Genomic DNA, 144,179 nt, shown 5'->3' with positions numbered 1-144,179 from the left:
GAAGAAAACCACCGCCTTTAATGTGTATATTGTGGCGATATAAAATATCGTCAAGTAGCAAAAACTGGTGTAGCGATCGGCCACGTGGGATGGCAGAAAGGCGGTCGATCAAAGAACGCAAGGAGTAATCCTGGCGCTGCTCGGCGGCGATGCTGGAAAAGGCCGTTGTAGAAAATTATGCGGATCCTACGCACTCCGGGAACAGGCGCAAACGAAGCTTTCTCTGCTGTTTGCTTTGCTTGACATTATCAGTGGGGACGTTGATGGCGAATGTTTCATTTCTTCAGTGCTTAGTGCAATACGAGAGTGGTGAGTTGATGGTAAATGTCACCTTGCGTGCACCACCGCTGTTTGTCTTCATAGCGCACAGCACACGCATCGAGACGTGTTTGCTCGAGGTGTTGTGGTGCGCCATTGTTCATAACATCCGAGAAAGTTAGTATTGTCACCGCCTCCCACGGCACATCGCATCGGGGCACAAGATCTAAACTTTACTTGAATTATGGAATTGCACGTGCCAAAACCACAATTGGATTATAAACCTTGATAACCGTTCGTTATCGGGGCGGCTAGAGAGAAGTCGGTCATGGGAAACAAGAAGAATGTCAGTTAAGATTTTTTTTCTTCCAACATTTTTCTTGCTTGCAATGACCGACTTCATGCTAACCGCCTTGATACCCCAGTGTTTGTAAAAGATTTCCGGTTTGTGGATGACTTTTTGTTACTTCTTGCTTGTGAAGGTCAAGGATTTCAGGCCGCTGTTTCAGATGAACTTGCCAATTCAAAGAGTGTCGCCATATAACTTGTCATGACGCTTAAGCCAGCCGTGGATGCCTGGTTAAGGTTTTTACACTTGCGACTTAACATCTGTATAGAGACTGGATGCATGAGCCCTGAGGGAACCAGCCACTTTTGCCTTACCAGTCAGCCCATTCCAAGCTTGCAAAACGGGCCATTGTGAACCTTTTCTTCACAAGTTCCCTAAATAAGCCTTGCTGCCACACTTATACGACGTATAAAAGCGGGTGCTCGCAAAGCGCAATTTATTCCTCGTTACTGCGAACTGCCGTCGCAAAATGCCGTGAAAGGACGAGTGCCTGCCAAATTACTCGTTGTTACTGCTGACTTCTTTGTCACCGTCGGCGATGGCGGTTTCTGCCCCCCATGCAACCAAAGTTAATCGGCAGGCAGCACTTCAGAAATACCCGTAACCGAATCGAATACGGCGAAGGCACTGTGCGACGATTCTCCGGGCGACATCGAAGGCCGCTTGCTTGGCGCGCCTGCACATCACCGCCGATCGTCTTGCACAAGGTTTCGATTAATACGCCGTGACCATATTGATGCGGCACTAAGAGCGTTTTAAACCGGGAGGATAAAGGCGGCGCGAAATTAACAGTGAGAACTCCCAGCTCGCGCGCTCTTGCGCACGGTGAAATGCCAGCGTTAGATAAAGTAAAAGAAAAATAGCACACGTTATGTTCATGTCACGAACCCGAATTCATTAATATAATGCGAGGCGCGTTCCAAGGCTCGGAATTTCGGGGGAAAAACTCGCGCTATATTCGTGCAAATATTAAGTGCGTATCTCTCCTGTGTCGCCTCTTGTCTTGCTCACGCTGGTAGCAGCAGGTAAAGAACACCTCCTTTTATAGTAATGTTATTTCATTATTTCAATGGTCAACTTACACCAGCATTCAGGCGCTCCAGCTACGTGTGTCTCAGTGTGTGGTTGTACCCATTCGCTACATTATGTCATTAATTACAAATACTCATTTAGGCGTAAACCTTGTTTATGCATTACGGTATATGTCTTTATCAATTAGACGTCATTTTGGACGTTCGGTGGACTCGATTTGTCACGTAAGTGCATCATAGCCCCATATAAAAACGAGAAAACATATATATTCGAACGCGGAAACCGAAAGTTCGATCACGTCAAACGACTGTTTTTTTTTTTTTTTCATATATGTGCCAGCTAGAAGAAGTGCGGGATATCTACCGGACGTTCATATATAAAATATCCACAATGAGACTTCCGACGGATGCGATTTCGTATACTGAAGCAGTACATGCATGAGTCGTATATTTTAATGACGAACCTTTATTTTAGATGAGAGCTATAGGTTACGTGGCCGCCTACATGCAGCGCGCAGTCTGCCATTTGGGAAGTGGTGCCATTGTCGAGAAGGCCCTTCCTCTTGCGCAAGAGCGATATATGAAAGCGCTATACGTGAAAACGTATAAATTGACAGCATCAATTGACGGACAAGAAAAAAGAAACCTATATAATATTGCCTAATGTAAGCCGTTACATGCTTTCAGCCAGAACCTTATAAATTAGGCAAAGCTGTATGGGTAAAACCATACTGATTAGAAAAAAATATTACAATTAAACTGTACATTTGTTGCGACGCACTATAGCGTATGCATCCATGTTACTTCTTCCGCATGCAAGTGCTTTTGTGGTGCTGCCTTGGGTGCGTTTCTGAATTTCTCATCTTGGGCTCAGATAGATCGCACCGTTTATTCAACATTCACTGATGACAGACACCACTGGCTTCTCGGCCGCAAGCGCAGCCTACAGCGACCAAAAAGAAAAGGTTCCCGCGCTTCTCCGCCTGCCTTCCCTTGCGCACGTTTTGTATTTTTCTTTCTTTTTTTTTCTTCCCCTCCTAGCTCCATACTGCGGTTGCCCAGCCACGCTACTCGGCCTTGGGCTCGGTCCTCCCTTCTTGCCCGCATTCTTCCCCGCCTCTGGACTATTTTCCTTTACTTTTTTTCCCCCCTTAGTCCGAGTCGCCAGAGGCTATATCAGCTTGTCATGGAACTAGGCATGCGCGTTTACATTGCTTGTTCGTTCGCGCTCAAATTTCGCAATGAGGTCGCATTCTTTCTTTTTGCATTTTTCACAGAGTGTTTAATTGGTATCTCTGCTTGCCCCGGTTCATGCGAAAAAGACACCTCCTACCCAGTCGAACCGAACCGAACCAGCTGCGAACGAACCAGTTTAAAAGCAATGCAAAGCGTTTCACCAATGCGGAGAAACAAAAAAATGCCGCCTTTTAGCGAAACGTGAGTTGAAACCAAGCAGCAACACGAGCAAACTCATTAAAAAAGAATTTAGAAAAAGGTCCAGAGTTGCGGTCTGGTGCTTCGGTAGTGTGCATCAGCTGTGGCAGCATGCAAAATGCTTGTTATTATTGTAGTTATGTACTTAGTGCAATACATTTTATGCTGTCTAACAAAAGAAATACGTGGAGCCAACGTTCAGTCGGTAACTAAAGCCGGCCCGATGCATTGCCGGCTTGTCGCACCGACGAGCGTTTAGCGCGCTCGGCGTCCAGTCGTGCTCTGACGGAGCCCGTGCGGCCGGCCGCGTGCCGATGTAGCTGGAAGGAGACGTCGGGCCGACTCTTTTCGGAAGTCGGGTGGCCAGTGAAGCCGGCTGCCGACTATTTCCCAACAATCGGCCAATCATTGGCAGTCGGCTAGGGTTGCTTGGGTAGTAAAAAGCAGGCGCCGCAGGATCTCCAGGGCACCCAAGAAGTGATGGGGGGATCAAAGCTGGAAGCAGGGCGGCCCGTGGGTTGGGGCACGCGTAGGCCTCGGCGAGCCCCAACCAACGGACCAGTCATAACAATAATAGCACAATTATAAGGTTACAGTTTTAAAGTAAAAGTTCTTTGTATTTTGGTATGATGAATGGAGAGAAGCATTTAGCGTTCTGTCAAGTTAAATATTTATCTTGAAGTTTTACGCATATCTCATGTACCACTGGCACCACTTGGTCAACCAAATTTTCCGCACATATATACACCTGACATGCATCTCTCATATATTGAAATGGTGAGTGTTGGGTATATTAAAAAAAAAAGGTGAGTGTTGGGTATGTCAATGAAGAGAATTGCCGTAGTGTATTCGTGTATGAGTACGCTTCTCGAAAGGATTTTCAGGTATATCTGTGTCTCATCAAGGTTAAGGCCCATCTAGGCTTTCTTTTTTTCCTTTCCTTCAGTTTTCATGTTGGTCCAAGACTAATTCTGAGACTAATTGGGTCAAGTTGTGTTCAAAAAACCAATTGGTCCAAGTGTACCTGTTGGATTTTTCCAATGGGTGTCCCAGAACACAATTGGAAATATCCGATTGGTTTGAATTGGAAATTTCCAACTGATTTAAGGTTGTTTTTTTTTCTTTTTTTTCTGTTTTACTGGGCTGTCATCGAGCGATGTGTGACCATGCATGCTTGCCTGTGCGCGCGTGACACCGTGCTGGTTAGTTTAGTTAAAACACGTTGACGGGCTATATGGTTTAAATTCATGATAGAATGTGTAAGCGCGGCTGAACAAGAACGTAGAAAGCAGGCACACAAAGACAGTGCTGTCTCCGTATGTCTGTTTCTTTCTACGTCCTCATTGAGTCACGCTTACATATCTATCATTGTTAATTTAGTAAGCGAATGCTTGCACGTTTATACGGCGGATTAAACTACTATCCTTACTTCGTACAGCTATCTACTAATTTGCGATCGCAACCGCTGCTTCGCCTTTCCGTCGAAACTGCAATTTTTTTTTTTCTACCATGGGCCAGTGTCGCAGGTAGGCGGGAAAACGGTTAGATGCAGTTATACATTTATAAATAGATACATAGCCCCAGGAAAGTGCGTGAACTACCCAAAGAATGCTAACGCATTAAAAAATATATTTTCCTCTTCCATAAACAAAGTTGTCATCATGATCATCAACTTGCAAGCGATGGTAAGCGATCCAAGTCGAGCCAAGTTCTGTATTTTTTCGCGTCGCGGCGCGGTTTGTGTTGTACGAAGTATTAATCACAAATTTTGAAAGTCTCTGAGCGACTTCTATTTCTAAGGTTTTGGCGAGGAACTTCCTTGCCTACAGAAGGTATGTGCCACATCCCATAAGACTGTTCATAAGCTAAGCCATTCCAATCGCGAAGCGCACTGTGTTTTAGAAGCTGTTGCGCATGTACTATTTGCTGTCTGAAAATACCCCACTTTTATAAACGCAAAGGGTGCCTACGAAGAAGGGGATACAAAGAAAGTAGTGTGGTTACTGATGCCCTTATTCTGTCATAAGCGAAGTTATTGCAGTGGCGAAGCACACTGTTTTAAAATTGTCATTTGGATGGCGCGTGAACTGTGGTCGCGTTTTCGGACGCTGTTGCGGCTGTAATAATTGCTGTCTGAAACTACCGCACTTTTTTCATGGGAAAGGGTTCACACGAAGGAGGAGATAGAAAGGAAGTAGTGTGGTAATTGTTGCCCTTATTCTGTAGGCAGGAATGACACCTGCGTACAGCGCACTATGCGTGCCGTTTCGTAGCAGCTTTCTAATGCGTTTTGTATTCTTTGGGAATTAACCGCGATTTCTTATGGCTGTCTAACCGTTTTTGTGGGGCACTCTTCAAGATATTGCGCAGCTGTAAAAACCGCGCCGTGTTACCGATGACACTGCATATTGGTAAGGCGAGCGTTATGACATTCTCCCCTCGGGACAGGTAACGTCATTATACGCCGTGTTCATGTAACCACAGTCCCCCTTACCCAATGCCTTGCTGAAGGTTGGTAAAGTGAGCAAAAACAAATGTGTTGTGATAGGTCGCGTTGAAGATCACTGTGACTACTAGGTTCAGGGAATATACCTACAGCAAGCAAACCGATATGGGTGATAAGCAACAGTGCGTTGTTTTGGTTGCATCTGTACGTTGTACTACTAGAGGAAATAGACACGGACAAGCGCAGATTGAACGGCAACTCAAACGCATGAACCGGGGCCAAGATCCCTTGATAGCCATGTTCATGCTTAGATAACAATCCGAGGTTCTAGTAATTCCGTTAATATTGTTTGTCATACCTGTCTATCTACAATGCGAACCTCTTCGAGTATTCCTGCGACTGCTTTGCCGTCACGGACGTCATCCCTTATCGAAACTACCCGATATACGGCCGGACTCCACTTTTTCAAGAGCCGTTAAATGCCAAGCATCTGCCATACCAGCATACTTTGCCCCGGCTGACCTTCCACATATGCCCCCATGGGTAATGTCCAAAATACCGGTACGTCTATCTATTCCCGGAATTTCTAAAAAATCGCGAATACCTACCGTCGGCCTCAGACATTTATCACTTGAATATATGTCGAAAGAATATGACTCCTCGGTGAGCGTGTATACAGACAGCTCGGTCTCGTCGTATGCGTCTGGTGTGGCTTTCGTCGTGCCTGCGCATCAAGTCATTCGACGGTTTCGTCTGCATAACAAGACGACTACAACATCTACGGAATTAGTGGCAATAAGAGAAGCCGTTCAATATATTGTGCGACAGCCTCCTCAAATATGGACAGTTTTCAGTGACGCAAAATCGGCTCTTCAACTACTTAGAGTGGTGTTGAAAGAAAGCGCTTATAGTGTGTTGGCTCTTCAAACTGCCGAGCTCTACACTTTAGCGCAAGAAAACGGCCACCACATCACATTTCAATGGATCCCTAGTCACTGTGGTATACAGGGCAACGAACTGGCTGACGCCAAAGCGAAGAAAGCACTCAAAGAACGAGAGTCACTGCTTTCAATTCCTTTTTCAAGAGCGGGCGCCAACTGTCTCCTCTCCTGTGTCATTCGAAAATTGACAGCAAAGCACTGGGACAATCTGGATAATCGCCACAGACGACTCCAGAGATTGGACCCCACCATGAATTTTAGGCTACATCCGAAAATTCAACGAAGCTATGCCAGTCTTCTGCACAGACTAAGGCTGGGGGTAGCGTTTACGCGCGGATACGTGCACCTCATGCGACGCACCGAGTCTCCACACTGTGAGGTGTGCAATGTGACTGAGACTATAGGTCATGTGCTTTGTGACTGCCCTAAGTTTGTGGAAGAGCGTGATAGGTTGGTCAAGGACCTTATGCGTCTCGACAGCGCACCGTTGTCGGAGGATGTTATTTTAGGCTCTTGGAGAGACGCTCAGTCGAGTTTCAAGGCCATCAAGGCATTACTGAACTTTTTAAAAATTACGGGCCTGGACAGCAGACTTTGAGCATGCCAAATTGCTTGCCATATGTTCTACATCTTCCTTCTATCGTCATTGTCACCCATCATGCACCTCTTTCTTCCCTCTTTCTTTCCCACTTCCCCTTCCCCCAATGCCGAGTAGCTGGCTAGAGGAATATACCTTAGGCCGACCTCTCGGCATTTCGTGTCATTAAACTTCCTTCTCTCTCTTGTTTGTCATTCCTCACCTGCAGCTTTCCTTACTGAATGAAGTTCCTTTCCTTACTGAATGTAGTTTTGCATGTGTGGGGATATCTACAATTCAGAAGATTGACTTCTGAGCCACATAGTATTCATCCTGTTTACTTCGCAGCTACTATAACACATTTCTGTAGAGAGAAGTGTGGACGTTTGTACGTGCAGCTTGTAACCTTGTGTGCAACTTTTCCTTAGCTTGCAAAGCATGTGATGTCAGTTCTTCACCAGCTTTGTAACCTCTTCATGCAGGCAAAATGTTGGGTGGCAACACGACCAGCACCTTCAACTTCGGCACCTCTGCCCCTGCTACATCAAGTATGTTGTCAGTGTATTTTCTTTAACACGCAGCGCACTTCTCAGAACAGCTGTTCATCTAATGAAAGCCCTGTGAGGCAGTGCAGTTTTCTGCCCAGTTTACCAAAACTGTTTACCAGGTAGCTCGAATGGTAAAGCAAAATTTGACATGAAAGCATACAGTTTAGTTAGTATTAATTGTGGACTGAGAGAGCAAGCACTGTGTGTTGTCTATGTGTATTCTTTTTATTTTTTCTTCAGGCTTGTTGATCTTATTGAATTTTATCAATCACTGCAAAACATCAAACCCGATCAAACAAGTGTATTGTCATGGTTTTGTAGTCTTACTCTTCATGTGGCTGTCACCCAAAGTGAAAAAAATTACATTCTGGGGTGTTACATGTCAAAACCATGATCTGATTATGAGGCACGCTGTAGAGGGCGACTCGGGATTAATTTCGACCACATGGAGTTCCTTAATGTGCACCCAATGCACTGTACGTGGACATTTTTGCATATCACGCCCATAGAAATGTAACTGCCATGACTGGGATTTGATCTCGCAACCTCGTGCTCGGAAACAAAATGCCAAAGCCACTAAGCAACTGTGGCGGATCATCACCTAAACTGCAGAAATGCCTTAATCAATCACTTAGAAGGTCAATGGCGTCACCTGCTGGCACTCTGAATTCCTACACAGCGAGGTACGATAGTTGTTCCTATGCGCAGTTTGTCCAAGCATAGATGACCTGTACATCCATCATCAGTATTTGCATATCAGTAGATTTTTAGGAAGAGCTAGCACCATTCTGGGTTATTTAGGGGTGAAATTCACTTGTTTTAAAAGGGCACTAACGAGTGAATTAAATTGAGCTGTATTAGTAAATTATCTTTCTAAAATGCCAGTAATGCCACTTGTAGCATTAAACTAGAAAAGATGCAAAAATAAAAGGTGGGTGGCACCGCCGCATTGAAGTTCTGGCACCAGCTCGGCATGGTGTCATATATTTTGACAGCATCTGCTTCAGCCTAGTTAGTTTTTATTGGTAAAGATGGACTACATCGTATTCTAAAGAGGCCTCTGCAAAGTTCACTCTGAAAAATGTGGCATGCTCACCATGATAACTATCGGTTAAAGTGGCCAAAGGACTACATTGTATTCTAAAGGAGCCAATGACTGAACTGGGCTAGTTGCAAGAACTCTTACCATTTTAAAACGGCCAATATACAAGAAAATATTTTGAAATCCTTGATGTCACACTGGCATAATGACGCTGTGGTCGGCAAGAAACTCACCATGGTTGCTTAGTGGCTTTCGCGTTGCACTGCTAAGCACAAGGCGATGGAATCAAATCCCAGTCGTGACGGCCACATTTCGATGGGGACGAAATGCAAAAACGCCCGTGTATCACGAATTGGGTGCACATTAAGCAACCCCATGTGGTCAAAATTAATGCAGAGTCCCCCTCTGCAGCATGCGTCATAATCAAATTGTGGTTTTGGCACGTAAAACCCTACAATTTAAAAAAACAAAATTAAAAATTGAGCTTCCATGGTCATTTTCTCTTCTAACGAACAAGCTCCTAGCATGAAAGTAAGGAATATAGATCTCTTAACGAATGCTACTATATCAGTCTCTTTAGTGTCCCATTAAGAAAGCACGCTAAAGTAGTTTGCTTTCTTTCTTACAAACCATGTATAATCCCACAACCACAACTTTAGTTACCACTTAATATCTAATTTCTGGCTGTAAAGAATATTCCTGCACGTTGATTGTCTTGTCTGTATGAACAATTGCTTAAAAGAAACATCCTTGTTTCAAGTACTTGCCACTGAGATGTTTGCATGCTGTGAAAATTGTCCGGGACCGTTTAACAATTTCGTTGGGTTCCAGGAAGTGCCCAAGTGTATACTATAGTGTGCACGTAGTGCTTAAGAGCACCGACAACCACCCAGAATGTGTCACAAGATCTTGGTGGAAATGAAAAGGGCATAATTTATAGTGACAAATTCGAGCATGCTTGCGATTTAAGTAGGAATTATAATTTTAATATGGTGCAGAAAGCAGCAGAATATAGTAAGTGGCGTAAACTGGTGGTGACACCTTGGCACTTAAGATGTAAATGAAGTACTGTACTGTACTGGCTGTTATCAAGTGCCGCATACTTATTGTTTAAAATTGCATTCGTTATATTATGTGTGCAGTTGCACTTTATTCTATGCGTATTGCGAAGTAAAAAAAAAAAGGAAGTTCACGCTAATGAGCGACAGCGAATGGATTTACCCTCATTGCTTGCATGGCGGCACGCACGAGTACTTCTGTCATACAAAATGCCATTGACTGATGTAGTGCCAGCACTACAGTAGGTTTGTTCCATTCAGAAAAGGTGCAGGCAATGCCAGTTGTGGTGCGCCAGGTGCGACCAATCGCTGCAAGGTTCATGGGTGCGCTGCACCATGACGACACCTTGCCTTGCACCCCTTGCAATCTAGGACGTGGGTGCAGGGTCCGCCACCGTACTTCAGACACTAGCGAGATCCTACGTGGGGCGCACCATAAACACGGGGAGAAGGTGCAAGGAAACTTGGTTACTGGTATATCCTACTACATAGCTTGACTTGGCTGAAAAAAGCCTCAACTTGTACACAGCCAAAGCCCCGAAAGCACATAGCTATTATTGCAGAAGTAATTCAACACTTTAGAAAACATGAACCACAGAAACATCAGCTTGATAAACAAAATATTACTGCCTTAGTGCTCGGGCCACATTTGTCGTCTGCTTCGCACCGATGCCAGTGTATAATTGCTATCACGCTTACCTATCACTGTTTCCAGCTGATGATGGATACATTCTCACTGCAGATAGAAAAATTACTCGGCAAAATGTTACGCTGTATTTTCCTTGTTACCACTGTATAGTTGGCACTCTGACTGCTCAGCTTTCCATTGCATTGAAAAAAAGCTAGTATCACAAAAGTTGGTTGTCAGTCCCTTTAAGCACCTTTACAGTAAAATTCACACTTCGAAGGATTTTCTTGAGAGGGTGGCAGGTGAGACTGGCCATAGAAAGCAACTGCGAACATCACATGCTTTGTTAATGCTTGCAGCATTCTCCTTTGGGACAAACAAGTCGACCCCCACGTTCAGCTTTGGTGGGCCACAGCCGTTGACGGGCTTGCCATCTGTCGCACCCACGGCTACTGCAGCGTCAACCACCACCACCACTGCCACCACTGGTAAGACGGCTGCTCGCATTTCGGCTATTCAGAGGAGTACACTGTAAATACGCTTACACATTTTAGTGTGTATCTTGTCCCCAGACAATAATTGTCACCTGTTGTGCGTGCCTTTCCTTTCTTTGATGAAGTGCGTCCACTCCCTTGTCACGAACGACATGCGCATGTTCAGCATGGCATAACATTTTTGACCGAAAGGTAGCGAGTGCAGAGAAGAGAAATTTAAATAAGACAGGTAACGAATGCCTGTTAGGGACAACAGGTACCCCAAAGGGTGCAAGAGTATTTAGAGTGTGTTGGCACATACTTTTGCAGCTGTGGAAGCTCCTCTATGGGCTTCTTGCACATAAAATGATGACACTTGGCAACTATAAGGGTTTGGAAATGAGGTATCTTAATTTGATACTAGATTTAGTCTAGAAGTGCCTGGCATCATCAACATATCGCAATGTCATGACACGGGCCAACTTTTGTTGAAGTTGCTTACGATTAAGGCTACCTATGATGATGTGCCTCCTAAGTATCTAAACAAAAGTGCTGAAGGTGTTTCTTCTGGCCCTGCTCACATGTGGCAGTTGCAGCAATTGCAGGGGCAGGAGCAAGCCAGTGTTCCATGACAGCATGAGCCATCCACCGATTCGGTACCAAAGCTGATTAGCAAAAACAAGTAATAGTACTAAATTATATGGGGTGTTCTAATACTTGCTCGTATTATTCTAGGGTTTAAGAGTTCGGACTCTCCAAGAGTGCTAACTTGGGCTAGTCTGTTGAACATTTACAAATTCAACAAGCAGCGCAAACAGCGGAATTATGCATTGTTTCTTTCCTATAGTCCTGTTGTCGGCACGATTTGTCCAGTTTTGACTTTATATTCGCACGAAAACGTGGTGAGTCAAAACTGTCATGTCAATACTCCTTTAACACATTCACTGCGATGTGGGTCTCTGGTGAGTCACAGCAGCTGTTCTCACTGAGTGGCTGTGCCAGGCTTGTCTGCAGGGCACAAGCGACATCTTTGCTAGAAATCAATGGAGAGGTAAAGTTCTTATTGCTTCTGATCTGATGCATTGCGGCACCATCTCTGTCCACCTTGAGAAAGCTTCAAAGGAGCACGACTTCCTGTTGAATCACTGCTGGGTCACGCCGCACCAGAGGAATATGACAAGTGTCTCACTGGTGGCTCATGACACACAAAAATTTAGACTTCAAAAAGTGCTGTTGCAGTGAATGTTTTAAGGCGCCAACTGAAACTAGCATTTATCTTCTGTATTCTTTCGCATGCATCAGTTCTTCACTGGTTGCAGTGTTAAGCACAAAGTCGTGGGATCAGTTTCTGCCCTCGGCAGCCATGTTCTTGATGGGGATGGAATGCATTCACACTCATGGATAGTGCCTTGGGTCTAGGTTAAAAGGACTCCAGCTGGTCTCAAAGTCAGTACTGACCCCATTGCTATGGCTTTTGTTATAGTCAACTTCAAAGGTTTGGGACCGTAATCCCAATAATTTAACTCGTGACATTGTGATTCGGTCTAAATAGCTGCAACTCTGAGCACGATTCTTGACATGTAGTTTATTTGATTTAATATTTAAGTGTTGATTAAACAGTGTACTTCGAAAACCTACGCTCCAAAGTCACCAAAAATATGGCTGACTCTACTGTAGTTGGCGTCTACATAACGCAGAGTGTTTCACAGATCGTTGCAGCACGAGACGCCGATGCATGCCGAACTGGTGGGGTCAGAGCCGACCGTGACGCATATTATTTTTGCAACTTCAGCAAGCCAATGGGCACGCTTACGTTAGTGCTCCTCGAATTCGTCCTGGGTCATCAGCTTCTTTGGGTGGGGAATTTTGGCAGGAAGTTTTGATGAGTGTGCTTGGGCGAGAATCTTTCAGCGCAAGACACCAACGTGCAACGAAATTGTAACCCCTGAGATGCGTTTTGTTGTTTTCCTATATTGCATAGCGCTTTAAGACTGCAAAAGGAAACAAAACTAACTCGAGCTGTTTGGCAGTGCCGCAATACGATGCCGCCCAAGCGAAACATGAGGCTCACTTCGTACTGCCTGCAGCTGGGAACTGTGGCGTGTTTGGGCTTTCGCCTATTAAAAGCGTGCAGTATCTTCCGACACTATGCCACACACACTGTGAAACAGATAGGTGAAGATGCTTATCGCAGTATGGCTGGCGGCAATAGCTATGAATGCAACGTGCGGTGACCTGCGATGAGATTTGCTGGTACTGGCAGAGGAAACAGCGTGATGCCGGATTTTTTCACGTGATATGGGAGGGCTAGTACTGCAGGCAAGCTGTCGTCTTGGCCACCTACTGCTTTCAGTCGCGTGTGCCTCTGGCAATTTGTTGTTCACGTGGAATCTAGCAGCCAGAAAACGTATCATAAGATCGCAGTTTGTCACTGTAAAGAATGTTGGTGCTGAAAGATAGTGTTTTCCGTAAATGTAGTGACCGATAAAAAGGAAGCATAACTGTATTGGGCCATTTTTGTGTTCTAAATCACGAATGTTAGCACTGGGAAATTGTATGAAGCAGGAGTGCATTGAGGTTCTACTCTAGCTAAACAGACACAGTCCTGGAGGAGATTTGAATTTGTTGATTTCCAATTAATTGTTTTCACAGCTACGACTCAAGCCCCGGCACAGACAACCGGCACGGCTGCACCGTCTTCAACGTAAGTGCACTGTTTCGGGGGTTCCATGACAATGCACACAACAGCCTAGGTAGTCTCTTCTCCTGGCTTTTCATTTGCTTCTTTCATCTTTTATTTTCTTATATCTTTAATGATGCTCTGCAGCACTTGTCCTCAATGCAGCTTTTGATTATTATTATTATTATTATTATTATTATTATTATTATTATTATTATTATTATTATTATTATTATTATTATTATTATTATTATTATTATTATTATTATTCCTATGCTCATCATCTTGCAAAGTGGCACAGCACTCATGAAACAATATGCAGTATCATGTGCTCCTTTGAAGAAATAGAATGTTTATTGCATGAAAAAGCAACCAATGTGGCCGTAACGGCATCTTGTCCATGGCTTCTGTATAATTCAAGGAATGCTGCAAGACCAACCCACCCAAGAACGAAAGTTGCGAGATTTTGAAGAGTAATCTTGAGAGCATTTCTTGTGGTACTTCAAAGTCTCGCAACTTTTGTTCTAGGATAGCCAGAGCAGTGAGGTTGATCTGACCAACTGATACATTGCAAATCTTTGCAGTAAATCAATTAAAGGGAGCTTGCACAAAGTTATAAACAAGGAAGCTAAACAGAACTGGACCTCATATTCAAAATAAGCACATAACATTGCATGTATTCCCAAGTTTTACCCGTCATGGTTGCTCAGTGGCTATGGTGTTAGGCTGCTGAGCACGAGGTCGCGGGATCGAATCCCGGCCACGACGGCCGCATTTCGATGGGGACGAAATGCGAAAACACCCGTGTACTTAGATTTAGGTGCACGTTAAAGAACCCCAGGTGGTCGAAATTTCCGGAGTCCCCCACTGCGGCGTGCCTCGTAATCATAAAGTGGTTTTGGCACGTAAAACCCCATAATTAATAAATTCCCAAGTTTTCATCACCGTATCTCGAAGAAAAAAATACATTTTAAGAAAACACTTGGTCTAAGATCCCCTTAACAGATTTGAGGTCTGTTCGAACTGTGAATGCAAGAGTATGGAGATGACCTCTCATAAACACATTTTCTCACTCCTATCCTGTGGCTTCCTTGTCTTCAGCACAAACGCATTTGTCGATGTGCTGCTTTCATTTGTCGACAATTCCTCTTGTTGAGTGTAGTTTTTAACGTGTCTTCGATACAGCATTTCAATATAACTAATGATTTTCGGCAGTCCAATGAGATCTGTTATGTTGAGATTTCACAGTAGCACTTGAACCATTTATCCTCTCTCTTGTTTCCTATTGGGCCGAATCTTTTACGGTGACCATCTCAACAGACATGCCTATGTTGGCTTTCACTTTCAGTAATGCACTAGTATACACACTGTCACAAAATAGATGACAGAAGATCATGAGGAGCTAGAATGATAGGTATCGCTAGCACCTTCGTGTTTTCAATGAAAAGTTTCATAGTAGGCTTAGTAAGCCACCTTTTGGTTTATACCACCTTGAAACCACTTCGATGAGCTAAGCCGGTGGAAGTAAACATTGTATGAGTTACCTGTAGGTGGCTGTGCGCTTGCGGCCACTGTTGGTTGTATTTTATTTCTATGCTGTCTTGTAATGTGTCTGGTGTACTGTGAGCATAGGCCAGAGAAGCATTGTTATGTGAGCGAATGCCCATTTCTTCTGGAGGCATACGATGCCATCCCTCCAGCCACTTTCTTGGGTACTTGTGTGTGTTTACAAGGTTAGCCCTGGAAGTGTCAGCCGGTGCTGCACACAGCCAAAGTTTTAAGTATTCTCTTTCATCTTTTCCTTTTTTCTTTTCATCCACTTTCACGTCCCTTTGCCTGATTATTTCTACTTTTCAATGAAACGTAATGAATAACTTCCCCTGTGCTTTTTCAGCTTCATTGTCTCATGCTTCGTATGATTATAAAAAAATTTAGCCCCTCAACTGCCCTTATTTGCCTCGTTTGTTGCATAGCGAGAGCCTTGAATTAGGCAGCCTTGGTGGTGCCATGAGGTAGTGTACAAGGGTTTATTGGCCAGTTGCAGTGCTCCTAAGCTTGCCTACCATGTGACAGTTGCGGTTAAAAGGGCGTCCGCTGCCTTAGCGGTGAGTTGTGCTGGCCACCGCTGTCGGGGCTAACTACATACACAAATGCCCCCACAATATGTGCGCAGAAAAATAGCGCAGCGATAAACTGATTGGTGATGCACTGCAAGCGTAATGTGGAGATGGAGAATGTGGGTTCAGTCCCCACCTGCCAGATGATTTCTTTTCGGCCACTTTCATTACCCTTTACTTGATTATTTATACATTTCATTGAAACATTATAGTCAAGTTGCCCTGTGTTTCCTCTGACTTCGTATGATCAGGACACCAAGCTGCTATATCCAGTTCTTCTGTGTTTGTGAATTTTTACCCTCTGCCACACTAAGACGTTCTGCTGCTGCAGCCACATACTGGTTCGGACAGAATGCCAAGATGTTGATACATTGAAATAAACTCGAGTGGTCAAAAATTTCGATCACCGAACTATGGCCTCTCTCGTGGCCCGATTGTTGCCTTGAGGTGTTAATTTAATAAATGAATGAATGAATCGGTTAATTAATTGTTCAAGCACTTGCCACACTCATCGAACTGCGTTGGGGATGAACATAGTCATGGCACTGCTTTACCACATGGAAAGGGTGAAAAGTTTGCAATATAAAGGAATATAGACGCTCAGTTTGCCAAATGGCTTCGGAGCGACTTGCTGGAAGGTTATCATGTGATTTAAGAAAAAGGAAAGCTTGTTAATTGCTGTTTGTCCTCGGCTTTTGTCAGCACTGCACAATATAAACTGCACTGCATGAAAGTAATATTTACAGAAGGTATGCCCACCAGTCAAAGCTTATTTTATGCTTCAGGCAAGGAGCTTAGCAACTGTGATATTGCCTAAAGCACGCATTCAAAAATATGGCTGTGGTAATGCCAACATGAATAATTTGTGTGAAGCCGTGTAGTGAGTGCACTCAGTCGTACCTGGGTCACCTTCCAGAATGCACTACCGACTGCTGGAGGAGTCCGTCAACCAGTGGAAGGTGGAGCTGGAAGAGCTGGAGAGAAACTTCATTGACCAAGCTACGCAGGTGAGATTTGCACAAGAACTGGAACCATCACACACAGACTGCAGCATAAAGCTGCAGTCTGTGTGTGATGTCTCTTGTGTGCAATTCACGAGGATTTGCATTTATCTCTTAAATATTTAAAACTGTTTATTTTATAACTATTGCAATGTCAACATCGATGGTATCAGCTGTGCCTTTTCAGACATTGTTGGACCACATGTCATGGTATAGCTGGCATGAAGAATACAGGGTTGAACGAACACTGGTTATACTGCGGCACGTAAGCACCAAGTCCGCCAACAGCAATTGCTGTTGGACCACATGCATTGTGTGCATATTGGTGACTAGGTAACTGAGGTGACCTAACCTCACATGTCAAAAAACAGGACTGTGCGCCACTAGGTACTGCAATGCACCAATAGATAACACACGTGATATTACCCTTCCCAAGCCAGTGCATTGTTCATGAGAGGCACATAAACCTAACCTGATCTTCATTATTGTCATCACCTGATTTTGTATATAGTGCAACACAGCTGACTTCATCCTACACTTCTTCGTATTTGCTAATCTCATCACAACCACTAATTCCTGTGCGGTCCTTGATTGTGCTTCTCTTCCCTTGGTACCCATTCAGTTGCTGTAATAGTCCAGCAGCTATCTACTCTATGCCTTACATGAACTACCCTAGCTACACTATCCCCTACCCCTATTTGCTGTCCTAATTCACACCAGTGCCTTTAGTATTCTACTGGAATCAACATTCTGAGTTCTATGTAGTGGTGTGCGAATATCAAAATTTTTTAATATGAATTGAATATCAGATAATGATATGCACATGTATTTATTAACAAGTTGGGTTAATTGGTTATGTTGAAACATTGCAAACGCATTGTGAAAGTTAAAAAAAGTAAAACAGTAAGCCGTTGTGCCAAAACATTGTGTATTTGGCTCATGTTAACTTGGGAAATTTGACAATTCCCAATAGCTGTCCTCATGAGCCTGTGCCTTATTAAACCACATCACACGCCCGTAAACTCGCAGGCATTTGACCCTGTGCCAATTATTACCCATCATACTTGCTGTCGAGGAATAAGCTCAGAATTGGGGATGGCGCTGGAAAAAAAAAAAAAGGAAATGCAGCCAATCCTGTGCCCCTTGCTACTGAGAGGCTGGCTTTCCCGCGAAGTTGAGACGTTTAGTGGCTAAGTACGCTGTACCGACAGAATTTCGCTAGCAACACGAAATAATCACAAAATGAAGTGTAAAATTGCTACAATATATCTATATTAGAAACAAACGCTAAGAACTGTGTTTGCTACCGCACAGGCAGCAATGTATTCGACTTGATTCGAATATTCATATGCAACCAAATATTCGAACATTTCCTAAATGTATATTTTTTTCTAATCGAATACGATTATTAAAATATAACATTGGATAGTATTGCAACCTTTCGACTATCTGCACACCCCTAGTTCTAAGCTAAATGAAGTTTGACACTTTCCTGTCCGCACCTATTCACCTATGATTGCAAACTTGTATTTTGCTACCTGAATGCTCTCAGACAGCTAGCTCCATTTTTGGCTTATCTGGAAACTATTTAGTCGGGTTCGTTTATTTTCTTTTTTTTTTTCCCACCACGCACGGATTTTTAAAGCGCCTTCAAAGACGGGGTATGGCTGGCACGCTGAGTGCTTGTAGTTTCCAAGATGGCGTCAGTGTTGCACACCATTCATGCATGATGCATAGAAACATCACATTTCTACTGATTCTAATGCATCTGTACACAAAATTGTGGAATTTGGAAACAGCACTGATGCAGAAGACAAGTTCGGTTTGTCAGATTTCCAAACGGAGCCTCGCTTTTTTTGCCAAACCGCTTCAAAGCTGCCGTGTGCCGACGTAAAGATATCCTGCATGCTCTAAAGGTCGCAGTTCTTACCTGCAGGGCGTTAACAACCTTTGGTCGGGTTCATTTGCTGGCGGCCACGCAGCGAGTCATTTCGTGCGAAAAGACAGCTGGGAGTCGACCTTGGCATCGTGCTAGGGCTAGTCACTGGGATGAACATGTTCCTTTTTATCAAGAAATTTTCACACAGAAAGATGATATTTGCTACAATATTGCACAGGCCCTTACATTAAGAATGTACATTCTGAAATTCTTTAAAAGCTTTTATGTGTAAACGAACAGTGACATTTTTATATAACTTCTTTTTTTTTCCACTAGATGTTTGAGGTATTCTTTAAAAATTCTTTTTAATAGACATGTTGTTTGAGTGTAGTACTGTTGGAAAGAGAATTTTTTGCTATTCAATACGACACTATAAACTTAAGTATCAAGCATGCTCTGTGGTAGGGAAGGTATTTTCTAGGCTACATAAAAACTGCTGCTTTTCCCACAGGCAGGAAAGTGTTAACCACATAATGTTTGGTGTTCAAAACATGACAGCGATAACATTTTTTCAGCATCTGCACTGTGTTAAGCACTGCCTTGAAGATTTTTTTTCCGTTGCTCAGGGGGAGGCGTCGCTGGGGGCTACGGCATGAACATTACCTATTCGCGTGGACCGTATACTTCGTTAAACCGAAGTTTAACTGCCTTGTAGTGGCAGGGCAATGTTTGTTCAATATCCTCCTTGATGCATGCACTGGCGCAGGTTAACGCCTGGGACCGTCTGCTGCTGTCAAGCGCCGAGCGAGTGGGCCAGCTGAGCTCGCTGGTGGAGCGTGCTCAGCTGGACCAGCAGCGGCTGGAGCACGAGCTGGACTATGTGGCTGCCCAGCAGGGGGAGCTCGAGCGGCTACTGGCACCCCTCGAGTCTGCGCTGAAGCAGGCACCCGCCCTCTCTGTACAGCAGCACGCCGACCTCGAACGTGAACACACGTAAGAGTTGCGACTGGTGTTGACGAGTGTGCGAGAGATGCACTGATGGTTCGTCTTGTAAAGCAAGAAGGCTGTTTGAAAAGGTCGAAGTCTCTACACTTGAAAGTAGCATGGCGTAGTGACCCATACATATGACCCACTTGGCTTTCTGACCATTTGTTACTTTATGGGACTACTAACTGTGAACTTTTTTTTATGTTGTTCAGCACATCGTTCTGAATTAACTGCTACCCGTGTTTCATTCTGTATCTGTAATATGTCTGTATTTTGAATGCCGTTACTACTAACACCAATGCCCCTATGGCAGTGTAGGTATATACAAGCAAATTATCTGAAGAGAAACATTGCACAGCTGTGCTGTTACATGCATGGACTGCAGGGAAGTAGGGGGCTTTGGATTAGCATTTCTCTTGTTGCTGTCAAGATTGTATTCAACACGTGCTTGGTGACCAATGCTTCCTCTGCCACAATGGTTTAGTCATTATTAGAACAAAGTATGATATTGTGTGTATATGTAGTTGTTCTTTAAATGTATGAGCATTTCTATGTCAACTCACTGAGGAAAACTGGCACTGACACATGGCGCTCACTAGCCGAGTGTCTTACCCATCGGGCTGAACAACTATGCTTACAGAAGGCAGATATATCTGAACCATGTGAATGTCTTGTACTTCATTGTCAGTTGTGCAACACAGACAGATAAGTCAATGAGTTGATAAGGATGATAAGGAGTGATGAGTGGTTTATGGGTCCAGTTATGGTTGATAATGGTTAGAGTGATAATGGCTTATAATGGTTGGAGCCATTCCTGGTAAGGTTAATAAGGACTGATAATGGTTGGGTCAAGTCCGATAAGGGACGCATCACTTCTCATAAGATAACGGCTGATAAAGGTGGATAAGGGTCAGATCAAGTCCAATCAGGTTGATAACGACCCATAAGGGTTGATAAGGGTTTATACTGGTCGAATCAAAAGCCAAAACAGATTATAAGGCCAATAAAGCATGCATTTAATGAACTGCCTACTGCTTTGTCAATCGTGGTAAACAACATACATCGCGTCTTATGTGTGGAGATGAGCAAGTGGCACAGTGCTTACGCATAATTAAGCAACTCCAGTGGAGTTTCTGCATTTTTTGTTTTTCAATTTATTACATAATTCTTGGCTGAAACAGGAGCAGTCTTGCAGGAGTGTAGAGTCCTGTCATTGCACTCCTGAACAGCAATGCTGCCTGTCTTTCTTGCAATCGTGTCACAGGTACCACATGGCGGAGAACATCAACTCCCAGCTGAACTGCGTGTCCCGGGACATTAGGGACATCGTGGAGCAGTTGAATGCGGCCAATGCATTTGCTGCACAGGACAAGCCGGTCAGTACCCATATTGTATTCAGAATGTGACTAGACTCGACTCGTTCCGGCTTGAAGCTTCGGGGACTGAGCGTTTTTGTTTAAATTATCATTTGAAATTGTCCAAGCTTGAATAAATTATGTTCTAGGTCATGTTTATACATTGTCATGCAAAATTATTTGCACACAAAAAAGTTTTACACCCCTCCAAATCCTGGAACGGAATGGGGTGCATACAAAAGCTGATGTACTAGTACATTGAGTTTTGAAAGGTTATTCTACTAGTCTCAACAGATCTGCTCTTTAGTGTCCCATTAACTTTTGTGCCTCTTCTCTTCTGCAGCTGCAACAGATTTCAAAGGTCCTGAATTCTCACATGGATGCCCTTATGTGGGTACAGCACAACTCAGGTGAGCAGCATTACTCTGATTTGTGCTGCTCATGTAGCTATACATTAGAACTCCTCTAATACCTTTTCTATGGGACCGCAAAATAAAAACACAATACCAGGAAAACTTATTGTGTGAACATGCTGTTAAAGTTGTGCGAACATGCTGTTAAAATCACGTGAACATGCTGTTAAATATTAAAAACAAGGACACTATGCATGGCTCAGCCTCCAAAGGATTTACAGTGCGAACTGCAAACCATATGAAGGGTAATGCAAACTCAACAGGGACTGGCTAAAAGTTCAAAGTATCAGATTCAGCAGGAAAGGAGTAGCTTATCCAAAGGTTGCTAGAAAAGGTGTATTCTCAAATCATCACTTTTTGGGATACCTTATCTTTTGCACGATTTAGCATGACTAGTGCTAGGACGCGTCGGCGTCTACGAGCGACGGCTTTCTGGGCACCATGCCAAGCACGCCGTCTTACCACAGTTCCAGGATCGCTGTCGATGTTTCCGGGGCTAGGTAACTGATAGTAGTATCTTTGAACGTTATCGTCCAAGAATACGGCCTAAGTTTGTCAACGCGTTGCTGCTCACACATATGCATGCCTGTGGCCTGGTCACTTTGTATTTCGATCATTGTCATGCTGTTGCTACAGATAGAGGGAACCACAGTCAATGCATGCACCAAATCTTCATCCCCTGACAACATACCCAAAGTCGACCAAGTTGCGGCTGATGACTGATTGCAGGTTTCTTCAAATGATCATCATCGAGCACTTCCCTCACATAATCACCGCCCTCATCGGTGCTGATATTCAGGGTGTAGTCGGCAACACTTGAACCTGCTTGAAGTCGCCCAGGATTGTGTCGCCATTTAAAATGCAAATGAAAAGCATTCAATGTGCGGAACTTGCTCAACAAAAAGCCGATGCTGCATTTCAACATGTAGCAGCTTGGCTTGGCTGTAGTTTAGATGCATTTGGCAACTACTGGATCAACTAGGCTTTGCTTGTTTCAGTTTCAAGAGTCGCAGCATGGCTGGCATCAATGCCGGCAACGCATTAAACCCAAGATAGTGCTTTTCTTGGGGGGGGGAGCAGAGTGCTGCGAACAGCACGCTGTTTTTTTATCTGGCCTGCTTGGCTTGTTTCTTCCTATCTATGTTACGCTGTACCAGTTTTAGAATAGTATCAAGGGAGTTCCACTGTATGCCACATTTTCTAAACTGTGATGCATCATTGATTATAATGCACGCTTACTTTTTGCATCGGCAGAAAGCAATGAAATGCAATTTAGTGAGAATTGTAATGCACACAGTTTGACTCCCACGTAGAAATTACATTCTTTATGGAAGAGTCATTCGAAGCATGGCACAATTTTGCGTGTTGGTCGCTTTCGTTGGTGTTGGTCAGGCAAAGAGCTTCAGGACCTATGCATTCTTTCTTTCTTTATTCAGTACTGCAAACCTTGTACAGGTCCAAGCAGGGTGGGTTAAATGTTAAGAAAACAATAATAACAAAGTTAAAAAAACATCAAAGTGTGGCGAGAGGCAATAAAGAATCATTCCAGTCGGAAACAGTGTGAGGGAAAAATGAAAACTTTAGTAAATCTGTTCGCGCAAAATACGGCGTCAGGGAATTAGGATGATGGTGGCGTGTATGCCTTGACATTGAAAGTGACAGATATGGAGAAGGGTTAATAGCTAGATCTTGATTCCAAAGCAAGAAAAGAAATTGCAAATGTAAATTTTTTCTTTGTTTTTCGAGACATTTGATACCGTTAATCTGCATTAATTCGGAGGGTGAGTCATACGGGGAAAACTTCGAGTAAATAAAGTTTACAGCTTTTCTCTGTACCTGTTCTATGCAGGTGATATTGTGTTTATTAAATGGGTCCCAGACAACGCATGCATATTCAAGTTTCGGTCTAATTAGTGAATTGTAAGCAAGTAATTTTACGCTAGGGGTGAACTTCTAAGCTTATGTCTCAAGAAGTACAGTTTACGGAATGCAGAAGAACAGATGTTATCTATATGTAAATTCCATGATAAAGTATTTTTAAAGTATATTTCGTCTCTTCCAGCAAAGGTGACGAACCTAACCTGTAGTTAAAAGAAAGCGGAGCTTTTTTGCAAGAGAAGCGAAGAAAGACGGTCTTATCAGTGTTAAGTTTCATGTCCCACGTTTCACACCATTCAAAAATCTTAACAAGAGAGGAGTTAAGATGGGTTTGGTCGTTAATTGAAGTTATTTCTTGAAAAAGCACACAATCATCCGCAAACAACCTGATTTGGACATTCGGATCAAGTTTAGTAGTAATGTCATTAATATATAATAAAAACAATAATGGCCCCAGCACACTTCCTTGAGGCACGGCAGAGCCGACCGGAAGGCAACCTGATTGTTGCTCATTAACTGCTACAAATTGGTAGCAACTGGTTAAATAGTTTGATATCCATATGATTAAAATTTTTGGAAGGCCTACGCGTCTGAGTTTTAATGTTAGTTTGTCATGGGGAACTCTATCGAAAGCTTTACTGAAGTCAAGAAATATTGCATCAATCTGACCGTTCTTATCGAGACATGAAGCGAGTGAATGTATTACTGTCAATAGTTGTGTAATTGTTGAGTATCCTTGTCTAACCTATGTTGTTACCTATGTGAGTATTCTCACATAGGTAACAGCCTCTAGTGAAGCCAGAAAGAAATATCCCAATGCTTGCATGTCAAATTCACCCTCAAACAAGCCTCCTAAGCCACGCATGTTTTACTTAATACCCATTAATTCAACATGGGGTTTGCCACAAACTTAGCTGCTATGACAAGCCCAGCATATTGGCGAGTAGGGGTGTGCGAATAAGTAGCGATTTTTGAGACCGAATCGAATACGAGTCGAATACTGCTAGAAGCGAATGAATTGAATGTCGAATAGTTTTCAAATAATGAACAGTCGTTATTGCGATTAATATAAAACAATGTCACATTCTAGTATATTCTTAAAGTTGGCAAGTTTCTTTCATTATATACTAGTTATGTTATGAAGCGTTATTAAAAGCAGAAGTGGAGCATTAGGAGCAAACAAGTTTCCTTGCATGTGCAGGACTCTACAGGTTGTACAGCGATCATACACACTGCCTGAAAAGTATGGCTACCTAAGCAACCTAGCCTGCTGTATTACACAAATTCTCATGTTTTATGTCTACACTATGGCCGCTGGGGTGAAAATTTGCCAGACCGTTGCTTCAATTTTATGTTTAACTGGACGCAGTTCACATTTTGAAATATTTGAAAATTATTCAAGAAATGTTCGCATTTACAAATAGTGACTATTCGATTCATTATTCGAATGTTTCAGATATTCGCACACCGCTATAGGTGAGTGATGATCTCACTTAAGATTAGTTAGTTAAATTTAGCTGTTGGTGTTACTGGTGGTTACACATCAATCTTGATGTGCTGTAAATCTTGGCCGTTCTTTATACATGCTTGGAAACGACACCCCGTATGTTGCATGGCATCCAAGGCACATAGTGACACTCCCAAAGCTGTTTTGAACACCTAGGTATGACTTAACATTCTTGTTAGCAACACTTTTCTTCTTTTTTACTACAGAGTAATATTTCCCTAGGTTGAATTTCTTTAGCCAGGAACCAACATACAATTTACGCAAGGGCCCCAAGGTGTAGCTGTGGAATGTGAAACTCGCATGACGCCGACCAACCTGTTTGCTCCACATACTGCAATACACTTGTCTGCAGCTCATGTTTAGTGAACTGTGGCCATGACATTACTGTCCTTGGCATCGGCACTGTGTCATTCAAGCTTCCTTCATGCTGCAGGTGTTCTACAGCAGAAGCTGCAGGACCTGGAGCGCGCCTGTCAGCAGCAGAGAGCCGACCCCTTGCTGAAGCGCTAACACCCAAGCCGCCACAAGCCTCTTTATGTCGGTGTTAATAAATTGTTTTGGTCCTCGATGCCAGTGGTCGTGTCTGCCTCTGCCGCATCTGCTCATATGGACGATGTGAGGAAGGGCATTGCGAGGCTGCAACATTCATAGTCATTTCACATCTTTGAAACAAGTGTTGGATCCTGGCAATTTGCGACTCTGAGCATGTGCTGGAAGTCCAAAAAGTTTAGTATGCACAAATGCACAGATCAATAGGCACAGTCAAATTCAGAAGGAAGAAGGCGGAACATTCACTCACTTTGCTTGGGCTACCTGAACTACACCTGTTGAGATGAGCCCAGTCAAGCTGAATTCTTATATATGAGAAACAATGCGTAAACGTTTAGTTGGTTTTTCCATTCTTTGAGAAAAAAGTATCCACCATGACAAACTGCGAATTCGGTTAAGGCAGCTGCACCGATGCCTGCTGCTCAGTTCGGCCAGGGGCCTGGCCAAGCAGCAGTTCATGGTATTGTAGGGGGATAATTTACTATATTGCAGCTCAAATTATTTTTCTGTTTAGAGTTCCTTTAATGGCGGAAATCTTTAAAGCGGTGTTTACGAGGTTCAAGTGCAACTTAGTGTCTCGCAGCCTACATCATCAGCCACCAAAAAAAAAGACAACGTTGCCTGCGCTAATAAAACCGAGTTGCACATGCACACAGTGCATCAAGCCAGTGTGAAAGGTTCACTGAAGAATGGTACCTATGCCACGTACCAAGTCCCGCATTCCCGGTGACCCATTCAGCATCCAAGAGGTTCGCTGAAGAGTGGCACACAGGTAGACAGTGCCACATGTTGGTCTGAAAGTTGGTTTGACACCCTGTTCCCTCAGCACAGCAGCCTGATGCACTACCTATTGGACCACAGACAACCCAGTGATCCAGGTAGACTGGAAAATGGTTAGATGCATAGACAAACATACATACATAGTCGCTGCTGATGAAGTATTCCTGGAATGCTAACGCATTAAAAATGTTCCACAGTGTTTTCCATGTTGCCACTGTATGGCTGGACACTCTGACTGGTAAACTTTCTTGCACTAAAAAAAATAACAGGCACCACAAAAATTATTTTTTAGTTGTGCAGTTAAAATTGTGTTTTGTCAGCTGCTGATGTAGGCTGTCCATAAGAAAGGGGACGTCAGCTGCTGATCCATAAGAAAGGGGACGCCAAAGACTTGAAAAATTATAGACCGATCAGCTTACTGTCCGTTGCCTACAAAGTATTTACTAAGGTAATCTCAAATAGAATCAGGAACACCTTGGACTTCTGTCAACCAAAGGACCAGGCAGGATTCCGTAAAGGCTACTCAACAATACAACATATTCACACTATCAATCAAGTGATAGAGAAATGTGCAGAATATAACCAACCCTTATTATATAGCTTTCATTGATTACGAGAAAGCGTTTGATTCTGTCGAAACCTCAGCAGTCATGGAGGCGTTACGGAATCAGGGTGTAGATGAGCCGTATGTAAAATACGGAAAGATATCTATAGCGGCTCCACAGCCACCGTAGTCCTCCATAAAGAAAGCAACAAAATCCCAATAAAGAAAGGCGTCAGGCAGGGAGATACGATCTCTCCAATGCTATTCACAGCGTCTTTACAGAAGGTATTCAGAGACCTCGATTGGGAAGACTTGGGGATAAACGTTAATGGAGAATACCTTAGCAACTTGCGATTCACTGATGATATTGCCTTGCTTAGTAACTCAGGAGACCAATCACAATGCATGCTCACTGACCTGGAGAGGCAAAGTAGAAGGGCGAGTCTGAAAATTAATCTGCAGAAAACTAAAGTAATGTTTAACCGTCTCGGAAGAGAACAGCAGTTTACGATAGGTAGCGAGGCACTGGAAGTGGTAAGGGAATACATCTACTTAGGGCAGGTAGTGACCACGGATCCGGATCATGAGACTGAAATAACCAGAAGAATAAGAATGGGCTGGGGTGCGTTTGGCAGGCATTCTCAGATCATGAACAGCAGATTGCCATTATCCCTCAAGAGAAAAGTTTATAACAGCTGTGTCTTACCAGTACTCACGTACGGGGCAGAAACCTGGAGGCTTACGAAAAGGGTTCTGCTGAAATTGAGGACGATGCAACAAGCTATGGAAAGAAGAATGATGGGTGTAACGTTAAGGGATAAGAAAAGAGCAGATTGGGTGAGGTAACAAAAGCGGATAAATGACATCTTAGTTGAAATCAAGAAAAGGAAATGGGCATGGGCCGGACATGTAATGAGGAGGGAAGATAACCAATGGTCATTAGGGTTACGGACTGGATACCAAGGGAAGGGAAGCGTAGCAGGGGGCGGCAGAAAGTTAGGTGGGCGGATGACATTAAGACGTTTGCAGGGACAACATGGCCACAATTAGTACATGACCGGGGTAGTTGGAGAAGTATGGGAGAGGCCTTTGCCCTGCAGTGGGCGTAACTAGGCTGATGATGATGATGATGATGTAGGCTGTGAGACGCTAAGCTGGACTCAAACCTGGTGAATGCCACTTTCAAGATTTCCATCATTAAAGGTTGCAGGAAAACAGTTGAAGACATAGATGCGGTAGAATCCCTTTAAGATGGAACTCGAATGGATCATTAAAACTTGTTCGTCTTATGAGAAGAATAATTGGCAACATGGCCAAGTGCGTCAAACATCTTGCTTCAATATGGTAAATGAAGTAGATTTAAAATGGGGAAAGAATGACATAAAAAGCATTTATTTAGCTGAATGCAACAGAAAACTGTCTTCAAGTGGTACTCTTGCTTGGTTTCATTCAGTTTAATGGACATTTGGCACTTCTGTGCAAATCGGCGAGCAGCCACAAACAATGTCATCCCACCTAATGACCTTAAATATCCTTCTGTGCCTTCATGCTGCTGGAAAAAGTTCACTAGGGAGTTAAGGCAGGCATCTGCCACCTCACAGGTCATTGGTGCAGGCTCCGAGCTAGCATGCTGAGCGCGCAGCAGAGCAACGCAACCTAGATGAAAGTTTGGGCGACGTTGAGCGATGGGGCGAATGAGAAACAAGGTGAAGCATCTTGGAGGAGGAAGGTAGGCGGAGGTGCGCTGGGTTGACCTCCTCTGGAAGTTATAGGTTTCGTCGTTATGGTCGTTTGCAATACGGACCCACAGCATAGCCAGGCCTCCACATGTCGGGCAGCAGTGTGGAAGTCCCAGGTCTGAACCTCAGCTAGCTGCTTCAGGCCACACCTGTGCCCAGTCGTCTGCCTATTCCTACTTGTGATGCCGCTGCTAATCGCCTGCAGAGGGAGTAACAATGGTTCTCACAGAGTGCATGCAATTACTTGCAACACAGGCTTACAGTTGCAAGGCACTGTCCAAGTACAAGGCATTTGGTCACAAACAAATCTGACTGCCTCCCAGGTATCAACTAGTTTTTTGACAGCTGACTCAGATTTATGGTCTAGCTTGAACTGCCGTGTCACAAGTAGTTCATTGTGGAAGCTGCTGCTGCAGCTTATGATGTAATTGAGTTGTTAGTACAGATGTGCACAGTGTCACTGTACATTGTGAATATGTGGTACAAAAGTGAGTTGCCTAGACACGGCAGAAGGAACATGCAATTTCTTCGCAATCTGTAGCTGTGCACACAACCTCAGCAGAGCTGTGGATCTTGGCAGGGGCGAAGCCTGAAGGCATGAGCCTTTCATGACGTAGTATGGCTGACGAGAAAGTGCACTCAGGATTCCCATTAGGAAGCAACCATAAAGTATGGTGTCCTTAAGTAGGTGTGTAATGCTTTACATGACACATAAGTTTCAATGGGACAAGCACGGGGTGTTTTGGGTGTTTGCTTTTCGGCATAGCTAGTGAACAGTGTAGTACATGATTGTAAATATTGCACGACATTCAGATTGTGACCTGTGCGGTGCATAAACAAACATTCCATACTGCATATGATGAAAACAAACTATTGTGCGCATCACATTGTTGTATAGTATTTGATCAACCGCTTTACATTCACCATAGATTCCAACACTGTGTGTAGGAACTGCATGACTTCTTTGCCAGTTCACTGGCTGATGAAAGATGTTTTAAATTGTGTAGCTGTGTTCTCCCTGCCTTATAACTGCCTGATAAATTCAATCGTATGGTCGTCCATAAACTGCACAGTGAGTCAAGGGTCGTGCAAAGTTCCGGATTAATTATGACCACCTGCAGCTTCTTAACGTGCACCTGAATCTCATACGGGTGTCACATGACGCACTTTCGATCGCGATTTAATATCCAGGTCGCGACTGGCTCTTTTGCGCGAGCGAGCCAGCCGCAGTTGATTTCGATCCGGATCGTGCTCGATCGCGATCGAAAGTGGCCGTGTGCTTCTTCTGAACCTCGCCCCCATCGAAATGCGGCTTACACGGCAGAGAATTTCTTTGCAGCTATGCTTAGAGCTAGTTTCCGAACGCCGCGGGAAAATGGAGCAAGAAACCATCGGAGGATCTTTCTAAGTCAAGCGGTAGCTCCTCAGTAGGACTACTGCGTAATGCTGCTGGGACACTCTGGTGCATTCATTCGCCGTTTACCTGTGGATAGACGAACGCATCGGGTGTTGGCCAGCGTCCGTGCTACAAAGTGCGTTTTCTGTATTCTGCGTTGACGTGCCAGTGCACCAGCAAGTCGCGCCGCTTTCAGGCGAACGTTGTAATGTGGCGCGCGCAGAACGCCACTGTTGCGTCCGCTCTCGCCGCTTAAAAAGCAAGCTTACCACGACCGGGACGGACATGAAACCAACGCCAAGAAAGCGGCTGGTGTGTCCGTATATCGCAAGAATACGACCAAGCTGTGCGAAAGGCTCATCGTTTATTTTAACGATGCGGCGAAGCGTTGATGTGGACGTGACAGGATGCATATTTACAGATCGAGCTTGGCAGTCTGCGGCTGAGCTCAGTCCTCGGCCTTCTCGGGGGGCGGTCCGCACGGCTGCAGCATCTTCTCCATGATGTTGAATCGCACGCGCGCCTTGGTCTCGTTCTCGACGACCGAGAAGTAGTTGAGCATGTCGAAGTGGCCCAGGTACGAGGCGTAGCTGTCTCGGTGTTGGTTCACGAGCCACTCGTAGCGGGCGGTGTCCGCGTGGCCCGTGCCGATGTACTTCGACTGCAAATGCTCCAGCTGGCTGTGTATGTTGTAACGGTCGCCCATTTTCACTTGTCTCGGTCGGCCTCTGTGGAACTCGAGTCTGGTGCGAAGCTAGCGGGAGTCCACAACACACACACACGGGTGCACGAGAAACAGGCAACGTCAATGATGTGCGAAGAGAAACGTCGACGACGAACACATCAGCCGCAGCGTACTTGGACCGCTAAAGCCACGGGACAGAACTCTATTAGAACTTTGTTACTGCACCATAGAACAGATATATAACAAGTTGTTCTTTATTTTATGATATAACTGCACTGCACAACGCACGAAAAACGCCAGCAGAACGCCAAAAAACACCTCCGAGGTCCAGATGTGTTGATGGTGATAATGATAAAATGCCGTGACGCCACTAATGTTCAAACCAATAAACTAACAGAAAAAAAAAACAAAAAGAAAGTAATTTGTATTTATGCAGCACAAAAAAGAGATGTCTATTCACACCAAACTTAAATATGAATGCTTTATTGAGCATTTCACAGTTACCAGCGACCTGCTATCATTCGAACAGCGCGGCTTGGTGATCTCTAAGGCTATGTAAAAGTAACGCACATGTTCGCTTTACCACAGTGATAAAGCTGTACGTTGCTTAATTAGGATAGAATGTCCTCGCATTTGTTTTCGATTGCGATCAAGCCAGAGCACAACTCAGAACTTATTTGATCAACTTGCTGATCTTGCATGAGATGTTGTTTTCCTGCTTTCGTTTTCGTTCAGTGCCGCTGCCATCTTGGTTCACGTGTGGAAAGCAGCTGGGCGTTGATTTCTGTGCTGTGTAGCGGTTGCTGTGCAAATTTTCCGTTTGTTTCCTAATAGTGGTATGCCTCTCGTCACCCACAAACGATGACTGGTTGCTGCGTGCCGCTGTGCGCCGGATCTAGCCGAAAAGGACATCGAATGTTTCGCTTCCCTCGTGACAAAGAGCGCCGGAAGATATGGGAGGTACAAATGAAACGCGCATTTTGGGAGGCGAAGGACACGAGCAAGATATGCGAGGTAAGCTACTCAGGGAAACCATCGGACATACCATTAAAGATACCTTCACTTTAGCGAGACATGCGTCAGGACAGCGTTCTTGGCACAGTGTCATGGACGCTAGTTGTCACGCAGTACGTTGGAATCGTACTGCAGTGCCAGACGCGCGCTGTCGCGTGTAGACGATTGCCATATATATTTATGGCAAATTCGGCAGATCGCACCGGAGCGTTCTGAGGTATAATCTCATCCTGTCATCGATCGTCGCTCTAGTGCGCGCGTACCGGTGCGATTAACCGAATTTGCCAGTAGACTTCCTAATTGACGAGGACGACCGACGCGTAGGCTATAGTGTCGCGATGTATTACGAAAATGAAAAAAAAATATCCGAAAGTGATAGCCCGAAAATACCGCCTCTGTGCGCACGCGTTCATGCCAACGTGTTTGTTTTATCGGTCCGACAATGGTTTCCCGCGCTCGCAGCAGCCGCGTTCCCATGTAGCACCGGAAGGCAAGAACGCTCGCGTATTGAGCACCAAGATTGTGCGTTATGTCCGATACGTGAATAACGTACACTTGGGTCATGAACGTGTGTGTGAAATTTTACACTAGTACCTGCCGATCATCTCTGCTCAAACAGTTAATAAACCTCAAACGAAAGCGCTCTTAATATTTGTGCAGTACCACGTGCCCATTTAAATGAAGTACGTAACAAGATTGACCTGCAATGTGGCCTGGGCACCTACCAACAGTCCCCGCATACACCCGGTTTGTGTCCGTTTAACTTCATGCAGTCTCCGCACCTCATTCCCCTAGTATGATGACGTACAGGTCAGGCGAGGCCATTGCTCAAAGCGAACCCCACTTGGGGTCGTCTGCTGCCACGTGCGTGCACCCAGCGCCGGCAGGCCATTGCTCAGTGGCACTTTTCAAAAGTTCTCGCAGTCGCCCGATGTGGCGCCACGGGTCTGGTTAGATTAAAGTCCCTTGATAATTTGAAAGTAGCGACACTCTTTGAACTCTGCCGCCGCCGCGCGACCTCCTCGCCCCTTGCGCGTTCCCCCGCGGCAACCAGTTTTGCCCCCGTTTTTCTGCACGACGATTGGTCTCCCTGCCGTTGCCCTTGGAAACGCGCGGATCTTGAGTTTTGCTTGTGTTTTTCTTTTTCGTTCGCGCCATTTTCCTCCTGAGCACGCCTGGCTCGACGCTTTAGCTCGGCGTAGCGAACGTTGTACGCTGTGTTTCCTGCTCTATGTGTTAGCGCCATGCCGGGCTATCGCGCATATAACTGCAGCAAGAAGCCTGAAGATGGTTATGCCGTTCTTATGATACCGCAAGGAAAGCGTGACGGCTTGCGCAGGAAGCAGTGACTGCATGACATTGGCCGAAATATAACTTTGTTCCGACATAGAACAGCGTTGTTTGCCAGCTGAGGCGTCTTATAGCTCGTAGCAAAGCATCCCGTAATGCTGAATTTTTTTTTCATTCTTCCGGCCTGCTCACCATCGTTTTTGTTGCGGTCCTCAGTATGCTTAATATTCTGGGGCAGCTCCATCACCTCGCAAGTTGCTAACTGTTGTTCAGTCTGAAGTGCAGCATTATAGATTCTGCTTTGCGCCCTGAAAAAATTAGTGCCAATTATACCCGTGGTATTGCAGGTGATGAGCGTTAGCTAGTCAACATCGAGTTTTTTTAAGTTTTAAGGCGAAAGCCTTTAGATCTCTATGTTTCAAGGTCGCGTTGTAAACTGTATCACGTGACCCAGGGAAGGCCAGAAGTGATCCAAAGCATGTCCACCCCTATATAAGAGAATGATTACCCAAGTTAATTAATGAATCATTAGTGATTGACATAAGCTGGATTAGGGAGGATTAAGGTTGATAAGAGTGTATTAAACAAGATTAAGGTGGATTAGAGTGCATTAAGAAGGATTAAGATGCATGAACAAATATTAAGGTGGGTTGAGGAGGATTAAGGCGGATTATGGTGGTTTAGGGGGAAGGGCTGATGAAAGGGTATTAAGACAAGGGTAGATTAGGGTGCATTGACAAGGATTAGGGAGGATTAACGTCGAATAATCTGGATTAAGGTGAATTAGGATTGATAAAGGAGGATTAAGACCGATTAGAATAGATTAGGGTATATTAACGTGGATTAGGGACCATCGAGCTGGATTATGTTCGATAGAGGTGGATTAGGGCGCATTAAGATAGATTAGGACTATTAGGCCGGATTAAGGTGGATTAACGTGCATGAATAAGGATTAAGGGGGCTGAAGGAGGATTAAGGCGCGTTATGATGGATTATGGTTGATAAAGGAGGATTAAGACCGTATAGGGTAGGCTAATGTGCATTAGGGGCGATGTAGGTTGATTAGGTTGTATTAAGGTGGATTATGAGTACTAAGCTGGATTAAGGTGGATGAAGGAGCATTAAGGTGGATTAGGGTGGACTCAGGTGAATTAGGGTTCATTGAGTATTAAGACCGATTAGTCTACCATAATCCTCCTAATGCACATTAATCCACCGAATCCACATTCATCGACCTTAATACTCCTTCATTCATAATCCACGAAAGTACTCCTTAATGCACCCTAATCCACCTTCATCGACCTTAATCTACTCTAACCCTCCTTAATGCACTTTAATCCTTCTTAATCAACTCTAATACTCCGTCATTCAATTTAATCCACCCTAATCCACGATAATCGTCTTAATCCACCCGAATCTACATTCATCTACCTTTGTCCACTCTAATGCTCCTCATTATACCCTAATCCTTCTTCATTCACTTTAATTCACCATAGCCCACCATAATCCTCCCTAATGCACCTTAATCCTTCTTAATCCACCCTTATCCTTCTTCATGCACGTTAATCCACTATAATCGTCCTTAATGCACCTTCATCCACCCTAATTCACCATCATCAACCTTAATTCACCCTAGTCCTCCTTTATGCACGTTAATCCACCCTAATGCACCTTCATCGACTTTAATCCACCTTAATCCTCCCTAATACACCCGAATTCATCTTAATCCAACCACTAATCAATAATTACTTTACTAATCATTAATCATCTCTTAACGCGGCTGAACATGCTTTAGTTCGCTTCCCGCCTTCCTTCGGTCACGTGACATTTTCTGTAGCTCACAACGGGACCTTGAAACAGAGGTCTAAGGCTTTCGCCTAATAAGCCACACACAAAAGGATGTGTCACGAGCAATACTAGATCAGACGCACGAAGTAAAGCATCGGATCATGTGGCAGAAAAATTGTCTGGAGTATAGAACTCGCCTCAAAGCTCCCTTTACATCGGTATACCCCGTTCATATGGCTTTAAGAAAAAAACCAACCTCCTCATAAACGTTGCCTCCAGCATTATCGATGCTGTTATTAGCATTTCTCAAAATTTTCAACCCCACTCAGCCGCGCAACTGGCCCGAAATAACACGCCTCCATAGAACCCTGCGGCCCGTCCGCGGGAGCCCAGGAGGAAAAGCGTGCCGTGCGCAGCCGACGGGCGAGGAGAATCGAGGAGGACAGCGCCGCGAGGAGGAGAGTGTCGCTACTTTAAATTATCAAGGGGTTTTAGGTTAGATAAAAAAAATGGTTAGATACGATGCCAGCGCCGCCGTTCAGGGTAGTACCATCCTTTGACCACCCCCAGGCCACCCAGGCCGTCATGTGTCTTTTTCTCGCTGCGACGCCATTTTGAATCACGGCGGGTGGTGTGAGTGGTCGCAGTTGATCGGTGCTACAGCTGAGCTTGCGTTGTTCGAGGCACACGCTGGTGGTTCAACTTGTTTGACAGTGTTCGTCTGCACGACTGGCTGTCAAGTCCACTGAGCTATCATGACGGGCTGTTGTGTGCTAAGGTGCCCCGGGTCAACACGTAACGGCCTGCGTTGTTTTCGCTTCCCCCGGGACTCGGAGCGAAGAAAGAAATGGGAAGCTCAAGTAAAGCGGGATCGGTGGAACGCAACTGACCACTCATATATCTGCGAGGTGAGTTGCAAAACAGTTGAGTCTTATCGATCCGTATTTTGCAATGAAAGCAAACTAGTGTACGCCGCTGCTGCATAAGCAGCGCATACGTACGGGCGCGAGCGTGTTTTTCGTTCTGAACTTAGCTTTTCTACGCGAGTAGTGGACGAGGGTGATTTTTATTCGCGGAATATTTAACACTAGCTAAAAATCGTAACGTCGCACACCTGTTTTATATTTTCACAGGAAGCACTGGCGCCTCTTTTGCAAAGTTCGCGTCGCTGTTGTTTTACAGCAGAGTTACTTTTACGTTGAGCGAAAATAGACGAACCGAAAGTTAAGTGCTCGTTATTTGTTACTGAAGGCACACTGCTTCGTCTGGAGAGTGTGGCTGTTGTGCTGGTGCCACTCGAAGCCTTGCGGTTTTCTTTGAGATGTGAGTAGATAATTGCGGCTCTCACTTCAAAGTGCATAGAGGATTTTTTTTTTATTGGTATATAATTGCATCGTGCTATTCGAAAGCGACGTAGCCGATGTTATGATCGCGGGCATATTTGCACTACGCTGTTCGTAAGCAGACCTTATCGCTGCATGTGATCATTCCCGATCGTGGTTGCTATTCTGTGACGGAGCTAAATACCTAAGCAGGATGTACTCATGTAAACGTGCAGCTAACGCACATTATGGGTCAAATTTTTTTCTGAGCTTTCTGGCTCGGCGTCCGTCGTAGCCTACGCGTTGTTTGGAAACATGCGAGGTTCGGTAATCGAGCAACATTTTTTTATGAACATATTCTGTTAAGCACCTTAAATAATGGTTATTTTTTACAAGTATTTTTGTATCATTAAATAACTCCGTAAATAGCTGCTTTTTTACCACTGACTTGCTGGCTTATTTTGTAGTTTGCATCTTTTCTTCATGCTTTGTTTTCATGTTTGTTGAAAAGGTAACACATACCACAGTGCACGTAGCAACTTTTTGCCCCTATGTCTTGCGCGCTTATTTGGAGATTTGATTCTTTTTTCATGCTTTGCTTTTATGCTTTCCTTTCAAGGTTAAACCCCACTGTACATACCCCACTTATCTGTCCCTCTGTCTTGCTTACTTGTATTGTAGTTTGCGTTTTTTCATGGTCGACTGCACTTGACAATTAAATAAATAATTTGCACTGTTTTTTTTTTTTGCCTTTGCTGTCCTGTATGGGGTGAGGTTGGCAAGCTAGGTTACATATTTTTCTGCAGCACTAATGAAGCTCAACCTTTAGGAAGCAGTTATTTTCAACAGCCTAGCCCATCACCACCCAATTTTGCAGGCAAAATAGGAATTGCATGCACAGGCATCGTCAAAACTGCAGCTTTTTACTAAACCTTTTCTGGTCGAGTCTTTTTCACAAAGCATACATTTTCAGTCTGTTACTTTTATTTCAGATTTAGAACTGTTAGAAAAGAATTACTGCAGTTAATGAGCACAAATTCACCCTTTATTGTGTAGGTGTACAAGCATGGTTTATAAATGAGTACAGATGGGCATGAATAAAATAAACACAATGAAAAATATAATGCGCTTCACAAACGGAGGAATCGTAGCAGAACAACCGGTGCGCACGTTCAGAGCGCAAGCGAAGTCTGCATATGAGCGCACGCAAGAACGCTCGGTGGTTGCGCACCTGTCAGAAAAATGAAACCACTGGAAAACTTGCAGTAGTGGTTTATCCTAGCTACCGCCAATGAGGTGCAATCAGTTCTCGTGGGCCTCGTGAAAGAAAACGCAGGCGCAGTGGCAACGTTGGTGTACGCGGCATCATTTGTATGTATCGCCAGCCTGTAAACAGATGTAATTGCACCCCTGTGGGCAATAAACAGGCGAGGAACTCGCAGTTACACTTTGAAAGATTAAAAAGCAGACAGGTTGTCTTTGCGAGCAAAACCAACCGCCACGCGCGAGCAGCTGTTATCAAAGCGCAGGAATTGGAAAACCAAAAACCACGCAGAAAAAGAATAAAAAAACAATTTCTTTCACTCGCACAGAGCAGTGGCACCTGCTGGGCAACAGATCTTTAAAATGAAGCCTGTTTAAAATGATAGCCAACTGATGGCACACTAATTGTTCAACCTCGACCACTCGGGGCCCTAAAATTAATTCGTACAATTACGTCTTCGACCCTCGGATGTTAAAATGGCTATTATGAGTAAAAAGATGCGCAGTGCAATATTGATAAAAAGATAGTTCAAATCAAAGCACTCCAAGCGCGCCGAGAGCATGAACGGCACAGCGCCGTTACGAACGCTAGCGCAGCCGATCCCGTGTGCTTCAATATGGCGGCGCCGTTGAGGTTGTCTCCACCCTGAACGGCGGTGCTGGCATCGAGGTTAGATTAGCATTACTACAGTGTACTAGTAGCATTACAGTGTATGGCTCCCAAAAAGAAGCCATACACAGTAATTCAAGAATGGATTAGAGTTACTATATACATGATCTGCCAGGGTAGCATATGCATTAACTATAGATTGGATTATTGTTCAATTCTCAGTTACGAAAGGAATCGAGAGATGCACCATAGAGCAGCACGAATTAAGCTACAAAGAAAACCCATGCAGGTTTTGTAAAAGAATTGGTCACAGCCAAGGACGAAAAACAAAAGTGCATGTATTTACATTATTTACAGCTGGAGTTACTGAGTATACAGTTCTTTCCTATCAAACATGTAGCTCCTGCCCACTATGGCAGATTGGCCAAGAAATGGGTGGATTATTCCCATCTTTTATGACGAATAAATTTCAGAATATCTACCAGCACTTAGCACTGTAGAATGTAAAACTATCGGTTAAATGAAAATCAGTAACAGGAAATCAAATTAATAATAATTAATTTAAAAGAAAGAAATTCTTGTACAGTCCATGTTGGACATTACTTCTTTCACACTTCCATCTTTCTTAGCCAGTGTCACCGTGTGCTGAAAAGGAATATTCAGTAGGTTTCTAAAAAGAAAATAACTGTTTCAGTTGAAGAAAAGTTCTTCTTTGTTCGGGGATCTACCTTAGCCAACCAGGAGGCTAGCAGATCACAGAGTGAGGGCAAATTAATTGACAACTTGAAGTGCAGCGTACCCAATATAGCAAGCGAGTTCTGTGGAAACCTAGCAAACAAATTTTTCCTCAACTCTGAAACTTTCTCTTTGAGAAACTCACATGATCTGTGCTTCAAGTTGTCGATCAGTTCACTATCAGCATAGATATGTGCTTTGTCTTCGATTCTAACTTAGTTTTGAAGGCACTCTATTGCTTGGTAGCGTGTAGTTCTGTTTGTGTTGTTGCCAGTGTCATGCAGTTGATCTGTTTGTTAGTTTTGCAAAGCTTCAGATTAGTGCGGGGTCTTCTCTATATGCAATGTTGCTGTTCTCTTCCTAGTAGCATGGCTACAACTATTGCAACTTCTGCTCCTCCATTTCAATTTGCTTTTGATGTGCCTTTGCAATTGGTGCTCCTCTGTCTCACATTTTCCCTGCCCTGCCAAGACCTCTAGACTGTCAGGCACACCGGGGGAGATCCCGTCACCAGGAATTACTGCCATTGATGTCTTCGTGTAAATATTGAAAACTGCATTCTGTTTCAAATGCATTGACAAGCCAGAAAGCAGCGGTGTTGACACAGCTGCAAAGGACGAGTGTGTCTGCTTTCGAAAAAATTGAATTTCTTACTTAAGCTTTGTTGTGTTGCTTTGTTTGCTTTGACTGTAACCACCTTTGTAAACATTTGTTGCTGTTGTTGGCATGAAGAAAAAGCGGGTGCTCAAACTCGTAGGCTTATTATTGCCATGCCTTAAATGTTGCAGTTGCATTTTGAGCCATCACAGTTTGAGCAGCGTCGAGCGGATGGCTGGAAAAAGCTGAAGCAGAATGCCATTCCCACGCTCTTTGCAAACAACACGCAGCCACCCAAGCAACAAACAGAACAGGTAGAGTAACGTGAAAAGGGGGGGGGGGGAAATCAAGATGCTTTGGGTGTTTATTTCTCTTCACAACTTGAACAAACCGTATTTTCGCGATTCTAAGCACCCCCCCTCTATTTTTGCCAAAAAGTTGGGAAAAAAGTTTGCATGTGAATCTAAGCACCCCCCTCTTTGTTAGGAAGAGCGCGTAGTCAAGGCCGCCAAATGCGCTTGCTCACTCTGGAATGATTGCTCGGCATACCTGCAGGCATGCGGTTGGTGCTTCTGTTGGACGCGTTTCACGGCCATCTGACCCCGGAGGTAAAGCCAAAGCTTTGGAACATAAATAGCGACATGGTTGTGATTCCGGGTGGCATGACACCAGTGCTGCAACCCCTCGACATTTCAGTTAACAAGCCCTTCAAAGGCAATCGCCAACAGGAGTACAAAGAGTGGGTTTGAAACCCTGACCGGAAGAAGACACCGATGGGAAAGCTGCAGAAAGCGGCCCCATTAACCATGGCAAAGTGGATTACGGAGGCGTGGAAGAGGGTCTAAGTGGGCGTTGTGGTCAAATCATTTAAGAAGTGCTCGATCACAAACAACTTCGATGGAACTGAAGACGACCTGCTGTGGAATTCCGAGAGCAGCGGTTCAAGTGGTGCGACGAACTCGAGTGGCAGTGATAGTGACTGAGCATCCTACACACGCGGTGGGTTTACTGTCTGCACCGAGTTTTCTTTTGAATGTTTGCAAAATAAAATGTTATTTCTCGCACCCATCTCGTCGTAATGTTGCAGCAAAAAGAGGGAGGGGGGTCATTCTAGGTTTTTCGAATCTAAGCACTTCCCTCACTTTGGGCATCGCGATCGTGAAAGAAAGGGGGTGCTTAGAATCGAGCAAATACGGTAGTTTCTTATCAAGCCTTCCTTACAAACTGCAGGACAAAACCATGCATAAAAAGTTTTGAAGATGGTTATCTCCAATGTGGTGCTGATCTCAGGATTTCTAACAATTAAGTGGACATGCTCTATGCTTGCAATGCCTAGCTTGAATTCTACAATTACATTATGTATGCTAACATTGTTAATTAAAATTTAATGACCAATATTTATTTAAATTAGAGTGTTTATTAGCATTTATCACACAATTCTTAATGTATGTCACTACTGTGGATCTTAAGCAACAAAAATTTGCATTTTGTTTCTAGTGCAGTTTATTTACTTATTGGTGATTCACTGTTGAAATGCCCTGTATAATGCTGGAAAAAAAAATCGGTTAAAAAGTGTGATTCCTGCCCAGTACAATACAAGAATATCACACCCGAAAGCAGTCTGTTAATATAAAAAAGATGTTACTAATATTACTTGGTGTTAATTCATTATAAGAAGAGCTTGTTTTCACAATTGCACTGGTGTAATTTTGACACATAATAAATACTAAAGCACCATGTCACATACCCACATAGATATACTACTTCTGCTAGAGTTCTTTAAAGTAGTGCTTTAGAATTATAGGCTGCTGCCACTGGATTGCGGGTGCTTCCGCATGTCCTGAATATGACAAGGTTACTTTACACACACACACACACACACACACACACACACACACACACACACATATATATATATATGTATATATGTATATATATATATATACACACACATACATACATACATATTGGCCACGGCGGCCGCATTTCGATGGGGGCGAAATGCGAAAACACCCGTGTACTTAGATTTAGGTGCACGTTAAAGAACCCCAGGTAGTCGAAATTTCCAGAGTCCTCCACTACGGCGCACCTCATAATCAGAAAGTGGTTTTGGCACGTAAAACCCCATAATTAATATATATATATATATATATATATATATATATATATATATATATATATATATATATATATATATATATATATATATATACACACAAAACACTACACCATACCCTATGATACACACAAATTCACTGGTATACAATGGGCATCGAACAAAGGAACATAGTCATAAAAATTATGAATACTATATTAAAAGTACATATCTGATACCTATTCAAAATGAGCAACCTATTATGTGATTGCATCATCAGGCAAACCATCACAAATTTCTTTTGGGGGGGGGGGGGGAGATAAGATAAGCAAAAGATGTATGGGAAATATTGTGACCGCATGCCACTGTAACTGCCCCTAATTTTTACTTTCTTTATATTTCCATCCCTATAGTATTGCCATACACCTGCAGAGAGTAGTAAACCAGATTACTTACCTGTCTAACATCCCTATTTATGATTTTTCTTTTCTCTCTCTTTCCCTTTCTTCACTGACCAACTTTCAATTAAGATTGTTGTAATCCTTTCACAGCAGAGGCATACATCTACATGTTTGCTCAGAACTTTTGTATGAAAAACGTCGGCTGTGTAAGACTTTTAAGGCCGCCACATCGTCTTACACATCTTGTTTTCTAAAGCATGCATTGCACGCACTGCATCAAGAGATTTTCCAAATAAACGTCGTGACAGCCTCTGCAACATCTTGCCCAGGGTTCAAGCTCAAAATGGCGAAAAAAGCGGCCAGAAGTCACCCGAGGGGAAGCAGCCATAAACGAGCATAGTGAGGTAGGTGTTACCATGGGATGCACATGCTGCGTGGACTCCATGCGTTTCATGTACTATACGTTTTTTTATTACTCTAGAATTCATTGCGAATGAGCTTGAAAGCTTAATTTTGTTACAGACTTATACTTTTAATAAAGAGAAGCGAAATGAAAGTGTAAGGAAAGATAACATGCTGTCAGTGTGCACCAAACCGTCGCATGTGCAGTGCTGTACCCAAAGATTGAGAAGTTTTGTAACTAGGGCACGACATGATGGTAGCGTTGCATCCCGTGTGCTCATTTAAGTTTTGTGTCTTCGTTTTTCTTGTTAGATGTCTCAATCCTGTAACATGCAGCAACTAGCCCAACTTTCTCCTCTTTTTTAACGGGCCTCTATCAATTGAGCTACCAATTGAACTGAGGTTCAATTTTGTTACGGATTTCTGCTTCGCTTTTCTGTAACACAACGCTTGTTGTCCGCTGCACGCTTCCATCCCATTCGGTTCACTCCTTCCTGCACACTCAGCTGCTGTTTTTGATGCCGACTTCTTCACTTCCTGCCTCTTTTTCTGCTTGCACATGCACATTCTGGAGGATGGGCCAAGAATGTTCACGTGCCTAGTGTCATATCTGCCCAGTTGCACGTACCCACCGGCCCGAACTGTATTCATCATCATCTTCATGCACATCCCCAGTGACTCAGGCTGGCATGACAGAAGTCATGCCAGCCTGACACAGGGGATTCTAATTATTCTCACATGATCGTAACTTGAACATGTTGTCTATGTGATATGGACGGATGTACTGAAAAGTGTGCAGTGTTTCCAGAGACTGCAGGTTGCATTAAAATTCAAATTTGTTGTGGAGCCTGTGTTTTGTAAGCTTGTTATGGCCAACTGTACGTGTATTCATGTTGTGGCCATGGCAGTAGTGTTAGCTGGCACTACCAAAGCAGATATGGCACGCATCCACTAAACTGCAGGCATCGTGTACTGTGCGAGCTTACGAGTTGGCAGCTGGTCAATAAAACATTGTACATGCAACTAATAGAATAAGGGCAAAATGTGAGTCTAATCAACCAAGAGAACAGCCTGGCTTCAGGAAGGGATATTCTACGTTGTATCACGTCCATGTCTACAAACAGGTAACCGAGAAATCTGTGGGGTACGATCAACATTTCTATATGGCAATCATAGATTATGAAAAGGCGCTTGATTCAGTAGAGAGAACAGCAGTCATGGAGGAATGGCATAATCAAAAAGGACAGGAGGCATGCACGAATATCTTAGGAAATATCTACAAAGATTCCACAGCTACCTTGGTTCTCCATAAGAAAAGTAGGAAGTTAACAATCGAGAAAGGGGTCAGGGAAGAAGATGTGATCTCTCCAGTGCTATTCACTGCATGCTTAGAAGTATACTCAAGCTTTTAGGCTGGGAAGGCTTAGTGAGCATCGACGACGAATATCTCAAAAACCTTCGGTTTGCAGATAACATTGTCCTGTTCAGCAACACTCGAGAGGAATTGCAACAAATGGTCGATTGAGGACCTTAACTGAGATTGTGTGAGAGTATGTTTGAAGATTAATATGCGGAAAACAAAAGTAATATTCAATAGCCTGACAAAAGAACAGGAATTCATGATCACCAGCTGGCTTGTAGAGTCTTTGCAGGAGTATCTTTATCTAAGTAAATTACTTACAAGGGACCCTGATCATGAGAAATTTACAGAAGAATAAAAGTGGGTTGGAGTGCATACAGCAGGCATTACCAAATACTGACTGGGAGCTACCGCTGCTAATGGTACTAACATGATAACTAACAGTACTAATGATTCTATCGGCACTAACATACGGGGCAGAAACTTGGAGGTTAACAAAGAAGCTAGGGAACAAGGACCACACAAGAAGTATTTGAACAAAAAATATTAGGTGTAATGTTAAGAGACAGGAAGAGAGTGGTGTGGATCAGAGAGCAAACGGGGATAGCTGATATCCTAGTTGACATTAAGAAAACTTAATGGAGCCGGACAGACCACGTAATGCGTAGGTCAGATAACTGGTGGACCATTAGTTACAAAATGAGTGCCAAAGGAAGGAAAGCGCAATTGAGGAAGGCAGAAAGTGAGGTGGGACGATGAAATTCAGAAATTGGCAAGCTGGAATCCGCTAGCACAAGACAAGGGTAATCGGAGATCGCTGAAAGAGGCCTTTGTCCTGCAGTGGACCTTCAAAGGCTGCTGCTGATGATGATGATGATGCTACCTCAAGGCTGCCAGAGTTGGGAACCTCACTCTACAGTGAGCAAGAAGAACCATGACACTCAATTTTTAATGACAGCCACAGGAAGCCAACAGACAATCGGACATAGGAAAGCACAGTAAAAATTGGAACTGTTCATTCTTTCTTTATTACCCATAAAATTAATTGTGGATGAGGGTTAAATGCAAGAAGAGCTTTACGATCAGCTTTCATAACTTTCAAGAAACTTGTTGCAATGTCACCTGCAAACAACAATGCAATAACCAAGATCTCCTTATCGGTTATCGCATTTCAATGTTCTAGTTTAGTGCCTTGTTCCAGATTGAAATCTTACATTAAACACAGGAACATGAGCACCGTTACAAGTGATAAACTCCTACACAAAAGCATTAAATGGCTGCAGTTCTTGGAAAATGAAGTCCAATGGCATGTATTTGACAATGTGCCATTTATTACTCAAATACTAAAGACATAATTATCTATTTTCTTTATTTCAAGCTTTCTCTATTTATAGCTGCATTACTTGATCCAACACAGGCATTCTAATTATTCTCACATGATCGTAACTTGAACATGTTGTCTATGTACGAAAATCATTGTGTCATCTTGCATTCCTACTTGCTGGCTGCTTTTGACTGGATATAGTTGGTTCAGTTCGTTGCATTGCAAGCACCTTGTAATGGACACATCAATTAGGACCCATCATGCGCTTTCGGGTGTCTGTATTCCTGTCTGTTTTCCTGGGCAAGAGTGCACACGATGGCGTGCTTTGACCAAAGAGAGGCCGCTCCCCAGCCCCGGTGTAATGTGATCTGTCTTCCGTGCGGTACAAACGGTCCTGGCGTGCATTTTGTAAGCATCCACCTAGTGGACTGTCCATTTTGACTGCTGCTGAAGTGCTGATTGCCTTGCCTGTGGTATGCCCGAGAACGAGGCAGCCGCCTGCCTCCTGCTCACACGTACAGCTCCAGCCAATTGGTGGTCGTGGCTGAAGCGGACAGCCCACAAGGTCGAGACTTACAGTAGAGCCTCCCCCTCAGCTCTCTCACAACATGCCCGCTGTGGTGACGTAGTGGCTCTGGCGTTGCGCTGCTAAGCACAAGGGTGCTAATTGACATGTGCGCAGAGGAGGACAGACAAGAGGCATTCATGTTGTCAGTCTTCCCCTGTGTGTGCAAGTTTGCGCCTCTCTTCAAATAGCTATAGTTCACCAACCTGCATAAGAAATCCCGGGTTTACATACCCTCCTACATCCTAGCCTTTGTTCACTCGTCAACCAATCATCAGTGCACTAAAAACCAGCTATACTAACCCAATGGCATGTAATCCTGAAGTTATGCTGGCTCGTTAGTTTTTGTCAGAGGTCTATAGTCATTCATGATTAACTTTGTACACATCTCCTTGCAGGCCGACCACAAGCCTGAGGCTCTAATGTCATTCTGCGAAGTTGTCCTAACGTATGAGAGCTATAGCAGTGGCACTGGAAGTACCATTGTCACTATTCACCAGATAGCCGACCAAGACGAACCGTTGACGCCCCACTGACTCAGGACAGCCGCCCCAGGTCTGTCCGCCAGCTTGGCCACCAGTGTCTGCAACGTCGGTGCATATCCACGAGACGTTGTTGCTACCTTTGCTGAATAGACAACGGACATTGCAAGCCGACTGCCAAGAATCCTCTGGATTTGGGCTGAGGTTGTCTACATGCCATTGTGCTCGAAAGACACGAGACGAAGATCACTGTTTGTGCTTGTGCTGTGTATATATGTGCAACAGTGACGTGACTGCAGTGAGTACAACTTGCATAGCTAATTTGTAAGGTGAGAACCACTCTACTGGGTCAAAGGGAAGGGGGAGTGAAAGTACATTGGAACCTCATTCATACGTTGTGGAAAAAACGCTGGAAAAAACGTACTAACCGAGTAGACGTATGATCGGAAGTCAGTAAACAAATTGACAGACTCAACTGTAGACGGCATCTACGTAACGTGAAACGTTTCAGGAATCATTGCAGCACAAAAGGCTGACGTGAGCTTAGCTGGTGGTGCTCGGGCGGTCCAGGACGCCTGCTGTCCTTTTCGTGACTTCGACCAGCTTACATTTGTGTCAGGAGCTGCTTCGAGCAGGGTACTTTGGCTGTACGTTTTGACGTGTCCACATCAACGGGAGTCGTTGCTGCACGGGACAGGTGCCGATGCGCGTGAGCCCAAGCGACCCGAGACACGCGTAGTTGTAGTGTTTTAAGACTGCAACAGGAAATATAAATTAAATCGAGGTGGTAGACAACACCGGCACAGGATGCTCCCTTTGTGCCACCTGCAGCGGAGAACGACAGTGCATTAGGGTTATCACCTATTAAAAGTGTGGAGTACGCTTCCAATGGCACTACAGCTCATGCACTGTGAAGCAACTATAGGTAGGTGAGGGTGCATATCGCAATGGGGTTGGCAGCAATAGATTTCACACAGTAGATTCACATCGCTGCGAATGCTGTGTGCAATGACTTGGGACGAGATTTTCTGGTACCGGAATAACAAACTTGGTGTGCACCAGTGTTTTCACGTGCGACGAGCCAGTGAGCATTGCGAGGAAACTGCTGTGGCAGGCGGCTACTGTTCTCGATCGCGCGGTCCTCATGCCTTTTCTTGCTTTTTACGGGATCTAGCGGCCAGAAAGCATATCACACAATCGCAGTTTGGTGATCAACTGAACATTGGTGCTGAAAGATAATGTTTTCGGGAAACATATGAACCAGTAAAAAATAAGCGTAACTGTATTGTGTCATTTTTTGTGTTCGTGATCGTGAATATTGGCGCCAGGAAAACATATTTAACAGGATCGTGTCAGTGAGGTTCCACTGTATTGGGATGTACTGTACTATTGGGATGTATTGTACTGTATTTGGATGAATGATGAGGAAAAGAGGAGTGCTGCTCGTCCAGTCCCTTCACATGCAAGAACTCCAACAGTGCCTGCGTTGTCTGCCTCACAGTTATAGGATCGGCCCATGAACTGAGAACAGTGCTCTCCAGTAGTGGTTACTTGCTGATACTGGCAGGGAAACTGTCCAGTGGCCATCTCTCGAGTACATATGCTGGGCGTAATATCTATTCCAATGTTTCAGGTGTTTGGCTGAGCTCGCAGTCAGGGCTACTCGACTGGCTTATGTGCCTAGCGGTGGGTGAAAGGAACGCCCAGACGAAACATGACTGTCTGCGGTTGTGTTGTGCTTGTGAACAGCAGCAAAAGGGTGACCACCGTCACCAAATGGACATTGCGAGTCACCTGCAGAGGGGTCAACTTTTGTAATTGTTTTAGTGAAGTGGAACACATTCCACAAGGCTCAAGAAGAGTGAAATCGGTGTGTCTGTCTATTGTGTGGTTTTTTTTTTTTTTTTGTCACATTGAGTTTGATCACCCTCATCAAAGGAATGACAGACATTGCAAATTGAGTACCGAGGATCACCTCACAGGGCAAGCTACACTCAAGACTTGAGTGTCAGACAAATCCTAATGCTCACCAAATTATTCAGAACTAGGCAAAGCAGGGGTAGAAGTTCAAGCTCTAAGGTGCTTTCACCTCAGGGGCTTTAACAGAATGAACTGCCAAAGGCTACAGAGGTAAAGTTACAGAAACTCACGTGTTCAGCACTCATTGCATAAATTTTCGCAAAATAAAATCGTGTTGTTCTCACGCTTGTCAAAATGTTGTTGCTTTGTGTGAGGAGCATTCATTCTTCATATAGATTTACCTATCCACGCAGTCTTGCCAAAGGTGCTTATTCAGAAAATGTAGCCTCATTGCCTTTAGAGGCCACTGTCTACAACCAAAGCATCCTTTTAGTATGTTTAATAGGGGCTGTCTCCTCCTGATATTGTAAAGCCTAGTATACTGTATAGGGTGGTTTGGGCTGTACATCAAAGTACCACTATTTACCAAACCATTGAAATAAAAAGCTTGCCACATTGGCTTTCTTTTAAATGTGTAGAAATGCAAGAGGTAGTGTGCAACAAACAACTAAAAGCTATGTTTCAAAGAGCAGCTCTTAGGTGGCCGTTCCTGCAGTGAGCGTTGGCGTTGTCCCTTGTAACCGAGCGGAAGGTGAAAGTGAACGCGGAGTTCAGTGGGAAATGAAAGAAGAGAGTGCGACAAGGGAGGAGGAGGAGGAGGCTACAGTGAAAGCATGAGGCTGAATGCGGAGGAGCAGAGTATGAGGAAAGAGTGAGGAGGAACTCAGAGTGCCGTGAGGTATGGCACCATAGTATTTGTAACCTCATTGCATGCGCAACGCTAATTGTGTAGTACTTTCCCGAAGCCACGTGGGCACCAGCAATTGCACTGGAACCTTCGACGAGTCGTCTGTAAAAGCCAACGCACTTGACCCGCAGATCAGGCTTTTGACGATCGCCGACTCTGCTCGCCACCATCATTTTGCTCGAGTGGGGTCACGAATAATAACTGTTAAGAGGCTAATGTGGCGACAGTCGGGGAGCTCCAGAGAGCATTGTGCACATGTCCAAATGTTGACTTTCCTCTCTGCCACACTCTTGCCTTGTATATACACACACTGAACCACCTCTCGACCTGGCGTACAAGGAAACAGCAGCAGCAGCGCAAATGTCAAAGGAAGAGGCAAAGAAAGCTTCCCTTTAATATACTGCAGTCTTCTCCAGGAGGTTGGTGGCACCATACAGGTTGTTTCTTCTGACCAGAAGGCGTTTGTTTAGAAAAGAAATCCTGTGTTAGGAGGGACACTTGACATAAGAGAAAGATTGAAAAACGGGCATTGATACATACGTGCAAGCGGCCTGTGCATTCACCCTAAACAAAAGATTGACACAAATATCGAAACATAGAAGCTTTATTCCTGGCCTGGCCGGCGAACCAGGAAGAATTGAAGGAAAATTCTTCCTGGTTCGGGGATCTACCTTAGCCAACCAGGAGGCTAATAGATCACAGAGTGAGGGCAAATTAATTGACACCTTGAAGTGCAGCGCACCCAATACGGCAAGCGAGTTCTGTGGAAACCTAGCAAACATCAATTTTTCCTCAACTCTGAAACTTTCTCTTTGAGAAACTCGTATGGTCGGTGCTTCAAGTTGTCGATCAGTTCACTATCAGCATAGATATGTGCTTTGTCTTCGATTCTAACTTGGTTTTGAAGGCACTCTATTGCTTGTAGTTCTGTTTGCGTTGTTGCCAGTATCATGTTGTTGATCTGTTTGTTAGTTTTGCAAAGCTTCAGATTAGCGCGGGGTTCTCTCTATATGCAATGTTGCTGTTCTCTTCCTAGTAGCATGGCTACAACTATTGCAACTTCTGCTCCTCCATTTCGATTTGCTTTTGATGTGCCTTTGCAATTCGCGCTCCTCTGTTTCCATTTGCTCTTGACGTGAATTTGTTATTCTATTGCGCTTTACTGCACCTCATCCATGGAGCAAGACGGACAATAAGTCTCACATTTTCCCAGCCCAGCTGCCAAGACCTCTACACTGTTGGGCACACCGGGGGAGATTCCGTCACCAGGAATTACTGCCATTGATGTCTTCGTGTAAATATTGAAAACTGCAATTCTCTTTGAAATGCATTGACAAGCCAGAAAGCAGCGGTGTTGACACAGCTGCAAAGGATGAGTGTGTCTGCTTTCGAAAAAATTGAATCTCTTCTAAGCTTTGTTGTGTTGCTTTGTTTGCTTTGACTCTAACCACCTTTGTAAACATTTGTTATTGTTGTTGGCATGAAGAAAAAGCGGGTGCTTAAACTCGTAGGCTTATTATTGCCATGCCTTAAATGTTGCAGTTGCATTTTCAGCCATCACAGTTTGAGCAGCATCGAGCGGATGGCTGGAAAAAGCTGAAGCAGAATGCCGTTCCCACGCTCTTTGCAAACAACACGCAGCCACCCAAGCAACAAACAGAACAGGTACAGTAACATGAATAGGGGGGAAAAATCAAGATGCTTCGCGTGTTTATTTCTCTTCACAACTCGTACATAGTTTCTTATCAAGCCTTCCTTACAAAGGACGAAACCATGCATAAAAAGTTTTGAAGATGGTTATCTCCAAAGTGGTGCTGATCTCACAATTTCTAACAATTAAGTGGACATGCTCTATGCGTGCAATGACTAGCTTGAATTCTACAATTACAATATGTGTGCTAACATTGTTAATTAAAATTTAATCAGCTATATTTAGTTAAAGTGTTTATTAGCATTTATCACACAATTCTTAATGTATGTGACTACTGTGGATCTTAAGGAGCAAAAATTTGCATTTTGTTTCGAGTGCAATTTTTTTCTTACTTATTCGTCATTCACTGTTGAAATGCCCTGTATAAAGCTGGAAAAAAAATCTGTTAAAAAGTGTGATTCCTGCCCAGTACAATACAAGAATATCACACCCGAAAGCAGTCTGTTAATATAAAAACGATTTTACTAATATTACTTGTTGTTAATTCGTTATAAGAAAAGCTTGTTTTCAGAATTGCACTGGTGTGGTTTTGACACATAATAAATATTAAAGCACCATGTCACATACCCACATAGATATACTACTTCTTCTGCTCGAGTTCTTTAATGTAGTGCTTTAGAATTATAGTCTGCTGCCACTGGATTGCGGGCACTTCAGCATGCCCTGAATATGACAAGGTTACTCTATATGTGTATATATATATATATATATATATATATATATATATATATATATATATATACCGGCCACGGCGGCCGCATTTTGATGGGGGCGCCGAAATGCAAAAACACCCGTGTACTTAGATTTAGGTGCACGTTAAAGAACCCCAGGTGGTCGTAATTTCCGGAGTCCTCCACTACGGCGTGCCTCATAATCAGAAAGTGGTTTTGGCAGGTAAAACCCCATAATATATATATATATATATATATATATGGTGCAACAAATGGTCGATTGAGGACCTTAACTGAGAGTGTGTGAGAGTATGTTTGAAGATTAATATGCGGAAGACAAAAGTTATATTCAATAGCCTGGCAAAAGAACAGAAATTCATGATCACCAGCTGGCTTGTAGAGTCTGTGCAGGAGTATGTTTATCTAAGTAAATTACTTGCAGGGGATCCTGATCATGAGAAGGAAGTTTACAGAAGAATAAAAATGGGTTGGAGTGCACACAGCAGGCATTACCAAATATTGACTGGGAGCTACCGCTACTAACATGATAACTAACAGTACTAATGATTCTACCGGTACTAACATATGGGGCAGAAACTTGGAGGTTAACAAAGAAGCTGGGGAACAAGGACCACACAAGAAGTGTTTGAACAAAAAATATTAGGTGTAACTTTAAGAGACAGGAAGAGAGTGATGCGGATCAGAGAGCAAATGGGAATAGCCGATATCCTAGTTGACATTAAGGGAGGGACAGGCCACGTAGTGCTTAGGTCAGGTAACTGGTGGACCATTAATTACAGAACGAGTGCCAAAGGAAGGGAAGCGCAGTTGAGGAAGTTAGTAAGTGAGGTGGGACGATGAAATTCAGAAATTGGCAGGCTGGAATCCGCTAGCACAAAACAAGGGTAATCGGAGATCGCTGAAAGAGGCCTTTGCCCTGCAGTGGACCTTCAAAGGCTGCTGATGATGATGATGCTACCTGAAGGCTGCCAGAGTTGGAAACGTCACTTTACAGTGAGCAAGAAGAACCATGACATTCAATTTTTAATGACAACCACAGGAAGCCAACGGACAATCGGACATAGGAAAGCACAGTAAAAATTGGAGCTGTTCGTTCTTTCTTTATTACCCACAAAATTAATTGTGGATGAGGGTTAAATGCAAGAAGAGCTTTACGATCAGCTTTCATAACTTTCAAGAAACTTGTTGCAATGTCACCTGCAAACAACAATGCAATAACCAAGATCTCCTTATCGGTTATCGCATTTCAATGTTCTAGTTTAGTGCCTTGTTCCAGATTGAAATCCTACATTAAACACAGAAACATGAGCACCGTTACAAGTGATAAACTCCTACAAAAAAGCAGTAAATGGCTACAGTTCTTGGAAAATGAAGTCCAGTGGCATGTGTCCAGCTTCAGTGGCATGAAGTCCAGTGGCAATTTGCAAGTGCATCTGTGCTCATGGTAAGCTTCATTGACAATTCTTTGTACATTAAAAATTCATATTGCAGGGAAGCTTACTAAAGCACATTCGCCATTATGGTACGTGCGATTCACCTTCAATGCAGGAGCACAATGCAGATTCTTGCCCCTGCTTTTGGCTGGACTGCACATCTGTGAGAATTGATTCATTATTTATAAGTGCACTGGTACTTTAAACTGGAGGGCTCAAGTTAATATGGAAGCACAATTTTTATTAAGGGGACAAGATGTTGCCGAGATAGTTGCAGCACAGCCTTTTTTTTTTCTTCCAGGCACCTTTTCTACTTGAAGCTTCCATTGCAGTGTTTCGAGCCTTTTTGAACCAGCGCATAGTGTATATAAAAATTGGACACTGATTGGGAACATCACCTAAGTTCATGCCTATCTATAGTAAAAAGATGTAGCACGACCAGACAAAATAAATGAAGGGGGTGGGCTGTATGTAGCAATACTAGGTGTTAAATGGTGCTTTATCCTTTCCCTTGAGTTTTCTGTTTTTGTGCTTTTTATGGATCCTCCGCAGTAACCATGCGAGTGCCGAACTTGAGCTTGTTGGTTTCGTCTCATGATTGTTACTAACAAAATGGTGTGATAAACGAACAAGGGCTTGGAGGCATCTGTTCACCTTGCTTGCCCCATGGTGCTGCTTTAGAAGCACCGTGAGCATCCAGGCCAACTGGGTAGGGAGGCTTATTGCAATTGATTCTGAACTTTATTGCCACCAAACTAACAGTGCTCTCAATGACAGCTTTTGGACAGTAGAATGCTTGCACCCAGCAAAGATTTAAGAAGGAAGCATTGAGGATGTGCAAAATGGGCTTTTGAAGCTGGCAGCATTACTGAACGGGCTTTGCCCATCTGCACTCTTTATGGATACACAAAGATGATTTCCTCTTTAAGAGGGATTGTTTCAGGTCGTTACATGGCAACAGTGTTGGGTGTTTAGTAGCTTGTCTTTGCCCACTGTTAATAACCTGTTTCTTCTCCAGTGCCCCTGTGAAGTGCCTACTTTTTGGACACAATGTGCTCTCCATGCATGCATGCATTTTTAGCTTGTAAAGATGTCTATTACCCCTTGCCTCAAGCTGATTCTTGCTGATGTACACTTACAAAACAATGTTGATACCACTGAAACCAAATTAATGGAGCTGCTGTTCTTTTTTTGTCCACTCCATCCTTGTTAGTTACAATGAGCAATGTCCGAACAGAAGGCATATGTAGTTGGTCGTGCATAGCCTGTGCACTAAGACTTGTTGGCATGTTATGACCTTAGCACAGTGTTTATATGTAGAAACCTTCTGATGTGTTGATGACTTCCTTCTCTTTATCATACTTTGCCTGATGGAGCCAGCAAGTGGGTCAACCAGATGTTCAACAGGCTTCCCACTAGTTTTCCCAGTCTCCTTTACCAGGGTGCTGCTCATAGATATCTGTTTTCTTGACCTTGCACTGCACTTCAACCATGGCCACACCTGCTAAACCTATAGCATGCGACCAAAAAAGTGATGTACATCATGTTGCTCCAAACTTCTGACATGTGCGACAAGGCCTTGAGGAACACCCTCATCATACTGTACGAAGCTTCGCATGATAAGTGCGAGAATTAAGATCTGCTGGTTTTTCAGTGTTATTCCTGTCCAGCTTGCTGAAAGCTATCCTGAGTGTTTCAAAAGCAAATGACCACTGCTGGACAAGAAGTGCTTAAAATAAGGGCCGCTATAACCACTTATGTCACACGAATTGAAGAAGGCCACTGAGTATACAGGCGGTTTACTTCATATCCAACAAGCTTGGTTCTCCCTTTGCTAGTGAGTGAACTGAACTTGCCCCGAATACATGGCCTGTGACAAACTATGTGCCAGATGCTGTGTCCCCTGCAAAGGTGAAGAAATGTACGAGATCCTGACACCCTGCATCGGCTTCTACACTGGGCAGACAGGCTACTATAAAAACAACTGCCTTTACTAATATGCTAATAACATGAAAACAGGCAGAAATTTGGCTATTCATTGGACCCAACTGCAGGTGCAAGCCACTCTTCCACCAGATGTGTGTTCACAGAAACTGGAGCTATACAAATGCAGACAAAGGCAATGATGTTTGAAAGTAGTAGAGTTGAACTATATTCTGCACAATCAGTGCTACCTGCAGCACTGGTACCTTATAGCCACAATTCATGGCTGCACCACCATGCAAAGGCACTATTGAATTATTAACTTTTATTATATTTATGGTGGCCATATATTGCAATTACATATCCACATTGTGTGCAATATCGTTAAATGTCGATTATGATAGCCGTTCCTAATCTGAAATGCAACAAGAGCAAATATAGGCAACAAATTGCAATTCAAAGAGACAAAAGACAACCTGTGCACAGGATAAGTGACAGACTTCCTTTTATTGAAAAAGAAATGTCACATGTGTCATGCCACCAGCAGTGGGTAGCAATCTTTCAAGCTTGGGTGACAGGCAAAACTTAGCAAAATGCTACAATCACGCTGTCAAACGGCTTTGGACACAAAAAAATGACATCATATTGTACAGAATGAAAGGGCAAGACTCCATCTGAGAACAGTCTATGGCACCACATACTTGAAATTGTTTAAAATATGTTGACATGCCCTACCCATAAAGAAAAAGCAACAAACACAGAAAACACGCCCTAAAATGCAATGTGCAGAGTTTGAAACCAAGAAAAAACAACCCGAAAAAGGTTTCGCTAAGTCTTTCAACGATTAAAATTGTCAAACTGTCTCATCACTTCTTAATGAACCTGCACAGCTGAAAAGGAAGGAAAGCCCAATAGCAGGGCTGCAGGAAATGTCACCGAATAAATATACTTTGTATACCAATGATACCTTTGGTTTAGTTGTGGTCTGTGCATAAACTTTTCTTGTTTAGAATGGTTTAGCGGATAGGGAAAAAATGACCGGAAGAGCACCAGGTGTATGCATAGTCTACGCACAAAAAGCCACTGCTTTTTTTCTCTCTACTACTGTTCATGAGTAATTAAGTGCCTTAATAGCACTGCTAACATCCTACTGCAAAACACAAAATTGGGCAAGTTGTGGCATAAAGAAAATTGCAGTTTCACTCATGTGAAACAATGATGCAGTAGCTGGTGAAATATGCGCAGGAAGCTTACTTCATGTAGTGTTTGTTGAAGTGAACACTTGCCAATGCAAGTCGGTAATCTTAAAGGGACACTAAAGTGAAAAGTGATTTCTTCTGCATCAGTAAATCACCGTTCTACAACACCAAAATCACCACTCTTACAACGATAAGACATTTGGTAAGCCAGAAAAAGCGCAAAAACGAAATGCGGGTGGCGACGCCTACTTGAGTTCCCGCACCTGGGGGCTGTGACGTCTTGGATTTTGATGGCATCTTCTAGGGCCTACTAATTATATATAGCGGTACAGATTGACTACACTGTGTTCTAAAGGAACCAAATATTAAACATGCCAAGTTTCGGGAACCTTTATTCAGCGAACACGGCCCAAATGTGCAAACAAACTTTAGAATTCCTGACGTCACGCTGACGTACCGGCGCGAAATTCAAATACTGATACTTGGACCTTCATTTTCTCATCTAATATTCAAACTATTTTCTTGAAATGACTGCCTGCAGGTTTCTCAAAGAATGCGTTATTAGTCTAAACTGATTTATTATTTCCCTTTAGTGTCCCTTTAAAAAAGTAAAACAAGTAAGAGTCGTATTTATTTGTGGGAGTTGTGCCTCCCAGTGTTGAAGTGGAAAGACTTGGCTTTTCTTCCTCCTCTTTCATATCCGGACTTGGCCACTGATCTACACCAAAACAACCCTTTAGCTTCTTACTGCTGAATTCGTTTTGGTTTTCTCAAATCTATATTTGGGCTACCCATTGCTAGGTCTCGCGCTTTGCTTGAGGAAAACAAGACACCAACAGCTCCATCCAGTAAATCTGAGAAGCCAAGCACTAGAAGAAGATTAATGAAGCAGATGCACCCAATCATTGTCACCACATATAAAAAAGAAAATTTAACATAGGACTGCCTCTACAAGTGGGAAGGTGATGTGTAAGAACTTGAAGGTGTGGATGCCAGCTCTATATACAGTACACAGACATTAAGCAGGTGTTAGCCAATCATGGCACCTGTTGGCTAGATCACGCTCTCCGGGATCAGTATTCACCACGACTGTACCTTCAGCAGAGTGGCTGAAATGTAGAATTGTGGACTGCCACTCTTTTGATCGTATGCTTGAATCCTCGCAGCACAATGAGAACTTTATTTGCAATATTCTAGCAAGAAATTTGGGAATTCCAGTGACAACACCAGTAGACATCAGAACAACCAGGGGAGTTAGCCCATAGCAGCTATTGCTGTAAAAAAAAAAAGACTGGCATAAGCACAAGAATTGAGATGGGCATACTAAATTCCTCTGTTCTGCTAGTGGTCCACTACTTGGGTGCTACAGTTAATTATCTCCACTGTAACTGGACGTAATAAGAGTTCTCTAATTGTGCACCCGCCGCCTCTCAGGTCGCCTAAGTGGACATACTATGCTGGCTGATAGCGGCCCCCTCCCACTTTTAGTACGCTTCACCGCGTAACTAAAATGTACTGCGGCGAAGAAGCCGTACATTTGTATTGAGTGAATAAACAAATGGTTTTTACAACAGTACAGAAATAAGAGCGCACCATGCATCATTCTACCACACGAAAGCGCGTCGCAACATACGGTAGCCGATTCACACTGGCCGTGTAGCCCTATTATCAGTCGTAAAGGGTATTATGGGTAATTCAAAATTTCAGACACACACATGTGTTTATGTTCACGTTCGCACTCCTTGCGTAATAAGACTCCCAGAACTTCCACAATAGAAAGTAATTTACAACACACAAACGCAAAGAACACAGCGATACGTCGTTTTCAACTCTGCCGTCATGCAATTGACAATTAGCGCGGAAAAACGTGAACATGCTGTGTGTTAGCGTCGTAAACTTCATACTAGGCAAGGAGCTAGCACACCACAATCCCGCGACAGTCGCTAATGAGACCAAGACGGGAGCACATGTCTGTGAACGCGCAAACGGAGCCCCTAAGCCACTCTGCTGCTCCGCCACCCCCGCTGCACGGCTGCACCACTCGTTTCATGAACAACACACTAAACACACATTCAGCGCTGAACAGTGGGCGGTCGACGCAGTTGCATTTACATGACTTGCAGCGAGCAGCACATCCCTCGATGTCCGTTAAGCAAAGTCGGACACGGCGACGCCACATTGCGGTTCGCAGAACTTCGCTGCCGAGGCGCTAGGCCACTTCGATGAATTGTCACCACCGCCGGGTTCTCAAAACAGCACGGGTCACACAACGCAGCTTCTGTACTGCCAGAGCTCACCGAGGCCAAAGCTGCACTGCCGAACCGCCACTACTCACGGCTTTCCGCCAAGTAACACAGAACCTACAACCAACACACAAGCAACGCATGCACAACCAAATGAGCAATGTTGAACAACGCGCGGTCCAGTGAACGAACACGGCACGGCGTCGCTCGGCGCCAGCATCGCGCTTTCTCAAAAATCCCTAAACGGTGCTGTCCCTAGGCACCTAGGATCAGGTCACGTGAGGGATTTTTGTACGAAAAATAGACGCACGCGCGCCATACTGGCTTGGGGGAAAGCCACGGAGTGGGGGAAAGCGGTCTTTTGAACACGGTAGCCTCGCACCCAGACTAACCGAACGCATACTCTCGCACCCGGGTTGCCCGGTCGACCATCGCCATTTTGTACTGGGCTGCCAAAGTGTGTTCCCCGGCGACCGGTAGACATGGCAAGCACCAGCTCCAGGACTTCAAAGTGCGAAAATGTGCCCCTTCACGCTGATACAAGGTACAAGAAGTCATCTGGGCATCATTGCGTCGTGTTTGGGTGCCGAAACAACCAGCGCAAAAGGAGCAGGTTGCTTAGCACTGTATGCGAAGATCACAACACACGTCGGGAATCGTGCCGGTGCGGTGTTTTCAGCCTGCACCGATTTCCGTCCGCAAGAAAGAATGCCAAGCTGCGCCACCAGTGGATAGCTGCAGTAAACAGAAAGAACTACCAACCCAGTGAAAATGCACGAGTGAGTATTCGATTTGTGTATAATTTGGTGCCACGTTCAACTTTGCACCCTACGAACGTAATATGTGTAACACGCAGGTTTGCTCCGAGCACTTTCCTGACAACCAGCCTACCGAGCAGAATCCCGTGCCGATGCTTCGCCTTGGCTATAACAAAAAGGCAAGCCTTTTCGTGTTTTTATTCCTGCAGAGCTCCCGATGGTTAAGCGGAACAGTTGAGTTTGCGGTTAGCGATACTTGCAGCTGGTGCACTTCATGACCATTAAGCGTGAACGACAAGTTGTAGGCAATAGAATGTTGCCCTGCTGGTGAGCCTTGTTGCTAATGAAAGTAAACCGAAGTCTACTCGTCACGTAGCATGCGTCCACAAAAACCTAAACGACGACTGCACGTCGCCGAAGGTTGTAGGGGTTGAGGACGCACTTCGAGATGAAAACAAACTTGGGAGGGTTTATTTTACATTATATACAAAGAGGTGAGAGAGTAACAGTCGTACAGTCATTACGGGCCGGCAGCAACTCGGACGCTGCGGCCCGCGGCAAGAAGTTCGAGAGAGGTCAATCAGGGAATGCTCTGGTATCTCTGGAATGCTTCTTTTAAACCCTTTGCGGACTGCAAGTCGCGTCATGTTCGGCCAATGGGAGAGTCCGCTCAGATGACGCCATTTTCGGCCAATGGTAGGCGCCCGTGCGGCGGTGTCACACCCGGCGGTTCTCTGCGGTCTTGCCTTGCCGACTTTAAAGGTGGAGAAGGGGGACGCTTGGGTTCCATTGTCCGAGGGCCCACCTAGTCCCTGCGGTACAGCCCCGCTGTGGTGGCAAATGCCTTCTTCAAAGGCGACCGGTGCGACGCTGCCAGGCCTTCCTGGAACATCACAGCTGTCTGGCTTCGGGACTCGCGTTACCTGGAACAGTGCCGGGCTATCCCCTCGCTTTCTGGAAGGTCCAAGCATTGAATAGCTCCACCGGCGGCATACGAACTTGTTTGCACGTGAACTTGTGGCCTTCAACGTGTTTGCCCGAGCGCTCCTCTGGAATGTGCTTTCCGCATTTCTGCGCTTCTCAATTAGTTGTGCTGCGATTCGACGTGGTCCGGGGGACTCGAAGTAGGCACAGGAAACAGCCCCATATCTAACAGCTCGCCCCGGATGTTCTGAATGGCCGGTGAACTCAATTCGCTGGCAATGAGGAACGCTGAAAGAACCTGCAGGGTATTGGTGTCGAGCCTCGTTTGACGAACTTCGGGATCCTGGGCCCTGGAGAACATACGTCAAACAAATAAAACAACACAGCGCTGCACCACGTGTAAGCGCAGGCTCTTCACCCCTGACTCGCCAGGCTATTACCGAGTCAAAATGAACCCTGATCTTTTATTTCCCCAATTTTGACAAAACAGTTCTAACCACGCTTCCAAACTGCTATCCATTTGTCCCCGAATACCGACAAGACCAGAGTACTATTGTTGTTGCAAAACAAAGGGTCGTTGACGATGCAAACAACAAATGAAAACAGCCGAACATAACTTAAGTGGCCTAACTACACGAACAGCATGTTTCCAATCTATCGCGGTGGCGTACTTATCGCACGTATTGGTGCCACTGAACAATCTGGTCAACTTCAAAAGTATGTAATCACAAGCGCACTAGCCTTGTGGTCACTAAACAGAACGCGTACTTGCGTTGTAGGCAAACTTTTCATTTACGCTTGCTCACGTTTCTTCCCTGAAAGTCCTACAGGACACGTGACTTCAACGAACAATTAAACTTGCGGGACTTAGCACTCCGCAGAACCCTTAAAATAATGCATCTTTTAATAACTCGTTCCACGCATACTTATCAGAGAAGTCAGAATACGGCTGCCCTCAACCCACACGAGCAACCCAGTCATAAATCTGCTTCCTTCCGTCCACACAGGACACGCGCTAATGGAACTAAGAACGCTTCTCGGTGCAAATCATGCACTCACTGAAAAACCACGCGGTTAACCTTAGAAAATAAAAAAAACAAAAAAAAGGTTAACTAAAACACACGCATGTTATGATAGGCCTCTCACCGATAACCTTGACCTTCAGGTTACTCACACACAAGAAAAAGAAAGTCTATTTACTCATTAACTAACACTCGCGAACTACATGTTTACACAAACCTCATCTTTCAAATCTTGGAGCTTCTCAAACGAAAACACAAACAAAGGTCAAACCTTACACATTGAAAGAAATCCTAGTCTCAAATTGCGAAAACTTTCCGATGCTCACAATAAAAAAGAAGACACTTCCTTTCTACGGAAGCTCTTTGGCCTCCCGTTCCAAATGCTTACGACTGACTCGTACTTTGAGCCGCACCCGAGGTGGTCGCAGTTTGAAAGCTATTCTGGCTGCTGAGGAACAGCAAAAGGGCTGACTCACTATCAGCTCCCCCAAGACGTTACGGTCTCCTGCCAATTTGCGTCCTGGTGCCCCGCTTTCCTCACAAACTCGATTGACCGCGTCGCTACTCCCCACCTGGTCTCGTCCTGCCACCTTGCGCTTCTTTGTACTGCACGCTGAGCTTTGAAAAGAACTACGGAACGACGAGGAGTTTAACTGCCCCGTGCCCTTCGTCCGTGTCCGTGCAGAACATGCTTCGCGGTCCCCCTTTGACCGGTGGCTTGAGCGTTTTGGATGCGTCAACATCGTCCGTGACGACCGCACCTTTTTCCTCGCGCCCTGCCCTTTTGGGTTCCTCGCCATCTTTGGCGGCGCTACATTAGTTGCCGTCTTTCGGTCTTTACAGCGCTTTCTCTTTGCACTCGCTTTCATGTCGCCTTCTCGTGCCTCATGCTGGCCGTTACACATTTCTTCGGCTCGGATCGGCCTCTTACCCGCCCAGCCTGAGTGATTATCATTTAAATCGACTCTATCTTTGCCTCGACTGGCGGACAGCTCAACCGACTCTGGCACAATGCAGCAGGCTTTACTCGAGTTATGCAACTCGCACTCTTGCGAACTGCCCTCTACTGCATTGCCCAGCTCACGCTGTGCATCGGCACACAGCCCGTCGGTATCGATCGCTGTCTCACGCACACAGTCCGAATGATTAACAACGGAATCATCCCTATCTAGGCTATCTAGACTGGCGGAGAGCCGCACCGATCCCTGAACAATGCAGTTGTTCTCTCGTGAACTACGGAGCTCGCCATCCTGAGAACTACTCTCAACTGCATCATCCAGTTCGCACTTCACTTCTGCACGCAGATCTGGCTCTACATGGGTGCTCGCGTCTGTTGGGTCAGCAGTACCCTTTTCTTCGCTAGCAACCTCACTAACATTACAAGTGACGCACACGCGCGGTAACTGTGCCAATTTGTTCGCAGCTGGCCTAGCTGTCTCTACAGTCATCTGTTGGCACAGCACCTCGTCGCTCTCCTTGCGGCCTTTAACGGCCTCTGTTGCCACTAAGGCATCGTTAGCAGCTAGCCTTTTCCCTTCACTTATGAATCTGCAGCCAATCTCACAGGCACTACTCTTCTCGTCGGCTTTTGGCGAAAATCCGCTCGATGCTGCCTCATTCTTTCGCTCTGTTCTACCTACAGAATTCTCAGACAGCCGTTGTCTCTGTGCTATTAACTGATCACAATACTGTATCTCTTTGATCAGTGCTGCCTCCTCTCTCTCATACTTTTGCTCACGCTTACGTTCCTGATACTCACGTTCGTGACGCTCACACTTAAGAGTAAGTTCTTGAAGCTCACTCTTACGTTGACGACGCTCACCGACCCGTGGCTCCTGTATCACCTCCCAAGCAAGCTCAATGCTTTTGTCATCATTGCCACTATCGTTAATCGCCTTTATGATAGCTAGCGTTTTCATCCGTTCGTCCGCCTCAACTCCCAAATCGTCGCACACCAACAACAAGTCCAACCACGTCAACCTTCTAAGATCCATGGCAGCTGCCCCAATAGGTGGTTAGAACTGTTTTCTTTAATTTGTGCAAACACACAATGCAACAAACTCCCGATTCCCAGAACTATCAAAATGAACACACAACATTTGAGTCTGGCGAATCAAAAGGAAAAAAACCACGCTCTACCACGCTCTCACTTACGGTTGCAGCACTCTGCCATCCGGTTCATCTGTCCGCTGTTCCCGATTCTTCCGGAATCCCTGGGTCGAAGGCTCGCTCTTCCTCGCTACTCCCAGTTTCTTCGGACCTCTTCAGACGAAGGCTCTCTCTTCTTAGCTCTTCCCGGTTTCTTAGGATCTCTCTCGACGAAGGTTGATCCGTAGCGCTGCCACCAGCTGTTGCATTCGGAGGCGATCTCACCGCTGCCAACCAGTTGTAGGGGTTGAGGACGGACTTCGGGATGAAAAACAAACTTCGAGGGGTTTATTTTACATTATATACAAAGAGGTGAGAGTCAAGTAACAGTCGTACAGTCATTACGGGCCGGCAGCAACTCGGACGCTGTGGCCCGCGGCAAGAAGTTCGAGAGAGGTCAATCAGGGAATGCTCTGGTATCTCTGGAATGCTTCTTTTAAACCCTTCGAGGACTGGAAGTCGCGTCATGTTCGGCCAATGGGAGAGTCCGCTCAGATGACGCCATTTTCGGCCAATGGTGGGCGCCCGTGCGGCGGTGTCACACCCGGCGGCTCTCTGCGGTCTTGCCTTGCCGACTTGCAATGCGCTCTTCAAAGGCGGAGAAGGGGGACGCTTGGGCTCCATTGTCCGAGGGCCCACCTAGACCCGGCGCTACGGCCCCGCTGTGGTGGCAAATGCCTTCTTCAAAGGCGACCGGTGCGACGCTGCCAGGCCTTCCCGGAACATCACAGCCGTCTGGCTTCGGGACTCACGTTACCTGGAACAGTGCCGGGCTATCCCCTCGCTTTCTGGAAGATCCAAGCATCGAATAGCTCCACCGGCGGCGTACGAACTTGTTTGCACGTGAACTTGTGGCCTTCAACGTGTTTGCCCGAGCGCTCCTCTGGAATGTGCTTTCCGCGTTTCTGCGCTTCTCAATTAGTTGTGCTGCGATTCGATGTGGTCCGGGGGACTCGAAGTAGGCACAGGAAACAGCCCCATTTCTAACAAGGTGTTCGTGCAGCGCGCCTGTCTTTACGAGCTGGTGTTGCAGGTGTCATTCGTAATGAATTCATTTGAGCCTCCTGAGCTCTAAACTGCGTGCGGGCTGTTATGCGGGGCAAAGCGCAGATTTTTTCCGTTCATATAGCGAGGGAAATAAGGTGGTTAATCATTATTGTATTTTGTAACAAAATTTTGCTCGTATTGGCACGCGCGAGAAAAGCAGAGACGAGGCGTGGGGCTTGGAGTCTCGGTGCCAACTGATCTTTATTCTTTGTGCGCCGGCCCTCTATCGGCGGCCGGCTGGCTACGGTCGACTGCGGTCGGCTCTGTTCCGCGCTGGTAGCACCGCGGCTTATCCGCGGCATTTTTGTGTTCACTACACTCGGTCTCACTTTTTTTTTTTTTACTGTTTTCTTTTCTAAGGGAGCGCCAACAATCCGATGTGGCCTCGCAGAAGCGAAACAGATCTGATACCAGGTAGCTGCATTTGGTGGGGCTAATTTCTTGGAATGCAGGTGCGGTTGTTGTCTTGTACCAAAGGGGTCCCTGATGATTCAGCTTTAAGTAGGGATGGTAATTTTATGTGTCCTGTCATGGTTTGTGCAACAACTGTACAACACCTGCATCTGTCATGCTCACCGTGTTATACGGGCTTTGACTGCACCTGTAGTTGAACATTATAACTACTGTAGTTCCTCATTTTCCTATGAGTGCAGGTTTAGCATCATATGCTGCTTCTTCGAGTGCTGTAGGCTTGTGTTCTGAATGTTGTACTCTTAAGTGGTTGCTCGGTACAATTGGCCTGGTGTATTTTCTATTTCATTTTGAGAAGACTTTATATCTTGACAAAAATGATGGCATGGGAAAGAACTACAGCCCTTCTTACTATAACATGTATTTTGTTTTCAATGTGCAGGTGGTGAATAGCAGGCGTCTGCTAATCAGGCAGGCTGTAAGCCCAGTCAGTCGACCTCGCCAATTGGTTGCCAAACGCGGCCAACGCAGTAGCGACCATGGCGACCCAGACGAAACTGAAAGTGCAGAGGACAACGTTCTGCGTGCTGGTGGAAACCTAGGAACGTTGCATGCTGATACCCAAGCACTAGCTGCTGCCGGTCCAGAACAAGAGCAACAGATCGTTCAGCAGCAAGGGCAAACATCACAGCAGGTAGTGTATGTTCACATAGCTGCAGTGGATGCCCTGAGTGAAACAGCGCAAACGGAGACACCAGGTCACACTAAAGCAAGTGTAGAAGCTACAAGCACAGTAGAACTGCATAACAGCAAACTGCAGCAGTCGACATCTGAACGGCTTGGTATTGTCCCTGCTACATGCGAGGTAGTGGTTGAAAGCACTGAAGAGGTACAGGCAGCCCCAGATTTTTATTTTGAGACATATTATGACGCAGAGAATCTCCATACTGTTGAGCTGTCCACAGTGGCACCACTTTCAGAGCCCGAGCAAGCAAAAGTGCCAATGGACATTTCATCTGAGTGTGCGCAAAGAATTTTGCATGAACACTGCTGCTTTTCTTGCAGTGTGAAAAATGTTGGTGCAGGAACCCAAACATCTTTTTACAGAACAGTTTCATTACCGCCTAGTCAGTACCAGTTTTACACTGGATTGAGCTATTGCACCTTCTGTGAATTGGTCAAACTTGTGGAGAGTAAGGTCAGCACTCAATTCAAATTAAGCATTAGTGATGCTGTTCTGCTAACTTTGATGCGAGCTTAGGCTGGGTGTGCTCTATGCTGATTTGGCGTTTCGGTTTGCTATATCGGTATCTCTTGTTGGTAAAATTTTTCGCACAGTTCTTCAAGCACTAGCTGAAATTTCCAGACGACATTTGATCATCTGGCTACCTCAGGAGACCATACAAAGGTCACTTCCAAAAACATTCAAAGGTAGCATGTACAAGAGCACTAGATGCATAATAGACTGCACAGAGGTGCATATGCAGCGGCCTAAGAAGCTGTATGCTCGTGCCCAGACATACAGCCAATACAAAGGTGGAAGCACTGCAGAATTTCTAGTAGCCATAGCACCCACAGGCTTCATTTTGTTTGTATATAAAGTATATGGTGGGCGGGCTTCTGATTGGTTTATCGTGCAGGGTTCAGGATTTTGTGACTACCTCGAAAACTGTGATGAAGTAATGGAAGATCGAGGCTTCACCTTGAATGAGGAGATGAAAGCAAAATGTGTTCGCCTAAATATGCCCGCTTTTACACAAGGAAGGAACAGGCTTGAAGAAGTGGAGGCGACGAGGACAAGGCGAATTGCTTCGTTAAATGTCGAAAGAGCAATTAATCGTATTAAGACATTTAGAATACTAATGCACAGTGTCCCAATTCATCACAAGAAACTTGTAAATGAGATTGTTGTAGTTTGTGCAGGACTTTGCAAATTGAAGTCACCCCTGATTTGCACTGATGTCATAGTTCAAGAAGGTACCCCATGAGCAAAAGTAAATGGCCACAGGCTCACTGAAAAACACTGAATTTATTCGTAATTCCGACATACAAACTGACAAGTGGCCGGGAAAGCTTGCAATGTCATGTTTGTACTGCATTCCTCTATTTGGAGTTATATGCATAGGTGAAAAAAATCAGCTTAATCGCAGAATCTGTGGTACTTCTGCTCAGAGGATTACCTGTGTCAGGTGCATTATTTGCTAGCTATGACTTAGTTGTAGGTGCAGGATTGGTCTTGCAACACTTGCTCTAAAAGAAGGCTGTGTTAATTTTGTGTTATTGTGTATGGTAAGCTTTTTTATTTTTGCGAGTGGTTTCACTTCGAAATCTGAGACTTGCAATATGTTTTTATTAATGTTCATGGAGAGTCTGGTAGACTTGCGAGAGATTTCACGTGAGCTCCGAGATTTATTCTAAGTAAGCCAGAAAAAAACCTGCATGATGCTATTTTTGCCAGTTGTCCATCATGTGTATTGACATTTTTGTGTGCTTATTTTTATAGTTGTGTTGTGGTACTAAGTGCAGTTTGCCAGTGTACACATAAGGTCATCTCACACAAGTGCTCATGGGCTATGGAAGATCATTCTATTATGTTCTTATAGATGTTCACAAAGAAGAGCCGGATAACCTTTTTTTTTCTTGTTGCAAGTGATTTCACTCTGAAGTCCAAGATTTACTCTGGTAGATTCAGTCAGAGGTATGCCAGGAGGAAAGCATGCAAGATGTATTTGCCAGTTGACCTTAATGTGTAGTAGCATTCTTAATATGTATGATTAGACCTTTGTTGTAATCAGTACAATTTTCTAGTGTACATTTAAGGTCATATCGCATAAGCGCTCATGTGATTTGGAAGGCTATTGCATGATGTTCTCATAAATGTTCACAAAGAGGAACCAAGGCGAGTCACCACTGTGTAGCTTCTTGTTTTCTATGAAACAAAATTTTAGCACTAGTTTGGGTAGTGCATCTCACTTTCTTGAAAAAGCTGGAAACCATTTTTTTATTGACTCATCAACATAAATGATGGGTACTTGTGTTTCAAAGGTGACATCTGTGGACATATTTATTTTTCTGTCTCCAGAAATTGTACATATATGTTGTTGCACCTCCTGCTTTGAATGCATTGGCAACAGCTGCAACACCAGCAGCAAGGATATATGGTCCCCACAATCAATCCTTCCTGGACTTTGTAAACAAACTTTGTGTGCACATGTAAGATGTGTCACTTGTTTTATGCCTCAGGGCAAAGTTCCAAATTAAAATAAACGAACTATTACACAATGTCTTGCTGGTGTTTTTCTGAGCTGTAGAACTCTAGCTTATAAAATATTTACAATAAAAAAACAATATGCTGCAAATTAACCACTTTTGCCATACTGTCATTAAGTAGCAGTATGTAGAAACATGTATGCTTCAAGTGCTGTCGACCTTTCAGTGAGAGAGTCGTCTACCAAGGCTGGAAGGTACAAAGAAAAGTAAAAGTTGCGCACCCTTGCAAGGCTGGAGCTTAAGTATGCTGGGTCATAGTTCACATTAACCAGGACAGTTCGCCTGCTTGTCCACACATAAAAAAAAAGCAATGTTTCCTTTGGCAACAGTACATAGTGAATTGTACTTGACTGTAGTAGCCCCTCCTGCCTGATTTAGAAAGAAAATATCCATCATCTCCCTTCCTTACATCATATTTTCCGCTGTCCGACAACGAGGAGCAGTCTTCTGTGTAAGGGCACTTAATTTCAAGAATGGACTCTGTGCCAACAAGTCCATCTAGGCTTGCAGATAGGTACGGTTCAGTTTGCGACACCACAGTTCCTAGTCTTGCCACTTGCAGGGCAGTTTCTTGCTCAAACGCCTCCCTGGCTAGAGTTTCACACTGTGTACCATGTATAGTTGCCTCGTTACCTTTGAAGCTAGGCCTCAGTAGGGAAGCAAGTGCTTTATCTGGCAAAGTTTGCTTGCGCTTAGGTATCTTTGACGTGACTGATAGGCAAGCAAGTGCTTTATCTGGCAAAGTATGCTTGCGCTTAGGTATCTTTGATGTGACTGAGGCTGTTATTCTGACCTTTCTACTGCCTTCCCACACACTGCCACGTTGCTCCACTGTTCCTTCGGCCAGTCTAACCTGTGCATCTAGAGGTATGTCTACATACTTTTTATAGAAATCAGTACAGCACTGGCAGTTGTCAGGTCCAGCACCACTATGAAAGCCATGAGACGGGACACTACGAGGTGCAAGTATTTCATCTGCAGTTTCTACAGCTGGTACATTTAGTTTTAAGCTTAAAATTGTGCCCGGTACTGATGCAAGACCTTTCAAAGGAACTGCATCAAAGCTTTTCACAAGCGAATTATGGTCCCTAAACTTCTGAAACTGAGGATCATGTCGCCTCGGGGCAGGTTTCCCAGTCTGTATTCGCCTTCTTAACCGTTTTGTGCACTCCGTGACTTTTGAAAAGTCACGGAGTGCACAAAACGAAAAGACCGGCACAAGCAAAGATACTATTCTAAGGGAGCAGGCCCTGTCTCTACAACGGCCCCTACTGCTCCCTCGGGAAAATCAGTGATGCTGTTTTGGAGGTAGCGCTGGAATGCGCGAGAATGGTATAATCCGCCATGTTTGATACAGCACGAGCGCCGCAGGCGCGAGAAACTGTCCGATGTCGGAAAGCGCATGCACAGGCAAAATTTTGCCGTGGGATGCATGTTGAAAAGTAGACTTTCGTAAAGCCTTATCGTGCAACCTTTAATAATATATGGCACCAACACAGTGGTGCCAGGTGCTGCTGGCACCACTGCTGAAGTGCTGAGTGCCTTGCCTGCGGTATGACCGAGAACGAGGCAGCCACCTGCCTCCTGCTCACACGTACAGCTCCAGCCAATTGGTGGTGGTGGCTGAAGTGAACAGCCACAAGGTCGAGACTTACAGTAGAGCCTCCCCCCCAGCTCTCTCACGACATGCCCGCTGTGGTGACGTAGTGGCTCGGGCATTGCGCTGCTAAGCACAAGGGTGCTAATTGACATGTGCACAGTGTAGGACAGACAAGAGGCATTCATGTTGTCAGTCTTCCCCTGTGTGTGCAAGTTTGCGCCTCTCTTCGAATAGCTTAGTTCACCAACCTGCATAAGAAATCCTGGGTTTCCATACCCTCCTACATCCTAGCCTTTGTTCACTCATCAGCCAATCATCAGTGCACTAAAAACCAGCCATACTAACCAAATGGCATGTAATCCTGAAGTTATGCTTGCTCGTTAGTTTTTGTCAAAGGTCTTTAGTCGTTCATGATTAACTTTGTACACATCTCCTTGCAGGCCGACCACAAGCCTGAGGCTCTAATGTCATTCTGCGAAGTTGTCCTAACATACGAGAGCTATAGCAGTGGCACAGGAAGTACCACTGTCACCATTCACCAGATAGCCGAGCAAGACGAACCGTTGATGCCCCACTGACCCAGGACAGCCGCCCCAGATCTCTGCCAGCTTGGCCACCAGTGCCTGCAACGTCTGTGCATATCCACGAGACGTTGTAGAGACGTTGTAGAGAACGGACATTGCAAGCCGACTGCCAAGAATTCACTGGATGTTGGCCGTGGTTGTCTACATGCCATTGTGCTCGAAAGACACGAGACGAAGATTACTGTTTGTGCTTGTGCTGTGTATATATGTGCAACAGTGACGTGACTGCAGTGAGGGCAACTTGCATAGCTAATTTGTAAGGTGAGAACCACTCCACATTGCTCAAAAGTAGTGAGGTTGTTACCTCTGTTTGTTTTGTACTTTTTTGCACAGTACTCAAGTAATCGCCCTCGCCAAATGGATAACAGACATTGCAAGCCAACGCGAAGAACCACACAAAAGTGACTCGTCTACAAGCCAAGCTACATTCTAAGAGGCTCACAGAAATGTGAGGAAATCAAGAGATTGCAGGAAATTAGATAATATATTATAATGTTCATCACATTACAGATAAGAGATTTTGCTTGCAGGAAAGGCACAGAGGTAGACCTGAGCTGCTGCACTCTACTCCGCTACTCTGTACTGGGTCAAAGGGAAGGGGGAGTGAAAGTACAATAGAACCTCGTTCATACGTTTTGGAAAAAACGCTGGAAAAAACGTACTAACCGAGTAGACGTATGATCGCAAGTCAGTGAACAAATTGACAGACTCAAGTGTAGACGGCATCTACGTAACGTGAAACGTTGTGGGAATCATTGCAGCAGAAGAGGCTGATGTGGGCTGAGCTGGTGGTGCACGGGCGGCCCAAGACGCCTGCTGTCCTTTTCGTGACTTCAGCCAGCTTACGTTTGTGTCAGCAGCTGGCTTCGAGCGGGGTACTTTGGCAGTACGTTTTGACGTGTCCACATCAACGGGAGTCGTTGCTGCACGGGACAGGTGCCGATGCGCGTGAGCCCAAGCGACCCAAGACGCGCGTAGTTTTAGTGTTTTAAGACTGCGACAGGAAATATAAATTAAATCGAGCTGGTAGACAACACCGGCACAGGATGCTCCCTTTGCACCACCTGCAGTGGAGAATGGCGGTGCATTTAGGTTATCACCGATTAAAAGTGTGGAGTACGCTTCCAATGGCACTACAGCTCATGCACTGTGAAGCAACTATAGGTAGGTGAGGGTGCATATCGCAATGGGGTTGGCAGCAATAGATTTCACCCAGTAGATTCACATCGCTGCGAATGCTGTGTGCAATGACTTGGAACGAGATTTTCTGCTACTGGAATAACAAACTTGGTGTGCACCAGTGTTGTCAAGTGCGACGAGCCGGCGAGCATTGCGAGGAAACTGCTGTGGCGGGTGGCTACTGTTCTCGATCGCGCAGTCCTTATGCCTTTTCTTGTTTTTTACGGGATCTAGTGGCTAGAAAGCTTATCATACGATTGCAGTTTGGTGATCACCTGAACATTGGTGCTGAAAGATAGTGTTTTTGGGAAACACATGAACCAGTAAAAAATAAGCGTAACTGTATTGTACGATTCTTTGTGTTCTTGATCGTGAATATTGGCACCGGGAAAACATATTTAACAGGATCGTATCAGTGAGGTTCCACTGTATAGGGATGTACTGTACTATAGGGATGTATTGTACTGTATTTGGATGAATGATGAGGAAAAGAGGAGTGCCGCTCGTCCAGTCCCTTCACATGCAAGAACTCCAACAGTGCCTGCATTGTCTGCCTCAACAGTTATAGGATCGGGCCATGAACTGAGAACAGTGCTCTCCAGTAGTGGTTACTTGCTGATGCTGGCAGGGAAACTGTCCAGTGGCCATCTCTCCAGCACATATGCTGGGCGTAATATATGTTCCAATGTTTCAGGTGTTTGGCTGAGCTCGCAGTCAGGGCTACTCGACTGGCTTAGGTGCATAGCGGTGGGTGAAAGGAACACCCAGGCGAAACATGACTGTCTGCGGTTGTGTTGTGTTTGTGAGCAGCAGCAAAAGGGTGGCCACCGTCACCAAATGGACATTGCGAGTCACCTGCAGAGGGGTCTCTTTTGTAATTGTTTTAGTGAAGTGGAACACATTTCACAAGGCTCAAGAAGAGTGAAATCAGTGTGTCTGTCCATTCTGTTTTTTTTTTTTTTTTGTCACACTGAGTTTGATCACCCTCATCAAAGGAATGACAGACATTGCAAATTGAGTACCGAGGATCACCTGACAGGGCAAGCTACACTCACAAGACTTGAGTGTTAGACAAATCCTAATGCTCACCAAATTATTCAGAACTAGGCAAAGCAGAGGTAGAAGTTCAAGCTCTCAGGTGCTTTTACCTCAGGGGCTTTAACAGAATGAACTGCCAAAGGCTACAGAGGTAAAGTTACAGAAACTCACCAGTTCAGCACTCATTGCACAAATTTTCGCAAAATAAAATCATGTTGTTCTCACTCTTGTCAAAGTGTTGTTGCTTTGTGTGAGGAGCATTCATTCTTCATATGGATTTACCTATCCACACAGTCTTGCCAAATGTGGTTATTCACAAATTGTAGCCTCATTGCCTGTAGAGGCCACTGTCTACAACCAAAGCATCCTTTTATATATTTAATAGGGGCTGCCTCCTCCTGATACTGTAAAGCCTAGTATACTATATAGGGTGGTTTAGCCTGTACATCAAAGTACCACTAATTACCAAACCAATGAAATAAAAAGCTTGCCACATTGGCTTTCTTTTAAATGTGTAGAAATGCAAAAGATAGTGTACAACAAACAACTAAAAGCTATGTTTTAGAGAGCAGCTCTTAGGTGGCCGTTTCTGCAGTGAGCGTTGGCGTTGTCCCTTGTAACCGAGCGGAAGGTGAAAGCGAACGCGGAGTGCAGTGGGAGATGAAAGAGAGTGCGACAAGGAAGGTGGAGGAGGAGGAGGCTACAGTGAAAGCATGAGGCTGAATGCGGAGGAGCAGAGTATGAGGAAAGAGTGAGGAGGAAATCAGAGTGCCGTGAGGTATGGCACCATAGTATTTGTAACCTCATTGCATGCGCAACGCTAATTGTGTAGTACTTTCCGGAAGCCACGTGGGCACCAGCAATTACACTGAAACCTTTGACGAGTCTGTAAAAGCCAACGCACTTGACCCGCAGATCAGACTTTTGACGATCGCCGACTCTGCTCGCCACCATCATTTTGCTCGAGTCGGGTTAAGAGTTAAGAGGCTAATGTGGCGACAGTCGGGGAGCTCCAGAGAGCATTGTGCACATGTCCAAACGTTGACTTTCCTCTCTGCCACACTCTTGCCGTGTATATACACACACTGAACCACCTCTCGACCTGGCATACAAGAAAACAGCAGCAGCAGCGCAAATGTCAAAGGAAGAGGCAAAGAAAGCTTCTCTTTAATATACTGCAGTCTTCTCCAGGAGGTTGGTGGCACCATACAGGTTGTTTCTTCTGACCAGAAGGCGTTTCTTTAGAAAAGAAATTCTGTGTTAGGAGGGACACTTGATATAAGAGAAAGTTTGAAAAACGGGCATGCAAGCATCCTGTGCATTCACCCTAAACAAAAGATTAGCACCATTATCGAAACATAGAAGCTTTATTCCTGGCCTGGTCAAGACATCCCACTGGCTTCCTTCTTTTTTAGAAGCACAGCATGCCCACCAGTCATCGGGAGAGCACACTATTTCACGGCCAGCGTAGACAGGTAGGCGTCGTAAGCAGCCTTCTTGTAGCGTAGCGCAGCCTGCTGGGGGTCGGCTGCAGCCACAATGCCCCGTCCAACAATGATAATGTCAGCACCACGCTCGGTCACTGCAGATGCGGGGTCACAGTACTGCTGCCCGAGGCTGTCCCCACTGGCGTCTAGCCGCACACCTGCAAACAAGGCAAGCCGTCCCCTCAGAAAGCAAGAAATTGTGCAGATTTGAGCATTTTGAGAACTTAAGTTAGTGCGATGCATTTACTGCGCAACACTTGTGATTAAGCGTTTTGGAACTTAATAAGGGGCCATCAGAAGCAGAGTGATGCGTACCCTCTAAGCACCCAACTTTTTGCGATTGTTATACTATTGTTATATGAACCTCTCCAACTCCGTGTATAGTACAGTACAGTCCACTTACTCATATAAAGATACCAGATATAACGATATATCAGTTATAACGATGAGCTGAATTAAGACTATGAACTTATCAATTAGGGCTATCAGGAAAAAAAAAACCATATACAAATATGTTGTGACCACAAGTCGAATACAATAGTAAAAATTCTGCCTTCTGGGCAGCGTTTTCCATGCAGACTGAGCCTGACATTTGCATTGCCAAGTTCTCCTTTAAGCAATCGATGTCGAGATGGAGTGAAAAATTTGCCTACGTGCATTCGTGGCTGCCGCCATTAGTGCGCAGCGCATCCTGCCTGTGCGGTGCCTGTGTGCTGATTGCGAAAGCCACATAGAGCATCGTGAGTTGGCACAGTGTGCAAGATGGCACCAGCTGTTTTGCATCTGCCTTGCCAACAATCGTGCTTCTATACACATCCAGAGAAGAGAGAGAAACAAAACAATTACGACACAAAGCATCCTCGATGATTATCAAAGTCAATGCGAAGTATTGGTCACCACGTGGCACAACGTCCGAACAAACTCTCATCCTCCCAGGAAAACACTCGCTCGGGGACTGCCACATGTGTGAGTCGCGACACCATGACGACTTACGATGCAGACGCTATATGCTGTACCAAATTTGTCTTCGACAAAGTGCTTTCTCAAAGTATGCGCCTGCGTCCCGCAAGTGGTGCAGTCAGCGCTACGTGGTCATGGTGGCTTGTTCAGGAATATGCTAGGCGTGCCACTGTTCTTCGGCCGCATGTCACTTCTGTTTTTGCTCGCGCTTCATGGCAGCAGGTATCTCGTTGGCCCATCACTTCGCCTCCTGCCTCGCCCGCTTGAGTACACATCACATACCTCTGTAGTCTCTGCAGAGCCTTTGCACTCTTTTGCTCCTCTTTCACTTGATAACTTCAAAGGCTCATAGTTGTATCTGCAAGTAGGGGCCTACGCACAACATAGCACAACTACCACAACCGAGCGAAGTCTATTTGTAGCAGGCACTCCCGTACCAGCGAGTGGAGCAAGGGGGCAACAAGCAAGTAGCAATAAACGAGTGGGTGCGTGGTGTTTGAACCGCACCGATGGCACCGGCTGTTGGAATCTCAGCGCTGCCACCAGATATTTGAACCGCACCGATGGCACCGGCTGTTGGAATCTCAGCGCTGCCACCAGCTGTTGCAACCGGACCGTTGGCGCCCGTTGTTGCAAATGGGTCGCAAGCCCCAAGGGTAGCGTTGGCCTGGCGGCCTGGGGCACACTGGAAGCATCCGAAGGTCCCAGCAAAGCATGAGTCGACTGTTAACAGAACAACTTGTTTATTCTAGCATCGCAAAGAGCGGGCGGTCAGGTCGACCGAAGTAGAGAGACGGGAGAGCACGTTACTCAACAGAAGAAATCGGAGCCTCTCTCTTGGCGTCCGGGAGCAGCTGCTCTTATACTCTTGGCGTCGTGGGCAAGAAGGAAGGTCACGGGACGACACCACGTGACAGCGGCGACGGACTGACTGAGAGACACGTTGGGACAAGGAGGTGACGCATCAGCCGGGCCGGCGCCGGTCAGACCTCCTCGCTTCACACTGGGGGAGCTCCTCTCCCCGGCTGCCGCGCTTTGACAAGCGTGGGCACACACACACACACGCACACACAAAGACACGTGGCACCGAACATGCCGGGACGCGCTCGGCGGGGATGCGTCGCGGCCGCTCCGAACGGGCCAAAATGTCCGCCGCTTTGAACGAAGCCCCGACGTCCGTTGCATCCGCGCCGGCCATATCGCGCGTCGTAGGCGAAACGTAACAGACCGCCCCGCCGGGGGAAGGAGATCCCGATGGTCAGGGGACTGCATCCGCTGTCCGGAGGGATGTCGCTCGATGATGCTCATAACCGAAGTCGGTCGTCCCTCGGCGTTTCTTGAGCGCAGCGCACCGAGAAGGCCTCGTTCTCACGTTCAGGTTCACACAGGACTGCATCACATCACTGCAAAGTGACTTCAGGAGAGTTGCCATTTTTGTTCTCTTTCCCAGCAAGCGTTAGAACTGCGCCGAAACTCAGCCGCTCAGTCAGCACGCACGGCACAACCCTCACTAAGCCATGCCAGGCTCTTTCCCCTTTTATACTACTGCCTAGTTCCTTACAGTAGTCTAGCAGCACTCAGAACGCGTCCACAAATCGGAAAACTGCACTAGAAAGCACATCATCACTTTGAAACACTACACAAAAGCAATATGTTAAAAATCCTGCCTCAGGAAGAAAAATATCAATAACAAACAATTTTGAGGCTGATTCCCACGTTAGGGGCTTCGACTTAAGCCATCGGCGTTACCGTTGAGACTCCCCTTTTTGTAACGCACCTCAAAAGAATACTGTTGCATAGCGAGGCTCCAGCGCAGGAGGCGGCCATTTGTGAAAGAGATGGTCTGCAGCCATTGGAGAGGGCAGTGATCCGTTTCGAGGCATGCGAAGCGGAGATCGCAGCGAGCGACCGTACACTAGCTCCGCTGGCGAAAACCCCGTAGCCGCAGGCGGGGCGGTCCTCGATGCAAACATCACCCCAGGCAGAAATAGCTCCCAGTCAGTTTGTTGTTCAAACCACAATGCTCTCAACACGCGCTTCATGACGGAGTGGAGCTTCTCAACGGAATTCGACTGTGGGTGGTACACTGAGCTCTGTAACAGCTTTACTCCGCACCTTTCGAGAAAGGCCGTCGTCAAAGCGCTAGTAAACACTGTGCCCTGATCTGATTGGATTTCCGCAGGAAAACCAACTCGCGCAAATATGGAGAGTAGTGCATTGACTATCTCAACTGAGCTGAGTTCTTTAAGCGGCACTGCTTCAGGGAACTTTGTCGCTGGGCAGATCACAGTCAAAATGTGTCTGTACCCCGTGGCTGTTACCGGCAGAGGTCCCACTGTATCAATAACGAGCCGTCTAAAAGGCTCCGTAATGATAGGTACCAACTTCAACGGCGCCCTCGATTTGTCCCCTGGTTTGCCCACCCGCTGACAGGTGTCGCATGTCTTCACAAAGTGGTCTGCGTCCCGAAAACACCCTGGCCAATAGTACTCTTGCAAGAGACGGTCCTTAGTTTTCTTAACTCCTAGGTGTCCGGACCACGAACCCCCATGCGACAAGCGCAACAGATCCTGACGATAGCACTGAGGCACGATCAGCTGATCGAACTCTACTCCCCTGCGGTCTATATACTTCCGGTACAGAACCCCACCTCTTTCCACAAAGCGAGCATTTTTCTTGGCGACACCTTCCTTGACAATGCAGCGTATGTTTTCTAGGCTGCCATCCTTCTTTTGCTCGGCTATCAAAGCCGACTGGCTGACTTTTAGCAACCTATCAAGTCCGTCTGACGTAGGCGCGATGAGCAAATCTGCAGATATCTCTTCTAACTTTCCCGTGTCAGGCATTTCCTCTCCAGTATCTGGTGCCTTTAACGCTACAGACTCAATTTTATTCAGTTCGGGCGTGCTCTGAATATCAGCCTTCTGCGCCTCTGACCCTTTCTCATTGTTCGACAACGTCGGCCCCGCAACTACCGCCTTTGCAGCGAGCTCCCGAACCTTCGATCTGGTTAAGGCCTGAACGCTAGCCTCACCAAACAAAAGCCCCTTCTCGCGCAGGAGGTGATCGGACCTGTTCGAAAATAGGTACGGGTACTGGGGGGGCAGCATAGATGACACTGCCACCTCCGTCTCAAGTGCTCCGAAAGGACCTTCAATAAGCACTTTTGCTACGGGCAGACACACGCTATGAGCTTCCACGGCTTGTTTGATCCATGCGCACTCGCCCGTGAACATATCGGGTTCTACGTAAGAGGGGTGAACTACATCCATCGTAGCTGCGGAATCGCGAAGCACTCGGCACTCCTTCCCGTTCACGAGGAGGTCTCGCATGTAAGGCTCGAGAAGCTTCATGTTCTCGTCAGTGCTGCATAATGACAAAAACACTACTTTTGTTTTTGTTTCCGGACACTGCGCCGAAAAGTGACCCGGCTTCTGGCACGTATAACACACGCGCGCTTGCCTCGTCTCGAACCGCTTTCTGCGTTCGGCTTCGGTTGCCGCCGTCTCCTTACGTTCGGTCGGACTGCTTTCACTCGCATCCGCACTACGTGTGTCCCCCTTTGCTCTCATGGGCGTGAACTTCGGCCTCTCAAACTTGGAGCCAAATTCACCCTTTTGACCGTCCTTAGCTCCACGAGCCCGACGCGTCACAAACTCTTCGGCTAGCTCAGCGGCTCTAGCCACCGTACTAACGTCTGGCCTATCCAAGACCCAGTAGCGCACGTTCTCAAGTAACCGACTATAAAACTGTTCTAGCCCGAAACACTGCAGAACTTTCTCGTGGTCACCAAACGCTTTCTCTTCTTTGAGCCACTCCTGCATGTTTGACATTAGCCTGTAGGCAAACTCTGTATATGACTCACTTTTGCCCTTCTCATTTTCTCGAAACTTCCGACGGAACGCCTCCGCTGACAGCCTGTACTTTTTTAGCAGACTCGATTTCACTTTGTCGAAATCCTCTGCCTCCTCTCTCTCCAAGACGTCGGCCGCCTCGCCGGGTAACAAAGTGAGCAAGCGCTGTGGCCACGTTTCCCGAGAGAACCCCTGCTTCTCGCACGTTCGCTCAAAGTTAACCAGGAACAAACCAATGTCCTCTCCAAGCTTAAACGGCCGCATCAGGTCAGTCATTTTAAACAATACTCGTTCTCCTGCACCGTGTGCCTGATTTCCATTACGAGCGCGTTCCATCTCTACCTCGAGACGCTTCATTTCCAAAGCGTGGTCGCGCTGTTCTTTTTCTTTCTGCTCTTTTCGTTCGCACTCATCTTTTTGCTCTTTTCGTTCACGCTCATCTTTCTCTTGTTGCTCTCTAAGTTCGCGCTCCTGTCTTTTTGCCGTCTCCCTCTCCTCAATGGTCTCAAGGCATTCCGACAGCTCGTCATCCTCAGCTCCTAACTCAAGAATAGCCTTTAGCAGTTCTGGTTTTCTGAGTTTGTCTGAGACATCCAGACCCAACTCTCTTGCAAGCTCCAACAATTTCGGTTTGCGCAACGACTTCAAATCCATGGCTGCTCTGAATGCTGCTTTCTCTACTGCCTACTATTGTCTTGCCGCAAACTAACCCGGCAGCAACGACAACCACAATTACCAGCTCTGTTTCTAACACTAACAAAAGCCTGGCAAAACTCAGAAGAAGACAGTCCCGCACTCACCAAACCTCGCAGCCAAGAATTCAGCGCAGTCGTTCCGCTGCAGGCAACCAGTCATCACACAGGGCTCGTTGCACTGCTCCCGGATGGTCGTTGTGCTGCTCAGCATACAGTCAACCGCATATCTTCGCTGCTGGCCTCCGTTGTCGCGATCCCACCGCTGCCACCAGATGTTTGAACCGCACCGATGGCACCGGCTGTTGGAATCTCAGCGCTGCCACCAGATATTTGAACCGCACCGATGGCACCGGCTGTTGGAATCTCAGCGCTGCCACCAGCTGTTGCAACCCGACCGTTGGCGCCCGTTGTTGCAAATGGGTCGCAAGCCCCAAGGGTAGCGTTGGCCTGGCGGCCTGGGGCACACTGGAAGCATCCGAAGGTCCCAGCAAAGCATGAGTCGACTGTTAACAGAACAACTTGTTTATTCTAGCATCGCAAAGAGCGGGCGGTCAGGTCGACCGAAGTAGAGAGACGGGAGAGCACGTTACTCAACAGAAGAAATCGGAGCCTCTCTCTTGGCGTCCGGGAGCAGCTGCTCTTATACTCTTGGCGTCGCGGGCAAGAAGGAAGGTCACGGGACGACACCACGTGACAGCGGCGACGGACTGACTGAGAGACACGTTGGGACAAGGAGGTGACGCATCAGCCGGGCCGGCGCCGGTCAGACCTCCTCGCTTCACACTGGGGGAGCTCCTCTCCCCGGCTGCCGCGCTTTGACAAGCGTGGGCACACACACACACACGCACACACAAAGACACGTGGCACCGAACATGCCGGGACGCGCTCGGCGGGGATGCGTCGCGGCCGCTCCGAACGGGCCAAAATGTCCGCCGCTTTGAACGAAGCCCCGATGTCCGTTGCATCCGCGCCGGCCATATCGCGCGTCGTAGGCGAAACGTAACAGTGGGAAAGCGTGCGCATCTTTGTGGAACAAAGAGGGTCTGAGCCATGTCGGCCAGTGAGTGGGTGATTGGGGGTGTATGCCCATCATCGCCAAACTCTGTGACCTTTTTACATCCTCACATTTGACCTTGGCTTCGACTAGGCAAAACATTTAAAAAAGAGCAATAAGCGAAGCTGAACAGTGGCACCTGCCTTTTTTACGATCTCTCTCTCTCTCGCTCACTGAGCGCTGAATTGAGCCACACAAGCAACCCCGAAGTGACAGACAGCCCAGTTTGTAGATGACGCCAACAAAGCACAAAGCTGTGTCGCTCGAGATGAAGCTGGAAATTTTGCAAGACTCAAAGAAAAAAGAGCCCATGCATTTGATGATACCAACGATTCTGAAAACTGGGAGTGCCATGATCGTGAAGGTGGGACCAGTGACCATGCCGGTCAACTAAAAAAGGGTTAGGGACCCTCTTCCGCCATAAACAACTGTTTCAAAACGGTGGGCTTTGTGCGCTAGGGCAGAAGCCCCCTTGACAGTGAAATCAACATGACGGAAGCTGCTGCCATTATTTACGGATATGTATTGCCAAGTACGGGGAGCACATCACTACTGACAAAGAAACAGGCGGCGCTTCGATGGAGAAGTTTCTGAGTGCAGATAGTGTTGTCCAAGGAAGGTATATACAACCTCCTTGGTGCTGCATCGTTCTGCGAAGAGATCTCCGATAAGGCGATCACTGTTGCGACAGGCAGCGGCATTGTGCTATAGCAGGCAACGACAGCAGCGGCACTGACGAGACTGACAATGGCCCGTCTAAGACCCCTGCCCCAACGCTCACGTAAAGTGCACTGTCGTTTAACGGGTCATTTGTTAATTTCGTGCACACTAAAGGATTTCCCCCAGTGTTCGCACAGCAGCTGGACGCAATGCACATTGTGGTTATAAACCTGAAACTGCCGCAAAAGCAAGTTCAGATTTCTGACTATTTTGACACACTGTTTAGAGGGTATAAATAAACATTTTATTTTTCACAGCCTACTTTCTGCAATCGCTATTCTTTAGCGCAAGTGGCAAACTCTGGTTCAGAGCTACAAAGGTATGTTTGGCTGCTTTTTCTTTTACAGCATTCCGGCTATAGCAGTGATTGGTTATAACAATAGGATTTTTCATTCTTTTTGATATCGTTATAAGTGGACTGCACTCTAGAACTCAAAAGGCCACCTCAAGTACAACACATCAGCGCAGTGATGAGGTAACACCCACATACACATGCGATGCACGAGAGAGAAGGAAGAACAACTGACGTCCCTGTCAAAGAACTGCCTACAACTAGTTTTGCAGGCAGTTCTTTGAGGGAGATGTAGATGTCCATCTTCTCATGCAGTTACTAATGCTGCAGCACAGGTCAAAGGCTGCAGCAGACAAGCAACATTAATCGAGCTAATCAGGCATGCCGGCTGCTTTGGCAGCGAAGCTTCGGACAAGAATGACAGAAAAGTGGACAAGAAAGAGTTCTCGTCTACCTTTCTCTCATCTCTGACGGAAATTACGCTGGAAGAACAAGCTGCAACGTACCGGCTTGCCAAGTGATTCAGCTGAGTGCTTACCCGGTGTCATGTGGATGTGGTCTGGGTTGTGGGAGACTCGCGACTGGCACACAAAGCCCAGCACGAAGTCTGGAAAGTCCTCGGCCATCTTTACTGTGGCTGCACAGACGAATTCAAGTCAACTGGAGCATTCAGAAAGAAAACTCCTTGTAGAGATAGTCATGCAACCAGCAAGTCATGAAGCAGCACCAACAAACAATGCAAGAAAAAGGTAAATACTGTAGTAGAAAGTGTTATAATATTGCTACGGGATAGTATTTCCAATGACGAAGAGCCGAGCAGGAAGAAGACGAAGACGACGATTGGAAGCTAGCGCGGGCTGTTGTCTCTTGGCCAACTGCGGCGTATTGCCTTGTAAATATACTTGTAAATAGCTTATCGTCGGTGTCTTCCTCCGTAACATTATCAAAGATGCACTATTACATTCTATATGAGCTGCAATGTGAGCTGTGGCCGGAGAGGTGCTCTCAAGAAATTGGTGGAGAGAGTTTCGCCATTCCAGCAATATGCTTAACTCCATGCTTTCGTGCTGTGCTTCGTCATGGCACACTGCTTCCCTAGCTTTATAAACATTTTCTCTCTCTCTCTTTTCGTGATGGAGTGATAGCTGCTCAGCGGGCCAGTGCATTATCGCTGCGCAAAGAAAGCAGACTACGAAACGCACTGCTGGAGCGTGTTTTGCGTTGCTGGAATGGCAAAACTCTCACCACTTTTTTATCAAAAGCACCACTCCAGCTCATGTGTTTCAGGTCATACTGAGTGCAATAGTACTTAGACATACATCAGATGACTGGAAGGCATTATTTGAGTAAAGGCACTTAGCGTGACGCCATGTGCTCTACTTATCCGCTAATTAAATTTGCCAGCAGCAACGTATCCCTACAAAAGCATTTGCAAGCCTTTTTTCTAGTTATACAAAAAAAGGCAAAGCATGTATCACTAGAGTGTTTCCAGCATTCTGTGGTCAATTAGTGCATCGTAAGATGTTGCAGCCAGTGCTGCAGTTCCCAGATTGGTCTTCTGGTACAACGCATCTACGCTAGTTTCTCATTTCCAATAAAGGAATGTTTTCGGCCTTGCATAGTTTGTTACTTTTGTCTGTAAACTGTAAACGAAAGACACAGTATCCTTTCTTGTTTTTTTTTTTCTCATGCATTTTGTTTCTGTCAGAACAATGACAAACAATACCAACCAATATAATCTTCGTCATACAACTTGGCATTCCTAATAGCTCCCTAGCAGCTATGTGAAGCCTTTGACCACCCAGCTGAAACTCCTGCTCCGCAGGTAAGGATTATCTTTTTTTTTTTAACCATATGATTACCTTCTAATTCTTTTTTTTCGAATCGCATCTTTTTTTTTCAAATTTCTTTTTTTCCCACCTAACTTTCTTTCTGTCAAAGTGATAAAGTCCAAATCTTTTATTCACCTCGAAGTAGTAAACAGCTGGTCCTTGGCCAATCATCTGTTTTAGGCACGAGCCATGGACCTTCAGTTCATTAGCAGCACTGTTTGCCAGGCCTCCAGGCAAACCTTAATTTCAGATGAACAGTGGCTCGTGGAATTTTGATGCTTTGTTCCGAATGTTTCTTGCAACTTGCGCGGCCCTGGACACAATGAGTCCTATGGCCTGCAACATTGTGCTGGCCTGTCACCTTTCTGCACTTTCAGTGAAGCTTCAGTTTTTAAGTGATTACAGCAGGTCAAGCACCAAGTTTCACGAACCTTTTAGGGGAAACTTTTTTATAGTTATACTCAACGTGCAGGGAAGCCCAGTTGCTTTCATTAGTTAGGTCTAGGCCGTAGGAGTACCTTTTGTTGGGCTAGTTCTTGTTAGGCGAGTTGGCAACAGATAACTATTACGAGGTTGACAGAACGAACGCCCATCCTACAACTTCTGTGTACGTCCTAAGTTATACCTCTCGCCTAAGAGGTCGACATCGCCCACTCACCGTCAGTGTAGCCCTTGGTTGTGAGTGTGCCGGAAGAGCTCATCTGTGCGATAAGCACGCAAGCCTGCTGTGGTCCGCTGGCCTGCAGAGAGTCACATTATAATGTTATAAACCGTGCACAGAAAGAAGCTTTCACAATTTGAAAAATGATGTCATGTCCTCAAAAAAAAAATTAAATTAGGGGGTTTTACATGCCAAAACCACGATCTGATTATGAGGCATGCCATAGTGGGGAACTCCGGAAATCTGGACCACCTGGGGTTCTTTAACGTGCAGCTATATCTATGTACACAGGTGTTTTTGCATATCATCCTCGTTGAAATGCGGCCGCCGTGGCCGGGATTCGATCCCGCGGCCTCGTGCTTAGCAGCCCAACACCGTAGCCACTAAGCAACTGTGGTGGGTGATCCCATGCCCTGTGGGAACCTTTAGTCCAGTAGCAGTGGGGTGGGAAAGGCATCCTTTCACCTTGACCTTGTCCGCTTTCAGCCCAGTACTGCGAGACAACCACTAAAGGCTTAAAATGCTTCTTTACTAGAAAATAAGCAAAAGGATCACTGACATGTATTGTCTTTATCTGTACATTATCTTGGCAAACCAACGGAAAGCAGGCTAACGGCATTACAAACACCTGACATTAACCCTCCATTTCATTAAAAAAAAAGGAAGAAAGGAAAGTCGACAACTAACACTTTACAAAACGAAGAGACTGCAATACTAGGTGCCTACAAAGAGAAATATCTATACACAGCAGGAATAAAACAATACAAAGTAAAACAATTCCAATAACACATCCATCCATCACTTACTTACAAACACTTCTTCTTATAGCAAGCATCTGACAGGCTCTGTGATTGCAGAGAAAGAAGTATTTTAGAAGGATAATCTGTCCAGCTGTGACAGCACAGACCACCGACGTGCGATCAAACAGAGTTGCCACCTGGCGGGCACTCGCTGAACCATAAATGCGTAGTGTGGATCGCACTGCACGTCGTCTGCTACACCCTGCGTGTCTACACGTGCTCATATGGCGTGCATATGCTTAAAGACAACTTTTTCAGTGGTTGCAGCATGGCTGTGAAAGCTGGTCTGCATCTTTTTATGATGTACAGAACCATTTATGCTTGCGTCATCACTGTGCTGTAGTAAGATCAGCGACTGCCCATGTCGAGTGCACAATGTGTGACCATTGCACCGTCCGCTCGCCACAATTATACGAATCTCATCGTTGCTTTGTGCTTCATGCAAGTCACAGAAAGCATTTTTCCCTTGTTTTAAAAGAATCCAGTGGTTGCAGCAATATGTGAATGCCGTATTTTGCGACTTGTTGCAATATGTCGATGTAGAATTCCCGGACAACCTACAACCGCGGGACATTCGCCGGATCACGTGAGGCCACACCACTCTCACCGTAGTAGAGTCAGTGCGTTGACGCTGGCATGGCTGGGCTTGGTCGTCTGGATCACCAATTTGTGGGAGGCGGTATAGAGAGGTAGACGCTGTAGCCATGGTTTATTTAGGGCAGCCAGCCATGATGCGCGGGATCTCGGAAGCGGCCAACACTGCGGCTTCTCAGGTCGAGCGCACTAGCGTGTACTATTTTTCGCGCTACTCGCACGTGAGCTGTTTCTTTTTCACTGGCTCTGGAGGCAATAGTCGCGCTGCAACAATTTATTTATTCTGTTTATCTATTTGCATACTCCCATGGCCTGCACGCATTAGAGGAAGGAGTGGTTAGCATAATGTATCATTTAGCACCTTTTCAAAAGTGGCAAAACCGTGGGTAGCAGCAATGGAGGCAGGAAGATAGCACCTGTCACTGCTCATTTGTGGCAAAAAAAAAAAAAATAAGCATGGCAGATATCAGGGTGGAATGATGAAGGTTTCGCCTCGCCAAACTTCCTGCTATGAACCGCGACAAAGCAGCAGTTGAGCCATTGGCAATGAACCGTCAGGCAGATAAGTGTGACCAGTCCCTATGAACAGCTGCCACTACCGACCTGCTGCAGCGCGGTCAGGATCCCCGGTCCTGGGAGCGAGTGAGCAGTCACCATGTCCGACCAGAGCCGCGTGGAAAACGGACCGCCCGTGTACTGCACTTGCACCGTCTGCCCAATGTCTGCAAACTTCCTGCAAGCAAAACCAAACGTCCAAGATTCGGAAAACAAATATAAAATCAATATCACTGCGATCTCATTCCAAATTTAGTGTGGTGAGGAGAATATTGACAGCCACAGATGATTTTTAAACCTGGATAAAAGTGAACCTTAATGAAAGCATGGCTGTGAGTAGGCCTAGGCTAACTAAAGAAATAAAGTAAGAGAACTTTGTTTGATGTCAAGTGATTTTGGCAATTCCTGTGTGGAGAGTTGAGAGTGATGTAGTGCTTGTTTCACACATCATGCCAGGCCTTTTCCTCAGATTAGCATGTTCATTCAGAAAACGAGGCTTCGTAGATTCACTGTGCATCTTTTTTTTTTCTGCATTTACAAGCGCACACAGAAGACTGAGTCAGCTACTACATTTTATTGTTTCAGCCAAGCCCTGTGATGCCAAGTTTTGTATCCAAGATAGAAAGGCCTCATTTTTCAAACTGGGTTGCTTTTTGGAGCTATGCATGGTTGAAAGCGCATAGCATTAAATCTCGTAAGGGTTGTGCTACAACATTCTGTGATACAGCCGCACTACTATTACGTTAAGCAGGTGAAATGATGGTGCACTATGCAAACATTTCGCAGCAAATACTTGTCAAGAGTTCATTCCATGATTTTCAGGTTCCCTGTGTGTGCAACCAACATTGCTGAGCACAGGTCCTTTTGGGCCACCGCGTGCAATACCATGTAAGCCGTGTACATGGTACATCACGGTACACTGTGTACATCATTGCAATAAAGACTGTGGACAGTGCAAAGGACTGGGAAGTTGTGTTAGATTAACAATCATGTGCTACCAGCAAAATTCCCTGCCACATTTTTAGTTCTGTAGAAATCATTTGACAAAGTTACTCAGGAAGGTGAGGTGACAATGTGAAGTTCCATATTATACAGAATACCGAACATTGCTCCTTTGGCTTCCCATTCAAGATAAACTTCCCACAAGGTCGCACAAAAGTGCACAGGATTGCAGGGCAATATAGGATTCCTGGGTAAAGCAACCCCCTCTCAAGGTCTGCTAGCACTAGGTCATGATAGCACCGAGTACACGGCAACCACCCGTGAAGCCAGTTGCCACAGCGCAGCTGGCAGTGTCTGCCAAACAGGCAAACCGTGTTGAGACAAAGCCCCCTTGCAAGTGCATGCACTGTGTCATTTTAAATATTGAATGTGCCATAACGTAGGAGTTTATCATAAATAAGCAATGCTGTTGTTTTGCATTACATTTCCAAGGGGATTTCTCAATGGATTGATGTACACAATAAATTTAAATACCTTGGTTTGATGATGCAGATGGTTCTGACTCTATGCGCATGTATTATTTTCACATGTCAGCTCTGTCAGCAAAGAAAGTTACCAGACTATGAGCAAAAGGGTGCAATTCGAATCAATATGTGAACTGAACTGCAGGATGAACTTAACTGCCGGAATGAAAAAAAACTCAAATGGCATGTCCGAAATCCATGCCTTCTAGTAAAACTGCTGTCAGCAAGATTCCTTTGACATTTGGGAACACATGCAAGACTAACCAGGAGGTGGCATTCATACACGCTTGAAGGATCATGCGACTCCCCTCATTCACATGGCAGTAAATAGTGGCATGCTTATATGCGGTGCTGATTATGAAAAAATATATATATTTCAGCCAAACCATCAATTCATTGAAGTGAGACGCTTAATACAGTAGACTTTCTCATTAATTTGATGCCAGTTAATTCGATTTTTCCGTTAATTTGACCTTTACTGATCCCGGCCAGTCCACTTCTATTGGCCTAAACTTTCGTTATTTCAATCCTGAAATTGGTGTTCCCTGGTTAATTCGAACTCGACTGGTCAGCACGCGGAGACCTGACCCCACTGGTGACCCAAACAGTGGCAGCGTCTTCCTTGATGGCGCTTTGGGAACAAGTTAGTGCATTGAACACGTCAATCTCCTGCCAGAAACTGCTATTTTCAGCCCGCCCTAGGAAAATTTTCAAGCGAGAATGGTAGCTCACAATGGATGGTTAGAGTCATCATCATCATCATCATCAGCCTAGTTACGCCCACTGCAGGGCAAAGGCCTCTCCCATACTTCTCCAACTACCCCGGTCATGTACTAATTGTGGCCATGTTGTCCCTGCAAACGTCTTAATGTCATCCGCCCACCTAAATTTCTGCCGCCCCCTGCTACGCTTCCCTTCCCTTGGAATCCAGTCCGTAACCCTTAATGACCATCGGTTATCTTCCCTCCTCATTACATGTCTGGCTCATGCCCATTTCTTTTTCTTGATTTCAACTAAGATGTCATTTACCCGCGTTTGTTGCCTCACCCAATCTGCTCTTTTCTTATCCCTTAATGTTACACCCATCATTCTTCTTTTCATAGCTCGTTGCGTCGTCCTCAATTTCAGCAGAACCCTTTTCGTAAACCTCCAGGTTTCTGCACCATATGTGAGTACTGGTAACAGACAGCTGTTATACACTTTCCTTTTGAGGGATAGTGGCAACCTGCTGTTCATGATTTGAGAATGCCTGCCAAACGCACCCCAGCCCATTCTTATTCTTCTGGTTATTTCAGTCTCATGATCTGGATCCGTGGTCACTACCTGCCCTAAGTAGATGTATTCCCTTACCACTTCCAGTGCCTCGCTACCTATCGTAAACTGCTGTTCTCTTCCGAGGCTGTTAAACATTACTTTAGTTTTCTGCAGATTAATTTTCAGACACACCCTTCTGCTTTGCCTCTCCAGGTCAGTGAGCATGCATTGCAATTGGTCTCCTGAGTTACTAAGCAAGGCAATATCATCAGCGAATCGCAAGTTGCTAAGGTATTCTCCATCAACTTTTATCCCCAATTCTTCCCACTCCAGGTCTCTGAATACCTCCTGTAAACATGCTGTGAATGCCATTGGAGAGATCGTATCTCCCTGTCTGACGCCTTTCTTTATTGGGATTTTGTTGCTTTCCTTGTGGAGGACTACGGTGGCTATAGAGCCGCTATAGATATCTTCCAGTATTTTCACATATGGCTCATCTATACCCTGATTCCGTAATGCCGCCATGACTGCTGAGGTTTCGACTGAATCAAACGCTTTCTCGTAGTCAATGAAAGCTATATATAAGGGTTGGTTATATTCTGCACATTTTTCTATCACTTGATTGATAGTGTAGATATGGTCAATTGTTGAGTAGACTTTACGAAATCCTGCCTGGTGCTTTGGTTGACAGAAGTCTAAGGTGTTCCTGATTCTATTTGCGATTACCTTAATAAATACTTTGTAGGCAACGGACAGTAAGCTGATCGGTCTATAATTTTTCAAGTCTTTGGCGTCCCCTTTCTTATGGATTAGGATTATGTTAGCGTTCTTCCAAGATTCCGGTACGCTCGAGGTTATGAGGCATTGCGTATAGAGGGTGGCCAGTTTCTCTAGAACAATCTGACCACCAACCTTCAACAAATCTGCTGTTACCTGATCCTCCCCAGCTGCCTTCCCCCTTTGTATAGCTCCTAAGGCTTTCTTTACTTCTTCTGGCGTTACCTGTGGGATTTCGAATTCCTCTAGGCTATTCTCTCTTCCACTATCGTCGTGGGTGCTACTGGTACTGTATAAATCTCTATAGAACTCCTCAGCCACTTGAACTATCTCATCCATATCAGTAACGATATTGCCGGCTTTGTCTCTTAACGCACACATCTGATTCTTGCCTATTCCTAGTTTCTTCTTCACTGTTTTTAGGCTTCCTCCGTTTCTGAGAGCCTGTTCAATTCTATCCATATTATGGTTCCTGATGTCCGCTGTCTTACGCTTGTTGATTAACTTAGAAAGTTCTGCCAGTTCTATTCTAGCTGTAGGGTTAGAGGCTTTCATACATTGGAGTTTCTTGATCAGATCTTTCGTCTCCTGCAATAGCTTACTAGTTTCCTGTCTAACGGCGTTACCACCGACTTCTATTGCGCACTCCTTAATGATGCCAATGAGATTGTCATTCATTGCTTCAACACTAGGGTCCTCTTCCTGAGTTAAAGCCAAATACCTGTTCTGTAGCTTGATCCGGAATTCCTCTAGTTTCCCTCTTACCGCTAACTCATTGATTGGCTTCTTGTGTACCAGTTTCTTCCGTTCCCTCCTCAAGTCTAGGCTAATTCGAGTTCTTACCATCCTATGGTCACTGCAGTGTACATTGCCGAGCTTGTCTACATCTTGTATGATGCCAGGGTTCGCGGAGAGTATGAAGTCGATTTCATTTCTAGTCTCGCCATTCGGCCTCCTCCACGTCCACTTTCGACTAACCCGCTTGCGGAAAAAGGTATTCATTATACGCATATTATTCTGTTCTGCAAACTCTACTAATAACTCTCCTCTGCTATTCCTAGAGCCTATGCCATATTCCCCCATTGACTTGTCTCCAGCCTGCTTCTTGCCTACCCTGGCATTGAAGTCGCCCATCAGTATAGTGTATCTTGTTTTGACTTTACCCATCGCCGATTCCACGTCTTCATAAAAGCTTTCGACTTCCTGGTCATCATGACTGCATGTAGGGGCATAGACTTGTACCACCTTCAATTTGTACCTCTTATTAAGTTTCACAACAAGACCTGCCACCCTCTCGTTAATGCTATAGAATTCCTGTATGTTGCCAGCTATTTCCTTATTAATCAGGAATCCGTCTCCTTGTTCTCGTCTCTCCGCTAAGCCCCGGTAGCACAGTACGTGCCCGCTTTTTAGCACTGTATATGCTTCTTTTGTGCTCCTAACCTCACTGAGCCTATATTATATCCCATTTACTACCCTCTAATTCCTCCAATAACACTGCTAGACTCACCTCACTAGATAACGTTCCAACGTTAAACGTTGCCAGGTTCATATTCCAATGGCGGCCTGTCCGGAGCCAGGTATTCTTAGCACCCTCTGCAGCGTCACAGATCTGACCACCGCCGTGGTCAGTTGCTTCGCGGCTGCTGGGGACTGAGGGCCGGGGTTTGATTGTTGTATTCATATAGGTGGTTGTGGCCAAGTACTGCACCAGGGTGGCCAATCCTGCTCTGGTGAGAGAGTGCGTTACCGGTTCTGGTCACCGGGATCAGGCCACACTCCAGGCCTGTTTGTGGAATTTTCTCAACACACGGTTTTTTTTTTGTATTTTCCGGTGGGGAATTGCGCGGCACCGGGATTCGAACCACGGTCCTCTTCCACGGGAGACGGATACTCTACCGTCCCCGCAGTAGTTAAATTAAAGAATTCAATTATGTGGTTTTACGTGACAATAATAATAATAATAATATTTGGGGTTTTACGTGCCAAAACCACTTTCTGATTATGAGGCACGCCGTAGTGGAGGACTCCGGAAATTTCGACCACCTGGGGTTCTTTAACATGCACCTAATTCTAAGTACACGGGTGTTTTCGCATTTCGCCCCCATCGAAATGCGGCCACCGTGGCCGGGATCCGATCCCGCGACCTCGTGCTTAGCAGTCTAACACCATAGCCACTGAGCAGCCACGGCGGGTCCCGCAGGAGTTGTACGCCTCATTTAACCTACAGTGGCGCCCTATTTGATCAGTCAAGGTGGACCAATCTGAGCTCGGTTATACCGCACGGATGGCACTCGGCTAGAGACCCTGGTATTTATGACATGCACATGTGTGGCCATACATAATTGAAGATATATATAATTTTTTTTTCTTTAGGAGGGTTCCTGTACAGTGATAAAATAAAGGAATAGACATTAAAAAGAAAGAAAAAAAAGAAAGAAAGGGGAGAAAGAAAAGGAACATAACAAGTGATTTGAACTCGTGACCCTTGGATGTTGCCCGGAAAGATAGCTCAGTCGGTTGGTTTGTCAGGCCCCAGGTTACTTTCAAGCGCCAAGTGGTTGGGAGGCATACTTTCTTGGAAAAATGGCCGACCGAGGAGAAGCGCGAACTCGAGCGGCTTTAGAGACTAGGAAAACTGCCTTAAAATATTTAGACGTGAGGGAAAGCTTCGTTAACAAACTATAACATGGCAATCAGCACTCGAATACGACGAGAGAAATTATTGAGATGTGGAAAATTCCCTTCAAATAAATATGGTTTGCGAGACAAATGCTTGTAAGTATTGAAGCTCTTAAAACATGAAGGGGGAAATATGCGCTCACCGAGAAGGCATCGTCCGCACGAGACCACCACCAGGCACCTTATTGAGATGTGGAGGGCTCTGCGGCCGGAAACAAAGTCTCCCTTCTCCGCCGGCCAAGAGGGGAAAATGCGCTTTCCGATTGCTCAAGGTTGTGCGGACATAGTATAACTCTAGCGTCTAGGAAAAGCTTAAACTAGTCGCCAGAATAACTATCTGGCGGCTCCTCGATTACCCGATTCTAACATGCACCAGCTTTTCCGAGGGAATTGGTCTAAAAGTGCCTGCACAGTGCCATTGGACACCAACCAAAACTGCATTCACGGCATTTACAACAACCTACCGTCCTAGCAGCCTGGCCAAGGTCCAGGTCATCACAAGGTAACGACAGAACAAGTTCTCCCATAACGCACAAGTGATGGTGAAAGCCAGGATGCAGTTATAGTTAAGCAGCTGCGAGAGATGGCACGAGTACTGCAATGCGATCACCACCTCACAATGTGAATTACTCGGGCGCAGGAAGATCTTGCTTCTAGCTTTTTGGCTCCAGAATGGCGGTGCAAACAGACAGACCGCACCCTCTTCGGAGTGCTTTGCATGGCGAAGCTACGAAAGGCTTCCCATTTGGCTTCGGAATGTGACAGCAGCATGAGGAAACATGATTGCTTGTGCATGCTCCCGTCAGTGAGACCGCACACATTAACGACGTAGTCGTCGGTGCCAAGCAAGGGAAAACGTTCGCCCGGTATCTTTGCGCGACAGGTAAAACTTCCTTTATATAGGCTATCTGGCATTCTTGTACTACAAGGGAACTAATAAATGCCCCTTTTGAACGTTTGTGCTACTGTGGACTGTGTCCTACGTTACCAGAAGCACTTGAGGCCCAACAACATAAGCTACCAATTACAGCTGAACCTCAATATATCGAACAGCATGGTGATAGCGAAATAGTTCGATATAGCCAGAATTCTATATATAGAATCATGTAAAAGACACATCAAAAACTTCTGCAAATCGCACAGCCTAGGCCAATCGCGCACAGCGCAACTGAACACGTGCTCCGAAAAACGATCCCCGTTCGCGCCCCAATCATGGCGCAGAAAAATACTCACTTGAAGCTTCACACAAAGTATTTATGTATTTAGTATTTGGCTGAAAGTGCTGCAGCAGTGCAGGCTGCTTCTTATTGGCAGCCGCGTGATTAAACACGGAGCCCTCAACCTCGTCTAAACGATCCACAAGTGATAGGCCAGTACCCTCTATTGCGCTGCAGTAGCGGCTAGAAGGGCCACAGCAGCTACAGCCTCGGTTGAAATCGATAGCGGAGCAACATCAGCGCTTGAGGGATCAACCTTGGCAGTGTCTTTATTTGGTCGGTACATCTGCTGAGATCTCTACGTCCATCAATCGAAGTATTCTGAAACACTGTCAATAACAAAGTATTAACTGACATCTGCCAAGGCGTCTATGAAAGAGCCCAGTGAGTGTGCGCTGTCGCACGCCTTTGTGGAAGCAAACCGCCAGTCCTCGCGAGGCGTGGTAGGCAGCAGGCGCAGAGCGTGCCACCGAGGAGGAGTCAGTGCGGCAAATGCAATGTGTTGTTGACGTTGTCGAACTAGCCAAGCTGCCGTGTGCATAAGCTGCTACGTTCAAATGGCACCCTCGGCGTGATCTATGTGTGCAGCTATAGTGCGCAGCAGTCGGGAACGCCCATCGCACCGCCGCAATCTTTAAGAGTTCACCGCCAGTCAACAGAGCACACGTGGTCTGTGGTGATGGAGTTAGATACATCCATCTTACGTTCGACCCGTTCGAGATAAAAAAAGTAAAAATGCATGCGATTTTCCAGGTGATATAGAAAGTGTTCGATATACACAATAATTCGATATATCCATGTTCGATATATCGAGGTTTGACTGTGATGTGCAGAAACGTAAAAGTGTTTGCTCAAGCTTTTGATGTTGGTTGAATTAAAGGAAAGGTCATGTCGGCGAGTTGAGCATACTTTGCTAGCCATGTTGTGCCTCTACTAGACACTATGGTAGTGCGCCCTTAATTGCATTGAAGCAGCAACACTGCTGTAGTTATGTCACATAATACTGGAGGGCATCACAGGTGACCCTTGATGGTATATATTAATGCGACAGCGTTAAGGAGCTCGTGCTGCAGAAAAGCCGGTGTCGTCGACGTCGGTGGCGTTGGCCATGAGCGATAATCGCGGAAGGCAATTCATAAATAAAAACAACTTGCAAGATGGGCTGGGTGGGAATCGAACCAGGGTCTCCGAAGTGTGAGACGGAGACGCTACCACTCAGCCATGAGTTCGATGGTTCAAAGTGGGACAAAAGCACCTCTAGTGAATGCGGTGTTGCCTTAGAAATGTGCCATAGAAAGTTATACTGCGGTGTATATCGGTAATTATGAGCATGTAAATTACAGAAGTCGCAGTTAAACGCGTAGCAAAGTACGTTTCCGCTACATTTCTTCTGCGCTTGGCGCACACGCAGAGCCATCCTGTGGCAAACACAGAAGATTCCCCTCCTCACAATGTACAGCGCTGCCCTGACAGGTGGCACGCCACTCGCCTGCTTCTCCCCTTCGTCTGGTCAAGAGCATGCCAAGCGAATGAGTGGGCGGTGCGAACGGGGTGCGATAACGCTATCGCGTTCCACTCTTGAAGTCGAAGCTTAAGCGTCCTCCAATTTTTCCGCCCACTAATCAAATAAAAAGACATTCGTTCGGCTGATGTCGTCGTGCTTAAATGACTGAACGCCGCTCCACGTGTGCCAGCTGGAGGTACAACAAACACGCTTACCTGTCCTCCATGATCAGGAAGTCATGTTTGGTGGCAAGCGCCCGCAGACGCATCATGGCGTCCAGACTGAAGTCCTCCAGCAAGTCCACATGGGTCTTCAAGATGCAGATGTGTGGGCCCAACTGGTCAGCTAGCTGCCATGTCAGAGGGGCGAAGGGACATGCAACAGCATCACATGTTCAAGACAACGGACACCAAGACTTGGTGCTTCCATGCCTGGCAGGTTGCCACTAGACTGGTGTGACTTGTACTGTTTAAGCACAAGCTAAAACTCTTTCATTTCATTTCATTTATTGAACCCTCAAGGCCAAAGGCATTAAAGAGGGGAGTGGTTACAAAACAGAAATACATAAATAAATACAATGCATATTACAGAACAAGTATTATCATCTTCCTGTTATACAATGTTAGCTAGTGCAGAACGAAAACGCTGGTTATCAGTTATGTCGACTATATCTGCGGGAAGGCGGTTCCATTCGTGTGATGTGCGAGGCAAGAAAGACTGAAATGCAGTTTTAGTGTTACATGTTTCAATGCCAACTTTGTGACGATGGTCAATGCGATTTGACACGTATCTGGGGAATGAAATGAGGGAATCGCGTAGCATGGGGTGATGGTATAGTTTATGAAAAAGGCTCAAACGAATTGTCTGCCGGCGGGATGCTAGAAGAGGTAAAGAAAGATTAGCTTTCATGCTTGTTACACTTGCGGTACGGTTATAGTTGGACAGGATAAAACGAGCAGCGTTATTTTGAACCAGCTCAAGTAAAGTTATCAGTTTTTCATGGTGCGGATCCCATATCGCGGCGGCATATTCCAAATTAGAACGTATTAGTGTTTTATAAAGCAGTAATTTCAAAGAAGATGGAGTTTTGGAAAAGTTACAGCGCACGTAGCCCAACATGCGGTTAGCTTTGTTAGTAATGTATTCAATATGGCGCGTCCAGTTAAGGTCAGTAGAAGTATGAACACCCAGGTATTTATATGAAGTAACCGCTTCTAACGCAACGTTATTTAGGTAGTATACAGGTGGAGAGTTGGCACTTCTTGATATTCGCATACTTTTGCACTTATTAGTGGTTAGTTTTGCACTTATTATTTTTAGGCCTGTCTTGCCCCACTTGCTCTGGAAGCAAGTGGGGCAAGACAGCACGTGCTCAAGGACAATGTCTCTCACCAGCTTAGACTGCAAACACCACCATCTTGGGGGCATCACTTACCATAAGTACCGAAATATAGGTAGAACTTAAAAAAAAACGCAACAAAAAATTGACCCGTATTTTATACCGGTCATTTTTGCAGGTTTATAGCATTTCTTAAAAAAAATTTTATAGTTAATGCTTGGGGTTGACCTATATTCCGGTCCAACCTATATACTGGTTTTTGCAGTAGAACTTGTGGAAAAGCCTATTTACAGGGTTTCACAGCTCCTATACTTTCAGGACAAGTAACAGAACTTCCATTTCTGGTATACCATATTGTGACTGCATTTCAAATTTCGCTTTCACCCTATATATATATATATATATATATATATATATATATATATATATATATATATTTTTTTTTTTTTTTTAACATAACTTAGAACCTATGAACTCATTAGTAGAACTAACTTTATTTTTTTGTCTCACTGCAAAGAAACTAAACGTCTTTACTTTCTTATAACTTTCTTGCTCTAATAAACCTCAGAGAGTTATTGCTCTAAGGTGCATGCTGACTCATTGAGACATTAAAGGTCCACTGCAATGACATTTAGAACCGAGTAAAAAGGTCAGTTTCAAATAAAGGGTGTCTCTACGGGTGTTTACCGGGTGTTTCTACGAATACTTTAAGTAATATTTAAATACAGCCATTGTGAAATATAAGGACGGTTCCTTCGGAGACATGCCATCAGTGGTGGCGACTACGGGATAACTGGAATGTCTCCGAAGCAACTGTCCTTATATTTCACAACGGCTATTTTTAAATATTACTCAAAGTCTTTGTAAAAACACCCAGTACAAAGTGGCTTCAACGCAATATTTTATGGCTTAATTATGAGTGGATGTGGCATAGAAAGTTTGCAAAAATGTTTTTGCCACCAAAATGTGAAAAAAAATTATTTCACTACTCCTCTTCAGAAATTACTAAAAACCTAAGGTCTCCTCGATTTGGCTGCACTTTTTGCACTAGTTCAGAAAAGTGTCGTGCCAGTACAGCGCCAGTTCTTGAAGTTGAGTGTAGTGTGACACTAGCGCTTTCGGTGCAGCGGTCAAATTGAGGACAAAAGTGCAGGAACGTACAGGCCTTCATCATACCTTGCTGGTGAAGCAGCGCAGTGACACGGACACAGTGAAGATAGAGTGTCGTCTTTTTCTGTTTGTCTTCACTGTGTCCGTGTCAGTGCGCTGCTTCCCCAGCAAGGTATGATGGTCACTCACCAACTAGCCCAACTTTCCACTTTACTGTACAGGCCTTCGTCTGCTGCGACTGGGCGACTGTGGCTTTTCTTTTGTTGGTGTGTGCCGCGAGCGTAAACGTGTGCGCAATGTCCTTTTTTGTCCTGTGGGAAGAATTTATGTATTAGTACCTGGAAATTAGTTCAACTTCGGCATCATTATTCAGAAAGCATGACCAAGCGCAGTTTCCACACCTTTCTGAATCGTATATGGCACAACGTTTCAAACGACGGACCAATGTGGTTTCGCGTAAACACAACGTCGAGGTAGCGGTAAGTTCGTGAGAATTAATACAAACGACTGTGACCTGCGGGAAAATCCCGGCCTTCAGTGCACTTAGCAGCAGCTGAACCCGGAAAGCGCCCTTAACAAGATGCTGCGTACACACCCTGAAGAAAACTGGCATCCGTGCTGCGTTACTAATAACAGGCGCCGTCGACGCCGTCTACCAACGCCCGCATGGCCACGGAACCGCATGCGTCGTCTGCTATCAAGAGCCTTGCACTACGTCCACGAGAAAAGAACTTGCGGAGAGTCTAGTGCCAAAGTGTACATGAACTCGTGCAGCACGACGTCAAATCGAGTGCCAAAGTGCAGGTGGCGCTAGCTGCACTGGCAAATCGAGTGCTAGAGTGCTGCACCCCCTGAACTAGTGCAGGAAGTGCAGCCAAATCGAGGAGACCACTAAAACACTGAGAACTAGCCTAGTGCCTGGGCATGACCTCCGAGATCCGGCGGCACACTAATGATCTCAGAGGCCATGTTCTGTGACCTGTGTCACATTTGCTAACTACCAGGTGCTCGCGTCATCTGCTTAGACACTACTTAAGTAAGGGTTAATAAAAAAATTACTCGATTAGACAAGACAAGCTGCCTTGTCAAGATTGCTTTGATAACATGCATAACTCATTTATAACTAATTTAGCCAAGTAAAATTTTGTTGCAGGCTGCCTTTGTTTTATATGTGGGAGATCTTCGTGCCTGTAGCAATTTGTCGGTGCTGGTGACGTCGACGGCAACCGCCAGGTTGGTCTGCTTCTGGTCCATCAGACCCAGAAGGTGTTTGGCAAGCAGGCAGCGAGCAACCTGACTCCGGTGGGCATAGTTCTCCTGCTTGGACAAGACACAGGAGTCACACTAAGTATGCCATGGCACTGTGAGAACTGAAACAGCTCGCTATCAAAGATTGTGACAAGACAGTGTGAAAAAACACGCAGATAGTACAATGCAATGCTTCAATATAAATGGCACGAAGCTCGATTGAATTAGCCAGGTAGCAACGATAGCAAATGACAGGAGCATGGCCTTGTCGCTGTTGGCTGCTCACGTCATCAGGACAAAGGCGATGCGTGATGTTCTCGAGGGAAGAATGTTGATGACATGTGTATGCAAAGTGAAATACATGTCTAAATATATGTTTAAGTACATTTAAGGTGTCATACTCTTCTGGTCACAAGGGCTTGTACTAGGCCAGACAGTCATCTATTCGGGCCCATACCCAGTGGCCAAAGTTGTCTATATATAACCACAAATACATCCAGCGAGGAAACGGCAACGAACACCCAGCCCTGAAGAAGAGGCAAACAAAGCTTCACTTTAAAGGGGTCCTGAACCACCGCCCGGGCTTGGCGAAAAGACACACTCCATGGATAGAATATGCTGCTGTGAACATCTCAGGCAAATTTTGCAGTCATGCACGACCCGTAGAACTCGACAGCGGAGTGCAGAGTCACCTTTCTTTCAAACATTCTCTTTTCAACAGAAGCCTTCTTCTCACTCATTTTGGGTTCCATTATTTCGTCATATAGCAGGCTTCCATAGGTGGCTGCTATAGCCGACATCAATCAAGAAGGGTGCTTGGATCAGTGTGCTTCTTCCTGCTGTTACAGTGTATATCTATTGACACAGTTTAATAAACAAAAAAATTTGCATTTTGAATTTTTATAGGAATTACATACTTCTGGAAGTACAACTATTGCACTATCGCCAACTATCATCTGCTGACGCTCACCAGCGCCCACCACTGTAGGAATGAAAATTTGCCTACACTGCTTATCGGTGTCATAGCCACAGGGTCTCACTAATTCTTATTAGTTTTAGACACTCAACTAGTCTTGGACTATCGTAAACTTAACGTCAGATCAGATGTACGCTTGCTAGCACAGGCTCACTCCTGGCTAGACACCTTGGCAGAGTTGGCTTCGTATTGAACTATTGTGCAAAATGTGCAATTAGGATGTGCTACTATCTGGTGCAGAACAAAGCTGGTCCCCATCATATAGCATGGCCAGACTGGAGCACACGACCTCGATGATGCACTCCAGCCCTGTCGAACGTTGGGTGTGTCTGCAGTGTAGCGTAGATGCCGTGGCCGCCACGGGGTGCTGAGATGAGCGCTCTCGCTGAACTCCTGCGGCTTGCCGAGGACCACAGCGTGATGCAATTGGCATCTGTGGATGACGTGACTCAAGGACCGAGCGCCAACATCTGACAAACAGGTCATCCGCTTCTCGAGTTGCACACCCTCGAGGTGTGTCGCCATCGGGGTCGATGCTCATTATGTTAGGAAGTCTTTCAATACGAATAAGGAGTGCAGCATCCATCGCTTAGCCGATGTGCGCGCTGCCGCCATACTCGCACGAGCGAAGATGAAAACGAAGTTTGTTCGACCCTAGAAAATTCTAGGGAAGTCTAAGGAAACGTGCTACTCATGTCACTTGGTGCGAGAATAGCCGCACGTAGCTATCTAGTACACTGTAGCACAGCAAAGGGATGAGACACTGGGAGCTCAACCGTAAGCTGAGAGATAGCCTCTGAGCTTGGCTCCTAGTAGGCACCAAAATCTGTAGTGGCGTCTATGTGAACATCCAAAATCAAATTCAAACTGCACACCATGGTGACGTTCAGTAGGCAGAATGCCGTGGGCACCACCCCACTCTGCCGTAGCCTTCACAGTGCAAGGCATTGAAGAAGGACAGGGAGTATCACAAAGAGGATCACAGGCGATCTTTGATTGCCAATAACTCCGCTTCTGCTGAACGCATTGAAGTACTTTCTGCGGCAAAGCATTTCTGAAATTGTCTATTTGAACTTCAAATGCAGTTCTCGACTTCTATAAAAGTGGTTAAGGACCCCTCTAAATGTTTCACACCATTAAAAGGCATTGTCTCATAGGTCCTGAAGTATGAATGATCAAGACAAGGACATATCAGCAGGAATGAGCTTGAAATAGGGCTTCATATGTCCTGCTTTCTTACTTTTTTTGTGTCCTTATCTGCCAACTCCAAATAACTGCTGTTCACAGTGATTAATCAAATTGCAAAAACTTCTACATTGATTAACATTCTTGCTCCGTTTGCTCAAATGCCACAGCAAAAGGGTGAAAGCTCCTCCACAGTGAGAGTACAGCCCGTCGCCAAGGCAGCCCTTAGGTGCACCATAGCATCTTCTATTGCACCGCACACAGGAAGTTGTGCCTAAGTAGAGAACCAAGTACTCGCTCAAGCGCAGACAAAGAAATAAGAAAACGAGTTAGGTAGATAAAACAGAAAAATGAGGAGCCATGCATCCATCTGCCTCACGCGAGAAGTAGCCATCGCAGCACATAACATCTGCCTCGGTGGTAAAGAATAAATTTTGATTGTGCAGTGAAATTGGCTTGGAGAACTTGAAGAGACCATCGTCCAATGTGCCAACACTTCCTTCTCTGACATACAGAATGCATCTTTGGTATTGTCACGGTAATGAAGATCAAGTGTAACAAGAAGTGCATGCAGGCTCTCACAAAGTTTCTGCTCTTACGATTAGGCTTGGTGGTGTAATACTTTGTGCAAATGATTGTGGTTGCATGATCCATCCGCCAGATTTTCTGTTTGCAATGACCTAATGTGGTGAAGGCTACAGGCATATCCTTTAAGAGACTCTGTAATGTTTTTAAGAAAACTGCTTACGATGCATAGATGGTAGCCCTATGCAGTACCACTTCTTTGCAACAGAAGGAAGTCGCAAAACATCATTCTATGCTGCAAGCGTATATGAAGTACAGTTCATATTATGGTGACATCCCAAATGCTTATGCACTTTGTCAGGACACATATTGAAAAACAAACAATATGTTTAGCTAGTGGTCGCACGAGTTCCAACTACTGCACCATGCACGCCAACCATTATGTCAGGTTGGTTACTGTATGCGGCTGCCACACTTTTCAAGTTTATAACTTGCACTAATGCGGCACCGCCCAGTGCATTGCTATGAAACAAACGCACAAGGGAAGGGAAATGCAGTCAAAAACAACATAGAATCGCACTGAGCACTGTACATATTGACACGTGTACTTATCTTTATCGGGCAACCACGTTTCGCCGCTTAACAACTGTAATCGCAGAGCGAGGGACGCACCTGCATGTATCCGACGTTTCTAGAAAGTTATCGACGCTTCTATCCGCGTGTCTGTTGTCGCCGAACCTTGTGTTATCAGATTTCATCGCGTGACACGAATGGTGTAGAACTTTGTGGAAGACACGCGGGTCCCATCAGTTAATCTGGAACATTCGATGACTGATCTATAAAAGCCGACGCGCTTGACCCGCTGATCAGATTTTCGACGATCGCCGAGCGTGTTCGCCGCTATCGTTGCGCTATAAGTGTAGCCTGTTTTGTGGGCACAGGTTCACCCAATAAAAGTTAGTTTTCTTGTTCACAGTATTGCTACTGTCTTATTCAACGTCACCACCACGTGACATCTGGTGGAGGTGCTTGTGCGTTCATGTACCGAACGCCCCCGCAAAGTCGCGACCCAAGCCCGAAGCCCGAGGACAGAACCAACATCGCCGAAGACCAGCGTGCTAGCCGCAGACTGCAAGGACTGCCCCCAGAGCACGGACTTCTACCTGAGACGACAAAGAAGATCGTGGTCAAGACAACGCCAATGGCTGCCCCGGCGTCCCCTGTTATCCTACAACAACCTCGGGACCCACCAACCTTCCATGGAGCAGCGACTGAAGACCCGGAATCATGGCTGGAGACCTACGAACGAATCGCAACATTCAACAACTGGGACTCCGACGAGAAGCTGCGGCATGTCTATTTCGCCTAAGAAGACACCGCCAGAACTTGGTTTGAGAACAGGGAATCGACCTTGACAACGTGGGACCTGTTCCATAGCGGCTTCCTACGCACCTTTACAAGCGTCGTGCGCAAGGAAAGGGCTGAAGCTATGCTGGACGCCCGAGTGCAGCTACCAAACGAGAACGTTGCCATTTTTACGGAAGAAATGAGCCGTTTGTTCCGCCACGCCGACCCGGATATGGCCGAGGAGAAGAAAGTCCGCCTACTGATGCGTGGCGTAAAGGAGGAACTTTTCGCCGGGATGGTAAGAAGCCCACTGAAGACCGTCGAAGAGTTTCTTTCTGAGGCGACGAACATCGAGAAGACACTCGAAATGCGGAACCGGCAATTCAACCGCCGTACAGGCTCTACCCACTACGCAGGAATTCAATCGCTGGCCACGGACGATCTGCGCGAGACCATCAGGGCCATTGTGCGCGAGGAACTGCGGAGGGTCTTGCCTTCGTCGCAGCCTCAAGTGGCCTCGATCGCCGACATCGTAAAAGAAGAAGTGCACCGATCGCTTGGAGTTCCTCAAGTGCAACCAGAACCGCCGCAGCCTCAGCCGCAAGCGATGAGCTACGCCGCCGTCGCCCGCCGTCAAGGTCCCCTTCCACGACCGCGCCAGGACCCCGTAACGCCGCAATTCCGTCGACCACCGCCGCCGCCAGCACGCCCACCCGTCGCCCAGCGCAGCTACCCGAGGAAGACAGACGTTTGGCGTGCTCCTGACCACCGCCCGCTCTGCTACCACTGCGGAGAAGCAGGTCACGTCTACCGACGATGCCCGTACCGAGAGATGGGACTGCGAGGTTTCGCCGTCAACGCGCCGCGTCCACAGCTTGGAGAGCGCCCACGTGACATCGCCGACTACCTCGCCGCCACTCAGTGGAGCCCTCGACGACCGTCCCGTTCGCCGTCACCAGGCCGCTACCTGTCGCCGCAGCGCCGACCGTACACCGGCCCAGCCCGGGGCCGCTCTGCGAGCCCATATCCGGAAAACTAAAAGCAGCAACCGATGGAGGTGCGGTTGCTGTTCGTCGAACTGACGAAGATCCTCCGCCGCCGACGAAGACGACGAAGAGACCATCTCGACGACCTAATGACGACACGCCGCCGTCCCGAAGAAGTCGGGAAGCCAAGACTACACCGACGAAAGACGACTTGACGACGCAACGTTCCAGCTTCAGTTCAACACGACGCAGCCGTGATTCGACGCCAAGACCCAACTGCAACGCCAGACAAAGAACAACCGACCTCGACGTGCTTCTCGACGGCCACGCAGTCACTGCCTTAGTCGACACAGGGGCCGATTACTCCGTAATGAGTGGACACATCGCCGCCCAGTTGAAGAAAGTTAAGACCGCATGGGAAGGCCCTCAGATTCGAACCGCTGGAGGACACCTCATCACGCCGACTGGGATCTGCACGGCAAGAATAACCATTCATGACCGGACTTACCCTGCCACCTTCGTTATCCTCCAACAGTGTTCACGAGACGTCATTCTCGGTATGGACTTCCTCAACCAACACGGCGCAGTCATCGACCTGAAGTCGAAGTCAATAACACTGTCGGAAGATCATGCGATACCGCCGGAGAGCCCTCGTAGTCACCACGCCTTGAGTGTGCTCGAAGAGCAAGTGAGCATCCCGCCTCGCTGCAGCATTGTTATTTCGGTCAGCACCGAAACACCCGCTGACGTAGAAGGCATCATCGAAGGCGACCAACGTCTACTGCTAGACCGTGAAATTTGCGTCGCAAGAGGGATCGCTCGACTGCATGAAGGGAAAACTGAAGTGTTGCTGACAAACTTCAGCCAGGAGTTCAAGCACATCAACAAGGGCACGACGATCGCGTACATCGAGGAAATTCTGGAAACAAGTAATGCGTTTGTCCTCTCGGATTCCGCCGCATCTACCCCGACGACTGTGGTTCCCGAACCAGACTACGACATTAATCCAAATCTCCCTATGATTAAGCAACAGGAGGTCAGAAGTCTGCTCCGACGATACAAAGGCTGCTTTTCGACGTCATCGAGGATTCGACAAACACCAGTCGCCAAGCATCGCATAATCACCGAGGAATGCGCTCGACCACTCCGTCAGAGCCCTTACCGCGTTTCGCCTCGAGAACGCGAAGCTATAAGAGAACAAGTCGACGAAATGCTGCGCGACGACATCATCCAGCCGTCGAAAAGCCCGTGGGCATCCCCTGTTGTCCTGGTGAAGAAAAAGGACGGAACCCTGCGTTTCTGCGTCGATTATCGTCGTCTGAACAAGATCACAAAGAAGGACGTATACCCCCTCCCACGGATAGACGACGCATTGGATCGGCTCTGCAACGCCAAATACTTCTCGTCCATGGACCTCAAGTCTGGCTATTGGCAAATAGAAGTCGACGAAAGAGATCGCGAAAAGACCGCCTTCATCACCCCAGACGGCCTCTACGAGTTCAAGGTTATGCCATTCGGACTGTGCTCGGCGCCTGCAACGTTCCAGCGCGTGATGGACACGGTTTTAGCAGGATTGAAGTGGCAGACCTGTCTCGTATACTTGGATGACGTCGTCGCCTTCGCCGGAAATTTCGACGTTCACCTTAGGCGGCTTGCAACAGTACTAGAGGCCATCAGGTCATCAGGACTTACTCTGAAGCCGGAAAAGTGCCGCTTCGCTTACGAGGAGCTTCTATTTTTAGGCCACGTCATCAGCAAATCTGGAGTCCGCCCCGACCCGCAGAAGACAGCGGCCATAGCAAAGTTCCCGCAGCCCATCGACAAGAAGGCAGTGCGTAGATTTCTTGGCATGTGTGCCTACTACAGGCGATTTGTCAAGAACTTTTCGCGCATCGCTGAGCCGCTGACGCAGCTAACTAAATGTGACGTCGGGTTCAAGTGGGAAAAGCCGCAGGCCGACGCATTTCAAGAACTCAAACGACGCATGCAGTCGCCGCCCGTACTTGCGCACTTCGACGAGCACGCCGATACCGAAATCCACACTGACGCCAGTAGCCTAGGCCTCGGTGCCGTCCTAGTCCAGAGAAAAGATGGACATGAACACGTGATAGCTTACGCTAGCCGGTCGTTGTCAAAAGCGGAAGGCAATTATTCTACAACCGAAAAGGAATGCCTCGCCATCGTTTGGGCTACAGCGAAATTTCGCCCTTACCTATATGGCAGGCCATTCAAAGTCGTCAGCGATCACCACGCCTTGTGTTGGCTAGCGAATTTAAAGGATCCCTCTGGACGGCTGGCACGGTGGAGCCTCAGACTACAAGAATACGACATCACTGTAACATACAAGTCCGGACGAAAACACTCAGACGCCGATTGCCTATCACGTGCCCCCATTGACCCGCCGCCGCAAGATGACGAGGATGACGACGCCTTCCTTGGAATAATAAGCGCGGAAGACTTCGCCGAACAACAACGAGCGGACCCGGAGCTTAAAGGCCTCGTCGATTATTTGGAAGGGCACACCGACGTTGTCCCCAGGGCATTTAAGCGCGGATTATCTTCCTTCACGCTTCAAGACAGTCTACTCGTGAAGAAGAACTTCTCACCAGTCCGCGCCAATTACCTTCTTGTTGTCCCGTCAGGACTTCGTCCAGAAGTATTGGATGCCCTACATGACGATCCGACCGCTGGACACCTCGGATTTTCCCGGACACTATCGAGGATACAAGAAAAGTATTATTGGCCGCGCCTGACCGCCGACGTCGCCCGTTATGTCAGAACATGCCGAGACTGTCAGCGACGCAAGACACCGCCGACAAGGCCAGCCGGATTACTACAGCCAATCGAGCCTCCTTGCCGACCATTTCAGCTGATCGGGATGGACTTGCTGGGACCCTTTCCGACGTCAATAACCGGAAATAAGTGGATCGTCGTGGCGACGGACTACCTCACCCGCTTCGCTGAAACAAAAGCACTGCCGAAAGGTAGCGCAGCCGAAGTGGCGAAATTCTTTGTCGAAAACATCCTGCTGCGACATGGCGCCCCAGAAGTCCTCCTCACCGACCGAGGCACGGCCTTTACAGCGGAGCTCACCCAAGCCATTCTGAAATACAGTCAGACAAGGCACAGGAGGACAACGGCCTACCACCCGCAGATGAATGGTCTTACGGAGCGGCTGAATAAGACCCTCGCCGACATGCTAGCGATGTACGTCGACGTCGAACACAAGACCTGGGATGCCGTCCTGCCGTACGTAACATTCGCTTATAACACGGCGGTACAAGAAACAACACAGATCACGCCGTTCAAGCTGGTCTACGGCAGGAACCCGACGACGACGCTTGACGCCATGCTGCCGCATGTAACTGACGAAGAGAATGTTGACGTCGCTAGCTATCTCCAGCGCGCCGAAGAAGCCCGACAGCTCGCCCGCCTACGGATCAAGACCCAGCAGCGTACCGACAGCCGACACTACAACCTCCGACGACGCTTCGTCGAGTACCAGCCCGGCGACCGTGTTTGGGTATGGACCCCGATACGCCGGCGAGGACTCAGTGAGAAGCTGCTGCGACGCTATTTCGGACCCTACAAGGTCATCCGACGTATTGGCGCACTAGACTATGAGGTCGTGCCAGACGGCATTTCGCACTCACAGCGGCGCCGCGCACGATCTGAAGTGGTCCACGTGGTGCGCCTTAAACCATTTTACGGACGCTGATGAACTTCCTTAGTTTGTTGTTTTCTTTGATACGAGTGCTTTTCTTTGTTACTTTCGTTTGTTTGCAGCATCGGGTCGATGCTTTTTAAGAGGGGGGTAATGACACGTGTACTTATCTTTATCGGGCAACCACGTTTCGCCGCTTAACAACTGTAATCGCAGAGCGAGGGACGCACCTGCATGTATCCGACGTTTCTAGAAAGTTATCGACGCTTCTATCCGCGTGTCTGTTGTCGCCGAACCTTGTGTTATCAGATTTCATCGCGTGACACGAATGGTGTAGAACTTTGTGGAAGACACGCGGGTCCCATCAGTTAATCTGGAACATTCGATGACTGATCTATAAAAGCCGACGCGCTTGACCCGCTGATCAGATTTTCGACGATCGCCGAGCGTGTTCGCCGCTATCGTTGCGCTATAAGTGTAGCCTGTTTTGTGGGCACAGGTTCGCCCAATAAAAGTTAGTTTTCTTGTTCACAGTATTGCTACTGTCTTATTCAACGTCACCACCACGTGACAATATTCACTTGAATTTACAGTAGCTGTGGCCCAGTGGTAGAGCGCCCACTTCAGCTGCGGGATGTCGTAGGTTCGATTCCTACTGCCGCTGCGAACCCTCTGGTTTGTCGAAAAAGGGGCCCAAGCATACACACGTCCCGGCGATTGGCTTTCTTCAGGGGGGATGCACACGGGAAAGGAGCCTGCACCTTCAAAATCCTTTTGTAACCCTTGTGAGCCCCCCCCCCCCCAAAGAAAAGGAAACTTGGGCCACTCCCATGGCGGTCATTTCCCACGTAGCATCCCAATGGACCTATTATGTAGGAACAGCCTCAGGCTCAGGACAAACAACCCCTTTCCAAGCATTAAGGTCCCATAATGGCGGAGCACCTGGCCGGGAGCATGCGTGTACCTATTTTACGGGTAGGTAATTGGCGGCAGTTCTAGTCTGCCTCTCACAGGCGTGGCAGACGCTTTTCAACAAGGTCATCCGTGGCTGGACAAAGGCCACCCAGAGACTATGTACATAATCTCCATGGGGCCCTTTTTCGAGTTTCGAACACCCACAAGTAGCTGAGCACCAGGCCTGGAGACATCTTTACCCATTAGAAAAATTGGTGGGCTTCCGGTGGCACCAGGATTTGAGCCCAGCACCTCCGCCGTACAAAGCTGATGCTCTATCACTAGGCCATTGCTGCAGTAAGAAGGAGTCCTGCGCTCAGATGCTGCCAACTTCCCAATAGGTGGGTGTCCTTCCAAGCATCAGGAGCTCCCCGTAGTTGCCGAGCACCAACGGCAGCTCTTGTCTGCCTCCCACAGCAGTGCCGGATGCTGGACTATTTCACCAAAGCTGCAGTGGGACAAGGGGTGCCCAGAGACCTTCGTAAATCTTAAGAGGGCCTCCTTTCGAGATGAGAACCTACATAAACAACCAAATTCCAGATCGAGGTACATCTTTACCCATAAGAAAAGGTGGTGGGTTTTCAGCAGCACTGAGATTCGAACCGAGGACCTCCCGCACATGAGGCCTTACCATTTCACCACCAGTGTGGTTATAGATGCTTCAATGATTGCCTCGATGACAAGCTGATAAAGGAAGCTCATCGTTTCCTCAAATGCGAGCTGACCAGGAAAAAGGAGTAGGCACAACAATGTCAACATAATAACAATACTAGTCATAACTAATTTGTATGAATGCACAACTGGAGAAGCTCTGAGGCAATAGCTCACACATCATCATACTCTGTTGTCGCCACGGGCTCACTGTGGCAATTGTATTGGGACGCGGCATGCAAAGGTTCGACTTGAATCCAAGCTAACTCATATTTTCACATTCAGTACTCTTAAATAAAACTGTAATGGACTGGATTTAAATTTACACGAGTGGCCAGATTGGGAAGTTGTAGGCATAGGGTCAGGGCACATGGAGCAAGACAGGCAAACGGGAAGTTTTGAAAAAGGCTTTTGTCTCGGAAGTTAGGATCTTGCTTGATGAGGAGCCGTCAAAGGTCAACGACATGCACATGGCCTCTAACCAACTTCCCTGGCTCCCAAAAAAACAAGAAAGATAGACACGATAAGTTTGTCTTCCTATTCCTGTTCCTAAGTTTGTCTTCCATTCTAAATGACTGTGTAACAAACTAAACCCAACAGTAAACTCACACGTGACCAACCTTGCTGGGAGAAGGCAAAACGAGGGAAGGCACCAGGGGCGCCTTGACTGTTTGCACGAAGGCAGCCACCTTGTTGGCCATTTCCTCGCTCAGGCGCTTCTTGGCCACCAGCTTCTTCATGATGGTCGTGATGCGAAAGATGCTGCATCATCATTCACAACCACTGTCACCAAGTCCTCAACAAGGCAGTGACTATGAAATCAGATGGTGTCACGCTCAAGGCACAAAAAAAAGGGGGGGGGGATAGCAAGAAACAACACACAGAGCATATACTTATTGCTTTTTTTTGTCTATATGCTATTCATATGCTCGCTGAACAATGCTGAACAGTGCATCCAAGGGAAAAGAAAGAAGCCTCCTTAGTGAAAAGACAGAACAACCAGGGCCAATAAAGACTAAACGTTGGCTGCATTGGCAAACATACACTACATTGACTAATGGGTCACACTGGAGACATTGACCTTATATTGGACAACACCGAGTCATCATTGGCCCCGCTTTAGAGCTCTGAAAAACTGCCTATTTTCTGCTGAAATAGCACACTGCGTTGCTTCTTTGTCCCCTTTGAAAGAATAGCAGGCCGATTGAGTTGGAATGTATCTATTGCGCATGCACACAAGAAACAACACACAAAGAAAGGAAGACAAGACAAGTCCTCTCTGACAACTAAATGTTTATAAGAAAAAGATGTGAAACTTATAGTATGAACAATAAAGATCATATTGTTCATAAATCTCCCATGATTTCCTAATAAACGTATAGTTGTCAAATAGATCTTACCTTGCCTTACTTTCTTTGTGTGATCTGCTACAATAAATAGTACGTCTTCTCCCTTTTGAAGTTATTCACCATGGCAGTTTTCTTCAACTTCTTCCCTGTCTATAAAAACAACTTTTCCACGTGGCTCAATGAAATGTTTCTGGCTATTCTTTTTAAAACACATTTGGCAGTAACAATTGTTGAATCTGACAAGACACTGCTTCCAGTTCCTTTTCATTTTGTTTCACGTGTGCCGCCATCTTGGGCTATGTTATGAAATTTCTCTAATTCTGTGCACAGCGATAGCGGTCATGCAAACCTGAATGTGTCCGTACAACCATTTCTGCACATACAAATAGACCATGGTGCCATACATCGGTTGTTACAGTTTACAGGGGTTTAATCTGCACGTGCGATTGGTCCCTTCTCTGATAATCACCAGGCCAGAAGAGTGGCACACACTCGCCAAAGCTATCCCCGCAGCCCTAAAAGTCAGAGTTGTCGTCCCTAGCCCGTGATTTGCAAGGAGTTGCAACCATGGCAGGTTCAGCCCAATAGACAGGCATAATAATAATAATAATATTTGGGGTTTTTCGTGCCAAAACCACTTTCTGATTATGAGGCACGCCGTAGTGGAGGACTCCGGAAATTTTGACCACCTGGGGTTCTTTAACGTGCACCTAAATCTAAGCACACGGGTGTTTTCGCATTTCGCCCCCATCGAAATGCGGCCGCCGTGGCCGGGATTCAATAGACAGGCATAAGTCTTTCAGACTGAAGGCGTTTATTATCACCCCAAGCTCTTGGCCCAGGTGCAGTAAGTTGCTCACGATGGCCACGCACTGCAAGCGTTCTACAGGGCAGTAGCCTCCACGGCTGAGACAAGCTGTGGCTGAATGCAAACCCTTCAGCCTAAAGGCCAAGTGGCATCGGGGGAATGGCATGTACGAGTCTCCAAAAGCTTGTGAAAAGTAGCAGTCTTTTCACTTCCACGAAACAGAAAAAAAAAGGAAAGTAGGTGCCTTGGCTGCAGCAAGGCGTGAAAGGCAGACAAAGCGGTGAGTGCGCCCTCTCCCCATGCAATTTTCTTTATGATGCACGCGCAACCGCTGCATGGTAACCGAGTGCAGCTGCTCCTGAGATATCGACGTCCATGCGGATCCTCACATCCTACCTCATTATCACCCTATGGCCGCAAAAGGGCCACCGTCGCACGGGGCTTTTCCGAAGGGGGCCGACTACTCCACCACCAAGACAATGAAGTCCACGTCAATCAGGGAGCAGCCTTTGTCTTCCATTGCACTGATCTGGTCCTGGCAGGGTCATGCTGGGATGCTGCATGATGATGATAGTTGTGCATTGTCAGGAGTCTTCTATGACAATTTTGATGCTTCGGGGCTTTCTGCATGGTCCCCGCCTCTGCTGCCAGCAGCCATCAAGCAAATTCCAGATCTGACTTGGTGTGCCATATCAGCTCTTCCACAGTTGTGCAGTGCTGCTGGTCATGATTTGGGGTTATTTTATCCTCCTTATGTCCAGTGGCTCGCTGTCGGTGCAGGAGAGGCTGTTGATGGCCTTTGTTGAGAGAAAACTCACCACATACAGAGAACATGAAACCTATGCTAGGAGGCAGAGACATATCTATGGCCTGGTGAAAGGTGCTATTAATCATCTGCCCTTAAAATGGCACAAAGAGCCAATTACGTTTATTCTTAGTGCAGGCCTGTCCCTACATTTTTTCCACAGGGCCCCTGAGAAGTAGGACGTGGATGGATCTGTGCAGACGTGGCACTTCTAGGTAGCCATCAAGAGCACTTCTTGCCTTTTGCTTGGTCTCACTGATGCTTACTGACTCGTGGACACATGGTGGCAAGTTGCACCTGGGTGGCTTCTCAATGCCACCTTGCAGGCTGGACCATTCAACATAGAACCTCCAGGAGTGCCAGGCAAAATACGGTGCCGGCTCGGCCACTCACTTTGGAATGGTCAGGCACACTGAAAATACAGGGGCTCAATCTGCAAGTGCGATCGGTCCATATTCTGGATCGCACTAGGCCAACAGGACTGGCAGTTGCTCCAGTTTCCCGACTGACTGGCAGCCATATCAGTCAGAGCTGTCAGCCTTAGCCCAAATATTGCAATAAGTTGCAACCACCACAGGATCATGCCAAAGGGAGAGAACATGCACGAGTGTTAAATGAAGGCATTTATTATTGCCTTCGTCAACCAAGGCGGGCATCAAAAAACAGGCTGCAGTGTTCCGCACAGCTGGGGCAAAGTCGCAAATGGAAATGTGCACTTTGGGAGACTGAAAAGAGTTCAGCTCACCTTGCGTGGTTTCACACTCTTGGCCCTGAGGCAGTAAGTCTCTCATCATGGCCAGATGTTGCAAAAGGAATGGCAGGTGGCGCTTTCTGCAGCTCAGGCGAGTTGCGAATTGTTGCAAACTCTTCAGCCAAAAGTTAGAGCAGTGTTAGAGCGCAGTTATGCTACGTCAGCGAAGATTGGATGCTCTACAGTCTAGCATTGCTGGCGTGGAAATAAAACATGTCCTATCTCACGCCTGAGCCGCTGGAGCAGAGTGCGTCGCCCGCTAGGTTGGTTAATTAGCAGCATGCTGACCTATCTAGTTTGGCTTCACTGAAGCGAGCAAGCTGAGTTTGCGCCTTTGACAAAAAACAAAGTGCTTGTTCGCCATGCACTTGTGTGCTTTTGCTGGATGACAACCAATCACCATGCTGCTGCAGGACATGTATAACGTGCTGAATTTTATAGAGAGCAAAATTTAGCGATCTTAGTGCCACAGACATGGCTTACCCAGCTTTGCCGGCCGCTGCCTGGCACTCTGGAAACACCAGATCCATGCCTTTAACCTAGCTACCTACCTTAAACCGAGTGAACTACTGCCATCTGTAGTACAGAATGAAATGCGGTTGAGACTCATCACAAAGTGCGTATAAAGCCACAGCCGGACTCTGGCCACGGTAAATTTTCACCCGTTTCGCCGTGGCGGCATCGCATTTCAGGATCGCTTGGCGCCGCACCTACACCATGGCTGTCACGCTGCATTCTCCTTTGTGACAAATGCACTTCCTGCTGGCAGTGTTTTTGGAGCAGTGTCAGAAAGGCTGTCATTGGTCAACTTCGACGCGGACACTCTGGAGACGCATGAAATGTCTCAAAGATGATGTACCATGGGAAATAATCGCTCAAGAATAATGCCCTTGAATACAACGTACATTTGCTTTTCGTGCACCATTGCAACTTATAGTACTTATAGTCATCCTGAGAAAGTGTTTGGCAAGCTGATTTTCCACCATACTCGCGAAATGTAGCCTGTGCAGCTTCATCAAAGTGCAGTTTACATGCTTTGTGTGCATTGACTGGTCTGCATCACACTTGCCTGCTGTGGTGCGGTGCACGCTCTGAAAGCTGGGACAGGAAAGGTGTGTTAGGCCTTCCTCTGCACAGCGTGTTTTACTGCAGAGCCAAGGTTACAATGATAGTACATGCTATGCATTTATAGTCAATTTAGCCCAAGTGAAACTTCCTTGCAGTTGGCCTTTCAGCATAAAGAAGTCGATGTAGCAGCTAGTCTCTCCCGTGGTTTGAGCATGGTCAACGGCTACTGGATTGACTAGGTGGCACCAGTTTCAGTTTTGAGGAGGTGCTGGCAACGTGTCAAAACTTAGCTTTTACTGCTCAAGTCGGTGGCTGAATAAGTTCATGCAGGGCCGAGTCTAAAATTATTGAACGACCTACTGTTCAGGCGTCGGAAATTTTGGTTGTCCTTATTTTGGTTGTTTACGGGGGGAGTGGTGGCGCCACGAAGCTGTCCAGGTCTGTACATGGTGTGCCTTAAAAAGCTATCAAAGTTCTGCTTGCTTGAGATTTTGCCCCCGCGTGTTAAAGATGGTTTTCTGGACAGAAGGCAGGTGTCACAAAAATTACGCTTCAGATCCTTCCCTTTTCTGGAAAAGTCCTTAACATCTTGCTTCTTTGGTTAAAACACGTTGGTGGGCTAGTTGGTTTGAATCCATGATAGAGTGCATAAGCGCAACTGAACTAGGATGTAGAAAGAAACAGATACACAGAGATAGCACAGTCTCTGTACGTCTGTTTCTTTCTGCGTCCTCATTCAGTCGCGCTTATGCACTCTATCATGGATTCTTTGGTTCCGTTTACAGAGAGTTGCAGAAATTTTGGTTCCAATTAAAAAAACATTTTTCACATTGCCCAAATACAGAACCAACTAATATAGATAAGGCTGTTGCATTTAAGAGGCAATTACAAGTACGCAATTCCCATTTACAGAGATTTCACTACGATTAATTGTATACATATTAATAACTTTTCTGTCAGAAAACATTTTATTGTTTTGCTTGCATGAATGTTCTCTCCATAATCAAAAATAAGTGTGAATGAGTTTTTCTAATTTCTTTCTTTATGTGGAAAAGTGTTTGGGCTTTCTGGTGTTAAGAAAGAGAACACCCAACCCAGACAAAGCAGGAACCTTACCTGTGTAGCTGAATGTTCCACTTGAGCAGGTTCTCTTTTCCACCTTGTTCACGGTCCAAAAACACCACAGCGTCGGTCACCACCAGGCCAGCTGTGGAAAGCGCCTGCAAACCATGCCACGCTCTTAAGTTAATCAGCTGTGAGTACTTCAGTAAACTATAGTTCCCCACTGAAACAAGAGGGCTTTGTGGCGCAGGAAGCGTGCACCCAGAGCAGGACAATGAGACAATCGAAGCTTGCATTGCTTTTACGAAGGTCCACTACTTAGAAGAAGCAATACAACCAACTGATCCAGCACAAGCTCACTTGAAGGTGTCCTTAAGCTAAAAAGCTTAAGCCTTTAGCTTAAGCTAAAAAAAAATTCAAGCAGAACCCATCTAAGATGTTTCTCCAAGTTATGAGAGAGCGTTTGCACAACACTCACAAACATACTTTATGCAACGTCTGTTACAACGTTGTTTACTTTATCAAGTTCGTACGCGAGACAGTTATCATGGGATGTCAGGTGCTGAAGCATGATACGTACAATTTTGCATCCCTTTGTCAGCTGTTAGCATAACACTGAGGGTGGTAACTAGCTTACCAAACTGCAGGCCTGAGCTCAGTTTCTTGCAAGTGACCAAATTTTTAAATTTTTTTTTTATGCAATCATCATTTGGAGGCCGCACAGATATTCAGCGAGGCCAAAGTGGGTGCGAGTAGGCAAATAATGCTCTCGCATTAAAAGAAAACATGGCACTCCATAATGACCTAGCCGTTTAGCATCACCCATGTTCAAGTCTGCGCAAGTGAACAACCACGCATGTCAATTAAGCAAAATAGCTCCAGAGCACAGCAAAACTGTGCGAAGGAGGAGACACAGAAAGTCACCTCAGAAACTTTTGTTTCAAATTCAAATTATGCGCTTGTGGCGGCCTCACGGTCGCACAGCAGCAGCCAGATACCGTTTCCCTTTTTGACTCTGTAAAATCTTATCGCGTTGTGTGCGGGAAAGGGAAGTGGCGCGAGGGTGCGCAATCGAGCCGTAGAGGCTGGACAAACACAAAAATAAAGTCCGTTTTCGCTTGCTTTTCAGGGATGCACTACTCGCTTCTATCTGCTGATTTTGCAGCCGCGCTCGCGTCCCGCACGACAGGCTTTTTCCTCCCAAACCAACGCACAGGCCAGGAGCATGCCATGGCGGGGGGTTCCAGATTAACTTTGATCGGCTGCGGTTCTTTAACAAGCACTTAAACCTAGGTACATGAGCATATGTTGCATTCCACCCTTATTGAAATGTGGCTGCTGCTGCCAGGAGTTGAACCTGCAACCTCATGCTCGGCAGCAGAATGTCATAGCCGCTTAGCGACCACAGTGGGTGCACCGTTTTTTTTTTTTTTTTACGTAACTTAAATGCTGCATGTCTGACACCTAAGGACACTAAGTATGCATCAGGATTGTGTACAGTTAGGCACAAACATTTCAGACGTGAGTTCCACGACAATAGTGAATTGCTGCTCTGTCAATTTAATGTCAATTTAAGCTAGCAAAAACAATGCAAACTGAAAACTTTATTTCAAGGCTACGTGTCCTGGCTTCGCATGCGCTCGACTGTTTCGCAAATCCTGCGTCCCGTAAGCTTTTGTTGTTGACTGCACTCACAATGCCTCTTGAGGCGATTATCTCACTGCACGACAGAATGCTAAACGCAGGTGTAGGAGAGGTTCCCTAGAATGCCACCACGATCCCTGTTGAGTCGCATCCTCCACATTGTTCCTGTGGGCGAGCATTTTTAATGAGCAACGCAATGCGCAAGATGCTGGTCATGCATAATAATTCCATCCATACAAGCAATGACATTGTCTGTTTGCTTCCCGTAGCTGTCCTGGCTGGTCCCTGTTTCAGAAACAAATGCTGCCCTTGAGAAACCACACGTGAGTCACATGGGGCGCTCTTTTGTTAGACTCAAACAATGTTAACTGTGCATCTGTCAGCACCTGGTGTTCGAATAATAAACAGTGACTGCACCTCGCTGATGGCATTTAAAGTTGAACTTCAACTTAACAAACCTGGATGTAACTAATTATCGGATACAACAAAGTAAATCGAAATTGTTTCTTGCCAATATAATCATGCAACAAATATCAGATATTGAAACGTGCACTCACTTATCCTTTCCTCTAGGACTGCATTCCACCAACCACTTAAAGTTATTGCTTAGTGCGAGGCGCGCCTGCATGATCGGAACTTAGTGGAATGTAATCGATGGTTATATCTGTTGTCTGTTGTCACCAAAGCTGGTGTAATACGATTGTGCACGCGATCTGAATTGCGTGGTACTTTCTGGAAGACACGTGGGCACCAGCAATTACTACAGATACTTCGACAACTCATCTACAGAAGCCGACACGATTGGCCAGCAGATGAGATTTTCGACGATCACCGACTGTGTTTGCTACTATTGCTTTTCCTTGAGTGTAGCCCGTTTTTGAGGGCACACGTTTGCCCAATGATGCGATAGCTTCGTCGTTCACACTTCTGCTGCTGTGTTCTTCCCCCGTCACCACTATGTGACAATATAATAAAATTATTGTCGTTAAAGTTGTCGAATCGTTAATAAAAAGTTGCCAATCGTTAATAAAGTTATCAATCGTTAATATTGTCGAATACAGTTAAACTTTGTTGTAACGAAGTTACAACAAAGTTTAACTGTATTCTGATGTCTGAATGGCAAACCCAGCCACTTGCAATGTTGTGCACAGTGCTCTAGACGACCTGAGTAAAGGTTATGAGAAAAATAAAAACCAGAACAAATAACGTCTGGCAAAGCGTGATCTATTCTCGAGAACACAGCACAGGAAATGTTGTGACACATGCGCATGCGCTTTGCAGCAGTGAAATATTACATCAGACAAATGTTGCCTTACAACAATGAGAGTGTTGTTGACATAAGCTGAAACAACTCACGCAAACAGGGACGGCGATGCAAACACGCAGGACATGCACTGACTGCCAAGTGCGCCCTATTGAAAGAATGCCAGCTTTTTGTAATCTCTGTCCAGCATGTGTACCCACATACTGGACAATATCAGTTACACTCATTCTAAACATGCCATTTCCTCAAAAGACTGTAACTGATACTGTTTTGAGTACACAAGATTGAGCTGGACAGAGATTGCAAAAAGCCCAGCTTTGGTTTAGTTAAAACGCACTTGGCAATCAGTGCCTGTCCTGCGGTGGTGGATGCATGAGCTGTTATCTTTGTTTTGTTGGGCTGTTCCAGTTTACATTTATGATAAAGCATCTAGCCCACAGCAAGATGACACTATATGAAGCGAACATTTCAGGAATGTAGCCACACCTAATTGTGCATGATATAAAAGCAGACTATTCTACACAATACACAAAAATATGCCTTAAAAACCCGACGTTATGCTGATGTACCAGTACTGAGGATTTGGCGAGACATTTAGAACAGAAAAGTTTCGCCCTTCATATCCTCCACTGCACTCTCTTTCTATACAGTTCAGCCTCATTAAAACAAAGTCGTATCTGACACAAAAATAGCTTTATCATATCTGATGCTCGTTATAAGCTTGTATTTGTTGCTTGCTGATATCAGTGAGATGTTTTTAATTTACTTTGTTATATCCAATGTTTTATTATATTGAGCTTCACGTGTAAATAGCAGGCAATGCTACGAAGACTAGACCACAACCACTGGATAAAAAAAAAGGTGCAGCCTGCCGCATGCATCGAAAACGCTGTCATCCGCCGCGGCGCTGCCAGTCGGGGACTGTGGTCTCGGATCGGCATAGAAAGTGCGTGAGGAACGCACTTCGAACACCGTTGCCCGTGGAAACCGACGCATCCCATCCCTGAGAGCTAGCACCGTCCGGCCCAGCCAAGCGGCCGAGAATACAACTACGGCTGTCACGTTCGCTCCCATAGCAGCCCGCCTCACATGGCAGGTCGCACAGTTTTTTTTTTTTTTAATCCAGCGGTCGTGGCTAGAAATACCTCTCACTGCTGACAATCGCTACTAAAAATGGTGTGTCACATTACTCACTCACGTTATTGAACACTCACATTACATTGAGCTGTATGATTGCTGCACGATATGACTTAACTATGGCACTGACGGCAACAGAGATCTCTATCTCTTTACCTCCGAACAAGCAGAATAACACGCTTTCAGTCGCAGCAGCAACAGCATACCCCCTGGGCTCACAACAAAAACAATAAGTTATTGCAAAATTCCTTAAATATAGGGAAGATGAGATAATTAAACTATTTCCACTTGATTGCTTTTGCCACAGAATCGCGCACTCGAAATGACTCAATGTAGTAATTAGACAAGTAATTACGCAAGCTATACCAACTTTTGTAACCAGAAGAGCCATGTGATTCATCCCAACGGGAGACTTGAAGCACACCATCCGAGCAGCTCATAACCGTTTCCAGAATCGCAGAAAGCTTATGCTGCAAATGTATACACCGTAATGAATAACGGCTAATTTCGCACATAAAAATGGAATCGAACACACGAATAGGGCAACTGTCATGGCCTTCGTGGATGCTCACGAGTGACGTAACTGCTTGTGCCTCCCCATCAAGCGAGCAGGAAGCGATTCAGATGACGGCTCGACGGGGACCCTCGCTTGATGCCCGCCCGTAGGTGAGGCCCAAGCAGTCTCGTCACTCATGGGTGTCCGTTAAGGGCATGGCAATTGTGGCAATTATCTTCGGCTGTTCAGTTTCATTTTGCTGTGTCAAATTAGCCAGTTTTCATTGGGCTGCAAGCATCGGCAGCGTAAACTTCTTGAAATAGACCTTTTATGGGCAATCCCACCGTGCGCCATAGGCACACGGCGCACCATGAGGAAAGAGTATGCGTCGAGCGAGTGGGCTAGCCCAGGTGCCCTTTTGCCGTGTTGGCACCATGGGAGTACGAAAAAAAAAAAAAAGAAAGAAAAGAGAGAACAATGCAGCGCTTCTTTCTTGGCGCTCCTGACGACATAAGTACACATGCCTACAAGCATCTACATTTGTATTTCTATGCAAGAAATAGAAAGGAAATAGCACAGTCTATGTGGTCAAAACAGCTGCCCCCTTTTGAGGGGAGTAAACATATCACCTCCATTGTTGAAGAGTTTGTTCACAGAATGCCATGCTGTTGTGTGGCATGTAAACAAAGAGATCATGGCTTCCTAAAAGAAAAGGTATTTGTGCCTCTTCTGCTGCCGCAGTGGTGTGATAAGAGAAACGCACACACATTGCGAGGTTTTAGAAACAGCCAGGGTGCTTGCCGGTTGGTTACTCATTTATTCTTATTTCTAAAGAAAGAAGAAAGGAAGCTTTGCCTATACTCCTTCTATTTCATAAGAAGACATTGTTCTAAGATTGAATTGATGGCCTGGGTACTCCCAATATTGTTCTGTGTTGCAATCCCCTGAAACCAGAGCTAGTAGCTTGCAATACCGTTCTCATTTGAGAAAATTGATCACAAGTGAAGTGGGTTGGTGCTTTGTGGTGACAATCTCTTTGAAAGTCAATCTAATCAGCTGCATTAAATGAGAAAACATTAGGTGGGCATTTTCTTTGCAATCAAAACGAAGAGATATGCTTCATCAGAGCACTTTGCACAGCACACTAAAAAATTTTACGTTTCCCTCTCAGACGTGGCGCTGGACATTTAAGAAATGACGAACATGACATTATCGCATAACAAGGACAGAACGAAAATAATTGTTTTTGTTATCCTTTAATAAAATTGTGTGAAAAACTCTGAAGTGATCTTCTCTCCCTATACCTCACATAGAAAAATCAACTAATGCTCACTTGTCAAAAACGTAATACTAAACAAGGTGGACCATAAAACAAGTCTGCCTGAAAGTTGCCTCTGCAGCTGTGGAACATACTGCCAAGTTTAGTATTGAATCTGCAGATTGTTTATTACACCTAATTTTCAGTTTTGGCCGTCACCCACAATTATTCAGAGTGGAAGGGTGTGCACACTAAACAGGTGAACGAGGTTCTCAGCTCAGCTGTAAAAAAAAAGAAAAGCAGTGGCATGCGGGATCACTAGACGGTCGGCATAACAAAGAGATGAAAGGCCATCGCAGCTAAACAACAAAGAAGACATTCTTGTTTGAATTAGGCAGTAACATGGGTCACCTTGGCAAAATTGCTTCATTTAACACTGCTGACAGGTGCTCATTAGACGCAGGAGGAAAGCAAAAAAAAAAATCTGAGGTTTTACGTGCCAAAACCACAATTTGATTATGCAGCACGCCATAGTGGGAGACTCCGGAAATTTGGACAGCCTTGGGTTCTTTACATGCACATGAATCAAAGTAGATGGGTGTTTTCACATTCTGCCCCCATTTTATGGCATGCTCGCATGCCATAAAAAGGTCTATTCTGGAAATGGTTATGAGCTCCTACGATGGCATGCTTCATGTCTTCCATTGGGATCAATCCCAGGCTTTCTTCGTTAAAAAAGGTTAATTAGTCTAACATTCCTAATTACTTGTCTAATTACTACCTTAGGTCATTTTTCAAGTGTATCGGTGTGTGGTAAGAGCAATCAAAAGGAAATAATTTAATTATCTCATCTTCCCTGTTTTGAAGGAATTTTAAAAGCATTTCGTGAAACACCCAGTAAAGTACAGTCGCGGACAGGATATTACGGACCATGGAATCTAAGAAAAAGCTGAATATCTCCGCAACCTCACAACGCAATCTGGTATTTGCATTTTGGACCTCGACTAGAATATGCTAACAACGTTGTCGTGGGCAGTTTTACTGGTTACTGCGACAGGCTGCTCGGGAATTGAACGTTTTCGGAGATCCAGTGGTCCATTTTATTCTGTCCGCGACTGTACATTACATTTTGGAAGCACAAAAATGCATGTGTGATAATAATAATAATAATATGTGACCTGACATAACTTTACATCCACAAGTTGCAGTATGTGAAGTAGTTATTCCACAGAAAGCATCGTGGATTAAAAAAAAAACTCCGCTGTAAAACATGCTGAGTGAGACTTCTATGACTGCCTTACGTGAGTAGCTTCCACAGCGCGGCCTCCTAAGTATGAAATAGGGCATAATAATCAACCCTTCTTTGACAAATGAATGAGCATAGTTTCCAATAAGTACCTTATTGACATAAACTGGTTTAGTGTCACTCTTTCCTCTAGTTTAGACTGCTCGGGCTTGCCTGAAAACCTAACACCAACAAAAGCGGGTTTCTGGAGACTCTCGGCAACACAATGTTAGTCAATATGCACAACACATTCCCATGTATTAGAAGCCACACCAACACACCTGAGCAATCTCAATGATGCTAGATCCACTGCTGACAATATCCTCGATAATGATGCACTTCTGGCCAGGATGGAAGTTTCCCTCAATTGGGCGTTTCGTGCCGTATGCCTTGACTTCTTTGCGGACCATTACCATTGGTTGCTCCGTTGCCATCGACACACACTGCGCAAGCAAGTGGTCACCAAATGCAAGATTACTTGTGTGCATCATCAACAGTGACCTAGATTTGGATGTACAAAATAAATGCAAACATTATTTGCACTCATCTGCACTGATTTGTAAGTTAGATGTCTGTTCAAGTATCTCAGTGAAGTCGCTTTTGTGATTCTCAGCATAAAAGTTTGTAAAGAATTTAGTCGATGGCCTCCTCTTCAAGGGATTTATTGCAACACCAAGTACTGAAGTTACTCGCATCTGTAATTCTCTGCAAGGTCATTTGCACTGGTCAAACCATCGAAGTTGATTACCGCAGGCTTTTCTCCAAATGCTTTTTTCCACAACTAATGCTTGCACCTTCTTTGGACTGCTGTAGCTGCATTATGATTCCAGCTTAGTTGGTGCATAACACTGTTAAATAGTTATGTCACAAGTAGTACAGGAACCAGGAATTAGATGTCTTGCTTAAAATAGGCTATGGTCAAACATTTCTAGTCCAGCATATATGGTGATTACAGTCATACGGTTTGACCTGAAATTTATTTTCACAACTATTCGTCCAACATATGGTGACCACAGTCATGCGGTTTGTCTCGAAATTTATTCTCAAAATACTTTATTAAAAGGCATGAACAGCCAGAGACGCAGTGCCGCTACATGTTGCACAGATGAGAGCTTTAGAATATATGATCCTTGATTGTAACGAAATTATTGGAAACACGGCATTTTCACGCCCATAGCGTTAGGGCGCCAGAAAGCTGAACAGGCACCTTCGACAATGCTAAACCTTGACGTTATGGAGAAGCTTTCCAAAAGCGTTAGAGAAATGAATGCGTCCACGTCGAAAATTTGCAATGCTATGACCTGCAACAGCTATCCCATTCTGCAAAAGCAATAATAAAGTCCGTCAAAACATCAGGGAAGTCTAGCAAACACCAAATCTCTCGAAAAGCGCCACATAAGTCTGTAGCACCGTACACCTGTGTGACCTCACCGTAGCAATGGGAAGCGCCGTGTATGGAACCCCGCACAGAAGGTCGCCCTCGATGTTGTCTTCTTGGATCTTGGCGACGACAGCATCGGCGATGTCATGCTGAAACGTGAAATGGAGGTTTTTATTTCTTTTTCAAGTGGAAGTCGGCTGCACAGCAAGAATCCTACCATGCCTACTTGTAATATCCATGCTAGGTCGACAAGTTGAAGTATACATACAAGTAATTTCGGGTAGCTCACGGATACTCGGAGGTCCACGTAGAACGGAGAGGTTATGCCACTCTTCAGCGTGAAGGTGCCAAACTTGACGGCTCCGGCGTCAACCAACTCGCACGCCAGAGTTTCTCCCATGATCACAGGCAGGACACGTGAACGGGCTCGTCGATGTTGATCGGCACGAACAGAGCGTCACAACTGGACATCAACAGTGTTACGTACACAGGCGACGGCTCGATCAGTAGCGCGATGGGGCCCAGCAATGTGCTTAAGCAAATCGTCTTCAGGGGACCCGCTACAGATATCCCGCGCAGTTTGCGAAGCGGACCCAGGCACCCAGGCGCGAGTCACGTGCGAAAAACTTGGACTTGCAAACAGATGTGGACGTCGACGCGGTCGAACGGATCGTTGGCATGACAACCGCGTCTATATTGTGATGATGATGCCGACAAGTCGCCTTGTCCCGCGAGCTACTTTTGGCTTGCGGTATTGAGCACATCGTCGTGACCCTCACGTTGTTGACGTTGGTATGATCGCCGATCTGACCACGGTTTAGAGCAGACGGCGGTAGGTTTGACTTTAGGCGTGGACTAGGAGGTTAATGCTGGTAAAGTGTCGCGTAGTATCATTTAATTCTAATAGCCGTTGCCCGGTTCGGGTCATCACCCTTCAGTCGGCACACATTCCCAGGGGCCATCAACATCCTCGTATGCGGTAGCGACCGTTCGGGACTGACGACATGCCGAATCTGGCCGCGATTGCGCTGCGGGGATGGGCGTCACGCTGGCGCTTGCCTGCGAGCAAGAGGTTGATGGCCCACCGACTTCGCGCCCAGCTGCCGCCTGCGATCGCAAGCAGCAGCGCAACGGGCCCATCCCCCGCAGTTGTGTCAGCTGCTTTCCACATGTCATCTACTGCATGTGTCAGGTATGAATTGAATCTATTGTTCGCTGATAAAAAGCCTCATTCGCGACGCATTTGCATAATGTCAAGTGCTCGGAACTTTCCCTACCCGACAGCGACGTTCGACGGTCTCGCGACACGCGCCCTGTGAATAATTCATCTAGGCGTTTGACAGCGGTCTATTCATCTCTGTAATCGCCGTTTTCCTCCTCCCCGGGCAGGCAATGTACTAGTACATGCAAAAAGCAGATGCAAACCTGACCCATGTACTTGTGTCTAGAACACACACACGAAAGGACGTTCTTTCTACTGAGTCCACTGTGCGTTTGCACTGAGGAGCGCCGGTACACTCTCTCCCTAGACCAAAGTTCCTTCTGTGGCTTCTCTGCCGGGGCACGCACAGTCTCCCCGCACCAGCCTTGCGGGCCGAAGTCGTGCAAACGAACGAAACACTCGCAAAGACACGTCTGCGAGGAAAACTTCCTTGTTCCTGAAGGCGCGCCCTGCACACAGAAAAAAGAAAACAAAAATGGGTCCCCGCGTGCTGCCCTACGGCTAGCTTTTTACCCCACCGTACGTGTTGCTGGCAAACGCAGGGCGGAGAGCATGACAAGCGAACGGCGACGTCTGCCCCGGGTCGCTTCGGCGAACGACCTGCCGGTGCGCGAGGCCCAGGACGATCTCATGAGCATTGTGCTGGGCATGGACTTCGGCGAGCCGGCCCTCGCCGAGGCGATGAAGGCCCTCGGCGGCGCGCTCGAGTACAACCTCCCGGGGGGCAAGCGCACCCGACTGCTGGCCGTCGTCCAAACCTACGAGCTCCTCGCAGAAGAGGCAGCCCCGCACTTGCACCTGGCCTGCCTGGTTGGCTGGTGCGTTGAACTGGTGAGGCCGCCTTGTGGTCGTGAAGGCTCTCTGGGAGCCAGTACCTACGTGCTTATGCTGTGTGCCAGGCAATTAACTCTGTTAAGGCATGCGAGTTTCAGCTGGTCAACTTGCGAGCACGTTTTGAAGAAATGGGTCTAAGTGTGGTCAGGCAGAGTGCATGACAGTGAAACTGACCCCCATCCATGCTGGGATTCCCTGGTGGTTGCATTGCTGCCACATGTCCCACGCAGAGCAGTGACATTAAAAATGCATGCAGGCTCCAACTCTCAGGTGGCGTGAGGTTTACCTTCATTTGGCTGCCAGCGGATAGCCATCAGTGATAGCTGCACAGCAGATGGGGCTGTGGCATTATGACCTTCCTGCTCATCCACTCCTCCCCCCCCCCCCCCCACCCCTATTTTCACGCCATCATTTGTCACACTGATTGGTCTTTGGTAGCATGACAGTGTTAAAAAAATCACAAGTGTGTGCAGTAGGCTGGAACGAAATGAGATTAAACCAAATGCCAACTCTTCTCAATGTGTGTACGTGCTCCTGTGTCAACAGTGACAATGAGCAATGGTTCAATGCCAAGTATTGTGTCTGCACACACTTGAGGTTGTAGAACATATGACACCTCTCATGTCATGACACCTAGTAATTACATGTCACATGTTTATACATGTTTCAGTGTGTATGTTTAGATTTTATTCATGCTACATAATGCATCGAACTAATAGCAGACTCGTCAAAACTAGGGGCAATCAGTCACATTAAGTGGCTGGTACAGTTCAGCTTGGCTTTACATTGTGGTCACCGTGTGTAACTCAGCTTCCTATGCGCTGTTTCGTTTGTCTCTATCGCCATGTCTCAAAAGTGTATTGTTTGCAGCCATCTGTGCAGTCCACATGCCTTCTTGTGCACTGGAAACAAAAGACAGTCTATTAACTAGACAAATGAGGAAATGAGCATGGCACATGTTATTGTTTGATAGACACTTCCTCATTCATCTTGTTCTGCATGTTCACCTGCTGAGGGCATGAGCGAACCAACCAACAAGTTGCAGCTTCGTCTCGTATACGGATATGAAGCACCGAAATATATAACTTCCTTTTTTTCACGTTTTCTCGTGCTTTTGCATTATTTTCTAGAGTACGTTTCTCGCTTTGTAGTATTGGTTAGTTTTGAACTTTTGCACACAGTCTCTTGAAATTAAACATGTCAGATCATAATGAGTTTGCGCCCCCATGTTCTTCAAGGCTTGCAGAGTTTCATTCATCTATTCGTTTTGACAGTGTTTCAGGCATACATTATTCTTTGGAAATGTAAATATTTCTCATAGACCACCTCGAAGGTAACGCAAACATTCAGTACCACCAATTCTTAAAACATTACACCATGTAAAATCAAATCCATGACTGCTTAATCTCACTTTACTGTAAAAAAAGTTGCGTGAAAATGCGTTACAAGGAGAAGTTGCATTTGTTTTTGTATGCTGTGCAAAATGAATAAAGAAAACGGTGCCTGATTTGGAAAGAGCAAACAAAATTATATAACTGCTTTAAGCTTTAAGCGAGAAGAAAGCGGGTTAACCGAGGGGCCCGATTTTTATTATTCATGTCATGAGAAGCCAACAAACACTGACACCAAGGACAACATAGGGGAAATTATTTGTGCTTAATAAATGGAATGAAGAAACGATAAGTTAATGGAAATTAAAGTGGGTGAGAAAACAACTTGCTGCAGGTGGGAACCGAACCCACAACCTTTGCATTCTTCACAAGGTCCACCTCTGGCATAACTTGCATCACATATACCTGGTTCTGTGCCAAATAGAATGCACTGACCTTGGCATAAGGAAGTAACGACAACAATAAACATGTGGGATGCCGATTTTCCTGTCCCCAGGGGCCGCATATCGCTTTTGTGGCTTTGTCTTCCTGAGAAGTCGCAAGACTACACATTTATTTATTTATTTATTTATTTATTTATTTATTTATTTATTTATTTATTTATGTATTTATTTATTTATTTATTTTCTGATTCATATATACATACTGTAATGAAGCAGACGTGCCCCTGTGTATGTGTTGACTGAAGGGGAAGACAAAGGACCGTGCCGTGATCGCAAGTGAGCACCGTGATACGGACAGCCCTTGTAGTGTCTTTCTAAACCTAGCGTTCCACAATGTCAACAACAATAAACCTCGTTGCATTTGGTGGAGGTTGCCGAGACCCTTCGCCTCGTCCTGGAGCTCCGCACTCAAACCCTGCCAACAAGATTGCCCTGCACTATGCCTGATCCCGCCACCTCGTTGCCTGCACCACCGGCTGCCACTGTCGTCTGCGCCGGCGTCCCTCGTCAACGTGACCCACCCATTTTCAGTGGGACCGCCGAACATGACGTGGGAGACTGGCTGTCATAGTACGAACGTGTAAGTGCCCATAACAAATGGGACAACCAACCTAAGCTGACTCACGTGCCTTTCTACCTCGCCGACGTAGCCAAACTTTGGTTTGTTAACCACGAATCCAACTTTATAAGCTGGTCAGCGTTTAAGACTCTTTTTGCCGAAGTGTCTGATCGCACAGCTGTGCGTAAGCTACACGCTGAACCGCATCTATGCCAGCGCGCACAGCAGCGTGGAGAGGCATTACCCTGCTACATTGAGGATGTTCTCGATTAATGCAAGCGGGTAAATCCCAGCATGCCAGAGGATGACAAGGTCAAGCACATCCTCAAGGGCATGAAGGACAGTGCATTCCTGATGTTGCTGGCCCAACTAGCTTATCCGTCCTCATTAACCTCTGCCAGAGCTTTGACGAGCTGTGCCGCCGACATTCCATCGCCCGCCAGAACATTGAGCATGCCGATTCAGCATGTCTCGAGCATTGCGATTTCTACCAACCTGACCGACTCAACCCGCTCGCAGCATATCAAAGATTTTATTCGTGAAGAGGTGGCCAGGCAGCTCTCGCTGCTGCCTCACAGCGACGCATCTATGGCAGCTTTGCCTCCAACGCTGCAGCAAGCCATCCGGACTCAAACATCTGAAGCGCTTAATGCAGCTCCTACAATTGTACATATTGTACGCACATACCGTCAGTCTCAATTGGGATCGTGGCGGGAGTGCACAAACAAAATGGGAATGACATAGTGGGACAGCATTCACTGAATGCATTGTAAGTATGCAATGAGGATGGTTAGTATCATGTATAATTTGATTAACAACAAGAAATGAAGAAAAAGATATTATACTACTGCAGGCTGGTATAAGCATTCTGAGCATTAACGAAAAGAAAACTATGTCGCAGATGTTTTATCTTATAGTGCTGTGCAAAATATTTCGAACAAAAGGATGTTAGCAACGGGGGGGGGGGGGGGGGGGGTGACGCAATCATTCCATTTTCTTTTTGTGAAGGAAAAAAAAGGAATATCTATAGCAGTCAGCATGGAACAGTGTTTGTAAGTGTGTGCAAGTATTAGTTTCTCGTGAGACGTGTCTGTGATCTATAGGTGCGTTTGGAAGTGTCAGTTTTCTCCAGGCCATGAATGAGTTTATACATGAACTTGAAAGGAAGCTTTAGCTTGGGACAGATCTCGTTTCCTTATTCAAATAAATTTAAAGTGCACAAATGCTTCTGTGAGACAATCACTGGACCGATTTGAATGTAACTTGTTGCATGTGAGAAATACCTTCTAGTGACTCTAGGAAGCAGTATTATCATTTAGAGTGTGGAATTTTCGACAAAAATTTCTAAAGTTGCTTAAAAAAATTAAGCATGAAGTTTACAAATCCTTAGCTCAGCACAAAAAATGCATATCGCAGTTCTGTAAACTGCATCTCTTAGAACTTCTAAACTGGATGTTGGATATATGAATCTACAGCTTAGGTCAAATTACCAAAATGTTTACCACAGTATTGCAGAAATCCTACTAAAATATTATTGGTATATTGGTAGTCGGAGTGATGTATAATGCATCAATTTTGTCCACTTTGATGTAGCATTAATAGCTGCTGTCTACTAAATTGTGATACCTTGATTAATTACGTAGTTGCAGATTCGTAAACCCAACAGTTTAATTTTTTGAAGTTTTGTGATTTTCAACAATTTTTATTAAAAGATCAACATCCTAAATAAAAGATTTGCTTCCTACAGACATTAGGTTTTCAACATATTCTTTTAGATGTGACAAACCTTACCAAACTCGGTGAAGCGATTGCCGAGAAAATCTATTTGTCCGTTACTGTGCAGGCATTTAGATACGAGCTCGTGAGCTTAAGCTTCTTCATAAGATAAGATGATTTGGCTTTGATTTCACTCGCCAATTTTGTGCAATGGTAGGAAGGCTGGGGCATGTTTCAGCCAATCAGTAACAAGAACCAGCTGCATGTTCCAGAGATAAAAGGAGGGTTCGCCCACGTGTGCAGCTCATCTTTGCATGACGTGATGCTTCCATTCAATCAACTTCACGTGCAGAGTGATCAGAAGCAGACAATGGGGGAGTCGTCTAGGATTGGCATTTCCGGTTGGCTGACACAGCCTGTAGCTATCACTGCCCTCCGAAAAATTGGCAAGACGAGTTTCCCCCGGGTGCTTCTTCTGCCTTGGTCAGTTGGTGTCACTGACCAAGGCCACTGGTGTCACTGACCAAGGTGTCACTGACCACCAACAACCTAATGCGATTAATTTGTTGCAGTGTGCGCAAAGCTCAAAAGAAGGAGCACACAGCATGTGAAATGTAAATATAGAATACATGGGCTATATTAAGATGCAGTCGTATATAGTTTCTTGAAAATTCAGACTCCGATGGATTAGAATCTGGTTAATTGAAGCAGATATAGAAATATTGACTGAACTACATTAGTTTCAAGGCCTTTTGAAGTCTCTTAGTTCGAACAAGGATTTCATCCAATTCAAACCCGGCTTCCCATGAGCTGAAGAATGTGGTGTTGTACAGCAGAGAGAACATCCATCGGGCGTGTAATGTACTCTCAAACATCAGTCTAACATACTTCATGTGACCAAAGGTACGAGTTGAATGAAGTCAACTAATATGCTCCATGAGCCCCGTGCAGCATATTTTCTGTTAAACTTGACATGAAGTAACCCTCACTTGCACAGATGTTTTTCATCGAACGGCAGCTGCTTTATGTAGTCACCTGGCTGGCCTAATTTATGAAGTTGCCCCGCAGTAATATTGCTGAGCAACACCAGCTCTCATGCTGTTACACTTTCCAAGGCCTCAAAATACATAGTCAATTCACAAATACGGTCTCGTTAAAAGCATTATGCATGATTATGTAGGTCACTCAAACGTGCCCAAAGTTCCGTGAAATTTCAATGAAACAAATAAATGCTTTGGGTTTCTTTTGCATCTTCTGCACATGATTTGGTTCTTGATAAGGTGTTGTATGCATGCTTCACTTGAAGCCTACTACAGCCACACCTTGGCCTCATTTAATATGCAGGCCACTTTGCATGTCGTTACAAACACTTGCACTGGCTGTACATCTGTTTGAATGCAGCCATGCATGCACATACATATGTCAGGGAAGAAAAGACTTGAACACTGGCGGCCTAAAATCTAGAGTAAATTCTGCCATGAAAGCAATACAAGATGCCTTTGTGCATTCTCTTTGTGCATTAAGAGTACCGTGTATATTCATGTAAGGGCCGCGCTTTTCAGAGCGCAGCTCTTGAGCACCCGTCCCTGGGGTGAGCGTTGGCGGCATAACCGAGCGAACGAACACAGCGAAAGATAAACGAACAAATGTGGAGCGGGAGATGAAACAGGAGCCGCGAACGGTGGAGACATCGCAGGAAACAGGTGTTATCCAAGTCCGCCCGAACGTTCGATGCGTACTCGTATCTGGTCTCAGCCGGACTGCTCGTTCTGTGCTATTGTGTGCTCGCGTTAACTCTCACTTGTTTGGTTTGCATGGTTTGGTCTCATTCGCGCTTGTTCCGATTGTTTTGCAATCTGATTGCGTGCGCGATGTGAATTGTGTAGTACTTTCTGGAAACCATGCAGCACCAGCGATTACACTGGAACCTTCGATGAGTTACGTATAAAAGCCGATGCGCTTGACTTGCAGATGTCTACATGTCTCTCAAATTATTTGCCTCAGTATATCGCCCAATGATAACACGTATACAGCTGCATTCAAATTTCGCATTAGGGAGTGTCGTAATCAGTGGTGATTTTTTTTTTCTAGAATCTTGGCTGGGTGAGGCAAGGATCATCGGCCTTACACGAATCAGGCCGATGACTGCCCACTAAAGGGTCGTACTGTTTCCGCAACTGTAGTAGAGGGTAAGAGAGGCACAAATGACATATCATAAACGTTTTTATTACTTTATTTTGCTGATCCAAACGGGGCTTCCTTCTCTAGAAATGAAATGCCACCGATCTGACTGCAAACGCTGCCAACACAGCCAAGACGATGCGCCGCACAAAGTAATGGCGCAGCGGCGGCAATGGAAAAGCCGCTAGCGTCATCTAGCGGTGTCAAAACGGGACATTTTGAATTTTTTTTTCAAAAATTCTGCACTCCAAAGTGGGGGTATGCTCCTTATGTGAGTATATATGGTAGCTATTCCCACGCAGGATCCGCGCTTCGGATTGATCACCCCATACAAAGGATAACCAAGGTCATCATTGTCGCTTAAAAACGCGTAATTCTGCCCGAGACTGCATTTTACTCAGGTGTGGATAACTTGAACTTCTGACAGCCTAACAAGAATTATGAGGAACCGATCTCATTTGCTATCCAGGAATGTCTTTAGCATGTCTTGGGAGGTGTTAACTTGTGGCACTATGTGGGTGCCACTCCCTTTACCACCGTGCCTTACCCCATAGGCGGGAGGCAACTGGTACTTCGAGTGCCATTTTCTCAAGGACCAGTTCAGGACATCACGCAGCATATGCGACCAGAGGTGCAGCGCTTGAAACTACAGCATCTCGAACACTAGCTGTCAGGCGGGAAGAAGGCAAGAATGCTCCCCTTGTCACCCTACCATTGTGCGGTTCTCACATTGTGTTAGACTGATCTACTTCGGGATCAGCCCTTGAAGATGGTTAAACATTCACAAGAAATCACACCATCAGACCTAGGAACTCTGGTCCTGAAAGTCAATGCCTTAGCCAACCGCACTACCATGACGTTGAACAAAGTGTGAATGCTGAAACCATTGCGTCACGAGGAAATGGCTGTGATGCATGCTACAGCACATAAAACGAACGAGCACTGAGGTGTAAGAGTGTTTTGTCACAAAGGTCTTGCTTCTCTTCACCAAGAAAGCATCATGTTAAAAGCAGTGCATGCATACACAGGCACAGAAGGCCAGACACAACATAAATAGCCAGTACTGTTTTAGTGTAATGGAGTGGTGGAGCAATGCCAGAAATACGCATGATTATTCCTTTACACTCCTGGTTCTGACCTTACTTTGTCACTATTGTAGTGTAAGTGGCAGTGATGCACCGCAAGCCAGCAGATGATGCAGGGACCCATTTATTCTAGATATGATATAGCAGCATATCCAAGGGTGAGGCATGTCATCTCTAACTGCACGGCTGGACTAAGCTAAACAAGAAAACTTTCCCTTCTGTGTTATGCCATGTCTCTTATATTGTGTAGTACATTCGTTTGCTTTGTATTCTGCATAATGCTTCATTAACTTACCAAGCTAATGACCTTGTTAATAAAGGAAAGAAGCTTTTCAGTTTTTGATAAGGCTTTGACCAGGTGTCAAGGCAACAAGGGTGCGGCGTTGATTATTGTCCATGCATGTCTTATGTAGCTCCAGTGCTACTTCCTCATGTTGGACGACATCATGGATGGATCAACAATACGCCGCAGCCACCCATGCTGGTACACGCGCCCTGACGTGGGACTGCGGGCCATCAACGATGCCCTCTTCCTCGACAAAGCCCTCGGCTGGGTGCTGCGGCAGCGTGTCCGTTCGCTGCCCTGCTACCTTCCGTTGCTGGAGCTCTTCCATGAGGGTGACCTCCGCACCGTGCTTGGCCAGGAAATGGACATGGTGTCTGCCGCTGCGAGCAACAAGTGCAAGCCCACGATTGACCTCTATTGGGCCACGGTCACATTCAAGACGGCCTTCTACTCCTGCGCTCTGCCCATCCGTGCTGGAATGCTTCTGGTAAGATACCTGTCATCAGTGTTTTTTTCATCATCATCATCAGCCTGGTTACGCCCACTGCAGGGCAAAGGCCTCTCCCATATTTCTCCAACAACCCCGGTCATGTACTAATTGTGGCCATGCCGTCCCTGCAAATTTCTTAATCTCATCCACCCACCTAACTTTCTGCCGTCCCCTGCTACGCTTCCCTTCCCTTGGAATCCAGTCCGTAACCCTTAATGACCATCGGTTATCTTCCCTCCTCATTACATGTCCTGCCCATGCCCATTTCTTTTTCTTGATTTCAACTAAGATGTCATTAACTCGCGTTTGTTCCCTCACCCAATCTGCTCTTTTCTTATCCCTTAACGTAACACCTATCATTCTTCTTTCCATAGCTCGTTGCGTCGTCCTCAATTTGAGTAGAACCCTTTTCGTAAGCCTCCAGGTTTCTGCCCCGTAGGTGAGTACTGGTAAGACACAGCTATTATACCCTTTTCTCTTGAGGGATAATGGCAACCTGCTGTTTATGATCTGAGAATGCCTGCCAAACGCACCCCAGCCCATTCTTATTCTTCTGATTATTTCTGTCTCATGATCCGGATCCGCAGTCACTACCTGCCCTAAGTAGATGTATTCCCTTACGACTTCCAGTGCCTCGCTGCCTATTGTAAACTGCTGTTCTCTTCCGAGACTGTTAAGCATTACTTTAGTTTTCTGCAGATTAATTTTTAGACCCACTCTTCTGCTTTGCCTCTCCAGGTCAGTGAGCATGCATTGCAGTTGGTCCCCTGAGTTACTAAGCAAGGCAATATCATCAGCGAATCGCAAGTTACTAAGGTATTCTCCATTAACTTTTATCCCCATTTCTTCCCAATCCAGGTCTCTGAATACCTCCTGTAAACACGCTGTGAATAGCATTGGAGAGATCGTATCTCCCTGCCTGACGCCTTTCTTTATTGGGATTTTGTTGCTTTCTTTATGGAGGACTACGGTGGCTGTGGAGCCGCTATAGATATTTTTCAGTATTTTTACATATGGCTCGTCTACACCCTGATTCCGTAATGCCTCCATGACTGCTGAGGTTTCGACAGAATCAAATGCTTTCTCGTAATCAATGAAAGCTATATATAAGGGTTGGTTATATTCCGCACATTTCTCTATCATCTGATTAATAGTGTGAATATGATCTATTGTTGAGTAGCCTTTACGGAATCCTGCCTGGTCCTTTGCTTGACAGAAGTCTAAAGTGTTCCTGATTCTATTTGCGATTACCTTAGTAAATAGTTTGTAGGCAACGGACAGTAAGCTGATCGGTCTATAATTTTTCAAGTCTTTGGCATCCCCTTTCTTATGGATTAGGATTATGTTAGCGTTTTTCCAAGATTCCAGTACGCTCGACGTTATGAGGCATTGCATATACAGGGTGGCCAGTTTCTCTAGAACAATCTGCCCACCATCTTTCAATAAATCTGCTGTTACCTGTTTGTGTTTTTTATGTACATTCAGATGGCCGTGTTTCGATCTGGATCGCAACCATCTGGAGCATGCTGTAGATCAGACCCGGATAAGGCATGCCCAAGCTGAACGTACAGCCCCTCACTAGAGCAGTTGAAGGCTGGGAGCATAAGCATGTCATTGCTTTTACTGTTGTAAACGAACATGGCGAGTCAACAAGGTACGCACCAGCTGCTGCACACACAATGTGCCAACAATTGAAATTGCATCAGCCATGTGACCGAAACTCTGCCGGAGACTGGTCATGCTTCCACATCAAATATGAACTTTCCTCCGAGTGCTCCGAGATGGAGCAAACTGCTCTGATGGAACCAGCCAAATGTAAAGCGTACCACCAGAGTGCTCGAAAGCGACCATCCAAATGTGCCATTATTTCTGTCAGTGTCTGCCTCGCAGACACCGACAGACACATTTCACTGTTTTACTCATGCGATCGCTTTGCAAATGTGGAAAGGTAGGACAGGCTGGATTAGCAAGCAAAGCAGCAGCTTGGTGTCTCTAGTAATCTTTGCTGCTGTGCTTCATGGTGTGCAAAATGTTATGCCAGCATATGACTCCACCCGTTGGGTAGTCTAATGTTGTTGAGGCTTGCTGTTCAGAACTGTGAGCACTGAAAAACCAGAGTGTCAGCATAGCTGTTTATTCTGTCTGTCTGTGCCAAACCCTTTTGTTTGCAAACATGCAGCTTGTCTATTCGTTTGCTGTACCCTTCCTATTCCCTTTCCGATGAAGCAGAGAGGTGTTTCACCCCTTCCAGAGACAGTTGCCAGCCTGTCTCTGACTGCTTTGTTTTAACGCGAAAGCTTTACTGGCCGCGACCTTGCGATTTCGCCGTGACGGTGCTCCGAGGAGGCACATGACGTCACAATGCGCGCCTCACTGCGGATATTTCTCTCTCTCTCGCTCCCTAGTCACTACTGCGCATGTGCCACTAGTAGCACCGAGCCACAGGTGTTCCGCTTGTTTTTAAACTCTAGTGAACTTTGATATAGCTAACAGGTGTCCAACACATTATCTGGTAGAATAGTGGTGAGTGGTGGCACATGATAACGCTCTCAGGGTTAGTTCTAGTAGTAAAACATAAATACCTCAGAAAGTGGAGGGGAAAACGGTGCTACGCTAGCTCGTTACGTGTCTGATGCTTGTGAGAGCATCAGACACGTAATGCGAAGATGTGGGTTCGTATCCCACCTGTGGCTAGTTGTTTTTTCACCCACTTTCATTTCCATTAATTTATCATTTCTTTAATTCAGTTAGTAAGTACAAGTAATTTCCCCTATGTTGTCCTTGGCGTCTTTGTTTGTTAGCTTCTTATCATATGGTAAATGACATAACTTTAATATTTGAGTGTCTGTGGCTTCTACCGCTATAATGAAACCACAGTGCGAGATATAATACAGTATTGGTTCCAGCAAAGTGAAATGTTTGTTCACTAACAGCTGAAACATACTATAATATTCTAGCAGTGAAAGCATCACTTGGCAAGAACAACTTGAAATGGTGCACTAGAGATGCATGCGTGCTTTGGCCAACCACTTGGCTTGGCTGGCCTGCAGTTGGGAAACCAACGTGTGCTGATCCTGTGTGATCACATTGATCATATTTTTGCATATTGATAACAGTGCAAAATGTATTTTTATTTTACTGTCACTCATACGTAACTTATCGGCACAGCAGGCCACCTGTAGGCAATCAAATTCGACAAATGATTTGCTGGCCTGTCAAAGGCATAATGGTTGCGTTTCTTTAATATACCCTATAACATCTTTTCACCAATATCAGTGCGTGAGCTTATAAATAATGTAAGATACTATAATGAAGGTATTTTCACGCTGCTTGCGACTTTGCTGTAACGAGGTTAGATTAGTAATGTAGCAACATTTCGGCCAGGAACACGGGTTGCGTTTTCTCGTAACCATTGGGCACCTTGCAGGCAGGCATCGAGGACAGCTCGTTGCATGAGCAGGCACAGGAAGCAGCGCTGGCCCTCGGCCGCATCTTCCAGGTGCGCGATGACTACATAGACTGCTTCGGCTCGGTCGAGGACATTGGCAAAGTGGGCACTGACATAGTGGACCGCAAATACTCCTGGCTTCTGGTTACTGCTCTTCAAGTGGCGTCACCGCAGCAGGCCGAAACTATACAGGTATGCGAATAGGTTTGCTACTTTTATTCTAATAAAAAACAGCGACTGTAGACACCAAGATGTCATGAGAAGGTACCATGCATTAGAACGGATTTGGGATGATGTTTCACATAACTTGAAGACACAACAGAAATAGAAAGTAACATTTTTTTATAAAAGACATGTTGACATGCATAAATTATTTATCATTGTTTATCTTTTTTTCGGGAAATGGTTCTCACCCGCTGATGACTTAGTTATTGCTAAGTCGATGACATGCCTGCATGCATAGAAACTTTCCTGAATGTTGTCGTTGATTCTTCGTGCTGTCTATGTTGTTGCCGAAGCTTGTATAATCAGACTATGTGCGCGATACGAGTAGTATTGTACTTTATGAAGGGCACGGGAGCACCAGCAATTACGCTGGAATCTTCTATGAGTCGTGTACAGTCGACACTCGTTGACTGCGGACTGTAATAATCCAGCTAGGAAGGTTTGTTCCATCCGAAGTCTGTTATATCCAAAATTAGGGTCACAGCGTGTTGCGAAGTGATGGAACTTCACATGTACCATCATCTAGACTGAAGGCGATCACAACCACGAAAACACCAAAATTAAACTAAATATAATGTATAAACGGGTTTACATTGTTATCATACAACCACTTTCCGGACGCTGGTTGCCGAAATATGGCAGTTTCCCCACACTAGCACATACAGACACGCACACAATGACAAGATTAATGGTTGCCACGACGGTGGGGAGCCAGCCAGTCAGCTCCTTGCCATGCCGCTGCCGCGGTGACTCAAGCATTAGCTACAGTTCGTTTTTCACACAAAACAATTCTCGTTAGAATAAGCCGGCGTCCTAATTTCACCTTTCACGACAAACGGCGACTACCGTCAAACCTGCTGCATGAACGAGAGCTGCGGTAGAGGCAAGTTCAACTCTTAGCCCGCATCCGGCTTCCGCTGCCCTGCATGCTGGATGACTCAGTCACATCATGTGCTTTACAGTCTGAACGCCATGAAAAGCACTCTGTCTTCTTTTTTTTTTTTTTTCGTAGATCGATGCGATGAGGAATGAAGCGTTCTCAAAATGATGGATTTTGCAATCATGAGTGGCTGTTTTTGAAGCTCTGTATGCTACAGCATTGCTTATCAGATCAAGCCTAGCGGCACTTTTGGCACTTCGGCGACGTTGATCTGCCTGCATGGTCAAACTGAAAGATTCTGTTAGCCGGCAGGATGTTTCGTAGGACACGCTGTTGCGCGGGACATGCCGTTGCAGGCGGCTTTCTGCTAGTGCCTTTGTTCTATAAGAAAAAATGCATTTTCGCACGTTTCTCAAGTGACTGGAAATATTTGCACAAATAGCCGCTGCAAAATATGTTGTATTTGCACAATCTATACAAAATGTGCCCGAAGATTTGTCTGTTGTAGCCGATAGTCTGTTATGGCCAGGTCCATTGCATGGGTAATACAGGTAGACCAAACTAAGCAACAAGAATGGCCTGTTTTGTACAAAAGAATGTTGTATGCCGATCCGTTGCAACAGGCATGGATTGTATAAATAGTCGACACGCTTGACCCACTGATAAGATTTTCGATGAAGATGCATGTGTTTGTCACTGTCGTTCTGCCCGTGTATGACTTGTTTCGTGGGCAAAAGTTTCCCCGATAAAAGGTTAGTTTTGCGACTCGCCTTTGTACCACGCTGTGATTCCTCACCATCATGATGTGACAATATGACAATATCCTTTTCAGGTACTGCATGCACAATCGTGCACACCAAGATAGTGCATAACAGCAAAAACACTGATGAAAACAATCATATCTAAAACGGGTTGCAACATCTTTAAATGCTTCTGATTACACCTTTGGTGCATATTTGAATAATACAATGTGTAAAGTGTTTGAGTAAAACAAGTTGGAAGGTAGACGACTCGTTGTATGCTCACTGCCTCAGTATGTCGCCTGTTGTGGATTTACTTCTTTCATGGCTCTTCGCAGTGTGTTATCAGACATATCTTTCAGACGACTTGGATGGGTGCTTTCCAAGTGTGCTACACATGAAGTAGTTGTTGTCCTCATATCTGACATTTTTGTAGAGAGCTCTCACATGCAGTCCGCATTCAGTAAACTTAATAAATCTCGCCTGAGCATAGAAAATTCTTGATCCATTCTGCAGCTGTACGCTTTTCATGATCCCGAATGTGTGAAATGTCGCTAAGTGTTCAGTGTACAGGATTTGCCACGTCAACAAGACGTGCAACATACATGACAAATGGCAACACTATGAAGCAAGAAGGAAGTGTTGTGATTTTACTAAAATTAAACTCCTATTAGTGTTTGCCATTCACAAGGGTCCGTCAGGCACACATTGCTAAACGTGGCTGTTGCTGCTAGGTTGCAGAGGCTCAATTCGGTTCCTACTGTTGTGTTTTGGACAATCCCTGTGAGCATGAGCAAAGCATGTGTAGTGTGAGCGCCGATTGATTTGGCCCCCAATTTGGAAAGTGGCCCATGTCATGGATCGGTGGTGTGCTTTTCTTGTGAAGACTGATGGACGTGCCTGCGACCTTCCGAGACCTTACTGACTCCACTGTTGAATGTAAAATTACTCCTCTAACTTGAGAAAATAGGGGAAGGCAGGAGATGGAAATTCAAGACGATGAGCAAAACGAGAACAAGGTGAAAGCAGGAGCCAACGTTTCAGCAAGTGGACTTGTCTTGAAAACAACAAGTCCACTTGTCTAAACGTCTTTCACCTTGTTCTCGTTTTGCTCATCCTCTAACTTGAGTAACACAAGGAAATGTGTGGGAAGGGGATTGGGTCAAATGCAGTTTAGCTGCCAGCGGCATGTAGGACCCAGAAGTCCCAGCAGTAGGAACTCCTTGGTTCAGTGGTGTCCAGATAGGGAAACGCAACCCGAGACCTAAAGACAAATATCTAGGATATGTATCACTGAGCTCAGTGTATACTATCAGAAACTGTGCTGTAATTTCAATCCAATCAAATACTTTATCCTAACCTAATAATTGCTATTGCCTCCTAGATGTCAGTGCACATCTTTGCACATTTATTTGCTGCAATTTTTTCGTGATTAGATATATGACGCACAAGAGACTTTAGATAAGGAGACACGAACCAATGCTGAACGCTAAGTGTAAGTCACAATTGCCAGCTTGCTAGATGAGCACACATCTTTGAAGCACATGAGACACACACAAGGCTTCGGACAAAAGTGTTGACTAACGACTCAAAACAATAACTTGATATTGCCAATAAGAAAAAAACAAAAATCAAAAGCAGCATTATAGAAAAATCGTTTTGTGCAAAAGTAATACCGGTGCTATGTTGTTGCAGGCGCACGTGGGACGTGGTACCCCGGGCGGCGCTGACGAGGCAGCAGTGAAGGCAGTCTACAGGGAGCTGAATCTCCCAGGCCTCTATGCAGCCTACCGCGAAAATGCCTTTCGCGACCTCGATGCCCAAATCAACCAGCTGCCCCCCAATCTGGCCGAAGTGTTGCGTCTCCAGAGGGATGCGTTATTGAAACTAGACTCGTAGCCACCTGCCCCCATTCCCTTCATATCTCTAACGGACGTTATATATAAGCTCTAAATGTGAGTGTACATTAAAACCACATCTCTTTGCTTACTCATCTCTTTTCCAACCAGCGTCGCACACATCATTTATCAATTTTAGTTGCTTCCAGAATAAAATATCTCTGTACTGTACATGTGGACAACTGTTTTTCTGGCCGTGAAGGCAAGGCTACAGAGCCAAAGCACATTTGTGGAACCCACGATGTCGTTAGTGCTTTCTAACGAGGGATATAGAAATCGCTGTTTACCATAGTGCGTATCATTTGAAAAGGCATAACATTTACCACTCAATGTGGACATCTTGTGCTATTTTATATTTTGTTTTTCTGAGTTTTGGCTAGCTGGTTAAACGTGCTTGAATTTGCGTGCAAAAACTATGAAAGGACCGGACTGAAGTAAGTGCACAAGTACGTGACACTAAGTCTACAACTATCAAGTGTTTATGTTTCAGAAACTCGTGAGTAGTATACGTGTGGCCACACTGCATGCTCAGTGACATGTTCCCGAGCCTACCGACGCCATCAACTGTCGCCAACTAAAATCATTTCTATTTTTGCACAGATCTAAGTTCGGTCTTCATTCTAGTGCTTTCCTAGTGTTTTCTCACGAATTTAAGGTTTCTCCAAGGAAAATAAAATGGCATTCACATCTTCTGGTGGCTGTCATGCACCGACTCATCGACTTTAATAATACAAACTTCAGCAACAAATGCCTGTCAAAAACAAATGAAGCAGATGGTGTGTGTTGAAATTTGTTTAATTGTGGCTGCATTCATAAACGTAAGCAAGCTATGTCAAGTCCAAGAAACTGACAGTGGTGCCATACTGCCCCGAACTACTTAGCGCAGTAACGCAGGTGCGCAATCTTGGCTGCACAGCTTCGTTTCTATTACCAGAAATGGTTGTCTGCAAGTATTATACATTTATCTTGTGACTAGAGAAGAGCTGCTGAGAAATTTAGAGCGAATGCATAAGACTTTGGGGATCTTGATGTCGGCTCATCACGAGCGACCGCCACTTTTTGAGTAATGACGAGCCAGTTTCTCAAAGGTATTTTGACACTTCCTGAATGACTTGCATGCACAAAGTAGATGGCGGTAGACGTTCTACCATCACTTTATTTATTGAATTAGATTTTCCACACTACTACTTGCAGTCATATTCAGTGGCATAGCTAGGTCGTCTGGCACCCAGGGCCCATAGGTCTTCCGTCAACCCCCACCGGGCGTAGCCGGCGGAAAGAGGGGTCTTCAGACGTATATAACACCCCCCCACTGGCCCCTTGCACCTGGGGCCCACGGCCCCCCGACCCCCCCTGTTGCTATGCCACTGGTCGTATTTCTCTGTTCCAATCGTGTGGCTGAAGCATATCTCGTCATGACAATGAGTCATTACGGCACATACTTTACCAAAAAAAATGTGCTTTTAAGGCATTAGAAAAGAGGTCGCATGTGTCACTCTGACATCATGATTTCATGATGTGGTAGGACAGCAACTGTAAGCTAACGCTTGCAACTTTGCAATAACTTTTTTTTTCCTTAGCTGGCTTCACTTACCTAGTAGATAAAGCTGGTGCAAAATACGCATGGCACGCCCGAATCAGCGTATAGTGCCACTTCTCATTCTGTACGACATTCTCATGTACTATTGAAGTCCATGACCAGCTGAGCCATGCCCATTTCCTCGAGAGGGATGCACACATGAAAGAAATGATACGACGCACTACTGAAACAATATTGATGTGATATGATCAACTTTTCGTCATTTTTTGCTTCAAATAAATGTCCGAATCCTCAAAAAACCCAAGAAAGAATGCTGACAAGCCTTGCAACGCCCTAAACAATTTCCTGCAACACCACATCTATGAACTAGTTCCGATTTCGTTTCCCAAATAGGTGTACATTTACGCATTCAGCTCTGACTCGCTCGGTTGTCAGCTATATGGCCATCCATGGGACGACTCAACATAGCATGACCAACGGCCAAGTGAGCTGCGAGTTCTAAAATATTGCAATGTTCTGCTCCCATGTGACCACTTTTTGTGTCGTGACATCAAGGGGCACGAATATCCTGCGAAACAAAACCCAAACTAGTTTGCAGAAGTGGTGTTACTGTAAATTGCTCAGGGTGTTGCGAGGCTTGCCAGTATTTGTTCTTGAGTTTTTGAGGATTCAGACCTTCGCTTCATGCACAAAATAACGAAAATTACAAAACGTTGTCATTACTCGCGAGTCCGCTTCAAATCGTTGAAATGTCTGTGCCACCACATATCACAGTGCCAAGAGAAAAAAGGTAATTTCACTCTGATTTACACTGCACGACATACAGTGAATTAATCTTGTGCACAAGGCTTATTAAAGCCATTAAAATATGTACATTTGTACAGAAGCTTTGTTCTCTTCAAGAGTCTTAACAAAACAGACTACTGGTACAAATTTGAATGGCCTTACTCCTTTAGACTCACAAGCTGGAATTGCAACATGGCTCTCAGAAATGCTCATAAAGAGCACAGGGCTTCCGTTCACATATACTTTCGAATAGATTACACTTCCATTAACCTGACTCCAGTTAACTCGATCGCAACCAAAGGTCCCGTGCTGGGCCCAAGCTTTCATTATTTCAATCTTAAAATTGGCCTTCGCCAGATAATTGAAACTTGACCGGTCAGCACTTATGACCCCAACAGCGACCCCTTTAGTGGAAGCATCTGTCTTGGCAGAGCTTATAGGGCACTGAACGTGTTAAACACGCATAGAAAAAGCTCCCATCGAAAACACTTATTTTCTGCCTGTTCTAGGTACATTTTCAAGCAATAACCGTTGCCGACAATGTCTGATTATGCCATTTCCCAGATTCTAACACATGCCTTTTTTTTTGTTAACAAAATTAGGCCTGGCATTGCCTGCACGGTGCAATCAGAAACGAAACCAAAGTCGCCTTTGTGACATTCGTATGCTTTGCCGCATAACATGTATTGCAGCGAAGCTGACTTGCAAAATGTCCGCCATTGTCCAACACATATTAGACCCTTGCCCATTGTCGCCAGAAAGTCGGGTGCACCTTAGATTTCCACATTATTTAGGTGCTTTAATGTCATCACTACATTAGTTTACTTTGGATGCGCAGAAAGCGGGGGCATGTTTCACTTAGGGGGCATGTTCCAATCAGGCAAATACTGCCAAATGAATTGGTGGTGTTTTGGAGATTTTCTTCCACATCTTGTTTATTTGACCTGTCGGATAATTCGATAAATTTTGTCGGTCCCATCGTGGTCGAATTAACTGAAGTCGGCTGCAACAGCTAAACCTTAAACTTAAAACGATAACATTTTTGTGTTACACTACAAATTTTCTTAAATTGAGGTTTCCGCATTACGAGTGTGAGCAATTCTTTTCATTGCAATAACAATTATACGGACACCCCAGGTGCATTTTTGCCATCAGTGTCATTATGATGTTCCTTATAAAGTCAAAGGGCGATAACACCGTTGCTGCATACCATACTCTGCAAGTGCAAGTGAAAGTGTGTGAGGGGAGGCAAAGATTTTACTGCGTACTCTGCGGCCGAGCGCACCGTACCATGAAAGCGATCTGCGTTGAGGGCACAGTGTAGGCACTTCGATGGCTCATACCTTTGTGCATGCTGCGTTCTCGCCACTCAGCTTGCGTTGAAGCGACAAACCGCACGAAGGTCACTTTGCTCTCTTCCTCCGCGCTTCCTCGCGCAAGTGTTTAGACAGCAACTGTCCTCACTCATTTTGAGTGTGATGTGTTTGCGTTTGCCTGCGCGCGCTCACACCATGCTTAATTTAGCTAGTCAATGAATGTTTACAAGTTCATACGGCCGCTAAAACTACTATCCTTACTTTGGGTAGCTGTCTATAAATGCGTTAAGGGCCACAGAAATTCTGGTGTTGGCGCTGGTCGTCCAAGCGAAAATTGCCGTTTATTTTCTATATGGCACTAAAGTCCTTCTACCACCAAAGTTGCTTGTACTTTGTCTGACAGTCTTTACAAAGTTACTGATCGCAATTTTGGGAATGACAGCCAAAAAAACAAATGTCATGAAATAAAACACCGACAGTCCATGGCTTTTCTGTTAGATCTTTCAAGACACAAATATTAAAGGTGCAAAACAATAACAGAAGATGGGCCCATGCAAGAGGCTACGTTTCCACCAGAAAGCTCACCTTCGTGCATATCGTTCATGGCCAGCGCTTCCAGGTAAACATCACGGTTACATAAGCTGCAGTTGCCGGCAAGTGTGAACAGCAGTCGGGGATCTTTGAATGCTGTTGCGTTCGTCACTTAAAGGCAAAGCTTAAGTGTCTTCCAAATTTTTACTTTGCTATCGCAATTGATGCCTCGCCTTTCGGATGAAACTGCAACTTTTGTTCACACAGTATTAGGCTTAACAGATAACATGTCGTAAATGAGTTTCACGGCTCTTACCCATAAAAACAGCAGACACGTTATCCAAGAGGCTAACATGCCCAACATGCAGTGCGCAAACTACAGTTTTGGAAGGCCAGTGGTTTCATTCCCACTTTCAAAA

General features: G+C 45.7%; 6 protein-coding genes across 6 annotated transcripts; 4 read left to right on the top strand and 2 right to left on the bottom strand.

Moving 5' to 3' along the window:
* The first annotated feature begins 4,744 nt into the window (after positions 1–4,744).
* LOC139049927 (nuclear pore glycoprotein p62-like) lies at positions 4,745–25,170 on the top strand. Its single transcript, XM_070525806.1, has 9 exons — positions 4,745–4,904; positions 7,519–7,584; positions 10,672–10,800; positions 13,438–13,489; positions 16,499–16,589; positions 19,229–19,455; positions 20,714–20,825; positions 21,148–21,214; positions 25,036–25,170. The coding sequence occupies exons 2-9, from the start codon at positions 7,524–7,526 to the stop codon at positions 25,110–25,112; spliced, it is 816 nt and encodes a 271-aa protein (XP_070381907.1). The 5' UTR covers positions 4,745–4,904; positions 7,519–7,523; the 3' UTR covers positions 25,113–25,170.
* Positions 25,171–29,955: 4,785 nt separating this feature from the next.
* On the bottom strand, positions 29,956–30,642 carry LOC139049926 (splicing factor 3B subunit 5). Its single transcript, XM_070525802.1, has one exon. It carries the CDS (start codon positions 30,314–30,316, stop codon positions 30,059–30,061), a length of 258 nt encoding a protein of 85 aa, XP_070381903.1. The 5' UTR covers positions 30,317–30,642; the 3' UTR covers positions 29,956–30,058.
* Positions 30,643–34,942: 4,300 nt separating this feature from the next.
* Positions 34,943–47,746, top strand: LOC139049522 (THAP domain-containing protein 1-like). The gene is made up of 4 exons (XM_070525056.1): positions 34,943–35,295; positions 39,106–39,228; positions 41,740–41,814; positions 45,460–47,746. Exons 1-4 carry the CDS (start codon positions 35,143–35,145, stop codon positions 45,595–45,597), a joined length of 489 nt encoding a protein of 162 aa, XP_070381157.1. The 5' UTR covers positions 34,943–35,142; the 3' UTR covers positions 45,598–47,746.
* Positions 47,747–57,927: 10,181 nt separating this feature from the next.
* Positions 57,928–71,721, top strand: LOC139049521 (uncharacterized). The gene is made up of 4 exons (XM_070525055.1): positions 57,928–58,290; positions 58,368–58,448; positions 64,264–64,515; positions 69,132–71,721. The coding sequence occupies exons 1-4, from the start codon at positions 57,994–57,996 to the stop codon at positions 69,267–69,269; spliced, it is 768 nt and encodes a 255-aa protein (XP_070381156.1). The 5' UTR covers positions 57,928–57,993; the 3' UTR covers positions 69,270–71,721.
* A 1,119-nt stretch (positions 71,722–72,840) lies between these two features.
* LOC139049519 (uridine 5'-monophosphate synthase-like) lies at positions 72,841–122,781 on the bottom strand. Its single transcript, XM_070525052.1, has 11 exons — positions 122,458–122,781; positions 122,240–122,338; positions 121,090–121,251; positions 113,779–113,882; positions 108,502–108,643; positions 97,534–97,662; positions 94,112–94,245; positions 85,045–85,174; positions 83,045–83,126; positions 81,093–81,191; positions 72,841–73,137 (listed from the first exon to the last, which is right to left on the bottom strand). The coding sequence occupies exons 1-11, from the start codon at positions 122,587–122,589 to the stop codon at positions 72,944–72,946; spliced, it is 1,407 nt and encodes a 468-aa protein (XP_070381153.1). The 5' UTR covers positions 122,590–122,781; the 3' UTR covers positions 72,841–72,943.
* Positions 122,782–122,905: 124 nt separating this feature from the next.
* Positions 122,906–139,758, top strand: LOC139049520 (farnesyl pyrophosphate synthase-like). The gene is made up of 6 exons (XM_070525053.1): positions 122,906–123,021; positions 123,145–123,381; positions 123,954–124,242; positions 132,034–132,393; positions 135,824–136,036; positions 139,385–139,758. Exons 2-6 carry the CDS (start codon positions 123,194–123,196, stop codon positions 139,586–139,588), a joined length of 1,254 nt encoding a protein of 417 aa, XP_070381154.1. The 5' UTR covers positions 122,906–123,021; positions 123,145–123,193; the 3' UTR covers positions 139,589–139,758.
* Positions 139,759–144,179: the final 4,421 nt, after the last annotated feature.

The sequence above is a fragment of the Dermacentor albipictus genome, chromosome 9 (genome assembly GCF_038994185.2).
Source record: "Dermacentor albipictus isolate Rhodes 1998 colony chromosome 9, USDA_Dalb.pri_finalv2, whole genome shotgun sequence".
Classification (NCBI taxonomy): Eukaryota; Metazoa; Arthropoda; class Arachnida; order Ixodida; family Ixodidae; genus Dermacentor; species Dermacentor albipictus.
This window is presented reverse-complemented; position numbering and strand designations above follow the sequence as displayed.

Excerpts from the sequence above, each read along its gene's own strand:
- LOC139049927 (XM_070525806.1), top strand. The coding sequence starts at position 7,524 with ATGTTGGGTGGCAACACGACCAGCACCTTCAACTTCGGCACCTCTGCC. Across the intron at positions 7,585-10,671 it reads CTCTGCCCCTGCTACATCAA|CATTCTCCTTTGGGACAAAC; the intron begins GTATGTTGTCAG and ends TAATGCTTGCAG. Across the intron at positions 21,215-25,035 it reads GTGGGTACAGCACAACTCAG|GTGTTCTACAGCAGAAGCTG; the intron begins GTGAGCAGCATT and ends TTCATGCTGCAG.
- LOC139049926 (XM_070525802.1), bottom strand. The coding sequence starts at position 30,316 with ATGGGCGACCGTTACAACATACACAGCCAGCTGGAGCATTTGCAGTCG.
- LOC139049522 (XM_070525056.1), top strand. The coding sequence starts at position 35,143 with ATGACGGGCTGTTGTGTGCTAAGGTGCCCCGGGTCAACACGTAACGGC. Across the intron at positions 39,229-41,739 it reads CCAAGCAACAAACAGAACAG|GGTTCAAGCTCAAAATGGCG; the intron begins GTAGAGTAACGT and ends CATCTTGCCCAG. Across the intron at positions 41,815-45,459 it reads CCATAAACGAGCATAGTGAG|GCCGACCACAAGCCTGAGGC; the intron begins GTAGGTGTTACC and ends ATCTCCTTGCAG.
- LOC139049521 (XM_070525055.1), top strand. The coding sequence starts at position 57,994 with ATGGCAAGCACCAGCTCCAGGACTTCAAAGTGCGAAAATGTGCCCCTT. Across the intron at positions 58,449-64,263 it reads GCCTTGGCTATAACAAAAAG|GTGGTGAATAGCAGGCGTCT; the intron begins GCAAGCCTTTTC and ends TTCAATGTGCAG. Across the intron at positions 64,516-69,131 it reads AAGGGCAAACATCACAGCAG|GCCGACCACAAGCCTGAGGC; the intron begins GTAGTGTATGTT and ends ATCTCCTTGCAG.
- LOC139049519 (XM_070525052.1), bottom strand. The coding sequence starts at position 122,589 with ATGGGAGAAACTCTGGCGTGCGAGTTGGTTGACGCCGGAGCCGTCAAG. Across the intron at positions 85,175-94,111 it reads TTCCTGATCATGGAGGACAG|GAAGTTTGCAGACATTGGGC; the intron begins GTAAGCGTGTTT and ends TTTTGCTTGCAG. Across the intron at positions 83,127-85,044 it reads TCCTGACCGCGCTGCAGCAG|GCCAGCGGACCACAGCAGGC; the intron begins GTCGGTAGTGGC and ends GACTCTCTGCAG.
- LOC139049520 (XM_070525053.1), top strand. The coding sequence starts at position 123,194 with ATGCCGAATCTGGCCGCGATTGCGCTGCGGGGATGGGCGTCACGCTGG. Across the intron at positions 123,382-123,953 it reads TCATCTACTGCATGTGTCAG|GGCGGAGAGCATGACAAGCG; the intron begins GTATGAATTGAA and ends TGGCAAACGCAG. Across the intron at positions 124,243-132,033 it reads TTGGCTGGTGCGTTGAACTG|CTCCAGTGCTACTTCCTCAT; the intron begins GTGAGGCCGCCT and ends TGTCTTATGTAG.